This window comes from Aquarana catesbeiana, linkage group LG01 (assembly GCF_042186555.1).
Source record: "Aquarana catesbeiana isolate 2022-GZ linkage group LG01, ASM4218655v1, whole genome shotgun sequence".
Taxonomy (NCBI): Eukaryota; Metazoa; Chordata; class Amphibia; order Anura; family Ranidae; genus Aquarana; species Aquarana catesbeiana.
Genome location: NC_133324.1, coordinates 127,887,743 through 128,031,921, shown reverse-complemented (window position 1 = coordinate 128,031,921; position 144,179 = coordinate 127,887,743). Strand labels below are relative to the sequence as shown.

The 144,179-nt window shown below is 44.1% G+C and overlaps 1 protein-coding gene across 3 annotated transcripts; it reads right to left on the bottom strand.

Moving 5' to 3' along the window:
- Positions 1-29,135: 29,135 nt before the first annotated feature.
- On the bottom strand, positions 29,136-105,217 carry MTX3 (metaxin 3). 3 transcript variants are annotated; one of them, XM_073623689.1, is made up of 9 exons: positions 104,983-105,217; positions 94,169-94,238; positions 72,774-72,850; positions 64,918-65,010; positions 62,548-62,730; positions 54,637-54,713; positions 50,485-50,642; positions 44,846-44,934; positions 29,136-33,076 (listed from the first exon to the last, which is right to left on the bottom strand). In XM_073623689.1, the coding sequence occupies exons 1-9, from the start codon at positions 105,049-105,051 to the stop codon at positions 32,975-32,977; spliced, it is 918 nt and encodes a 305-aa protein (XP_073479790.1). In that variant the 5' UTR covers positions 105,052-105,217; the 3' UTR covers positions 29,136-32,974. The 3 variants fall into 3 exon arrangements, with proteins under 3 accessions (XP_073479790.1, XP_073479797.1, XP_073479786.1); XM_073623696.1 differs by lacking the exon at positions 44,846-44,934; XM_073623685.1 differs by lacking the exon at positions 29,136-33,076 and having other exon boundaries at positions 43,674-44,934.
- Between the last annotated feature and the right edge of the window lie 38,962 nt (positions 105,218-144,179).

The following is a 144,179-nucleotide window of genomic DNA, read 5'->3' as shown; positions in this document are numbered from 1 at the left end:
ACTCCCACCCCAGGTAATTCTCCCTCTCTCTCCAGGAATCCTCTATGATGTCCATGATGTCAGGACGGCCATAGGGGTAGTCCAGACCCAACTCCAGAACTGTTCTATGCTGATATTCCCCCTGGAACCTGGAAAACCTGGGCAGATCTCTTGGCTTCCCTTTTTTTGGCAGGACACAAGCGTTGGGGGACCTCTTGACCCACTGCTTGAATTTAGCTGCTCTGGTCTGACAGGGGTTCCTGAGACTCCTCCAGTTCCCACAGCAGGATCTGGCACATCTAACACCTTGTACTGGATCTCTTCCTGAACCAGGGAGCCTCCTACCTCTCATTCCTCATCCAATCTACTGTGTGACGACCAATCTGCTATCTCTTCCAGGGACCCGAATTCTGCCTTCAGTCTGGGGGAAGCCCAATCTATTGCCCTGTCTCTGCTTTCCCCTTCTGGCTCAGATCTGGCAGATCTCCCTCCTGCACTGGCTCCTTTTAGGTGGGGTTAGCAGAGCACATAGGTGCAGCCGGCATTTCAGGGACATTATCTGGTTCCTGCTGGGCAGTACTTAGTTACCAGGTCCCGTCCCGGGTGCAGGCTGTGACAGATCTCTATTCTTCTTCCCCAAAGTCACTTATTATTACAGGGGAGTCACTAGGCTCCGACTGGAGCCCAGCTTGCTTGGATGATCCAAGGCCTGCTCCTGCCTTCCAGGACTTCCGCAGCTATAATTGGCACAATACTGATTGCAGGTCCACATAGTAGTATTATGGTCCCTGCTGGCTGGATACTAGCCGGGTAAGCTGTTCGTCGCAGTGGCCGCACCGGATCCAGGCACTGACCACCATGGTCGTTATCTGGCATTCAGGACACAGCAGGCATAGTCGCTGGAGTCGAGAGCGAATCCCCCACGATGCTCCGATCAGGCAACCAGGTCAGCGCTAGAAACAAACAAGCACACTCCACCATCTTGCTCCTCTCTGCTAGCAGGGTATACTGGATTTCCTCCAGGGTGTAGCTCCATCCCCAAGCTTCCAGACAGGCTGGCGCCTGCAGAGCTGTTAAGCAGGCCTCTTTCCGCATGTATAGCTGTAACCCCTTGTTAGCTGTGCTGAAGTTTGCAGGCCCACTGATGCTTGCAGAACTTGCCTGGACCTGCCGCCTGGCACCAGATGTGGCCAAGCAACTGAGAGCAGGTGGTGCTAAAAAAGCATGCAATTGTTCCTGATAGGCTTGACATGTTGCCTATCAACAAGCAAAGACCTGAAAGTAGATGCACTCTCTCCTCTGACGGGGTTCCAAATCACAAGGATGGCGCTCTGTACAAGCGCGTAGTGCAGGGGTCTTCAACATTCTAAACGAAGGGTCAGTTTACTATTCTTCAGACTTTAGAGGGGTCAGACTGTGGCCAGTGGCAGTAGAAAAAGTCCTGGCATCGGTAGCAATGCCCCATTATTGATGTCCATGAATAGTGCCCCATCGTTGGTCTCAGTGGAATGAATATGGTGTCATTGTCAGGGATTATGCCCCATTGTTAATGTCAGTGGGAGGTATAGTGCCCCAAAAGTCAGATAAAGGCAAGCAAAGAACTGCATCTGGACCCCAGTCTGCAGTTTTTAGACCACTGGTGTAGCGGGCCCTTCTGGTTGCAAAAACCAAGGACAGTGTTTTACTATTGCATACAAAACCCTGCCACTGGCAACAGCTGTAAGGCATTTGCTTCTGAGTTTGGACCAATTACAAGCCCTACTTTCACATCCTATCGTGAGTCCAATTGTGTTTTTATCATTATTATGTCTGGTGTGTGCACTCTCCCTCTTCTGTTTTTTGTTACATTCTATGAAATATAACACTGTCCAAACAATTTGCATTATTAATCCAGGTCATGGGCAGACAGTAATTAGATGAACCTGAATCCAGGACATGAGCAACTAACCTAATGATCAGGCTCAGACTAACACCAGTCTACTTAGATTTACCTTCAATTATGTAGTGCAAGGGCCTGCCTGATTTTGTAGTAACTGAAAGTATTCAGGCTTAAACTCGAATTATTTGGTTTTGGTAAATCTAAAGGAAAACTGTACAAGAAAATTGAATAATATATGGCCAGCCTAAAACGCTTCCCTGATTATAATAGGTATGCACTGTAGAAATTAAAGCGCAATACCAAATGAAATAAAACTTAAATGTTAACATCTATAAAGTACATTAAATAAATGGTCCTTGTTTCTTCTTATTTTTATGGTGCTTAATTGCACTTTGTATCATTTAGAAATGATGAAACAAACTGCTATATTAACCTTTATTAATAAAAAAGAGTCCCTAAACATACTTACAGTAAGAATAGGGGTGGTGCTAAAGCAAAGGTAACGGTGGGTGACTAAGTATATACTTCTCCTTGGGAATGGGGTTGCAGGACCCTGAAACGTTGGGTTTGTAGGAACTAAACTTTTATATTACCATGTATGTGACTATATTTGTTGCCACTGCACTAACTTGTTCGCATTGTGAACTTTACTTTCACCTTTAGACCCCTTTCACACTGGGGCATTTTTCAGGCGCTTTTGGGCTAAAAATAGCGCCTGTAAAGCGCCTGAAAAACACCTCCCCTGCAGTCCCAGTGTGAAAGCCAGAGTGCTTTCACACTGGAGCGATGCGCTGGCAGGACGGTAAAAAAAAGTCCTGCAAACAGCATCTTTGGAGCGGTGTACACACTGCTGCTCCACTGCTCCTGCCCACTGAAATGAATGGGTGCGGGTGTCGAAGCGCCTGCAAAGCGCTTTGGCAGGGGCGCTACACAGGCGCATTTAACCCTTTATTCACCCGCTAGCGAGGGTTAAATGCGCCCTGCTAGCAGCCGAATAGCCCTGCTAAAATGACGGTAAAGTGCCGCTAAAACTATCTGCATTTTACCGTCAACACCCGCCCACCCCAGTGTGAAAGGGGTCTTTGTGCTGTAACTTGTGTACCATTTTGTATGCTATATACAATTTAATGTATGTTATATTTCTCTACCCTAAAATACAAAACTCAATAGTGGTTGATGGTTTGTCATCTTAAAAGTGGTTGATGTGCTAACTTTATTTGTCAAAAATACACTGTTTGATGAGGGAGAGGTGGGATGTCCCTTTTATATAGCTAAGAAATTCTGCACCCTCAGCTGCACAGAGTGGATGAACAGAAATAGCTCTGTACAAAGCTTCCTGTTCATTCACAAACTGAAGCATAGTAAACACAGGTTACTATGCTCCAGCTATGAATAAACACAGAGAGTATCGATCATCATTCACAAAAAAAAGGAGCCAATAAATTACATATTTCTCAGCCCCTTTCCTCTCTCTCTATCCTGAAGATCTCCCGGGTGGGGGGGCATGGAAACACAAGTAAGGGGACAGGAGGGGTGGAATTTACTGGATATGTGTGAATACCGCTCTAGATCAGACTCCCATTTCCACCTCCACTAACACACAGACCAGGTAATGGCCCCGTCTATCACAGATTCCAATGAGCAAAGAAAATTCTGGTTGGCCGCACGTCTAGTAAAATCACCTTTAATTCAGCCATAAAACCATACCAAAAACACACGCCCCCTTAGCGCTTATTTATAGTTCATGAGCCCTGTGCCCCTCTATTTGTGTTTTTGGTTATATTCTTTTTTTAGGGTTGTCGCGATACCGATACTAGTATCGGTATCGGGACCAAGCCTTTGTGTGAGTACTTGTACTCGCATAAATGCTCCCGATGCCATATCTGATACCTGGAACTAGAAGTCGGTGGGTGGAGCGTAGATCTGTCTGGCAGCAGTGAAACATGGGGACAAGCTGGCCGGGGCAGGGTGCAGGGCACCGCCGCATATTCCGTCCAAGACGTTGCCCGGAGCCATCACATTCGGTACAGGAAGTGACGTTCCGTGTCTCTGTCGGAGGGTAAACATCACGATGCCCATCTTGGTACACCCTGCACTCAGCTGCAGTAAGCCAGCAGTGGACATCTTGTTACACCCAGCCCATAGAGTTCGGGCTGGGTGTAACCAGATGTCCGCTGGTGGCTTACTGCAGCCAAGTGCAAGGTGTACCAATATGGGCGTCGCAGCATACTTACTAGATGTTAAATGACAATAATGATGAGAGGCAAGGAAGGATTTTGAAATGCTATATGCCATATAGTATTGCAAAATCCTTCCTCTCCTTATTCATGTAATTTATTATGCAATTGCCAATCCGTACTGCATTTCAGTGCCCATCAGTGTCTGCCCAAAAGTGCCACCTATCAGTGCCATCTATCAGTGCCCATAAGTGCCGCCTATCAGTGCCATCTATCAGTGGCCATAAATGACATCAGCGCTGTCTATCAGTGAGATCAGTCAGTGCCATCTATCAGTGCCCATCTGTCAGTGCCCATCTATCAGTGCCCATAAATGCCACCTAACAGTGCCATCCATCAGTGCCAGCCACTTGTCAGTGCTACTGTTCAGTGCCCATAGGGCCGCCTATCAGTGCTTATTAGTCAGTGCCACCTATCAGTGTCCATTAGTCAAACTGTCAAATGACATTTAAAAAAGTATCGGTAATCGGTATCGGCGAGTACTTGAAAAAAAAAGTATTGGTACTTGTACTCGGTCTTAAAAAAAGTGGTATCAGGACAACCCTAGTTTTTTTAGACTTCTTGAAATAAAGGTGATTCTACTGGACATGCGGCTAACCAGAATTATTTTTGCTCATCGGCATTTACTGGAATTGATGCCCTTTCCTCTGGCAACAGCCGAATTCCAGTGGGAGGGGAAGGAGAAGAAGCAGGCTTTCAGCCAATAAATGCTGCCACCCCCACCCCCTCCTGTCCAGGATGTTGGGGTCAGCAAGGAAGGTGACGCGATCTACCCATCAATCACCTGTAGTCAATGAGTAGATCATGATCGACAGATTGCCTTCTTCTGGATCAACTGTGGGTATAGGATTCTGTATGAGGAGGTTTTCTATTTATTCGTTCTTTTTTTTTTTTTTTTTTCTATTGGATGAACTAGATGGATTTGTGCCTTTTTGAACCAGACTAACTATGTAATTGTAAGTATATTAGCTCCCTCCAATTGTTTATATAAATGTAGTGGTACATTATATCCTAGATCTGCTCTTTAATCTCATAATGGCCTTGTTCTGGCTAAACTATGAACAAAGCAGCATTGTATACCCGCTTTGGATCTCATTCGCCAAGCCTTTAGTTTGCACATTAAAATGGTACCCAATAAAGTGCAAAATAACTGTACATCATTCATTTATTCATAAATTTAATCTGACACACATGAACAGCCTGCCATTAACTGGAAATTGTGTGACAAGTAAATTTAATTTACAAATTACAGGCTTTCCATCTGGATAGAGAACTGCCTATATTACACATGGCCATGGTCCATCTTGGAGTGTTACTGAAATGCTTAGGAAATTCAGACATTTTATTAGTGTGTATTTAATCGAGCAGCTGGCAGCACAGTGAGTCAGTAGGAAGTGATTTGGCAAGGCACGGCCATTCTAGCCATGTGGAAGGTGGCAGAATGACCTTCGTACAAGGCAAATATAAGGAAATGAGGGAAGGTCGAAGATTCTTATTAACACTCTAATGCTTTATGATTATCTATTAAAGGAAAACTGCAATGAGAAAATATGAAGGCTGTCAATTCTGACCTCCCCTTCTGAAAATGCTTATTGCCTAGCCGTTATGCAGATCCAATGGCTTCAGTGCTTTCTGAGGCATTAACCTGAAACACGGGTGCAGATCAGGAGTTCTGACTTTACTCTGAGTTTCTAATTTGTATTCTTTTTCAGAGTCAGTAACTTCATAAAAGTACTGAAGTTTTTGACTTTGAATGCAAGGACACTGATTTAGCAAATGACATTTCCATCTTGCAAAAGAGTTGAAGTGATTGTACACGATCATCTTGTAAAACAACCTATTCCGTTTAAAATAGAAATGAAAGGCAAAACATTTTTTTATAGATATAAAGGAAAAACATTATAAATACCTTTTTTCCCTTTTTTAATAAGTAATCACGTTCGTTCCCTCTGTTCTCAGCTGAGGGGAGGAGAAGCAGCAGTACACTGAGCTTCCAAGTGAACGGCTGTGCAGAGGGGGCGTGTCAGGACAAGTCTGATCATTGAAGGGGAGCATACTGAGTTCCTAGCATAGCTAGAGAACTGACCACGGTGTGCTCTCCTGTATAGTGTAGTCAGTTGTTAATAGGAAAGCAGAGGGGCTGGCACAGGGATTTCACATACAGGAAGTAATACAAATAAAACCGAATACTTTCTCATACAAGTATGTGGTACAGCAGGCACATATCAGGAATATGAAGTGTTGGGGTAACAAACGCCTTAAGTGGTTAGCAATGGGAAAATCTGAGCTTCCTAAGAGGCCTTCTTAGCCATTCAATATGATGGCTAAGTAGTTAAGAGGTCCTAGATACATTTCCAACATTTGCATAGATAGTTTTATGTTCTCCCTACATTTGTTCATCTCCTCTGGGTGCACAATGTATTACCACTACCCAAAACACGATGTAAACCTGCCAATGAGGTGTTTGAGTAGGGATGCACTGATACCAGTTTTTTTAAGACTGAGAATGAGTACCAATACTATTTCTTAAGTACTCGCTGATACCAATTACCGATACCTATTTTTAGTTTCAGTGTTTTCAGACTAATCAAACATTATTACTTAAAGAGTAACTGCAGTCAGCTCACATAATTTGTAATAAAAACATCTTTGCTATTCTAAAGCTTCCCTCTAACCACTTTGCATATCATTTTATATATATATATATATATATATATATATATATATATATATACACACTGGGATTCTGTACTTGCCAAATATGCTGCAGAAATCTCCCTCCATTGAGTCTGGCTGCAGCCATTTTAACTGTGGGCAGCTGAAGCTGCTGCCTGTTCACTTCCTGGATTTACACAGACACACAGAGGCACACCGCCAGCTCAGCAGCTTTCATTGGCCCACTAATGACTCATCCCCCTACCTTCCGGGCAAACTCTCACGAGAGTTAGAGAGAGAGCTGTACATGATGTCATAAGCCTAGGCTTTTAACCAGATAAGAAACAGGAAGTGGGCTGTGTAAGGTATTTCCTGGAAGAAAAAAATGTTTTACTATCCAAAGTTAAAACAACAAGGGCAGAAGATTTAATAGATGGAAAGATGAAAACATGACTGAAGTTCCGCTTTAAGTAGGCCTGGAGTGAGCCTCGGTTCGCATATATGCGAATTCGGATGCCTTTTTAACTGCACCGACATGTAAACCAAAAGGCTTTTCTGTGGAGCCCGTTTACATACTGTATGTGCAGGCTTGCCACAGTGCAATGTGAAAAAGAGTCCTGTGCGATTTTAATCAGGTTCAGGTGTGATTTCTAATCTGATATCTCGCATTGTAATCGCACCTAAACCGCTGAACGAAATCACACCGGACCGGGCTTTGAAATCACACTGCAAACCGACCCGCACATATGTGAACTGAGATATTGGTTTTAGTATCGGAACTTTTGCAAGAGTACAAATAATTGTGAAAGTGCTTAGTATCGGCACTGATACGGGTGCAGCTCTGTGTTTGAGTGTATGATTGTTGCAGGGGCATGTACACCAGACAAAAGCATGTGGACACTCCTCCAAATGATTGAATTCAGTTGTTTTCATTGAAGGGTACTGTTAATGCTACAGCATATAAAATCATTTTAGAGAATTGTGCACTTCCAACTTTGTGGCAGGAGTTTGAGGAACAAAACCCTTTTCTGTTCAATCATGACTGTGCCCATGTGCAAAGCCAGCTCCAAAAGATAAAGTTTAATGAGTTTGATGAGTTTAGGGGGGAAGAACTTGAGTAGCTTGCATAGAGCACCAACCTCAACCCTACTGAACACCCTGCAATGCCAAATGCAAGCCAGGCCTTCTCATCTAACAATCTGTACCCAATCTCATAAATTTGGCACCTTCTAACATCTTGTGAAAAGCCTTCCCAGAATAGTGAGTAAGAAGGGTACCAGCCTTATAGTCATGCCCATGGTTTGGGAATTGGATGTCCAACAAGCTCATATAGGCATTATGGTCAGGTGACAGGGACATGGTATAAGGGTTCTGTATACCCTGCACAGAGTTGCAAAGTATCAGTGACAACAAAATGAATACACTCTGACCTGCTTTTATTAAAAATGTTCTATTATGCATCCGCATTCTGCTCTATAACTGGACAAAAGAGAAAGTCTTTGTTAAAGCTGTCAAAAAGTATGTGCACTGCAGAAATATAGTACTGCTACCTCATGGGACATCAGTAGGAGCTCATTATCCAGCTCATTAGTTCACCAAATTGACTGACTTTTTCCATTCTGGAGCCCCCCTATAGTATGTTCCTTACACTCATTAGAAACAAATAAGCAGCTAGGATAAGCAGAAAAACATTTTCAACATTACGACACGAGTGCAGATGTATGTGACTAACTAACTTGACCTGGAAAAACGAAAGCCTTCGCAGACAAATGTAAGCCATATGACATTTGTTGTTGATATTCCCTGTCCTCGCCCTGCTATTCTGTACACTGGCCAATCAATGTCTTATACCTGGGGTAGGTAACCTGGGGCCCTCCAGCTGTTGCAGAACTACAAGTCCCATCATGCCTCTGGGAGTAATTGTAACTGCCAGCCTTGCAATGCCTCGTGGGAAATGTAGTTCCACAGCAGCTGGAGGGCTCCAGGTTGCCTACCCCTGCCTTATACAATGCGGACTGCCTTGTATATCAGCATTTTCAAAGAAAAGACCCATACTAGATAAAACAAGTACAAATGTGCTGCATAGATATAATGACATACTTACAGTAGGGATGGAAAGTATTCAGACCCCCTTAAATTTTTAACTCTTTGTTATATTGCAGCCATTTACTAAAATCATTTAAGTTCATTTTTTTTCCTCATTAATATACACACAGCACCCCATATTGACAGAAAAACACAGAATTGTTGACATTTTTGCAGATTTATTAAAAAAGAAAAACTGAAATAGCACATGGTCCTAAGTATTCAGACCCTTTGCTCAGTATTTAGTAGAAGCACCCTTTTGATCTAATACAGCCATGAGTCTTTTTGGGAAAGATGCAACAAGTTTTTCACACCTGGATTTGGGGATCCTCTGCCATTCCTTCTTGCAGATCCTCTCCAGTTCTGCCAGGTTGGATGGTAAACGTTGGTGGACAGCCATTTTTAGGTCTCTCCAGAGATGCTCAATGGGGTTTAAGTCAGGGCTCTGGCTGGGCCATTTAAGAACAGTCACGGAGTTGTTGTGAAGCCACTCCTTCGTTATTTTAGCTGTGTGCTTAGGGTCATTGTCTTGTTGGAAGGTAAACCTTCGGCCCAGTCTGAGGTCCTAAGAACTCTGGAGAAGGTTTTCGTCCAGGATATCCCTGTACTTGGCCTTGATTGCAACCAGTCGTCCTGTCCCTGCAGCTGAAAAACACCCCCACAGCATGATGCTGACACCACCATGCTTCACTTTTGGGACTGTATTGGACAGGTGATGAGCAGTGCCTGGTTTTCTCCACACATACCGCTTAGAATTAAGGCCAAAAAGTTCTATCTTGGTCTCATCAGACCAGAGAATCTTATTTCTCACCATCTTGGAGTCCTTCAGGTGTTTTTTTAGCAAACTCCATGCAGGCTTTCATGTGTCTTGCACAGAGGAGAGGCTTCCGTCAGGCCACTCTGCCATAAAGTCCCGACTGGTGGAGGGCTGCAGTGATTGTTGACTTTCTACAACTTTCTCCCATCTCCCGACTGCATCTCTGGAGCTCAGCCACAGTGATCTTTGGGTTCTTCTTTACCTCTCTCACCAAGGCTCTTCTCCCCCGATAGCTCAGTTTGGCCGGACGGCCAGCTCTAGGAAGGGTTCTGGTCGTCCCAAATGTCTTCCATTTAAGGATTATGGAGGCCACTGTGCTCTTAGGAACCTTAAATGCAGTAGAATTTTTTTGTAACCTTGGCCAGATCTGTGCCTTGCCACAATTCTGTCTCTGAGCTCTTCAGGCAGTTCCTTTGACCTCATGATTCTCATTTGCTCTGACATGCACTGTGAGCTGTAAGATCTTATATAGACAGGTGTGTGGCTTTCCTAATCAAGTCCAATCAGTATAATTAAACACAGCTGGACTCATATGAAGGTGCAGAACCATCTCAAGGATGATCAGAAGAAATGGACAGCACCTGAGTTAAATATATGAGTGTCACAGCAAAGGGTCTGAATACTTAGGACCATGTGATATTTCAGTTTTTCTTTTTTAATAAATCTGCAAAAATGTCAACAATTATGTGTTTTTCTGTCAATATGGGGTGCTGTGTGTACATTAATGAGGAAAAAAAATGAACTTAAATGATTTTAGCAAATGGCTGCAATATAACAAAGAGTGAAAAAATTAAGGGGGGGTCTGAATACTTTCTGTCCCCACTGTATATAGAAATGTAATGGATGTCTATTGTCTACAAAGGTCTTCATTAGTAACTAACTCTCCATGTTAACTGAACTCACAAAAAAAGAATTGAGTTTGAACAGGTTTTCCATAGACTAAACTGTGGCTATAAAATGTACATTCATACAGCCTCCAGATGGAGAGCCACAAGGATCTTACTCTACATGTGGGGTGGATTCCAAATCTCCACAAGCATCCAAGCTTACCTAACATTAACTTTGAATGCAGGATAGCTATGCCAATTCAAACCATTGCAATATTTTTGATTTTGTATTTAAAAAATATTCTAATATTGAAAACATATTTATAAAAAAAAACCTGCAGTACTGTCCAAATGGTAAAATAAATATAAATTACCAAAAAGGCTTTATTGACAGTTAAAGTTGACCTCCAGGTAAATATAATTTTTTTTTAATTCAGTGTCTATGATCATTAAGGTCCTATTTATACCTACGCAACCTAACACACATTTTAATCCCCGTTAACTCATCAACATGGGTTTGCTATTGTTTTTAAATGACACCTGTACCTTCAGGAATACAAACGGAAACAAGATCCACCATCCCCTGGGATTATACAATGAAGAAGCAGCAGAACCCTGATGTCAGTTACTGTGTTTTTGTATTGCTTGGGGCAGTTTCAGGTTTCAGTTTTACTCAGGGCTCAGAGAATAAGTGCAGGAAGTCCCCTCTCCCAAGTCACTCCTTGTCTCCACCCCCCTACCCACCTCCAAGCACTGTCCCTTGTTTCCACCCCCCACCTACCTCCCAGTACCACCTCTTTTAGAGAAAACAGAACCAAGTATTATTTTGTGGTGCTAAGTGTATACATAAGCCTCCCCCTCCAGCAAGCATAGACCCATCCCTCATCAACAGATCACCCAGCAACGATAGATCCCTCCCTCAACAGTAGATCTGCCCTATCAACAATTGACCCACTAGCAACATAACCCCCCCCCCCCAGCAACAATAGATCCCCTAGAAGCTGGCATTATTGGACCCTTTAGCACACCCCATTACCCCATGCCACTGCATACATGCAGTGCTTGAGGTTCCAGAACTGCCCTCCCCGCATTCCCGCTAAAAAAAAGCCCTGTATGTACTGATGTATGTTGCCATTTTTAATAGGATTGGCAAAGTCCCTATAATAAACATTGATAATTCAAAAAATGAACAAACTTTTTTGGCCAACACACTAAACAGGTGTGAACTAGCACCTTTAAAGGATAACTTTACCTTTGGCATAAGTTGTTATTTAAAAGAGAAGTAGGTTTGTTTTTTTTTATATTAATAATCATACTTACCTAGGTGAACGCAGGATCGGTCCGATGCTGCATCTGTCCCACGGAGCCTCTAAGACTGAGAACCAACCGGTCTAACACTGCCGATGGCTTGGTTCTCACAGCTTCCCAAGCAGCAGAGAGCTGGTGACTGCCAGTCAGCAGCTCTCAGCTCTGCCCCCCCACCCACGCTCACTGGAGCGCTAGGCTGCAGAGGGGGTGGGAGCAGCTGGTTCAGGCTCTCAGCGGCTTGAGGCAAAACTCATATACACAACTGTTAGGGAACACATTTCTACATTTATATCATGTGAATCAAAGATGATCATTTTAGGTACATTTGGCTATGGTTTAGTTTGTCCCAACCCATGCCATTGTTACTTTTGCTTGATGACTTGGCCTACATGTAAATGTGGGGAAAAAAATAAATGTGAAAAAAAAACAAAAAAAACAACATACTAAATATTAACATTGCATATGTTAGACACATGCAGTTATTATAATAATAAAAAAAATATAAATAGTGGTCATTAAATCAACTTAACACATACAGCATACATACTGGATACCAAACAGCGAATGGCTTGGCAATGGTTCATTCATGTTCTTGCTTCTATTTCATGTTTCCTGTGTAATGTAATCTGCATGCTACACGCAGTATGTTCCTTTGAAGATGGGACAGCAAATCCTAGAATGTTACATTTAATTGATTCACAAGTTTACACAAGGATTGTATTTTACAATATGAATTCTTTCCAGCAAAGCCAATCCTAATAGGATAGCAGTAGTACTTTCCATATGGTACGAAGTAATGCACACATTATATATTGTAATTGTAAAGCTGTATTTTGCCATCACTAATATATACCAAATGCTGCATTCTTTATTTGGAAGATACATGTAGTTTGTCAGAATGCCATCTGCTTTTACTTTGTCCAGATTCTAGGTCCATCCAAAATTGATTATTTTGTTTTAGGCTGGGTTCACACTTATGCGAATTGGATGCCGGTTTTCCCACATTCAATTCGCATGACAGGAGACTGTGGCCAGTTCACACATCCCTGTGGCAGCCGAGGAGTCCACAGCCGAAGGGTCCTGTGCGTCTTTGGCTCGGTTTCAGGTCCGAATTCAGGCAAAAATTCGGACCTGATTCGCCCCTGAAACGGAGAACAGGGATGCACCGGACCCCCTGCTGGAAGCCGCTCCGCACATAGTGTGAACCCAGAACCCAGCCTTAGGGTGGATTACAGCAGTAATTGCTTATCTGCAAGTTTTATAGTGTTCTGGGACATTAGTGGGGAGTTTTTTGTAATTTTAAATCAAGTCAGCAATGGCCACCACCATATTCCATCCCTTCTGGATGACACATTGAAGGTCACTTGCAATATAGTCATAGCAGGAGCATTCCGTCACTTATGATGACTTTAGAGAAGGTCTTTCCTTCATCCCACCTTCATTCTGCCAATAAAGTTGGCACTAGAAATCGTGGCAGACCAACTTTGTTTTTCAACTACTTTGACCGCAATGTGTAGATTAACACTCTCAGCTTGCTGTGTCATGAGAATGATAATCTATGTTGCAGCTGTGAAATAGAAGCGCACAATTTTTCTAAAATCATCAGAAATACATTTTCTTTCCACATATTTGTCATCTCATAGCAAAAAAACAAGTGTATAGTATTTATTAAAGTAGTTTACCAAATAAAAGCCTTGTCTTCAAGAAATGATGTAAAAATTAAATTCATCTGGTCATTATATTATTAAGTTTTAATGATCACAGTGTATATTAGGCTGACAATAAGGAGATCACATGATTTTTCTTGTTCATGAACCTTGATGACATAACCAGACACAGTTTAGAATCCATTCCAAACAATCTTCTGAAGCCTTGACACCTGTTCATGCAATTACTTAGCAGTTGCAGCAAAATGATGGCGTGTTTGTCTATTTAAAGCTGACACAACAGTTTATTTCTTTCAAGTCTGCTGAGAAGAAAACCTGCTACAAAATTTACAGACTGAGCCTTGACGAAGAAGACCAGACCCTGTTCACCTTTCTCTGTTCTGAAGTTACAGTCCTGGCATGCATTAGCACAGTCACAATGGTAAACTAATTAGTTCTGATGTGATCCTGGAAACTTTAGATTTCCCGTCCATCGGTTTAAAAACCATATGATCTGAAATCCACACAGCAGATCTTAGCAACAAGAGCAAAACAATGATTGCAAACATTGTTTTGATTTCTGGGCAATAGTCTAGTCTCGACAGTAAATTAAATTAAGATTAACATTATAAAATAGGCACCTGAACTTTGGCAACCCCTCATCAGATATGCTTTGAGAATGTTGCAATGGGCCACAAACATAACATAGTCTGAGCCAGGGAAGAACTATCCTTCATTTCACATTTTCCATGCAGTATGGGAGAATGAAAGGAACAACCTGATTGACTGTTACGGAGATAACAGTTTTCAACACAAAATAATTTGATTCATAGTTTGTTATAAAATTTTGCCACCAGGTAATTTTTCTTTTCACTGATGTGCGCTGATGAGGCTGCACTGATGGGCATGATTATCAGTGTACATGTCCCTTTTACACAAGCTGGTTATCGGTTCTCTTCTCCTCTCATGCTGTCGATCACAAAGCGTGCCTCAGTGGGCGCGATCACAGGAAGCCGTCATTCAGCTATTGCACGGTCGGCAAGTGTTTAAGAAAGCTTCACCATAGTTAGTAGTGCCCTCATACTGTAGGCAAAGTTCAACATGGCCAGAGCTCTCTTACTACTCTGATGTCTGAGGAACGTCTTACTGGATACAGTCTCTTAGCAGTTTTTGCAGGCTGAATATATATATGTATATGAGGTAGGCCACAATGTCCCTGAATGAGAGCAGATGAAAGGTAGATGTCTATGTTCCTGGCTTCCATATACTGTATATGGAGCAGCAAGGATGTGAGATGAACAGTTAAAAAGATTCGTGTTTTTTCATTATGTTGCATTGTGCTTCTTAAAAGTGATCAGGGGATACATATCTGGCTGCATAAGATCCCCATATTGTGACACAGTAGTATCATCTATGACAGGGATATGCAATTAGCGGACCTCCAGCTGTTGCAGAACTACAAGTCCCATGAGGCATAGCAAGACTGACAGCCAAAGTATGACACCCAGAGGCATAGGCATGAATGGACTTGTAATTTTGCAACAGCTGGAGGTCCGCTAAATGCATATCCCTGATCTATGGTATTTATCATGATGTCTACTTCATCCAGGAGTCTAAGTTCTTCTTAGTGAATTATTTAGGGCAATTCAAACAATGGTGTTCCATTAATTGTATTGCACATTGCATGCATTGGTGCGATACAGTATAATTCATTCTGAATGGCACCTCCGTGCACGTTGGCACCCTCTGGCCAGCTGTCACTTCTGTCTGTTGCCTCCTCCTTCCCTCTATCAGCTGTCAACTCTGCCCCCATATCTCCCAATGACCCTCCCATCCTCATCCTCTTTCCCCCAGCAATCACAGCCTGTTCCATCCCAGCTCTCCAACCCCACAATCCCTATTTCATCCCACCCTCAACAATCCTGCCCTCACTTACCCCTCCACTCCCCCCTAACAAACCCCCACCTCTCAAACCTACTCTTCCTAGACGACAGGTAACAGCAATTGGTACCAGCGAGTACTTGGGAAAAAAGTTTCAGTACTCTTAGGCCTATTTCACACCTATGCATTTTTAGCGCTTTTTGCATTTTGCAGATTTGCACTGCAGTCCATTTACCATGGTTTCCTATGGAACACGTTCTGTAGTGCAAATCTACAAAATGCACTAAAAATGCATAGGTGTGAATCAGGATCGACTCGGTGTTAAAAAAAAAAAAAAAAGTATTGGTGCATCCCTACTATAAACAGTTATTCAAGGCTCCAAAATGTTTTGCATCTCTACAGGTTAACTACACAGAAAGATCCAACTAGATGGCAGATTTCTAAATCTCTGTATAGTCAAAACTTGTTTCCTAGCTTTGGATAGTGTAGGTAAGGGTTAAACTACCATCCAGGTTTTTTTGCCATCTGTGTTCATGCCAATGGCTTCACCCTCTTTATTTTCTCTGGTGACACTTTTATCACCAAGACAGGGACAGAAAGTGAACATGTTGGTTCTCATGTCCTCCACTCACCCCCAGAGCACCTTCCTTTGTAACAGCGGGTCGATGTTCTCTCCTGCAATCGCTGTCACAAATAAAATCGGCGCAGCTGCATAATTAATTTCTAGTGATCTGTAAATAAACTGCAAGTTCCATTTGCCACTGCGGCAGACGGACATATAAGCTCTCAATGGCAGTGGCGGATGCCGTAGCCCCCTCCTACATATCAGGGCACCGGCCTATGGATTCCAATGCGAGGTGGGTGTTTTTCTGAAGCATGTGATTAGAGCCAGAGGCTCTAATAGGCTAAAAAAAAAAGGGTGGGCTCGGGGCGCAGAGCACTGCGCTCCGAGCCCACCCAGTTGTGTGACAATAGAGAATGAATTTTCACTATTTTACACTAAACTTCCTCCCCGCCAGTCGGGAGGCAGGTCGTGAGACCTGTTTCCCAATTTGCCAAAGTGTCAGGTGATCCTATTGGATGCCTAACTTTTAGGCGGAGGAGAGGGGGAGACACACGGCAGAGGAAGCTGCTGGAGGAGCGGACACCGGAGCCGCTGCAAGCAGCGGGCGGGCCGCGCTGGAGGACACCACAGCCCACCGCCTAGTTCGTGCAAGTGCCAGACCGCCTGGGCTGGGGGGTGGTAGTGCCGCCGGTCGCCCCTGGGGGGGGGAGGTGTTTGATTTCTGCCCCCCCAACCCCAAATAAAACCCACCCACCAGCCGCCACTGCTCAATGGACGAGTGTGCTGGTTATTGCCCTTGTAGTCCACTAACACTTCCTGCAGCTCAGTAATGGACACCCTGTACAAAGGTATAGGCAGAGAGCTGTTGGCAGTGTCTGCAGGACCCTGACATTGTACCTGTGATCCACTGATCATAGGCACAATGATTTTCAGGCTCCTGTGTAGAAAAAAATAATAAATGCACATTTGTTTTATCTGCAAAACCATGTACATTTTTCAGATTTCTTTTTTCCCGAAGGTGAACATAGCAATTAAACTCAATATTCATTATCCAAGCCTGCAATACAGAAAAAGCCAACACACAGTCTAAACTGGTAGTTTTTTATTTAAAAAATAACAAACTTCTAAGATCACATCATGGTAAATACATTGCATTTTTGTAAAAAGCTTGGAATATAAGCAGTCTTTGTTTTCAAAATACATTCCAGAATTATGAATATAGCTAATATACAATTTTATAGTTCTGCACTACAATAATTGAGGTATACAATGCACGCATATAAATATGTTTTCCATAAATAAGAAAAATAAACGCATGTCGCTATATTTGGTCAGCATTCTCATACAGCGACTGGCAGGAAAATGTACACCTATCTTTGCATCTTGCAAGCTGTTGTAAAGGTTTAGCGGTCATTACTGTCTAATACAGGCTGATAAGCAAGAATGACTCTCTTTATATAAGGCCAGTAAGGACGCGGCAAAAGTCATTTACAGAAGCGCTTTATTGTACAATCTGCACTGAACTTAGCGTTTGTTCTGGATCAGTCACGTCTATAAGATACAGGAGTTGAGCACCTTTGGACAAAAGGAATCAGAAGATACTGGACTGTCATTAATAAGAAACGTATACCACTACAAAGCCTGAGTTTGCAGCCATATGACAAACACCATAGAAATGTGTCCCTAATGCCACGTACACATGAGCGTACTTTACAGCAGACTTGGTCCGATGATCTTTCCGACGGACTTTGTAGCGTAGGTGCGCCGGACTTACAAAACGGACGGACTTGGACACACACGATCACACCAAAGTCCGACGGATTCGTACGTGATGACGTACGACCGGACTAAAATAAGGAAGTTCACAGCTAGTAGCCAATAGCTGCCCTAGCATCGGTTTTAGTCTGTCGGACTAGCATACAGACGAGCCGATTTTTCGACTGGACTCGAGTCCTTCAGAAAGATTTGAAACATGTTTCATTTCTAGGTCCGTCGAACTTTTGGAAAAAAAAAAGTCCGCTGGAGCCCACACACGATCGAATTATCCGACGGAGTCCAGTCCGCCGGACCAAATCTGCCGTAAAGTCCGCTCGTGTGTACGTGGCATTACCTTTGTTGTGGCTATGAAAAGCCTATATGCAGCTGCTCATTACTTATGAATGCCTAATGCATAAAAGTATATGTCTAGGCATTACTCAAATTTAACACCAAACCTCCCACTCTAGTTCTAGAGCATGTCCCAGCATTATTTTACTGTGTTACTGTAGCAAGAAACAGCTTTTACTATTATAAAGAAGTCAATGTATGCTTAAGAAGAGGGACAGAGGGGTCAGGATAGGCAGAATTCTGTAACCCAGCAGGCGGTGCTGACAATGCTGCTTGGGATTTAAGCATAGAAAAGGCACTGTGTTGTCGGCCCATACCAAGGTCAGGGGCACACTGGATTTCTGGTCAATCAACAAGCAATACTCAGTACTTGCAGAGTTTTTAAAGGGATAAGACTGCAGGAAATAAACAGAGATGTACTAAATATTTTGTTTAATTTTACACTGACATACACAAATGTCTCAGGTGGCTGAACTCATAAGAGCCCATTCACACAGGGACGACTTGTCAGGCGACCTAGTCGCCTGACAAGTCGCCTCCCGTTCTGTGCTATGGAACCGTTCTAAGGGGAGCGACGCAAGTCGCTCCGACTTAGAAAAAGGTTCCTGTACGACTTCGGGGCGACTTGCATAGACTTCTATACAGAAGTCGTTTTGCAAGTCGCCCGGGCAGTCGTTTGCAGGTCGCCTCGCTGAGGCGACCTGCAAGTCGTGTTGCCCCTGTGTGAATGGGGTCTAAGGCTTGATGGAGATGGTCTATAATAGTATATATAAACATATCAAGCTATTTAATATGGACCACTAATTATATGTACAAGAGGTGATAAAGGTACTGGGAGCTCTGATGGCTAGCAGTGTAAAGTGTATGTAACCCACTATCAATGAGTCTCTCTTATTCGGTCCCTTTTGATCAAATATAACAATTAATTCTGAAACAAAAAAATAAAAAATACCCGTTGATCTTGTACACAAATCCTGTGAACTGATGCCCAGGCAGAGCACACCAGATTTTATCAGTTACATTGTTCTCAGGCATTTCTGAGGACTACAGAACCATGTCCTTCTATTTCATGGACAATAAAATGGAGCTGAGTAGTTCAATCTTGTTTGTTTCCTTGATACAATATGGTAAAAGTGAACATTGTCACCTTTGGACGGGAAATGGTTACTGATGGAATCAGAAGAAACGCCTAAACAAGGAAAACTAAAGCAGCTACCACATCTAAAGAACTGGTAAGCTGCAATATATTCAATTCAGTTTTTTGGGTTCAGATACATTTTAAAAAGGGAAAGTAAATGTATGGCAGCTCCCAGGAACATTCATAGAAAGCTAAGGCCTTTAAATGTCAGTTAGACCCCTTTCACACCAGAGGCATTTTTCAGGCTCTACAGCACTAAAAATAGTGCCTGCATAGCGCCTGAAAAAAGCCTGAGTGCTTTAACACTGGGGTGCTGCGCTGGCAGGGCATCACAAAAAGTCCTGCCAGCAGCTTCTTTGCAGCGGTGGAGGAGCGGTGAATACACCGCTCCTCCACCGCACCTGCCCATTTAAAACAATGGGGCAGTGCCACCATACCGCCGGCAAAGCACCGCTGCAGCAGCATTTTGCGGGCGGATTTAACCCCTTTTTCCCCCCGCTAGCGGCCGAATAGCGCCGCTTTACCACCGATGCCCGGGGCGGCTCAGTGTGAAAGGGGTCTTAGGTAAAAATGAAAGCATTATTTGCAGGTCAGAAAAGAGATTTAGGACTTGGCCCTTTCCCGGTATAGCAGCATCTGCCAAGCATTCAGGAGATGGCAGAGTGCCTGTTTTTTTGGAGGGGATTTTGTAAGTAAATACGATAATATGATGGCACAACTGGGAGCCCAGCATTTGGCTCACAGCACAGTCCCATTCACTTGAATGGGTTGGGTTTGTTGGCGGTACTATTGGCTGAACGCAACAAGGGATATAATATTTGCTGTAGCCGCCACATGTCTACAACCTTGAGTGGCTGCAAGGTATATTTTGAGTGAGTGGTAAAACCGCCAATGAACTGCCTGTTCTTACTGGCTGCTCACGTGAAGAGGTCTTAGACGGCTGTGGACATAGTGACACGTTCCATCTTATACACTACAGCATGGAAATAATTAGGCTGGCAGTAAATTTAGGAGACATTGAACTCTACAGAGAGAGCATGTCAATGTATATTTTGTAACAGAACGCACTTTTATTACCTTATGTTTGGAGATTACCCCAAAAATTTAGTTCCCTGTTCTGGTAAAGGAGATGGAACATTCAGTTCCATTCACTTTAAAATAAATGGAACACAATGCTAATGGTGCAGGGGCACAATTATAGCAGCTGTGTATACTAATCATACTGGCTTTAAATATACTAAAATATTTTAACCTCAACAAGGTTTAAAATTCTATAAACTTGGCTTTACATAAAATAAAAAAGGCAACTTTATGGATATAACATGTATGTGTTAACCTCATCATTGGCACAATAAAGCAGCAAGGTGGAGCAAAATAGGATTTGTACATGCAGGCAGACAAAGCCAAGAAACTTCATATACTTTGTTGGCAAGTACATACTGTACCATAAGGCAATACTAAAAATATGTATATTAAAATATTGATTGTTATAACAGCCATTTGATCTCAGTAGTTTAAGAATATATTAATCATTTACCATACAGTATATACACAACTAAGAATAAAATACTGCACAAAGATAACATATAAGAAGAGAATAGAACTGAAAACATTCAAGCATTTTGAGTCATTCTAAATACTACTCAGTAATCCCATACCAAAATGTATATAAAACTGTATCATAGAAAATAATTTGATTACTTTGTGGGAAATACCCTATGAAAAACAGTACAGGTTGAGCTAATCAGTGTCTGGTCTGAATTGTGACATTTGCATTCCAGCTCTTGGTTATCTATGGGTCATTCATATTTGTATTGTACTCATAAAAGGTGACAGATGCTGGGCCCTCTCAACCCCAGAGAGAAATACCTTGGGAAGCATAAGTTAACACACTACTTAGTGTAGTTTGGGCTGCAGCTACCAAAACTTGAGGAGGAAACTAAAGCCCCCAATATTAGTGAGACTCTAGCTGCAAATTGTCCTTAACATGTGGACATCACCCTGGCTTTCCTGTGGACCCCGAAGCTTGGGAAGCTCTGGATTCTACACCATACCCTCAATATTCAGTTATCAATAAATGCTGACAATTCTGGGATGTAACACATTTCCAGTCTAGGTCACCAATACTGTGCTGTACATAGTTCTTGACTATGTTACATCTACTATGCTCGGCCTATAAAAGATGGCCGAAGATTTTGAACCCAGAAGCAGCTTTTGAAAAGATGTTGGCACCGGAGAGGGAGCTCATGGACATTGCATCAATGGAATGAAAGTGAGTATATTTCCGCTTTAATGGGTATTGTAAAGCCAAACTATGAACTTTTCCTATTTGGCCCTTTTGGTCTTTTAATTATACCACTGGAAGCAAGTTTTTTGTTATGCATGTTCGAATAGTGCAAAAAAATTGATTCAGCCATAATGGTCAGTTAATAACTTCCTGTGCCGTCTGTCTGCGCTGTATTCTTACTATTTACCCGCCATTTCTTTTTTTTTTTTTTTTATTCTTTATTTAAAGGTATGCTGTTTCTGACGACTACAGAACCCCTCCCATCTATGGTATGGAGCAGGAGAGGGAGAGCTGTTTTTCAGTGCAAAGCAAGAAAGTAGCCAGGTTGACAACACTTCTTAATAGATACAATACTGTGAGTGAGCACTGTCACCCTAGGACAGGAAGTGTGTTACTGGCAGGATAATCAGGTTAAAAAAAAAGGAAAAATAAAATGAATGCAGCCACCGCATCAAAGGACTAATAAGTTGCATTAGATTAAAGTTTTGCTCTTGGGTTTATTATTCTTTAAGTAAATATATCTGAACTGGGTGGAAAACTACCTGTATGACTGGCAAAAGTTGTATACTTAATTAAGTAGCAGCACATTTGTTATTATTAGTAGAACTGGATCACGGGATTTAGCGCGGTGGAATACATCTTTGTTAAAAGTTTTAAAATGCTGCAATAATTTAGTGTTCAGTATCAGTAGTACTAGAAGTAGACTAGAGGTGATAAAAAATGGAAACTCCTGCGCTGTCCAGGGAAGGGGGGGCGAGGCCTACGCTAAAAAACACTGCTGCAACACCTATGTACTGATCCAGAGCAGGACAAATGAAACAAAAGTGGGAGAAAATGGTAATTGCGCTGTGATAAAAAGGGGAGAGGGGGGAGGGGCTTAACAAAACTAACTAAAATGGCAAAGTGAACTAGAGGAGAGAGGGCAAATGCATGAAAGGATCCTAAAATACAAAGATAGTGCGGATACAGTGCAGTGCAAAGTGGTTGGTGCAGTGCAGTGCAAAGTGGCTAATCAACGTAATGAATATGTTACGGGCAGACAAAGCCTGATGAATGATAAGTATATATGAAACAGTGAATGCTTAAATAAAATAAAGCAATGAATACATGTGCAAACCAAAATATAATGATGGCACAATGCAAACTGATATAATGCAAAAAATATATAAAGTGAATCAAAATTGCATGTGGGCTAGTGCCCCATAAACAAAAAACATGCCAAATCCTGATGGACTATAGGTGACAAATCCCAATGAAAAAATAGTATAAACATCCAGTCCAAAACACAAACTCGTGATCTAAAAAAGAGTTCCAATTGTGAAGGGATTGGGGATCTTCAGTGAGGACACCTCTGTGTATGCAAGCCGCTTACCTTACAGCTGTAAGGTATACAGCCTGTGTATGCAAATGACCCGCAGGTGTAGACGTTCCGTGTATACAGGTAATGATGATGAACATGCCAAGCGAAATATAAAAGAGAATATAAAGCATGTAAAATGGCTCTGCGACGACCACAGTGGAGGGGGGTAAAAACACACAGGGATAGAAGGTGGCACCCACTTGCATGAAGTGAGCGTAGGCATATATCCACGAGCGCCAAGCTTGTATGCCTCCAGGGCTGTCACCAAACTAGAATCTGTCCCCGTGCCTGGAAACTGGAGTTGATCCCCGTACCTCTCTCCTCATTGTTCGTCGGGTAGAGTAGTACAGTGTAAAGGGAAAGAGACGCACATAGCGTGATCCCATATAAAAAATGTATATTTATTAAGTAAAAAGTCCAATCAACTTACATTAAAAACAATTCCACAGCGTGTAGTAACTACGAGTGCCGAGCTCGTCTCCTGTTGTCTGTCTATGGCTGCGTCCCGTGCTCCAATCCTTAGGTTTTTATTGTAAGTTGATTGGACTTTTTACTTAATAAATATACATTTTTTATACGGGATCACGCTATGTGCGTCTCTTTCCCTTTACACTGTACTACTCTACCCCACGAACACTGAGGAGAGAGGTACGGGGATCAACTCCAGTTTCCAGGCACGGGGACAGATTCTAGTTTGGTGACAGCCCTGGAGGCATACAAGCTTGGCGCTCGTGGATATATGCCTACGCTCCTTCATGCAAGTGAGTGCCACCTTCTATCCCTGTGTGTTTTTACCCCCCTCCACTGTGGTCGTCGCAGAGCCATTTTACATGCTTTATATTCTCTTTTAGATTTCGCTTGGCATATTCATCATCATTACCTGTATACACGGAACGTCTACACCTGCGGGTCATTTGCATACACAGGCTGTATACCTTACAGCTGTAAGGTAAGCGGCTTGCATACACAGACGTGTCCTCACTGAAGATCCCCCCTCCCTTCACAATTGGAACTCTTTTTTAGATCACGAGTTTGTGTTTTGGACTGGATGTTTATACTGTTTTTTCATTGGGATTTGTCACCTATAGTCCATCAGGATTTGGCATGTTTTTTGTTTATGGGGCACTAGCCCACATGCAATTTTGATTCACTTTATATATTTTTTGCATTATATCAGTTTGCATTGTGCCATCATTATATTTTGGTTTGCACATGTATTCATTGCTTTATTTTATTTAAGCATTCACTGTTTCATATATACTTTTCATTCATCAGGCTTTGTCTACCCGTAACATATTCATTACATTGATTAGCCACTTTGCACTGCACTAGCCACTTTGCACTGCACTGTATCCGCACTATCTTTGTATTTTAGGATCCTTTCATGCATTTGCCCTCTCTCTTCTAGTTCACTTTGCCATTTTAGTTAGTTTTGTTAAGCCCCTCCCCCTCTCCCCTTTTCATCACAGCGCAATTACCATTTTCTCCCACTTTTAGACTAGAGGTGAATTCCCTTTAAAATGCTCTTCCAATTTCAGCACGTAGAGTCAACATATTCCCTAAGAGGAGTGTATATGACACTACTTCCCCCCTCCAAAAAAAAAAAAAAGTCTTTCCTGGTTAGGATGGAAAAACCCTTTAAGCATACAAAAGTAATGAATAACTTCTGTGCTTTGCTACTTCTGAATTATTTATGGTCCAGTAAGTGTGACCTAGAGCAGACCATTAGTGTGCTGCCATTACATGTGCTTCATGTGGTTAAGGATGTCCATCAGTGCATAAAGAATATTCTTTTCATCACATAAGCAGATTAGTGTTATTTCCTCAAATATCGAGGCAAACTGCAAATCTGCTTCCACTTATTGTGAGGAACATATAAAATAAATCAACATATAAAATACCTAACTGGCAAATGAAATAAACCTATGTACATTACTTCAAAGTCTACAAGATATGCTAACGGGAGGAGTATTTCGGTATAGTCAAAGAAGAACTCTGATCACAAGTAGTCTTTTACAATTACAGTGAACCCAGGAAAGTATTTAAATTAATATATATTTAACCTCAACTGGCTACCGATTATCTTAATCCCGGAAAAGGGGCTTCACACGGTACTCGATTCAGAGCACATAAAAGATCTGTTAAGGGCCCCATGATCCAAAAAAGTAAAAAAAAAAAAAAATCAAAAGATATCCTTTCCTATATATTAATGCTGCAAGCCAATAAAACTGAACTGCTAATTCAGATTAATGGTTTGCATGGACATTATGACCACCGCTAGTGCTTAGATTTGCAGTGGCATGTCAGACAACCAATCTGACTAAACAGACTATGATGTTACAAATAGAATAGTTGTGATTGGAGTTTCTCTTTATGTCAACAAAAAGTGAATGTGTTGCAGGGTGTAACCAGTCTAGGGAATTTGGAATTGTTTAAAAAGGAACGCAAGCATATCATTTCCTGTTAGCGGCAAACACATTAAAAAAAAAAAAAAAAAAAAAAAAAAAGTGCACAAACTGAAAATATAAAACTTTTTAAAAAGCCCTCTACATTTCAAAATTCTCAGAGCAGTGAGAATCGCCTATCTGATCAATGGTGGTCATCGTTCATTGGCTTTGTAACACTTTACGTTCTTGCAGCACATTCAGGGTTCATTGATCTATGTATTCATCAATAAAATGTTAAAGGGACACTATCACAAAATAAGAAAAAAAAATAAACACTCTGTAATATTTAGATGGTATTAGGCAGGAAAAAAAAAAAAAAAGTCCTCCCCAACCTCCAGGTCTAACAACTTTCCCAGAACATCTCTGTATATACTTCTGTGTTTCTCAAGCTTCACATTGTTTTTTTTGCTGACCTGAATGTTTAGTACAAAGTTCACGACCCATTAGGTCCTGGAGCTCACCCTCATCAGGAGAATGTTCAGATGTTTTGAAGCCTCTCCATCCACCATTCTTAGAGATCCTGACTTACAGATGGTATCTTGGTTTGTATCTCCAGTGATAAATGATCGGTGATTAATCAGAGAGACCTTGACATGTCAGTCAACCCAAAGTGGTATTTCAATAAAAAAAAAAAGTAAAGGCAGTCGCTGGTAATTCTTGGGCTCTTCTCTTTATAGTTTTGGCTACATTGCAAAGCACCTGTCTTACTTTTCATGTTGTAATCTGCAGAATATAAACATTCAGTATCCAACAGGAATCATACATATCCTGTAATGCAAGCAGGAGCCCCTGACTCAAGAAACCAGTAGTTGATTGTACGCTCTATCTCAACTTTCTTAATGAGGGTTCAATGGAATCTTAAAGTGTTACTAAACCCATGGCCCTGCATTCATTATACCTGGTCTCCCACAGAACATGGGAATGCAATTATTTTAGTAAATATAAACTTCTAAATACCTTTTCTCATCAGCAGTTAGAGCAGTCTTGTGACTTCTATCAGTGTCCAATTGAGCACTGGTTAAAGCTTGTAGGAGGAGTTTTCATTCTCCTCTGACTGACCTATGAGGCTGCAGGACCCCTGACCCTCTGTCTGGACAGTGCTGATTAGCCCTGTGCTGATCATATGCACTCTCCCAAGAAAAAAAACTCTCTAGCAATACACACCAAGCTGAGCATGCGCAGAGTGACCCCAAGGCTCTGTTCTATTAGAAGATGGTTTGGGAACTGTGAAATAAGGGGAGGATCAGAGAAGACAGGATCAAACAGCCTTTTTACACAATGCAGAGGATTAACCCCTTAGGTTCCACAGTGAATATAACAAGCATGCTTTACGGCATATTTTTCGGTCGTGGGTTTAATAAAACTTTAAAGCTGAAGTTTAGTGAACTTTTTTTTGTAAAGCATATACGCACGGTTCATGTTAGGAAGTACAGATGACAGATGACGGTCATTCGTATACATGGGAGTATCCAGGTGACAATTACAGATCACGACACATTCAGGTGTTTTGCCTAATAACATTCCAAAATATATCATATAGCTCTGCTTGGGGATTCCTGTAAGCATTTATTAGGGTACGTATGATTGCATTGCATGAGGGAGACAAACTATTCTCCTATTGCCCATTTGGGCCTGGATCAAGGCCCAATTTATTGCATGTATCAGAAAGGTTCAGCCACCTGTCCCAGACCTTATTATATTTGGTGGGGCATCCCAGACGGTATAGAACTTTCTTATAGGGTAGGTTTAAGTGGATTTCAGTGACCCAGGCTTGAAAGGTAGGGGGGGTTGCCTGCATCCAGTGGCGGGCCACTAGCTTCCTAGCACTAAAAAGAGTTTCATAAAGGAAAGTGGCAAAAAACTTATCTACAGTGCTGTCCGGGAGTAGGCCTAACACAAGTCTTCGGGTCTAATTGGAGGGGCGACCCATGTGGTCATGTAAGGATTTAATGATTTGCGTCCAGTATTTTTGAATAACTGGACACGTCCGCATTAGGTGGAAGAATGTACAGGGATGGCCAGCTCTTCTAGGACAGAGTGGGTTGTAAGTTGGGTGGTATTTAGCAATTCTTCCTGGGGTTAGATTAACATTTGGTATCTAACTGTATCGGATTGTGGAGGTGATAAAAATGAGAAAGTTGGCCCGCTATGTAGTATGAGTGGAAGTCTGGGAGAGCTACACCTCCTAAGGTGGTAGGGTTTTTAAGAGTAAGCCAGGCCAATTTATGTCTTTAAAGACAGGCCAGTGTCTGCTAGGTAAAAGAGCATATCATCCGCGTACAGGCTCACCGTTTCCACAAGCGAGCCTGAGCGGAGGCCATGAATGTCTGAGTGCATTCTCAGTGAGATGGCTAATGGTTCTACAGCAATTGCATATAGCAGTGGGGACAGTGGGCACCCCTGTCTGGTACTGCGCCCATGGGGGAAAGGGTCTGAGATCCAACCGTTCACTGCTACCCGTGCCTCTGGGGAATTGTAGAGTAGTTGCACCCACTTGATGAAATTTGGACCAAACCCAAAGCCTCTCATGCATTCCCATAGGTAGCCCCACTCTACTGAATCGAATGCCTTAGCGGCGTCTAGCGCCATCACCGCTCTAGTACCAAACTACATCATGGCAAGCTTGAATATTCATGTATAGACGACGAATATTCATGGCTGTGTTTTTTCCGGGCATGAATCTCGTTTGGTCAGGATGGATAAGGGAGAGAATTACTGGGTTGAGGCGAGTGGCTAAAACTTTCGCCAAAATGTTAGTGTCCACCTGTAGTAGCGATATTGGACGGTAGGAGTCAGGGTACTGAGGATTTTTGCCCGGTGCGGGTATTACTATAATCACAGCCTGTCGGAGGCATTCAGGCAGGGTTTCGAATTCAAATATATGATTATAGAGCTTCAGGAGTTCAGGAATTAAAACCTCGGAGCATGTCGCAAAGAAGTCTAATGGTAGGCCATCCTGAGTGGGGGCTTTGGCAGAGGCAAGGGATGCTATGGCTGTAGCAATTTTGTGTGTGGAAAGAGGGGCCTCAAGAGCTGTCACCTGAGCCTCAGACAGTTGGGGAAATATTATATTCTGCAGGAAGGCTTGAGTTTCTGGTCCAGAAGTGTTTGTTTGGGATGAGTATATGTTGGCATAGTAAGATCGAAACTCTGCAGCGACCAGTGGGGGATCTGTGATATGTGTTCCCTGTTCGTCCACTAGGGACACTACCATCAGTGAACTAGAGTCTTGATGGGCTAAATAAGCCAAAAGCCTTCCTGCCCTTGCTCAAACACTCGTTGTCTCAAAAAAAAAACAGTTTGTCTGGCCTATTCAAAATGTAATTGGTCAACGGTTCGAGTTTGGAATTTAAGCGCAGAAACATTGGCCGGTGTGGGGTCTGACAAAGACTTCCTTGGCCGAGGCAAGGTTCTCTGAAGCTTGTTGAAGCAAGATTTTAGAGGATGCTTTCAGTCAGTTTATAGGTCTGGATAGGATAGAGCAGACATCTACTTTAAAAGCCTCCCAGACAAGGCCGATGGGTGCTGTGTCATGGTTGGTGTTAAAGTAGAATTGCCATTCATGTTGTATATTGTCCTGTGCAGCCAGGGCAGTTAGCCAGAAGGGGTGGAGACGCCAAGGACGAGGCATATTCCAGGGAGCTAGGCGTAGGACTGCCCAGTATGGGTCATAATCCGACAGAGACCTAGCATCAAAGCCTGTCAGAGTCAGAGAGCAAAATGAAGTCAATTCGGGACATAGTAGAATGTGTCGTCAAAAAACGTGAGAAGGCCTGCGTGTCCGGATGTTTATAGCGCCGCATGTCTGTTAATGAAAAATCCGCGAGTAAGCGGCTTAATCGAGTGTTGGTGGGTAGCGGGGGGAAGTGGTAGTGTATGCAATCTACTATGGTCCTTAACCTGACCATGGACAAAGTCCCCAAGCCATATGGCTGGGGTCGTAGGATATTGGGCCATATACAGAAATCCCGCATTGATCACGGCAGAGTTATAGGGGAGAGGAATATAGCAGGCTAGAATCAAATATGGTTTGCCATATATTGTACCATGCAGAAAGACAAACCTGCCCTGAGGGTCCACATGCACTGAAATGATCCCAAATTGAACCGTTTTGGCAATTAAAATTGAGATGCCTCGGGAGTAAGGAGTATGGGTAGCATGATAATCCCACCCTATCAATGGACGTTTAAGGGCAAGTTGGAGTTGGCCTGTAACATGGATTTCCACCAAGACCAGAATATCTGCCCCTGTAGGATTTAAGACAGCCAAATAGTGCAGTACGCTTTAGCTTGTCACGGATCCCACAGATGTTCCATGTAAGGAATTTTATGGTGACCATATACATTGGATAAGAATATCGATCAGGAGTGGTGAAGTGTCATCCCCCAGAGCAGGTCCGTACAGATAGTAAGGCATTAAATACAACACTAAGCACTTCCACACAAGGTTCCATGGAAAAAAAAACTGAGGTACATAACAAATAAAAAAAACCATAACCAGAACTTGTTAACTCCCCGATCCCCCCACCCAGCCCTTAACATCCCGAACACAGCGGGGGCATAGTACTCGTAACTTGTGCAGAACTGCCGTGAACCAAAAAAACAAAAAGGGCAATCGGATCTGCTGGATCCATACTGGGACAGAGAGGCATCTCCGTTATAGTACGGACAGTAAAAAGGTCTAGGACTCACAGTGTGGTCAAAGTCATCCAGTGTTCCACAGGATATTAGGCAGGGGCTAGTACCTGGTAATAAAAGGACAGCTGGTGAAGTCTCATAACGTGGTGCCCATTGGATGAGTGTAACCGACGGCACATGTCATAGCAAGCATAGCAAGCTCCGGGTCGTCAAAAAAGTGTGCCCGGTCATCGCCCACAATGCGGAGCCAGGCTGGGAACATGGCATATTTTAAATGGTGGATTCTGAGGCGCTGTTTAACATCTATGAAGCAGGATCTTTGCTTCTTGACCTTTGCTGAAAAGTCAGGGAAAACCGTTTTGGAAGGGGATATTGCCCTTGATGCGTATCAGAGGGAGGATTGCATCTCGATAATTCACTAACTTTGCTATGAAGGTACGGGGCGGTGAACCCTCTGGAGGTTGGTGTGCTGGCATGTGATGAGCGCGCTCAACCACAAATGCAGTGGAAATGGCCTCTGCCAAATGTCGTGATCAGGAGCTGTTCCAGAAAAGTGGCAGGATCAGGGCCCTCAGATCCATCAGGGAGCCCAATAAAGCGGAGGTTGGATCTGCAAACACTGTTCTCCAGGTCATCATGCTTTTGGGCTAGTTGTTGAATCTGGTGTAGCATGGCTTCTGAGGAGTGTTGTAATGGGTACAGCGTGTCCTCAGCACGGCTGATTCTGATCTCTGTCTATGTGACCCGTTCCCTTAATTTAGTCATGTCCTGTCTGGATAAGGATATGTCCACCTTGACCTCCTCAATTTTGGACATCAAAGTATATTGGCATATGGACAACGTGGCTAGTAGCGGTGTCGGCCGTGGCATGTTCCACTGTCAGGGCAGCAGGGTCACCATCTTCTCCCTCGTGGTCCTGTTCCTGCCGCCGGTATTTGTTCAGCGATGAAGTCACTGTATTGTTCCTCTTCGGCGGAGGCATGTTGAGAGGGGTCCAGGAGGGTCAGTCGTTTGTGTATGAAAGAAGCAGCGATGGGCACTCAGGATATCTGTGTCAGGATACACCGAGCAGACCTCAGCTCACACGCGTCCTGCTCCATTGTCGTCCAGGCCACACCCCCACACCAAAAGGGTATTTACAATGAATAAGAAGTGTCTCTTGTCCTAATCACTGTCGTGTTTCTTGAAATCTTCATTCCTCTGACCCTCCCCCCTCATGGAAACCCCTGAAACTGATCTTCCAGGGCTGTGGGGGTTAATACAAGTGGCTGGACCTGTCACAGGCACTTTTCAAAAGCACCAACTATGCATGCCCATTCCGCACCCTCCGCCGTTCATAATGGCTACTATCGCTTCCTGCAATGAAAAGCCTTCTATAAAAAGTAGGAGGGGCACATTAATGAAAAGTCTCTTCAAATGAACAAATGTCTAGTATTCTCCAAGACACGCCAGCCAAGTTTCTCAAGGTCGGGGAACCATGGTTGGCGTATGCCTTCCCTGATCTCCCCCTGATAAGTGTGGGTCGGCTCTAATTGGGTGACCTCGGGTCCCTACTCCTCCTCTCTCTTTTCTACTTTACTTTTCCCTCTCTCCTCAGTCTTGCTCTCTGCTCTGGTTTTCTTCTTTTGATGGGTTTTTCAGCCCTCTTTGGCTGCCTATTGGCGTCAGGACTGTCTACTAAGGAGGTACACAGGAGGTGTTGACATAAAGGTCCTGACCACCATGGCAATTATAGGGTTTTCCGCCAAAATACATATGTTTTGTTTAAGTTGGATATGCCTGTTTGAGAAGGAGGCCCTTCCTCTTTGCTTATGCTGTGTATGTACATTTATGTTCTCTATGTTGCCAGTCGTAACCCCTGCATGGGCAGACTAGGTGCATTTGTATTGCTGTACATTTTTTATAAACCTATAAAAACCTATAAAAAGCTATAGTAGCTCTTATGAATGGAGTAGGGGGGTGGAAAGAGTGGGTATAGTAAGCACTTCTGACAAATACCTGTCACAAGTCCAGTGGCTCACATTAGCCTCCACAGCACTTGAAGATGACAGCTGCAGGGATATCAGGGGCACAAAGGACTGAAGATTTCAACAAACATAGCAGCCATCAGCACAAGGGATGTGCATGGTTCTTGCTGCTGCTGATAAAAAAAAAAAAAAAAATCACAAAACTTCAGCTTTAAGGTTCCACCAGAGGTTGCTAGGGGCCCATTGAGCAGTGGGGGCTTGACCTTCCTTCTAATAGTTCTAGCAACTACATTATCCAGCAGAAACAGCTGTGCTTTTGTTTGCATCGCTCAGTTAAGAAACCAGTGACAACAATGATTATTTTTTAGCAGTCTGTGAGAGGGCTCTTCCTTCCACTGATCATCAATATAAAGTGGTCCTTCTCCCACTGACCACCGAACAGGGAGGTGCACATATAACAAATGCAAGGTTCCCTTTCCCCACTGACCAACACTGAAAGAGGGTACTTTTCAACAGATTACCAATGAAAAGAGGACACTACAATTTTCAGTGTCTGTTCCTTTTCTGCCAATTGTTCTTATTAATTTACTGCCATCTATATTACTGAAAATAGTTTTGACACAGAGTAGGGTTTTTTTAAAAGATGATCTGCTCTGGGTGACAAATGTGCTATAAAAAAAAAAAATGAAATATCAGCTTTGAGCGGACTGACAATTCAAAATAGTACAACTAAATAAAATTCTTTACTAATCTACCTACATTTTCATTTGACTGCTCCCTTCTGCAGACTCGCATTACACAGCAGGGGTAAAACTACGACAGGATAACCTTTCTTAGTAAATAAGTTGGTACAAAAATAGTTGGTGAAAATGACTACAGCCAACAACAGGCTGTAGAGAAAGGCCAACTGACCTCAATGGATTAGGCTCCACAGAGTACAACCTGGGGGCTTCAAGGAAACAAAAGACAGAAAAAACACAAGAGGGGAGGAAATAAATAAAAAGTATAAAACCTAAAAACATATACTTGAACATCTAACATAAAAGTTGAGAATAGTTTCCCCTTAAGGATGATCTTTGACAACAGGCAGCCATAAGGCAGAACACAATTCCTGGCTGGACCTGCATAGCGGTAACTGGGGGCACCAGCATGGTCATGGTTTAAGAAACTGGGATGAATCTCTGTCTGCACTGGAAGGAGTGGGATGTAGTGCCCGAGGACGATTCTGAGGGCTCCTCCGGAGATTATCATCCATCTGCAGAAAGCAAAAGAAAATGTTATGAAACTGCGATTCATAGATAGATAAATGCTATGCACATGGACTTATTCCAAGAGAGATTCACCAAGTGCAGCAATCCATAAGATGTAATCAGAATGCAGCTTTATCTGATAGGACTACAATAGATTGGTTCCTAGGGGTAAGCACTGGTCACATTTGTACTGCCTTTTTACTGAGCCCGTCTGACACATGGGGGCCAATCAGAAATTATCTTTCCTTAGATCCCAGTGGCCAAAGAGGATGGCTACTTCACTTCTACAGATCGTTATATACTGTCTTGTTACAATCAATACATTCTTATCCTCTGCATTTGCATTTAAGGAATACACGTTTGGCTTGTGAAAAACCACAAACTCTAGTAAAAGTCACAGTCCAATGATGCATATTCTAAAGTCTGAAGAAAGAACACATTATTGTAGCTTGCAGAGAAGGAAAAGACCACATGGGCTTTAAGGTGATCCAGACCCGGCCTAACATACACTGCAAGGTACCTGTGTCCATCTGCAGCGTAAAGTGTTACTAAACCCACAACAGTCAAATCAGTCTGTATATGCAGTAGAGCAGGGATATGCAATTAGCGGACCTCCAGCTGTTGCAAAACTGCAAGTCCCATCATGCCTCTGCCTCTGGGTGTTATGCTTGTGGCTGTCAGAGTCTTGCTATGCCTCATGGGACTTGTAGTTCTGCAACAGCTTGAGGTCCGATAACTGCATATTCCTGCAGTAGAGCATGCTTGTTCTACTCACTGTTGAACCTAAGGGGTTAATTCTCTGTATTGTGTAAAACGGCTGTTTAATCCTGTTATCTGATCCTCCACTTCTTCCACAGTCCCCAATCCATCTCCTGATAGTACAGAGCCTTGGGGGCACTCTCCACATGTTCGGTTTGGTGTGTATTGCTAGAAAGTTTTTTTTTTGCTTTTTTTTTGGGAGGGGGGTGCATGTAATTAGCACAGGGCCAATCAGCACTGTCCAGACAGAGGGTCAGGCATCATGCAGCCTCATAGGACAGTCAGAGGAGAATGAAAACTCCACCTACATGCTTTAACCAGACACTGAGTCACAAGACTGCTATAAACTGCTGATGAGAAAAGGTATTTAGTAGTTTATATTTACTAAAATAATTGCATTTCCATGTTCTGTGTACTGTGGGAGACCAGATTTAGTGAATGCAGGGTCCTGGGTTTAGTAACACTTTAACCCCTGTGGGGCTCTACAGAACCTAAGTCCAGGCAAGATTATGCCCCACCCTATTGGGGCTAAGCCTTGGACCGGTCATTGAACCGCCAAATGTCAGAACCTCTACTGTCCTCAGAAGGTCAAGGTTTTTTTTTTTTTTTTAAAGTGTAACCATAAAGTAATAGCCATGTTCCTAAACTGAAAACAGAAGTAAAATGCAGGCACCTTGATATGTTATGCTTAACCTTTAGCTCAGAGCAATCCATATACAAAACTCTTGACTCAGAACTCTGAAGCTTTGGCCCATCTCACCTGTTACAACCTTACTATTGGTCAGTGTGTATCATATTGAGGGACCAATAATTAAAGCATCATTAAACCCAAAAGAAAACATGTATTATAGTGCAGCTTACCAATCTTAGATGTAATGGCTGCATGTTTTCTTTAGTCTCTTTCTTTTAATTCCCCCTGGTGATTCAGCCAGTAAGTGTTTTTCAAAATAACATGCTGTCCTATAGATGTAGCAGTTAGAGGGTTGAAACAAACCATTTACTGCTGACAGGGGGGCGTACAATGATCAGCTTTTATTTATTTCTGTACCACCCTTTTCCCCCCAAAAAAATCAGTTAGTGTAACTGCTTCTAAAGCCTTAGCTGGAGGCTTCAATTTGTTAGTACATCTAACACCCCCCCCCCCCCCCCCAAAAAAAAAAAAAAAAAAAAACTGCCCCTGCGATCATCTCACCCAGATATATACATACACACGCATACATATAAACACACACACAGTATCTCACAAAACTGAGTACACCCCTCACATTTTTGTAAATATATTATATTTGTTCATGTGACAACACTGAAGAAATGACACTTTGCTACAATATAAAGTAGTGAGTGTACAGCTTGTATAACAGTGTAAATTTGCTGTCCCCTCAAAATAACTCAACACACAGCCATTAATGTCTAAACCACTGGCAACAAAAGTGAGTACACCCCTAAGTGAAAATGTCCAAATTGGGCCAAAAGTGTCAATATTTTGTGTGGCCACCATTATTTTCCAGCACTGCCTTAACCCTCTTGGCATGGAGTTCACCAGAGCTTCACAGGTTGCCACTGGATTCTTCTTCCACTCCTCCATAAAGACATCACAGATCTGGTGGATGTTAAGAGACCTTGCGCTCCTCCACTTTCTGTTTGAGGATGCCCCACAGATGCTCAATAGGGTTTAGGTCTGGAGACATGCTTGGCAAGTCCATCACCTTTACCCTCAGCTTCTTTAGCAAGGCAGTGGTCGTCTTGGAGGTGTGTTTGGGGTTGTTGTCATGTTGGAATACTGCCCTGCGGCTCAGTCTCTGAAGGGAGGGGGATCATGCTCCGCTTCAGTATGTCACAGTACATGTTGGCATTCATGGTTCCCTCAATGATCTGTAGCTCCCCAGTGCCAGCAGCACTCATGCAGCCCCAGACCATAACACTCCCACCAACATGCTTGACTGTAGCCAAGACACACTTGTCTTTGTACTCCTCACCTGGTTGCCACCACACACGCTGGACACCATCTGAACCAAATTAGTTTATCTTGGTCTCATCAGACCACAGGACATGGTTCCAGTAATCCATGTCCTTAGTCTGCTTGTCTTTAGCAAACTGTTTGTGGGCTTTCTTATGCATCATCTTTAGAAGAGGGTTCCTTCTGAGGCCGACAGCCATGCAGACCAATTTGATGCAGTGTGCGGCTTATGGTCTGAGCACTGACAGGCTGACTCCCCACCACCCCTTCAACCTCTACAGCAATGCTGGCAGCACTCATACGTTTATTTACCCAAAGACAACCTCTGGATATGACGCTGAGCACGTGCACTCAACTTCTTTGGTCAACCATGGCGAGGCCTGTTCTGAGTGGAACCTGTCCTGTTAAACTGCTGTATGGTCTTGGCCACCATGCTGCAGCTCAGTTTCAGGGTCTTGGCAATCTTCTTATAGCCTAGGCCACCTTTATGTAGAGCAACAATTCTTTTTTTCAGATCCTCGGAGTTCTTTGCCATGAGGTGCCATGTTGAACTTCCAGTGACCAGTATGAGAGAGAGTGATAACACCAAATTTAATACACCTGCTCCCCATTCACACCTGAGACCATGTAACACTAAGCCCCGGTTCACACAGGGGCGGCACGACTTGCAGGTCGCCTCAGCGAGGCGACCTGCAAACGACTTCCGCGGCGACTTGCAAAACGACTTCTGTATAGAAGTCTATGCAAGTCGCCCCCGAAGTAGTACAGGAACCTTTTTTCTAAGTCGGAGCGACTTGCGTCGCTCCTATTAGAACGGTTCCATTGTACAGAACGTGAGGCGACTTGTCAGGCGGCTAGGTCGCCTGACAAGTCGCCCCTGTGTGAACCGGCTCTAATGAGTCACATGACAGCGGGGAGGGAAAATGGCCAATTGGGCCCAATTTGGACATTTTCACTTAGGGGTGTTCTCATTTGTTGCCAGAGGTTTAGACATTAATGGCTGTATGTCGAGTTATTTTGAGGGGACAGCAAATTTACACTGTTATACAAGCTGTACACTCACTACTTTACAATGTAGCAAAGTGTCATTTCTTCAGTGTTGTCACATGAAAAGATATGATAAAATATTTACAAAAATGTGAGGGGTGTACATACTTTTGAGAGTGACATACTGTGTGTGTAATATATATATATATATATATATATATATATATATATATATATATATATAAAATATATGAAGTTCTATTTTAATTTAGCAACTACAAATGTCCCCTTATCTATGAAGTTTCAGAAAAAAAAAAATACACGTCTCCTTAAAGTGATTGTAAAGGCTCGTTTTTTAAAAATAACAAACATATAATACTTACCTCCACTGTGCAGCTTGCTTTGCATAGCGTGGCCCCGATCGGCCAGTTCTGGGGTCCCCCGGCGGCTCTCACGGTTCCTCCCTGCATCAGATAACTCCCTAAAAGAAGCGCTCTCCGGGGGGGGGTTACCTTGCGCGCGTTTCCGAGTCCAGCATTTGAATCTATAGATACAAATGATGGACTCGGCCCCGCCCCCCACGTCATTGGATTTGATTGACAACAGCGGGAGCCAATGGCTGCGCTGCTATCAATCTATCCAATCAAGAGCCGGGACCCCGTGGAGAGGGACAGCGCATCCTTGCCGAGGGAAATACGGGGCCCAGGTAAGTAAAAAAAAAAAGGGGGGGCTATGGAGCCGGTCACTACCAGGTGTTTTTTGGTGCAATGCGAGAACCCTGCGAATCCAGTGCTGGTTCCCGCATCGCACCTGAATCGCAGGTGGTTCACACTGTCCTATGCGCTGGGAGCGTCAATACAAAGTTAATGACAACCCCAGATCGAACCGCTGGGAGCGCCAATACAAAGTTAATGACACCCCCAGATCGGTTCGCAGATCGCAGTGCGAACTGTGAATTCGGACAGTGATCAGATCACATGGGTGTGAACACCCATGTGATCCAATTCTGGTGCGGACAAAAACCAAAAGGTCCTGCATGAGTTTTCAAATTTAGCCATACAATCTGTATGGCTGAATTTGCATTGCACAGACATCGCATGTGATCTGCACAGCAATGCGGTGCGAATCACATGCGATGTCTGACATCGCACAAGTGTGAACCGACACTAAAAAGGGGAAGTATGGCCAAAGTTTTTTTGGCCATACTTTTCTTGTGGGTCACAGGAGTGCGCTTATTTGTTCTCACCTGTGACCAAAAATCAGCCAACAGCGGCTGACGTCACAGAGCCGCTCTAGGCTCTGGAAGGATCTGGACCATATTGTTGGGATCCACCCCAATGCCTGATTGACCACTGTCTCGGCCCCCCAGACAGCCAGAACCAGCCGCTCCCGCCCCAGCATGGCGCTCCAGGTGCACAATCACCGCTTTCATCTGATCACTCAGTTCTTGGGCTTAGAGCGGGTAGGTGACAGCTGCAGCATCAGACCAATGCTGCAACATGGAGAGGAGTATGTATGTTTGTTTATTTTTTTTTTTTTAAAAGGGACAATGATGTAGCAATGCCTCCAACAATTGCATGTGAAATCAACATAAAAATCAGGACCTGTGTGTTGACCGATGCTATTATGCGATTTCAACAGCTACTTATTTGAAATCAATGTTCCTTTTTCAATGGGACCAGAGTATTTCTTTAAAGATTTATTTTATGGAAAAGTCAAGTTGTGTTAAATTACTGCTGGGAAAAAGTCCAAATGGCTTCCTAACGACAACACAGCCCATTTAGTTCAGTAATGAGTGTGTAGACACAAAGGTATTCTGTTTATAGATACTTCCCCTGCGATGACATCAGCACACATCCACGTAAAGGACACAGAATTTCTGAAATCAGGATAATTGAGAAAATACGGGTTTCTTATGAACTACTGGAAAATATGACTGGGCTCAAAGCAAAATATAATCAATGTGGCATGCCAGCCGGGTATAAAAGGAAGCTTTGTTTAAGCAATTCAAGAGCAAATTATTCATATTGCTAGCTATGCACATGAACAATTGGTGTGCTTTTCTAGATGAGTAGTCATTGCTCCATGGGTTAGACACAGGAGTGTAATCTAGGCTGTAATGGGCCATTTTCTGTGCCAATAGATTGTACTATCCATTCACACCTACTTAATTCCCAGAAATATGAAACGATTTTCCAGATGGACACCTATAGGGAATTGTGGCTCAGCAGCAATGGCATTACCAGATGTGTATTGTTCAGTTCTCTAGTAAATGTTGTCTTTTATATCCAATACACAATGAGGGCAAATGTCACCAACACTGGGACAAGGTAGATGTGATCTATGAAACCCAAAAAAAAAAAAAAAAAAAAAAAAAAAAAAAAAAGGGACAATGCTGTCCACAGTAACTAGGAGATGAATTTATTATATTGTACGTTGTATTGTAAAAATGGGCTGCTTTTACACCGATCCACAGGTGCACTAAGCCATAAACTTCTATCATATCCTGGGGTTTGTCGCGCTTTCAGAAAGTGCTCCACACTTGCAAGAAGTAATCTAACACAGGAAAGCCACAGCTGCACACAGTGCCGCACCTACAGTGCAGGCAAATCGCAGCACATCAGTGTGAAAGCATCCATATAGGGTGCTCAGGACAGTAAGGTCTCATTTACATTTACTGTTTGGGAGACCAAAAACCCAATAGTTCATGGTGGACTGCGACCGGTTGCCAAATCACTTTAGTGGCCCTTGCTCTTGAAATAGTTGAGAACCTGTGTCTTAAAGTGTTCCTCTAGCTTTTAATTGCTGTTCGTGTCCCCTGCTGGGGTGATCTATGTTCTCTATTGATTCCGATGACCACTATCACAGGGACAAATAGGGACAGGAAATCTGAAATTTGACGGTTGTCACTGCAGTAAGAGGTAAAGGGAAAATTTTAACTGGGAACACCTGTTCCAGTGACAACTGAGGCCATTTCCCCATTTCTCACCTCCTGTTGGGTATCTAAAAAGCAAAGTGTAGGTAGTTCTCCCCAATGAATTTTAACAGTTTCCTCCTCTATTCAAAGCTAGAAAGATATGAATTGGCTCTATATACACTTTAATTGCATGTGGGTCTAGGGTGTCTCATCTATAGTCAAAAGTCCTCATGCACACAGGTGTACTGAAATACTCAGATGTATGCTGGATCTTTCTGCCAGGACAAAAAAATGGAACTTAAAAAAATGCTCATTTTTGGCATGTACAGTGGGGAAAATAAATATTCAGCCCCTGCAGATTTTGTAAGTTTGCCCACCTACAAAGAAATAAAGGGTTTATCATTTTTATTATAGGTGTATTTTAAATGATAGAAATAGAACATCAATCTAAAATGCAGAAAAAACACATGATACAAATGTTGCAATTCAGCGAGTAAAATAAAGATTTGATCCCCAAGCAAAACCTGACTTAGTATTTGGTGGAGAAACCCCTTGTTGGCAAGCACAGAGGTAAGACGTTTCTTGTAGTTGGTTACCAGATTTGCACACATCTCAGGAGGGATTTTTGTCCACTCTTTACAGATCTTCTCTAAATCCTTAAAGTGGAAGTCCGGCGACCAATCTTTTTTTTTTTTTTTTTTTTTTAGGTCATTGAGACACTTTGCTAACCCCAAAATAATACTCACAGTTTGGGTGTAATATTTCCGCCTCTGTCTGTTTTCGTACTGAAGAATAACTTAAAAAATGTGATGCTGGCTGTTTCCATCTTGCTTGTGGGCATGTGAAGCCCACAAGCATTGATTTCCTGGATGCGGTGAATGCTGTTAATTCACAGCTTGTTCACACGCATGATCATTGTTTCCGCACTGAATCTTGGGAAGCCTGACACTAAGCTCCCAGGAGACAGTGTGGCGCCGGGGAAAGGCAATAAACATGCCTACTCCCATGGGAGAAGAGACAGGAAGTGCCACAATAAAGTACAATATAAAAGGTAATTACAGCAATAAAAAAAATTTTTGTGCAGCATTCGAACATCTATGCAATTAACTGAAGGGGGTAAGATTAAGTTAAAAATTTGAGTGGAACCCCGCTTTAAGGTTTCTTGGCTGCCGCTTGGCAACTCGAAGTTTCAGCTCCCTCCATAAATTTTCTATAGGATTAAGGTCTGGAGATTGGCTAGGTCACTCCATGGCCTTAATGTGCTTCTTCTTGAGCCACTCCTTTGTTGCCTTGGCGGTATGTTGTGGGTCATTGTCATGCTGGAAAACCCATCCTCAGTGTTCTGGCTGAGGATAGAAGGTTCTCATCTAAGATTTTACCATACATGGCCCAGTCCATTGGCCCCTCAAAGACAGCCTGTGCATTTAGAAACAGCCCCAAAGCATAATGTTTTCACCTCTGTGCTTCACTGTAGAGATGGTATTCTTAGGGTCATAGTCAGCATTTTTCTTCCCCCAAACACTGCGAGTCGAGTTAATGCCAAAAAGCTCAAGTTCGGCCTCAACTGACTTCAGCACTTTCTCCCAATCCTTCTCTGAATCATTTAGATGTTCATTGGCAAAACTTTAGACGGGCCTGTACATGTGTCTTGCTGAGGAGGGGGACCTTGCGGGCGCTGCAGGATTTCAATCCATGGCCGCGTATTGTGTTACCAATGGTTTGGTGACTATGGTCCCAACTGCTTTGAAATCATTCACAAGATCCTCCTGTGCAGTTCTAGGCTGATCTCTCACTTTCTCATGATCATCCCTACTGCATGAAGCGAAATCTTGCATGGAGCTCAAGAACAAGGGCGATTGATGGTGATTTTGTATTTCTTCCTTTTGGGAATAATCGCTCCAACAGTTTTCCCCTTCTCACCAAGCTACTTACTGATGGTCTTGTAGCCCATTCCAGGCTTGTGCAGGTCCACAATCTTGTCCAATGTCTAGAGAGCTCTTTGGTCTTGCCCATGATGGTGAGGTTTGAATGGAAGAAAGATTCTGTGGACAGGTGTCTTTTATACACATAACGAGTTGTCGTTAGGAGCACCTTCTTAAATTGACAGGACTAATCTGTGTACCACATGAGCACCTAATGTAGCCAGTCTGTGGGAGCCAGAATTATTGTTGGTTGGTAGGGGATCAAATACTTATTTTACCCACTGAACTGCAACTTTTGTATCAAGTGTTTTTTCTGAATTTTTGGTTGATATTCTGTCTCTATCATTTAAAATACACCTATGATAAAAATGATAGACCCTTCATTTCTTTGTAAGTGGGCAAACTTACAGAATCTGCAGGGGAGCAAATACCGTATTTATCGGCGTATAACATGCACTTTTTTCCCCTTAAAATCAGGGGAAAAACGTGGGTGCATGTTATACGCCGATCCCAGCTGTTTGTGAGGGGAAAAGCTGCCGTCGCAAAAGACGGAAAAGAGCCGAGCCGAGTACACTCGGCTCTTCTCGGCTGTGCTCGTAGTGACGCCATCCCGCCTCCCTGCTGTCCGAGTGGGAGAGTAGCGAGCGTCGCCAAAAAAGACAGAGCCGAGCATACTGTGTACTCGGCTCGGCTCTTTTCGGCTGCGCTCGTAGTGATGCCATCCCGCCTCTCTGCTGTCCAAGTGGGAGAGTAGCGAGCGTCGCCGAAAAAGACAGAGCCGAGCGTACTGTGTACTCGGCTCTTCTCGGCTGCCCCTGCTATCTGAGTGGGAGAGGAGCAAGCATCGCTGAAAAAGACCGAGCCGAGTGTACTGTGTACTCGGCTCAGCTAGGCTACGCTCGCAGTCCCGCCTCCTAGCCCCGCCATTGGACCGGTGATGTGTCCATCATAGGAGCCGGGCCAGTGGGCGTGACTGCGAGATGAGCGGCGCAATAATTTAAAAAATAATTTAATAATAAATTAATAATAATTAATAATAATTTTTTAAAAAAATCAAAAAATCTCAGCGGCACAGTCATTAAACGTTAGTGCTGCAATTTTGGGCAAGGCTGCGGATGTACACTGGGCAAGGCTGGACACTGGGCAAGGCTGCAGATACACACTTCAAATGTAAGTTTTTTTTCCTTAATCTTCCCTCCTAAAAGTTTTTTTCCTTAAACTTCCCTCCTAAACTTGGGGTGCGTGTTATACGCCGATAAATACGGTAATTATTTTCCCCACTGTAATTATGCAAGTTAATGAGTGTTTTCATGCACATAGTGTTTAAAGGCATATACATGCAAACTCATTTTATTGGCTGGAATATTCTGTTATTCAATCACGAGAATGCATTTATGCGCTTTTGGGGCTGGTTCCTGTGCGATTCACAAGCGGTGCGATTTGAGCCAATTCATTTTGAATGGGCTGAATTGCACTGGACCACACTTCTGTACCATGCAATCTGCTGCAGGCAAACGCACTGAATTTGTGACCTGCGTTTGGGGTGTCGTTAACTTCACATTGACACCTGCTGCGGATCACAACTGCAGTGCAGGTAACGCACATGGAATGCACCATGTGCTGGTGTGAAAGGGCATGTATACACAAACAATTAAAAAAGTGTAAAAAGCACATATGTTCCTCCCTGGGAATGTGAATTTGGAGCTTTTTTTTGCCCTTGAACCTGGCATGCAAATATGGATTTAAATGCCTGTATGTGCATGGGCACATGAGCACAACTGCATGTTAGCTAAGGAGGTGTAAAAAAACAAAAAATAATATATAAAAACAATGCCAGGCACCTCTGAAGGCTTTTTTTTTTTATGCCTGTGTGCAACAGGTCTATCCATCACAGAGTGTGCAACACTGTTAGTAGGACACCTACAACTGGAGGTGCAGGGGTTGCAATACATATAAAAAAAAATGTTGCAAATCCTTAGCTAAAAATGTAAGGCAATAGAATGCTTCACAACACATAAGAAGGGAAATGCATACATTTTGCATATAGATTGTGGACATATGGTTGTATAAAAGTTTTGTATGGCAAAAAACGTTTTCTTTTGTTAGAGTAGAGAAGGGTTAAAACATCTGTCAAGTTTTATTGTGGTCTATGTTCTTGTTAGGTACATTCACCCTCTGAATATGTTCTAGTACCTGTCACCAAAACAGAAAAATGATGAAAAACCCCAAATCGTACAATTGTCACCAAAACCAGGGGTTTACAACAAGGTGTCAATTTTCGAATGCAACTGGGACTGTGACAGCTGTCTAAGAGGAAATCCCCCTCACTTTGCAGAGATTTCCTCTCACTTCCTGTTGCGTCTAGGAAAGCAAGCTAAAGGAAAACCTTTCCAGACAGCAAAAAAAATAAAATAAACTGATGAGTTTTAACTCTTCCCTAGTGGTTTTGGTATACAGATCCTTCAAGTGGTCATTACAGAACCAGCAATGCATAACGTAGGGATCTATACTTCTGTCTTTAGAAGAAACACACACCTCATACATACGCATGAATGCATGGTATAATACAGCACAATGTCCTTTAAAAAAAAAAACAAAAAAAAAACAAACACACACACTTGCTGCCAGGTAGGGTTTTTATGACAGAACAGAAGTCATAAAAAGTCTCTTATCATAAATGTTTACCCCTGCCATGCATTTTCAGCTCAGCGTACATTTACAGGACCTGATCTGTACTATGTTGATGTGACACCTGTGTGCATGCATGGAAGTGACGTCATTGTGGACCTGCCATTCAAGCAGCCAAAGAAATGGAACCCGAAATGAAAACCGAGTGAAGATGGAAGCGCCGGGACCCATGGGATAAGGTTGCAGTGCAGCACTGGAGAGCACATGACAGGGAAATCTGTCATAATGTGTGAATATGTGGTGCATGCTAGCGCACTATGGCATGACCCACTTGGAAGCCCATATAATTAAAAAAAAAAATCAGGTATAATACCGCTTTAAGTTAGAACATCTTCAATCCCATTGAAATGCATTTATCCTTCTCAGCAGCATTCATTAATTCCAGCCTTCCAATAACAATACACCTATTTTGCTAGCTATTGTGCTGTTTTAGCATTACTAAAAACACAGTTAGAGATCTGGAGAAAGAGATGAAACAAGAAGAGAAATGTTTCTTATAAGCATAGTTCTGCTTAGTAGAAAGGAAATGAGGAAAAGTAGAAACCTTTTCTATGAGGTTGGATTCCTGATTTACAAGCTGTGTAAGTTTCTGTAAATTCGCATCTATTGCTTCCTGGCCAGCAGGAGATGAGCCTATAGAGCCAAAGAAGAGAAGGTAAGAGCAGAAATAACAGGATTAGTACAGAAAAGTGAGAGAGACAAGAGTTAATCCTTATTTGAAGTGCATCTGTAAGAGTTTGAAACTTTAATAAATCATATAGTTGCATGCAATATATATGTCTGGAGCACCCCCCAGGGTACACACACAGAATAGAGGCTTAAAGCTGAACTCCAGATGAACAGATGAATACACAGGTAAAGAGGAACTGCAGTTCTTACTGCTTACACAATTTGTAATAAAAACATCTTTGCCACTCTGAAGCTTCACTTCAACCGCTTTGCATATTATTTTATATATACTGTGTTTCTGTACTTGCCAAATATGCTGCACTGAGTCTGGCTGCAGCCATTTTAACTGTGGGCAGCTGAAGCTGCTGCCTGTTCATTTCCTGGATTTACACAGACACAGAGGCACACCTCCAGCTCTGCAGCTCTCACATATGACTCATCTCCCCTCCCTTTCTGGGAAACTCTCACGAGAGTGAGAGAGGGCTGTGCATGATGTCATAAGCCTAGGCTTTTTTTCCCCAGACAAGAAACAGGAAGTGGGCTGTATAATGTATTTACTGGCAGAAAGAAAAATGGTTTTACTATCCAAAGTTAACCACTTCCGGACCGGCTCACGCCAATATACGCCAGCACTTTGAAGGGGGATATCGTTGTTAAGGCAGCAGCTAGCTACCATAACCCCGGTATTCTCTTCTTCAGTGAGCGGTCCGGTTTCCGATAAAAGTGGTCTCTGTGGCGGATTTGCCGCAAGATTACTTTTATCGGCGGTGGGAGAGGCGCCCCCCGCCGCTCTCCGGTGCCCTCCACCGCTTACCGGAGCTGCCGGCAGGGGTGGAGGCGATCGGATCCTTCTCGGTGTTAGGTATGGAGACGATTGAGGGGAAGATGGCCCCCACCTGTCTCCATACCATTGCAGGGCGGAAGCAACGTCAAAACTCATAGCTCTTAAAGCGGGGTTCCACCCAAATTTTGAACATTATCTCTATGCATTCTCTTCCTTGCCTAGATGCTGACATGCTGTGTAAAAAAATTTAAATCGCCGTAATTACCATTTTTTTTCTAATCTTCTTTGCACTTCCTGGTTTTCCTCCCATGGGAGTAGGCGTGTTTCTAGCCTCTCCCAGACCTCCCACAATCCCCTGGGAGCTAGTCTCAGGCTTCCCAGCATGCATTGTGCAACAGCGTCATCACAACATCTCTGCTCCCAGCATTCACCGCATCCAGGAAATACATGCTTCTGGGCTTCAAATGCCCACAATGAAGATGGAAACTGCCTTCAGTGAATTTTATAAGTTATTCTTTACAACGAAATTGGACACAGGCGGACTTATTACACAGAACATGTGAGTAGATAATCATGAGAAGAAAAGTTTGTGAATGAACTCCAAAAAAAAAAAAAAAACGATAGATAGGTGGACCCCCGCTTTAAAGGGCCATTTTTTTTTATTATTGCATGTTAGTGTAAATATGAGATCTGAGGTCTTTTTGACCCCAGATCTCATATTTAAGAGGTCCTGTCATGCTTTTTTTCCTATTACAAGGGATGTTTACATTCCGTGTAATAGGAATAAAAAGTGAATTTTTAAATTTTTTTTAAAAGAACAGTGTAAAAATAAAAAATAAAAGTAAAATAAATAAGAAAAAAAAGCCAAGTTCGCGTGCAAAAGCGATCGCATACGTGAGTAGCGCCTGCATAGGAAAACAGTGTTCAACCACACATGTGAGGTATCCCCACAATCGTTAGAGCGAGAGCAATAATTCTAGCCCTAGACCTCCTCTAACTTAAAACATGCAACCTGTAAAAGATTTTAAACATCGCCTACGGAGATTATTAAGGGTAAAAGTTTGTCGCCACTCCACGAGTGGGCGCAATTTTGAAGCACGATATGTTGGGTATCAATTTACTCAGGGTAACATTATCTTTCACAATATAAAAAAATAAATTTGGCTAACTTTACTGTTGTCTTATTTTTTTAATGCAAAAAAGTTTATTTAAAAAAAAAAAAAAAAGACCGCTGCACAAATACGGTGTGTGAGAAAGTATTGCAACGACCGCCATTTTATTCTAGGGCGTTAAAAAAAATTATATATATATATATATATATATATATATATATATATATATATATAACGTTTGGGGGTTCTAAGTACCGTATATACTCGAGTATAAGCCAAGTTTTCCAGCACATTTTTTTGTGCTGAAAGTGCCCCCCTCGACTTATACTCGAGTGAAGCACTTTTCTGCAGCAGAGAATGACATTTTCCGACCCGATTTTGGGGCCCCGTATCTCGGGGCCACTTGGTGCTAGGAACCCCAAATGTGGTGTGCAAACCCAGTGGAACTAGTACCACAACATATCCAAAGCTGGGGTTCCTAGCTCCAAGTGGCCCCGAGATACGGGGCCCCAAATTTGGTTCGGAAAATGTCATTCTCTGCTGCAGAAAAGTGCTTGACATTTTCTGAACCGAAGTTGGGGCCCTGTATCGCGGGGCCACTTGGTGCTGGAAACTCCAGCTTTGGATATGTTGTGGTGCTAGTTCCACTGGGTTTGTACACCAAATTTGGGGTTCCTAGCACCAAGTGGCCCCGAGATACAGGGCCCCAAATTCAGTTCAGAAAATGTAATTCTCCGCTGCAGAAAAGTGCTTGACGTTTTCTGAACCGATATTTGGGGCCCTGTATCTTGGGGCCACTTGGTGCTAGGAACTCCAGCTTTGGATATATGGTGGTGCTAGTTCCACTGGGTGTGCACACCAAATTTGGGGTACCTAGCACTAAGTCGCCCCCGAGATACAGGGGCCCCAAATTTGGTCAACTGTGTCCATCTGCAGCAATGTCATTTCGGGACCCTTTGGGTCCAGAGACCCCAACGGGGGCATCTAGGAACCCTTAACTACCGGGTTGAAGTTCGGGGGACCTATGGCTGCAAATGGGCACAGTGAAGCTGCAAATGGGCATTGTTGACCCTCTTTTCCACTTACAGTAGCTGCGCATTTCTCACCCTAGGCTTATACTCGAGTCAATAAGTTTTCCCAGTTTTTTGTGGTAAAATTAGGTGCCTCTGCTTATATTCGGGTCGACTTATACTGGAGTAGATACGGTAATTTTCTACCAAAAAAACAGTTTTTAACTTGTAAACACCAAATCTCAGAAAGGTCCACTTTAAGAGCCTGCAGTAAGGTTCACAAATTACAAAATTACATAATTTTAATAATTCTTACTCCTAACACCCTCGCAATGGAGTTGAAACAGAGCAAAACCAGATCTGGATTAAAGTGTAGACTTTCAGCTGTTAATACAAAGGCTTTTTTTTTTTTTTTTAAATCAGATATTCTTTGTTGAAAAGTTTTAAATTTAAAATTAAAAAAGGCCTGAAAAATATAGGCTAAAATACAAAAAAAAAAAAATACAAAAAGAGAAGCAATGTGTGTTGTCTCCTAAAATCTAGTCATCCCAGAGAACAATGTTGATAGAGACATCTCTAAAGCAAGGTGGAGACATATGCCTATAGAATGGAGAACTGGACTGTGTCCCTGGGAAAAAACTTCTGCTTTCTACAAAGATGGCTAGAGCATCCCTCTACAGCTTGAAGTCTGGCCCACCATCATCCAAAAGAAACCAGAACTGTATACCACCACGGGTGTCCACCCTTGGTCATTATAAATTCAATCTTTTGTATAAACTATACAGTGCTATTTACTCACCTCCGTCACATTTTAAGCAATGACAGGTTGCTCCCATTTGCCCAGATGCAAGCCAGATATGGTTTGTCAAACAAAATGTACTTCCCCTACCTTCAATTGCAGCCCGCCATTAAAGCGGAAGCATCCTTAGAGCAGGTGGTGCCATCTCCCACTCCTCTTTTCAATATGATGCAGCAATCCACTAAAGGGTTCATCTCCACGTGCTATGCAATGCTGCTGCCAGAGTACCTGGAGAAATTATCCTAACACGGCTATGGAAAAATGGGTGGAGGATGTAGGTGCTATAGACAGGGGATCAGTGGTCGGAGGCCCTGGAATTGGTCCACTGCTGTTCTGTAAATGTAACCCAAAGATTATCCCAACTATATATATATTATTGAGGGTTCATCATACCCAGGTTTAAATTATTTGCTCTTGAACTCCGCCCAGACCCGATGTGTGCGAGATGCAAGGGAGCTAATGGGGACCTGATACATCTCCTTTGGCGGTGCCCAAAGTTGCACCTCTTTTGGACTGGCATAGTAAACCCCAACAACAATACTTTTCAAGTAGCTGTCCCTCTTGACCCTAAACCATGCTTATTGGGTATACTGGATGAGGTTATAATAAACAGACAAATATGTCTGAGAGGCGGTGTCCAGAGCACTGTTCCAAGCTCGAAAGCTGATCTTGCAACATTGGATCTCTCAAACTTTAGAGATGTGGTTCGCCAATATGGGATTACCTTTGGGATCACTTGATATATCAGCATAGAGGCAGTCCGATCCGGTTCATTAAGATCTGGGGATGCTGGCTAGCTACCCCTGGCTTTGCTCCATTAGACCTAATTCTTGATAGGCTATTGACTTAACATGGGAACTCAACTGCTCAGTGTGTCCCCACCCTTGGAGAGAGTTTAATTTATAGTACTGGGGAAGAGATATAAGAATGTCTTCCTAAACCATATCTAGGGATACATACACTGAGCTATAACGACTAATGACATCTTAGGTTCAATCAGTTTTATAAATCTGTTTTAGCTATGTACAAGAACATTATTCTACTTTGTATTCTGTGAAGGTATTGTATAAATGTAATACTTTGGAATGTGCATTGTGTATTGTACTGTTAAAAGTTGTCAATAAACTTAATTTCAATAATAAAAAAAAAAAAACACACACACTATACAGTGCTATTACAAGGGCTTTAACAAAAATATTGTATTAGTTATTTAGAAATTACAGCAAACGTTACACTTGCAGCTTATCAGTCCTTAGATGTGTTAGCCTGAAAAGTAAAAGCAAATGCAGCCAAGAACATTTTCAGCAAGTACAGAAATATCTGTTCCTCTTGTGAGGAATGCAGTGCACCTGTCATATCATGTGAGCTTAAAAAAAAAAAAAAAAGCACAAACACCCTCATCTTTCTTGTGTAAGCTACCCATCCCATCAATCTACCATGTAATAGAGAGAACAAAGGTAGACATGTTTGAAGTCCAGCCTGTGTGACAACCATGGCTACCGCACAGATACGAAGGGCCAGGAAGTGTGTTATTTGCAGAATTACCAGGTGAAAATAATGAAAGAATTAAAGAATAATGAAATCGAATGCATCTACCTTATCTAAGGCTCGGTAAATTACAATACATTACATTTTTGTTTTGGGGTTTAGATACACGTGCAAATTGCAGTACTTGTGTGGACTGCTGGCTGGATGACTTGGCACTGCTCTTTACCTAAATAAATCAATTCATTGTTATAGATGTGGCTACCAGGCACCAATATCCACTGTAAAGCTTTACCAGCCATGCTACAAATGATATGTACATACCTTCAGCATTCTCTGTGAAATAGGCACCAAGAATACGGTCACACAATTCACACAAGTTGGGAAGTTGCTTTAAATGTTCTTGCAGCTGGATTTTGGAAAGGTGAGCTTTATAGAGAGGAGCCAGGAAACCAAAGACAAAAGCATCCAGAGACGTAGGCCTGCAATTAGACAAAACTGCCAGCTTACACATTTTAAATCACTGTAACGCTTGCTTTAAATTCAGTTTTGACTTTCACAATAAAAAATCAGTAACCATGCATTCTATAACGGGCACCTCCAGGTAGTAAGGAGCAGAGGGTGGCCCAGTGCCAGCAGCAGAAGAAGATAGTTATCTGCATAGCTGAGTATCCAGTTTTTCCAAAGCTCCAATGGGTATCTGGTATAGTGTGCAATTACAGGTTTGTTAAGTTTTATTTTCTTTGCCTAAACATTTTTTTTTTTCCCTTTTTTTCCCTTTGAGTTTTTATTAAGGTGATAGTAAACAACAAGGGAACACATTTTGTTTCAGCATAAAGGCAGAAAAGAAAGAGCAAGGCGCAAAATATAAAAACAGGCTGTAACAGTCCATAGGCCGGACCATCTAGTGGCAGTTATGGGTACCGGTGGTGCAGAGCTTGTTAAAGGGTTTAAGAAAACAGAGTATTGTTACAAAAAGACTCATAGGATCAGTGCCCCTGGCTGAAATCAATTATGTCTACAGAGGCTGGGAACAGTCAGAGGCAGTAGTTTGGTGATCTAATAGTGAAAGTATTATAGCGTAGCCTTGCACACACCACCATCGGATGCTCTGATGGCTCACCAACCCAGGGGGAAGAGAGGACAATTGAAAATCTGTAAAAGTGGGAAGTGAGGAGATGTCAGGTCTACCGAATATTTAACAGAATCCCAAATTGTAAGAGCAGTTGCTCGGGTTAAACGGTTTGGGGCGATGCGATAGGGGAATTCAGATGAGAGAGGAAAGAGGAACATGATCGGTATCAAACCAGAGGTTTAGGTTCCTGGAGAGCTGGGCCGACATCTCAGTCGGTCACCAGTACTATAGAAGAGATGGACTGCACCTAAATTAGGAAGTTGAACAAAACAAGGCATTGGTCACACACTGGAACTCCAAATTATCTCAATGTCATCTTTATTGGCAAAAGGGTCAGACAGATACAGGCAATGGTAGACGTTTCACAAGCGATAGCTTGCTTCTGTCTGACCCTTTTGACAATAAAGATGACATCGAGATAATTTGGAGTTCCAGCGTGCGACCAATTCCTTGTTTTGTTCGTCTTCCACGGTAGTGAGCCGAGGTCTGCAACTGCAATCCATCCTGCACCTGATTTTGCCTGGAGCGGTGTGCTTCTCTTTGTAAATTAGGAGGGTGCAGATCTGCTGGGAGTGAAGATAGCCAAAAAGTTAGAGGGGCTTTTAAACTAGGCGACGGTGGGGGGGTCCAGAGGTAGAGATAGTCAGCGCAAAAGATATTACAGAGGATAATATTGGGGGCATTAGTGGTAGGTTGACTAAAGCACATAAACCCGAGGTAAGTGTAGTAACAAGTCCTATTTGCAACCTCGGAACACCCAAAAAGAAGACAGTATGCGACCGGTCTAAACTACGTGGCATGTTCACCAATGCCAGGAGCCTGGCAGACAAGATGGGAGAACTAGAGAACTGTTGTACAAGGAGGATTTTGATTTTGTGGGAATTTCAGAGACTTTGTTTAACAGCTGTCATGACTGTCTGGCAACCATTCAAGGGTATTTCCTTTATCGCAGGGATAGGGGGGGTAAAAAAGGGGGAGGGGTATGCCTGTATATCAAAAACAATGTACAAGTGAATGTGAGAGATGACATCACTGGGGGGAGCTAGGGAGAAGGTGGAATCCTTATGGGTAGAGCTCCAAATAGATGAAACTAAGGGGAAAAGTAATACTGGGAGTATGCTATAGGCCCCCCTACCCTGAGGGAGGCGGGGGAGATGGACCTCCCATCACAAATTGGATTAGCAGCAAGGATGGGAGGTGTCATCATAATGGGGGATTTTAATTATCCAGACATAGACTGGGTGAAAGGAACCGCGCATTCGTCTAAAGCTCGCCAGTTCCTAAATGTCTTGCAAGACAATTTCATGGGTCAGATGGTAGACACACCAACTAGAAACAAAGTTACTAGACCTACCGATTACCAACAATACAGACCTGATCACGGATGTGGAAATAAGGGGCAATTTAGGAAATAGCGATCACAGGTCAATTAGCTTCAGTACAAGTCACACAAATAGGAAACATAAGGGGAATACAAAGACAATGAATTTCAAAAGAGCCAACTTCCCTAAATTACGAAGTTTGCTAGAAGATATAAATTGGGATGAAATCTTAGGAACAGAGAACACGGAGGAGAGATGAGTTTGCTTTAAGAGCATATTAAATAAGGGCATTAGCCAGTGCATCCCATTGGGAAATAAATTTAAATAAGCAAAACAGAAGTCCTGGATGACTTAACTCCAATGTAAAAATGCATATAAAAGCAAAGGAGAAGGCCTTCAAAAAATACAAGGCTGAGGGATCATTAGCAGCATTCAGACTTTACAAAGAATGCAACAAGAAATGTAAGGGTGGAATTAGAGCGGCTAAAATAGAACACGAAAGACACATAGCAGAGGGGAGCAAAACAAAAGTATATAAACAGTAAAAGAGAGAGAACAGACCATATTGGCCCCATAAAGAATGAGGTGAATCTGGTTATAAAGGATGGTGAGATGGGGAAAGTATTGAATTTATTCTTCTCCTCAGTCTTTACAAGGGAATTGGGGGCTTCAGTAACCAAAACTGCAGTGTTTATCCTCATGACACATCACTGACAGCATTCACCGGTTCAATTGAAATCAGCCGACATACAGCCCGTATATACTGGAGTCCATACAACAGAAGCCAGTCAGCTGCTGTCGAAGGGGCATGACCGTAAAAGGTATGGTGATCTGCTCCCATTGGCTAAGAGCGCTGACCGGCGTGTTCTGGCGGGGGGCCGCCCCCCGTCAGAACACAATAGAACAGCAGGAGAGATCGCTGTACTAACGTCGTATAGTGAGTACAGCGGCTCCTCCTGAATATACCAAGTCACCTTCAAACCAAAAACAATGATTATGTAGGACAGCTGCCAGCCAAGCGGACCATGTATATTCAGCCAACAACTAACTTTTCTTTTTTGCTCCCTGATCTGCTTAATATACCACTAAAAAGCATTTTGTTGTATCTGTTTAATAAGTGCAAATAATACCTGTTGTAAAAAAATTCAGAACTGTCCTGTACACAATTCTTGTATTATCTCAAGGGGCATAATTAGCCCTTCCAGTTCTTATCTTGGAATTACAAAACAATCAGTCCTTATTTTGTGAATGATAGGCTAGTGGAAGGGTTTGAGTAGTTTAGCAAAAAGATAACACTATTCAGTCCATACCATTCAGTGTGTGTGGTCAGCTTAAGCCAGCCATAGACTGTTCGAAACTCGGCCAGTTCAGCAGGGACTCAAACCAAATATGGTCAGGCTGATTATACCAAAGTTGAGCGATCAACTTAGGTACAAACAGCCTGTCGGATTTTTCCATGTGATTACTGCCAGCGGCTATAGCCACTACCAATAATTACTGTGTGTTATCCCAGCTGGGTGGCTCCCCCCGCCGGGAGAACACAATAGCTCCGTGGGAGGGATTCCTCTGACTATGTTGATGGGGGAATCAAGCAATTTCCATGGGTTGCAGGAAAGAAAATCGAATCATCTAATGCCGGCTTTACAAATAGTGAACCGATTTCTGGCAGATCGATAGATATTTTTCTGTGCTTGTAGAGCTTTTCAAGCAATAAAACATAAGAAATGTGAATGTATTGCAAGAGGTTTACCGAGTATGATTTTTCTTTATTTTGCCTTATATGCATATGTAGGGTGCCCATATAATGCAACTAGTACTCTATTTGCAAACACATAATGAACAAAGCCACAATGAGTAAACCAGAGTAAGCCGCGTTCCAGTTTTGACACACAAGTTACCCAATTTGTGATCAGTATTTTTATCCAAATCAATCTGACATCTAAGCAATAATGAACAATGTTTTACTCTGAAGCCAACAGCTACAACTTGAGGGTTCTCGGTGTTCTTTCTGTAACTTACATTTCTCCAAAAAAGTAGTGTGATGCTCCCAGTCTGTTGGAGAGGAGATTTAGACATTCCTTGGCATCTTTATAAACCTATAAAACAGAAAACATTATGAGCAGAAAATCCCTAGATATGACTACTGAAAAAATGGTAATATCTTTTTTGAGGACATTTTGTTTTTGCGCGTTCTTCCAGGAAGCCCAGTCACAAAAAAAAAATAAAAAAAAAAAAAAATGAAGGAAACATTGAAAACTCAGACCATCAGTTGGTCACATTATGACATTAACTGGATATACAGCTCTTTATGCAAGTACTAACCTCTCTTGGACTTTTCCATATTTTGTAATATTACCATCAAGAATTAAAAATGATTTAACTGGGTTTTATAACACTAATCTACATAAAAGAGAATCTACTGTCAAAGTGAAAAAAATCCTAATTTTAAAACGTATTCATCAACTTACTTTGGGTACACTTAAAGCGTTTGTTAACCAAAAAAAAAAAATGGATCCTGCTCATTTAAAGCATGTTATATGACACAGTGCTTTTCCTGTGTCATTTGGCCCCCTGTAACACCTAAAAAACCTGACTGATCCAGCCAGTTTCTCCCCACCCCTCTGTAAACTGATCACAGTGTATCATGGCTGCTGAGCCTGACACCGTGGTCAGTTTACAGCATTTATTTTTATAAATAACACAGAGGGATACTACAATAGGAGGCAGTGCTGATGGTGTATACAGGTTAGAGTGGCTTAACAACCACCTTAAGCTTAAATTCTGCAACAACTAATATATCTCTTAAGTCCACATATTTAATTAAAAGGAGTCTATATTTGTGTGCACTTAAAACATCACAATGATCTAGAAACCTGTTTATGGAAGAACCTATGTTAGAGATTCTGAAAAGGCGCCAATCAGGGATGGGTTACAAAATATATTACAAACTTAACATCTAAATATGAAAATTAAAGTAATAATTAAAATAAAAGGTTAGAGTTTGAGACCTAGAGAAGGCAGTTAGTGATAATGAAGGAATGGTATTGGAGAAGTAACCAAAAGGCCAAAAGTTACCTCCAAGGAGGTGCAGAAAATCACATAAACAAAGACCAAAACTGAATTTCTTGGCCCTGCAAGCCTTTTTGGCTTTACCACCAGATTGGATACCAATACAGCTCCATCTTCCCACAGCTTTAACCACTTCAGCCCCGGAAGTTTTTACCCCCTTCCTGACCAGAGCGTTTTTTGCGATTCGGCACTGCGTCGATTTAACAGACAATTGCGCGGTCGTGCGCCGTGGCTCCCAAACAAAATTGACGTCCTTTTTTTCCCACAAATAGAGCTTTCTTTTGGTGGTATTTGATCACCTCTGCGATTTTTATTTTTTGCGCTATAAACAAAATAAGAGCGACAATTTTGGAAAAAACGCATTATTTTTTACATTTTGCTATAAAAAAAATATCCCCCAAAAATATATAAAAAAATTTTTTTTCCTCAGTTTAGGCCGATCGTATTCTTCTACATTTTTGGTAAAAAAAAAAAAAAAAAAAAAACCACAAGAGTTTATTAATTGGTTTGCGCAAACGTTATAGCGTTTACTAAATAGGGGATAGTTTTATGGCATTTTTATTAATAATTTTTTTATTATTAGTAATGGCGGCAATCAGCGATTTTTATTGTGACTGCGACGTTATAGCGGACATGTCGGACATTTCTGACACATTTTTGGGACCATTGTCATTTATACAGCGATCAGTGCGATTAAAAATGCACTGATTACTGTGTAAATGACACTGGCAGTGAAGGGGTTAACCACTAGGGGGCAGGGAGGGGTTAAGTGTGTCCTAGGTAGTGATTACTAACTGTAGGGGGATGGGTTCTGTGTGTGACGTCACTGATCTCTGCTCCAATGACAGGGAGCAGAGATCGAGTGACACTTGTCACTAGGCAGAAAGGGGAGATGCTGTTTACAACGGCATCTCCCCGTTCGTCCTCTCTGTGAGGCGATCGCGGGTATCCCCGCGGCGATAGAGTCCGCGGGACCCGCGACCCGGCCCACGGAGCTCCCGGCCAGCGCGCGCCGCCAGCGGAGCGCACGCAATGGCACGGTGGGGAATTCAAATGGACGTACAGGTACACCCATTTGCCCAGCCGTGCCATTCTGCTGACGTACATCGGCGTGCGCCAGTCGGGAACCGGTTAAAGTGGATGTAAACCTGAAAATTTTTTTTTTTTTTAATATTATACTGTAGAGTATAAGATTTCCTATCATTTGAGCCCAGTCTTGCCAAACAGAGTTAATCCATCTCTGAGCAATCCTCTTTTATTGTTCAGTGAGATAAATCTTGACAAACTAAGAAAAACTTTGTCAAATACTCCCCCTTGCTGCGAGTGACAGCCTAAGACACAGGCATTATTTTTTAATTCCCTCCCCCACTCCTTTCTTCAGCAGCTCTGCAAGGATTGGCTGTTCCACACCTCACCATGATTTGGCATGCTGAAGTCCTGTGGTTACTTTCCTGTCTTTTCACTGGATGTTAGAGATCATAGCAGAAGTTCAGTGTAACAAATACACAGGAGACAATGAATATTGACAAGGGGGGTGTAGAGGTGGGCGGGGAGTCTACTGACATCACGACTCCACCCACCGAGCTCCAGACAACAGACCCACCCACAGAATATGCAGTTTTTCAGGTCTCATAACAGACAGAGGGGAGACATTTGACAGGTAAGGAAACATGCAAGAGGCATGAATATCCTTATAGATAACCCCTATGGCAGTAGTTTAGAAAGGATGATATTGGGTTTACATCCACTTTAAGCTCTCCTCTCCCAAGATCACGAACAGAGGAGAGGTGCCTGCTAGCCTGGCTGACCTCAGGAATATGTCTGTCATAGTCAAAAGTATACTGGGTCGGCAATCTATTTTTACAAATATTTGAGGTTATCCAGGCTTGCAGTCACCTTCCATTTCATGAAGGTCTTGCAAGAGAACCTCTGAGAGGTATGGATAGGCAAGAGTGTAAGCCTGGATGAGGTCTAAGCTAGTAGGAGTAACTAAGTGTGCCATTAATCTGCACAGGGAAAGACTGACATGAAAATATTGAAGCTGAATGGGTGTGCTGCTTTTATATTCTATACAGAGCTACATAACTGACACAGACAAAAGTTTTAATAAAACGTCAGTGTAAAACAATATGGAAATAATTGCAATTTAGACTTTTATACAACCCACCTTGAAGGACGATGAATATGTTAGGAATATTAGTGTGTCCAACAAGATTTTCCTTCTTATATTAAAAGTAACTGAAGGCATTCCATGTTTTCAGATAGAAGTGTTTATTTATAGCTTTGAAGCGATATGGAGATCTTTCTGATTGGATGGTGGAAGATCACGTCTCAGTGGTAATAACAAGAATATTGTTATTTAATATTGTTAATTAATTGTTATTATATGCCTCAAAAGGAGTGGAAAAACTGTCTTCATCCCACTCTTTTCTAGATGCATTTTAAAATTGTGTACAGCTAAATTAGCAAAATTGCAGTGTTCTAAAGGCCTGGACTCAAAATTGGAGTCCCCACAAATCCATGAGTTTTTTTCCTAGGTCCAGGATTTACCCATATTAAATAACCACCATAACCCAAAGGTTTGAGACCAGTGATGAGAAAGACCAAAAATGACAACCCCACACCGGCTGCCCCAAGTCACTGCTAGGCTGGTTTCTGGTCTCTACCCGTTGAGCTGGAATTAAAAAAAAAACCTTTGCATCAAAGACTCTGGTAGACCAAGTCTCCAAACAGAAAGTACCCTCCTATAGCAGTAACTTTCAGGAAGGGTGACCTATACAGGGCCTTTTACCCTCTGCATGTCTGATGGCCCAGCAACCTGAATACCTAGCATCCCCTTCCATTAAAGGTTTAGCCACACAGGTAGGAACTAGGGGCCCTAAAAAGGGCTACATGAATAGAATCTTTTAACACAAAAAGAGTCTTATTAGATGATGTTATCTGCCTACTAAAATGGGACAAGAGCACCAAGGCTAGGACTGTATGGATTTTTTTTTTTTTTAACATTACTGCCTCAATTGAGGTACAGAACAGAGTGGTCAGAACTGTGTAGAAAGCAGAAATGTTGTTCACTGTTATATAAATACTGTTCACTTTTTAGGAAAGTTTGGATGAATGTGAATAGGAAGTGTACATACAAATGGTAGCAAGAAAAAAAAAGGAAACTACAATTTTGTCCCGACATCTGTCTGCTGCCTCAATGACACCCAGCTTTACTCCACCTAGAAGTCAGCATACAGGCAGTCATGGTCCATCCCCTACAGATAGTCCTATGGATTATACAAGGTATAGCCATCATCGAGTGTGCTAGTGCTTGCTTTGCCTCATTCTGTGCACCTGTGCACCACATTTCTTCATTCTAAGCAAAGCCACCAGATAGAAAGGTTGAAACTAGAAAATTATGTGGAAAGAGGCCACAGTCCTGCCTGAAAGCAGAATGAAAAGTCAGCTGAATCTGGATTCAATAGATTGAAAGTTTAAAACAATCTGAAAAGAGAGCTGGATTGCATTCACGATCGTTAAAAAGGTATTAAACCAAAATGCACATTTATTATAATACAGCATACCAATTCTTAGTTGTGATGGCTACAGTAGTTTTTTTTTAGGCTTTCTTTCTTTTAATTTTAATCTGGTGATCTAACCAGTAAGTCTGTTTTTCAATAGAACAAAGCTCTGTTGCAGATCAGTTACAGGGATGAGACAAACCATTTACCACTGACAGGGGTGCTTACAATGAGCTTTTAATTATGTAAAACCTTTATCCCATAAGGTAACAAAAACTGTTACTGTAACAGCAGTGTGAGCTGGAGTTTGGCTTCAATTTGTTAGTGTATTTAAATATGCTTTATACATTTAACACTCCTCTGAATGACAATGCTGCTGTCCAAAAGGTGCCCCCTGTGCTCCTTCATCTAGAGTGGAGGCACTCTAGACTCTAGATGTGTGTTACTGGCCAGATCATCATCAGGTGAAAACAGAGGGAAAACGACTGCAGCCACCACATCTAATGATTGGTAAGCTGCAATGTACCACATTTTTGGTTTTGTGGTTAATATGTTAACAATGCTTTATTCTTTAAAAATACAAGCAGTCTAGCTCATCCCAACAAACACAGCAAAGTTCTGACACGTTTCAGCCAAAGCTGAAGGAGCTATGATTAGGCTTCAGCTGGAATGCGTTGGAACCTTGCTGTGTTTTATGGGATGCTCTAGACCACATGTATTTTTGGTGAATAAAGCATTTTTAAAGCGGTGTTCTGCCTGGGGAAAGAAAAAAAAAAAAAAAAAAAAAAAAAAAAAGAAAGAAAAGTCAGTAGCTACAAATACTGTGAAAAACAAAATAGTCCAGCGCTCAAATGGGTTGTAAAAGCAGACAGCATGCAACAGGACATGGAATATGAAAACAGTTTATTTTCTATGAACCATAAAACACCACTCCTGTAAGCAAGCAAAAAGGAATGAGAAGGAAGTAAAATTAAAAGGCTTACGGCGTCACCAAAAGTCCGCTGTGCAACAAGGAACGAACAGAACATTGAGAATGGTGAAAAACTTCCATGGCGGGGGTGGGGCCGCCAATGCCCCTGCTATGTTGTGGCCGAAGATGGAAACCGCTCACCGGTAACTGCAAGGTGGGCAGACGTGCTAGGGGAGGAGAGAGGGGTAGCATCCAGCAGCGAGATGAACACTCTCTGTCCCCACGTGTGCCCGTGACGTCAGACCAGCTGGAGTCCCAACGTGGGAGGGGAGGAGAGCCGCGGTGCTGCGACTAAGATCTCGTAGGTCTCTCCTAAACAAACCAGACACACAGACAGCTGAACACTGCTGAAAAGTGTGTGATTAGACCTGGAAGCTGGAGTGCAGAGCTGGGTTGGCTATGTAGGTTATCCGTCAGGGTTGCCGAGGGTGATGATAGTTGAACAACCTCTTGGGACGTGGTGACCTGTGAGTGGCTGGGTTGCCTTGACGACGCGTTTCGCGCGCATGCGCTTTGTCACAGTCAAAAAAGTAGGCAACCAAGATGTTTAAATACTATGAAAAGGTGGGGGAATTAACCGAGCAGAGGGGCCGGACAATTTGGAACAGACGTTAACCCCTCGTTGCTCAGTGGTTACATATTAGATTTAAGGACATTGAGACACAATCTGAATGTAAATCTATAGATCATGCGTGCATATGGATTATATCTACACAAATAATGTATAGAAAAAATAAAAAACTAATAATAAAAATAAATGAAATAAAAACTAATAAAAAACTAAACCAAAAATATAAATATGTATATATGCATAACAAAAATATCAAAATATATAATAACAAAAATGTTGTGAATACACATATGATAAAAATATGCACATTTATAAAAGAACACATATATATGTGTATATCTAAAATAGTGTAAAATTGTATTGCTTAAAAGTACACCATGACCCGAAATCTCTCGGTGGATGCGATATTGGGCGCACTCACCGGAGGGGGGAGCAAATACTGTAACTGCTGACTCTTAATATATGGACATTTACCTGTCCAGGGAGCCCATGATTTCGGCACCACAGCCGATTTTCAGATTAGCTGTTGGGTGCTGCTGCTGCCATTCGTCGTAGGGGAAACAGGCTGTGAAGCCTTTTGGCTTCACAGCCGGTTCCCTACTGCGCATGTGCGAAGCGTGCTGCGCTTTCTAACCTTGGCCAGTGGCAGAGGAAGGAGGAGGGGGGACGAACTTCCGAGTGAACAGTGCCGCAGCGCTGTCTCCCAGAAGTGAGGAAGTGCACCTGTCAAAAACAGATACCCATTCCCCCCTCCCCCCGAAAGGTGCCACATGTGGCACCGGAGGGGGAGGGCGAGGAAGCAAATAAGCGGAGGTTCCACTTTTGGGTGGAACTCCGCTTTAAGGATCGTGGACAGACTCCAGCTCTATGATCCAATTTCATGTTTTGGAGATGAGCAGGAACCTGGGCTATTTAAATCTGACATCCCTGGAATGAAACAAAGAAAATAGAAGGCTTATGGCCTAGCACATTATCCTCAGTAAAAATTTTAATTGATTAACAAAAATAGGTATCATACTTACAAGTGAAAACTTGAATAAAAGCATATATCATATCATTGCTCCACAAGAGTCCATGTGAAGCTGTCCCCATCCCCTGGGGCTATCACGCAATGGCATAGGCTGACGCTTTTCAAAGAGTTCCTCTTCCTCAAAGCCTACCAAACATGTTTCATTGGCAACCGCACAGCGCAGGAGACATATTTGTGTGTTGTTTTGGACCTCTGGAATGAATACTGACGTAGAGGTAGAAATGTATATGGTAGAGAGCTGTGAAAGTGCCATCATCCCAGTATAAGCAGAACAAAAGAATACCCTCCAATGGGAAGAAATTGTAGGCACATCAGACAAAAGAACTCCAAAGACACAAAAATAAATGTAAAAACTATAAATTTTAATATGTATATTAGTCTAAATGGTTAACGGAATGGCTTATACACATTTTTGGATGCCTCATCATTTAGCCTAATGTCTAAAGTCTTTGGTAGGCTTCTCTTGTGCTGACCTCATATATGTATCTAAGCCATTCCTTTAACCATTAATACTATATATTTTTATCTTGATGTATAATAAAATTCATAGTTTTTATATTTGTTTATTTGGAGATCTTTTGTCTGATGTGTCCACAATAGTCCCTTCCTATTAGAGGGCATTCTCTTGTTCTACTGACGAAGAGGTAGAACTAGTCTTGTGAAGTTTTGTATTTGAAATTTTGAGTGGATGCTCTTATTTTAGCACATCAGCAATGTCTCCTGGACAGAATTTACAGTTATTTGTTGCCTTAAGCTAATCTTATATACACATCGGTTCCATTGCTACCTGAGCTTCCACTTCATTCAGACTGTACAGCGGAGGCTGCCCCTTGGTCACCAGGATCCTATTTGAAGCCTCCCTGGACATCTTCCCAGGCAGGTAATATCTCAGAGGGAAAGGAGTGTGTGATGAGTACCAGGGCCTTGTTAAACTGGAATAATTCTCAGCATCAACCCAAAACGTGTGCAGCTGTGAAAATACAGATGAAGAATCGTAAAGAAAAAATTAAATAACCAGTAAGGAATCTTAATTCAGCTATAAATCAGTGTAGGCAAGATTACATGATTCATAAAGTAATCCCCATCCATATTTGCTGACAGCTTAAGTGCCAGGTATTTGGGTTCCGTCAGCAACCCCCCCCCCCCCAGGATTTAACTATATCCTGGCCATACAAAGGTCTATAGGTGCTTTCCTTTAAGAGAAACCTCCATCGTCAAACAGATGCTGTCATTCTGACCACCTTCTCTTGTTAGTTGCCTGGCTTTTTATGACTTTAAGGCTCCATGTACACTAGCATTTTATAGAAGCTCAAAAAATGCTAGAAAAAAAAAACGCTGGATGAAAAATACTGATGATAGCTTTTTATGTGGTGGCTTGTAGTGGCTTTTTGGCGCATTAGCATTATTAGTGTTTTTACAGTACATGAAGAAAAAGAGCTGTTAGGAGCATTTTAGTAGCATTCAGCATTATTCTGCTGGAAAAACGCTCCCAAAAACAAATATTTTCTTCTCTGAAGCTCAAAAAATGCTAATAGCCTAAAGTAGTGTGCATGGACAAATAGGATAACACGATTTAGCTTCTAGGAGCAGAAAAATGCCAATAAGAGCTTTTAGAAGCTTAATACTGTAGTAATCCCTGACCTCTAACCAGCATGCAGATAAAGAAAATCAGAATAAATATTTTTTTTTGCATCAGTAACTTAAAAAGTACAGAAGTGGATCATCATGACAGCCAGGCAGCTAGAATTGTTGGGATAAGCCAGTATTGCAGCCTCTATACTTTTAAGAGTAGGTTTCGTTTTAAATGAGGGCTATAATTAAAAAGTAAACTTGTGTTTTGTCAATGGAGGGCAAGCAAAAGGTTAGACTTAAAGTGTAGCTAAGCCCAAAATCCAATTTGGCATCAGGTCTTACTGTGTACAATTTTCCTGTATATATTTACTAGAATCTTCGTGTGCTTTTTGTATTTCTTCTTGATCAGTGTACTAATCCATCATTAAACTTTGCCTCCTTTGCAGGAGTTTTGTGTAACAAGGACCAATCACTGCTACTCTCTCTCCCGATGCAGGAAGACTGGTTCTGTATGCACCCCTCGCAGGCAGTCTATAGCTGGTGGGCCTGCTGGGTCCCTCTCACAGCTCTGCTCTCTGCACAGTCTATGTCAGAGGTGTCTAACCTTTTGACATTCCTGGGCCACATTGGAAGAAGAGGAATTGTCTTGGTCCACATTTGCTAGGGCCCGCAGCCCATTCATTTTTTAAGGGCTACTGTGCCTGAGTTTCATGGAGGAAAAAGGTTCCTGCACCATTTTTGAACCGCAGTGGCCCAAGAAATCTCATTGGTGCTTTTTTCACCATAAGATTTTCCAGCGGTCCCACACCTGAAAAAAGCAGTGCGTTTTGGCTGTGGGTGCAACAGCTGGGATTCCTGCAACCACCTGCAGTAGTGTGAACCTAGCCTAAATTCATGGACAGTTTTTACATCGGTCTGTGAATATCTATTACAATCATGCAGACTACACATCCGTAACAAACATTCATGTACAGATATAAAAATCACATACTCGCTAGCCTCCTTCCCCTCTACCTCGTGACACTCGCAATATTCACCTCAGGCCCACCGATAGGCACCTGGAGCCCAGGATACATGATGAGAACTTTTACCAGGGTGGGAGGAAGCGATCCGGGGGCTGCAGAGCTGGCTCCATCCGACAGCAGACTTGTCAGATTTACCCCCTTCCACTGCCACCACAGTTAAAAGCTTAAGCCCAGGTGTGGGCCTCTCCCATTTCCCCTCTTGAACCTATTTCTTACCCCTTATTTTACAGTTCGTTCCCAATTTTCTGTAATCTATCTTTCAACCTCCTAAACAAGTGTTGGTATACATGCTGATTTTCTGTCTTTTGATTCTATTTTATTGTTATTTGCAAAACTTAAGACATCTCATGACCTGTTAGTTTAAATAGGCATTGCTTATCCTAGGCTTGTCTTGCGATAAATAAGATGGCGTTTCTTTATATCTCTGATTGTATTTAAGCCTACATTTTTTTTACATCATCTGTTGAAGCCTTAATGTCTGTCATCTTCACATGGATGGACATGACCTGTCTGACAAAGAATTTCAAAAAATTAACTTGCAGAGTACCAAGTATGCTCACCATTGCAGGAAGTAGTTTCTCCTCAATCAGAGCGATGTATGCCAGCGTATCCGACCCCTCTTTCGCTGATAACACATAATCAGCATTATATTTCTGTCAAAAGTAAGAACATAGCATTTAAGTCACAATAAAATGCAGACGTTGGCTGATAGGTTTAAAAAATTTCATGTCTTTATGAACCTTGCTCTGTGCACTGGTGTGCAGTCATGTTGAAACAGGAAAGGTCCATCCCCAAACTGTTCCCACAAAGTTGGAAGCATGAAATTGTCCAAAATTTCATGGTATGCCGAGGCCTTAAGAGTTCCCTTCACTGGAACTAAGGGGCCAAGCCCAACCTCTGAAAAACAACCCCACACCATAATCCCCCCTCCACCAAATGATTTGGACCAATGTACAAAGCAAGGTCTATAAAGACATCAATGAGCGAATTTGGGGTGGAGGAACACCCTTGGGATGAATTCGAGTGGAGACTGCAAGCCAGGCCTTCTCATCCACATCAGTGCCTGACCTCACAAATGCGCTTCTGAAAGAATGGTCAAACATTCCCATAGACACACTCCTAAACCTTGTGGACAGACTTCCCAGAAAAGTTGAAGCTGTTATAGTTGCAAAGGGTGGGCCAACTCAATATTGAACCCTACGGACTAAGACAAGGATGCTATTAAAGTGCATGTGAAGGCAGGTGTCCCAATATTTTCGACAATATAGTGCATACTTACCTAATTTGCAGATTCTCTGAGCACAAGACCGTTCCCCACCACTCCTGGGCCCCCCCCACTGTTCCTGGCGTCATAACCTGCCCATAGACCAGTGATGGAGAACCTTGGCATCCCAGATGTTTTGAAACTACATTTCCCATGATGCTCTTGCACTCTGCAGTGTAGTTGAGCATCATGGGAAATGTAGTTTCAAAACATCTGGAGTGCCAAGGTTCACCATCACTGCCATAGACTGTCTCTAGCTATTCTAATAGCTTTACACAATGCAGCAACATCCACACGAGTAGGACACCCAATGTTAGAAGTGATGTATTCTGCCAAAGCAAATACACTTTTGCAAAGTGGTACTGACTAGTATTCCAGTGTTTGCCTTCTCCCTCCATTTTTCTCCATCACTCAGTTAATGTGACCCCAAAACTGATGGAGAGGGGCAGGGGAGGGTCAAACAAGGATGCTTTGCAGGGGACTGAGATCCTCCTTATCAACTAATTATGCCATTGATTTTTAGGACACCGGCAGCTAGAAGGTTGGAATGATGCACAATGCAAACTTGTAGCTTTGCATAACTAAAATGCAGGCTTCATCCACAGGCTAGTTTGTATTACATTTTTGTGCAATTTTTAAGCATTTTGCCAAGACACCCCTGGAGAAACCTCAAGGCACCCCAGGGTGCCTGGGCACTCTGGCTGAAAATGGCTGCCCTAGACAAAACTAGCAGTTAACCCATACATTGGGGGCACAGCCCCACTGCATGGGAAAAGAAAAAATTTTTATGGAGTGCTTTAGGTCACCTCATGGCTCAAACAGTCACTACTTCAGGAATGAGGCTCAGGTCTAGCGGTGGCTATGGGAGGAACATTTTGCCGGTCTAGCCAAGGCGTATTGAGACCTGTTGATAGGTCTGAGGGAAGATAAGCACATAAGTAGATTGGTGGCAGATGGTGGTTTTGGGGTCAGTGTACATCAAGGAGGACACACGACTGGACACGTATATTAATGCCGATATGGACTGTAAATGATAAATATACATATATATTTTTTATTATTATTATTCACTATATTTATCTGATTGTGCAAGCTCTATTTAAGGGGTTCCCACCATCATTTCACTATAGCACATATATTTGTATTTGAATACACATATTCCTTTTGCAGTGTTTTTCTGCACATTAACCTGGAAATCAATCACTGTGGGTTTAATAGCAGGAAGAATTGTAAAGCATTGATTTTGTTTCACGTCTACTAATTATTTTCATATTATGACATAATTTTGCACAAACAATAGAAGGGTGTTCCACCATTATTCATAAACAAAATTGGGAGGGTAGCGCTGCATTTTGGTTATTTTGGTTCCGTAGATGTGGGAACACATAGCAGTGTTTCACTTATTGATCGATTTGTTTAGATTACCAGTATTTTATGCAATACACATAGTAGTGCAGTGATAACTATGTTTTATTTCCAGCCAGAAAGGGAATGATACAAGGGGAATATATTAGTGGTCTCTTAGCAATGATTTTGCTTACAAAACACTGTAATTGCACAGCATACTGGGCTTTCGAAGCCTAGCACTGTCTGCTTACTTTGTTTACCTCTGCTTAAAGTGGTTGTAAAGTCACTGAAGATAATTACTGGAATCCCCTTTGTTATAGCGAGCTATATAGTGCAATGTGTGTTTTTTTAACATCATGAAGCTAAATACCTTATTTCACAGCACCGCTGTGCAGTCACGTGACTTCCCGCCGCTCTCCCTCCCAGATCTAAGGACTACAGCGGGAGGGGTTGAAATTCCCCTCTGATATCAGTCGGGAGGTCACGTGACTGCACAGCAGTGCTGTGAAATAAAGTATTTAGCTTCATTAATTTAAAGAAAAAAAACCCACATCACACACACTGCACTGTATAGCTTGCTATAACAGAGGGGATACCAGTAATTGTGTTCAGTGACTTAGCCACACGGAATAGTGGCATTAGAGGGGAGGGACGGGGAGGAGATTGGCTTTCACACACACTAGAGACTGACAGGTGGGGGGGGGGGGGGGACGCTGAACACAGCGGGATGACAGAGGGACATAAACTGACCACAGTATCATGGATCAGCAGCCATGATTACCATAGTCAGCATACACAGGGGGACAGAGGAACAGGCAGGATCAACCAGGTATTTTACACCATAGAATGGGACAAATGACACTACAGAAGCACTATGCTGTTTATTGTGCTTTAAAGGAACAGGATATTTTTTTTTTTTTTTTTTTTTTGGGTTACAACCGCTTTAAGTTAGAAATCTTATGACAATGTATGTACTAATGGAGAGAGAGGGTTAGTTCCTCTTCTGACGCTTTCACACTTGCAAAGATCTGAATAGCAGGAGATTAAATTTCACAGGCTATTCACAACATAGCAGTATACAGCAGGACCAGAGAACAAGCTTTGCGTATCACCTTCAGCCTCATTGGCTTGTGCACGGGGTGCGCTGGGTGTGCCTGGGCACATCCTAATCAGCCCCTGCACCAGTGGCATCCAGTGGATCAACCAATGTGTAACCTCAGGAAATTAATTGCGTTTTAACATCAGTGCTAAATCCTCTGCATCACCTCCCTTGCCGAAAGGGGGAGGGGGGGTGGCGATGGGGAGTGTGCCTCTGAGCGGATGCACTGTGTAATGCCCGAGACCTGAGACTAGGGACCACGATTGTAACAGACATACTGAACACCCCCCTTTCTCTCACCAACCCTCTTACCCCTCCCCCACCTGTTTGACCCTCCCTTCCCTCCATCTCCTACTTTCCCATCTCTCTCCTGCCCCTTCTGTCTCCCATCCCACGAGAGACCGGAGGGTGTCCGCCGGCTGCCTGGACTGGTAAGCAGAGTCAGGAATGGCTTTGATCGGCTGTTCATTACAGTAAACCGGAAGCCATGACATGACATCACTTCTGGTTTACTTGGAAACCATCGACGCCAGGTTTTAAAAATATAAAGATCTTGGTGTTTTGAATGCTTTTAAGTATAGAGGAGGGATTTGGGGTCTTATAGACCCCAGAGCTCTCCATAAACAGGACCTGTCACATGCGTATTGCTGTCAGGATGTTTACATTCCCTGCGACAGCAATAAAAGTGCTAAAAAATAAAAGCAACAGCGTTAAAAAAAATTTTTTTTAAAAGTCAGTGTCCCCATCCTCGCAAAGGCGATCGCATGTGTCGGTGCACACCCTAATGCAATAGGCAAACATTGTTCAGTCTGCAAGTGGTAAATATAAAATACTTATTTCATACATGTCTTATTTAATAAAACAGTCACAAAAAAGTACCAGTTACACTTACCAGTAACTAGCTTTCTAGGAAATCTTCCAGGACGGCACACCTGAGAGATGAGAGGCTCCTCCCTACAGGAAACACAATCAATTGACAGCTGTTTTAAGTCCCCACCCTTCCCCTTGATCCTCAGTTTGTAGAGAAGTAACTCCTGAACCCGGTTCACAAAGTAAAATCATTCCTCATAGGTAGCTAGTTACCGGTAAGTGTCACTGGTACTTTTCTCTAGTCATCTTCCAGGACGGCACACCTGAGAGGATAAGTACCTCAGGCCTACCTTAGGGTGGGACCACTGCCTGCAAGACCCTCTTGGCGAACCTCAGTTCTACAGTTATCTTTACCTCCACTCCATATGCTTGATAAAAGGTATGAAACGATTTGGCATGCGACTCAACATGTCAAATCGCATTCCTAAAATTGGCAGCCATTGCCGTTAATAGCACTGTCTGAATCGGCATGACGCCACTTTGCGGTGCCGCACAGATTACCAAAGGCAGCATATGTACTACCCCTGGCCCAGGTTCAATGTGTATTTCTGCTGTGTAGCCCAACAAACCAGGACCATCAATCTTCACTGCTGCCTTTCTGATATGCAGCCAATAAGGCAGTAAACACAGGACACAAAAACCCCACAGACAGACCTCAATCTTGTGTATGTCTGATGTGCAGCAATATAACAATTATGAGCAAAGATGTCACAGGACTCAATGATGTGCGTTTCTGTCATGTGGCACAAAAACCAGAAAGTACAGAACACCTTCACTGTTGTATTTCTCCGATCTGTAGCCAAATAAAGCAGTAAATTTAGGATATAAAGGACCAAAAAACAATCAATCCTCAGTGTAATGCATTTCCGATGTACAGCAATATACCCCTATGAGCAGAGATTTCACAAATCTCAATGTGTATTTCTGCTGTCCTACAACACATCCCAGCAAAGACAAACCTTCACTACTCAGCTCTACTGGTGTGCAGCCACGGAGTCATGGTGTATCCCTTTATGAAATAACCAAACAGGGGCAAATTATTTCATAGGCATTCCCCGGGCTGTAGATACTAAAATGAAAGTCTAAAGTGGTTGAACACCCCTCTACTATTGTAGCTGTTGTCCTACCTTACCTCCACCCCTGAATCTGAGCAAACATAGCCAGCTCATACACAGGTGGGGCTAATCAAACCCTTCCAGCATCTAAAGTCTTAGACCCCTTTCACACAGACTTTTTCAGGCGCTTTAGCGTTAAAAAAAAGCGCCTGAAAGAAGCCTCATCTGCAATCCCAATGTGAAAGCCTGAATGTTTTAAGAGCACATTTACACTGCCAGCGCCTGAAAAACGCTGGTAAAGCACCACTGCACAATCAACCCTCCTTTAATAACTTGTTCAGTGGTATACCTGGCCTGTAAGAAACTCTTTGTATCTACCAGGTCTCCGCTCTTCACTATATACACCCTACTACAATCAAGCTTATAGGGAGAGGCAGGCAACCTACCGTTGCGATAACCACAGCGTCTCTGATGTAAGAGGGAGCCGTGGCTGGCAGTTTTAGCAGAAGCTTCTATTTCTATTTGTATCCAGACCCCAGGGGAGGTTATCTCAAATGCCCAGAAACCATCTGGCTGGTATTAGGGATTTTGCCGCTAACTTCCCAAGGCAAAGGAAAGTACTCATAGTTGTCGGCTTCCCCCTTTGCCACAGCCACCGGGCTTTTCCATCCTTATGGTCCACACGCAAGGAGGATAGCCGCCAAAGTGCCCCCCCTAACTGCTGTCCCTCATAAGGAGCTGCTAGGTTAGGCTGCGACATGCACTGCACCAGTCAGTATATACACGGGGGGTGCAATGCCTTACCTTCGTCTTTCCCATTTGAGGTGGTTTAAGCCGATATTCGCTCCTCTACGCCACTTGTCCACCATAGTGAACTGGTGTCTCTTTGGGCTCTCTCTTCAGCCACCATGCTGGTCGGTGTCTCCTCCAGCGCTTCCCCTTCCCGGGGTCACACCGTTGTCCACCGCTTAGGGAGAAAGACAGAAGGAGCCTGAGAGGCAGAGATGTTGAGCGTTGTATTCACACCCCAGTGACCAGATCGCTGATACAGTTTCTAGGTCACTTGTGAGAAGGCCGGAGCCTGCAGGATATATTTCAGCCCCAGGCCTGCCTATACCTGCCTCACAGGGTTACCATCCGACCCTCAGTCTTCTGGTTAGAAGAAAAAAAAAAAAAACGTTTCGCTGTGTAGGGAGAAACACAATCAAAAACTGAGGATCAAGGGGAAGGGTGGGGACTTAAAACAGCTGTCAATTGATTGTGTTTCCTGTAGGGAGGAGCCTCTCATCTCTCAGGTGTGCCGTCCTGGAAGATGACTAGAGATAAGAACTTTTCTTGAATATATACAGACAAAAACACCTTGAATAGGCTGTTGTGCACACTTTAAGAATTGGTGTGCTCATGACAGAAACATTTTTGGTGTTTTTTTTTACAGATGTTAGCCACAGCTGAACATCCGTTTCTGTTTCATCACCATCTACTTTGAAAAAATACCTGCCGCTTCTATCCAGCATGATTAGAATCAACAGACCACCAATGCTGGAGGGATCTGCTCCAAGAAACCATCAGTCAAACAGCGCAGATCCAGCTTAAGGAGCAGATTGATTTCATTGTATTTCACGTCTGCAAAATCTAGTTTAAAAAAAAAAAAAAAACTTTCCTTTTTCTAAACAACACTATGTACAAATGGAGTCAAAGAGGTGACACCGTGTGGAATGGCTGTTAAAGCTGAACTCCAGGCAAACCACTAAGCAACACATAGATGAAATGGACATAAAAGCTGTTTTAATTAAAAAGAGATTTGTAATTTTGTCCATCCAGTCCCACCATTCACACAGATTTGTCACACAACACAGCCTTTGACCTGATTTTTCTCTGCTGCAGTTCAATAGCACTTACAGGCCTTGCCTCCATTAGCTCAACGCTCTGTCACTCTGCTCTCTCCTATCAGCAAGCTCCTTGAGAACCACTGATATATATGGCAGGGAGGTCACTGTCTGTGTGCTGCTCCCCTGCAGCGCCACCTAATACTTACCTGAGTCCCCTCTCAATCCAGCGATGTGCCTCAGCTGTCCCGGGACTCCCTCTCCTCATTGGCTGAGAGAGCAGCATGAGCCATTGGCTCCCACTGCTGTCAATCACAGCCAATGAGGTGAGCGGGGGGGGGGGGGGGGGGGCGACTATGTCTTATGGATGCATAAAGCAGGGCTCGGGATCCAGCATGCACCAGTGCCTCCATAGCAAACAGCTTACTTTTGGGGGCACTGATCAAGGGGGAGGAGCACCGGCAGGGGACCTAAGAAGAGGACCGGGGCTGCTCTGTGCGAAACCATTGCACAGAGCGGGTACATATAACATGTTTGTTATTTATTTTTATTTTTTATAAAGTAGAACCTTTAATACTGCTTTAATTTTCCAGTTAAGTCAGAAGTCTGACTGGCATTCCTGAGAAGGTTTCCTGCATATGTTTCGATAACTGTTCCAGCTGCTCAAATATTTCAGCCAAGAGAAAGATTTATTAGGGCACGTTAATCTTCTGCAACTCTGCAAGCTTAGGCAGCATTAAATTATACAATTGCTTCCTTAAGATAACATCACTTCTGCCAATGAGCCTGAAAATTAGACTGTTATACGCAAATACCGATAACTGTATAATCTAAAAGAATGGAAAAAGCACTGAAATTATTCTAAAGAGAAGATGTTGGATAGATTTCCTGACTCCTACAAGTCATTCAGGTACACCACAAAACAATATGATGAGCTAGGTGCAAGGAATCTCACCTGTTTCCTAAGAAAATTTAAAATGTTGGCTGGTTGTGCAGTAACTTCATCTTTGGATATCAAGATTGGCCCAAAACCTGTGAAATGGAAATAGCACAAGTGAGCCCATATCAGCTTTTGGCTTCTGACAGATTTTTGCAGACAGATAACAATGATGTTCAAAAAGAAAGGTACATTCTGTACATCCACAGGAGCCTAGACTGACCAAGCAGAAGTTTAGAAGGTGTTACTTTGCCAATGCAGAGAACATGGTGTGCTGTAGACTGTTCTGATCAATTCTACCTACCCCGATAGTCTAGAAGTTATATAGAGAAGCTGGTGTTCACAAGATATATATGGGCCTTTGTCATGCTGATGACCACAAGATATGATGCCCTAGAGGGGATCCTTTTTAAACCAGGGTGCCTTGAGGTTTTTTCAGGGGTGCCTTGGCAAAATGCCTAAAAATTGCCCAAAAATTGTATACAAGCCCGCATGTGGATAAAGGTTGCCTTTTTAGTTAGACTGTCACGGGTTTTCATTGTGCACCATTACAACCTTCTAGCTGTCGGCATCCTAACGACCAATGGCATCATCAGTTGATAAGGAGGATGTCAGTCCCCTGCATAGCATCCTTTTACCTTCCCCTGCCCCTCTCCATCAGCATCAGCATTGGGGTCACATTAGCACAGGGATGGAGAAAAATTGAGGGAGAAGAGAACCATTGAAATAGTCAGTACCCGTTTACAAAAGTATATTTGCTTTGGAAGAATAAATCACCCCTAACTTTGGTTGTCCTACTTGGACTTTTGGATGTTGCTGCATTATGTAACACTATTAGAATAGCTTTTACATTTTAGAATGGGATGCCTCGAGACTGTTCATTATTTTTTAAAAGGTACCTCGAGATTGTCCATAGTTTTTAAAGGGTTCCTTGACTGGAAAAAGGTTAAGAAACACTGGACTAGGGATTGAGGAAACCTTTTAATAAAATAATGGTAGATACTTTCTTGAGCTTAGCACTGGTTATCAGTGGGATCTTTTTTCTGGAACACTTACTCCTTTCACTAAAATTTTTTTTTTTTTTTTTTTTTGTAGCTTGTACTGAAACTACCTACAGTACACCTGCCATGACAGTTGCCTGGCAGAGTTGCCTGGCTGGCCCCACCATGCTAACTCTGGGAAGCCGGCTGTGAAGCCCCACTGCATGCGCAAGCTGTGCTGCACCCTGTAAATGGACTTGCAGCCTCCTGAGACTTGTGCCATGTCCCAAGAGGCTACTGGTGTTTGAACTTCCACTCAAATTGCCTAGGCGATCTGAGTGGGAACCTGTAAAAACCAGGTACCCTCTCTCCCCAAAAAAAGTCTAAAAGCTGAAAGAGAAGATTTTAAATATATAATTGAATGTACAGTGCATTCGGAAAGTATTCACAGTGCTTCACTTTTTCCACATTTTGTTATGTTACAGCCTTATTCCGAAAAAGATTAAATTAATTATTTTCCTCATAATTCTACAAACAATGCCTCATAATGACAACATGAAAGAAGTTTGAAATCTTTGCAAATTAAAAAAAAAAATTAAAAAAAAAAAAAAAAAAAAAGGATTTACAGTTTTTGCCATGGCACTCAAAACTGAGCTCAGATGCATCCTGTTTCCACTGATCATCTTTGAGATGTTTCTACAACTTGGAGTCCACCTGTGGTAAATTCAGTTGATTGGACATGACTTGGAAAGGCACACACCTGTCTATATAAAGGTCCCACAGCTAACAGTACATGTTAGAGTACAAACCAAGTCATAAAGTCCAAAAAAACAAAGTTACTTACTGGTAACGTTCTTTCCCGTAGTCTTTCAGGACAGCCACCTGAGAGATTGGCTCCTCCCCTCTGATTGGAAACACCTGCGCCAGCTTCTATAAATTTCCTCCTCCCCTGCTGGCTCCTCAGTTCTTTAAGGAGCACCTCCAGTCCGCTGGGGAGACACAAGAACATATGATACACATAATTCATTATATCACATTTCCTGTAAGGAAATCTCTATGTCTTATTACAGAATTTCGTGGGTACCCGGCTGTCCTGAAAGACTACGGGAAAGAACGTTACCAGTAAGTAACTTCGTTTTTCCCCTAATCGTCTTTCAGGACAGCCACCTGAGAGGATAAACAAGCACTTACCCCTAGGGCGGGACCACGGCTTGTAAGACCTTGCTTCCAAAGGTCTGATTTTTAGCCACCCAAAGACCCACTCTATAGTGCCTTACAAAGGTGGCAAAGCTGGACCAGGTTGCCGCATTACAAATCTCTTCCGGCGTTGCTCCAGCTCCTTCTGCTTGCGACGCAGCCATTGCCCTGGTGGAGTGTGCCCTGATACCCTCTGGGACCTGCATGCCTCCTAACCTATAAGCCTGTTCAATGGCTTCTTTTAGCCATCTGGATATGGTGCGTCTTGAGGCCTTATGCCCTTTTCTTACCCCAGAAATTAAAATAAATAAGGAATCCGTCTCCCTAATCTCTTTTTTTGCTTCTAAATAATGCAAGACGCGTCTCCTCACATCTAGACTATGGAACTTTACTTTCTGTTCTTTAGACGGATTTGGGCAAAACGATGGTAACACAATCTCCTGGCCTCTGTGGAATTTCGAGGCCACTTTAGGCAGAAATGCCGGATCCATCTTAAAGATCATGCGATCCGGAAAAATCTGAAAAAAGGGGGGCCTGATTGACAGGGCCTCCAACTCACAGACCCTTTTTACTGTAGTAATTGCCACCAAGAAGACTGCTTTAAGCATCAACATCTTCAGGTTGCAACTATCCACTGGTTCAAAGGGGTCCGCTGTCATAGTTTGCAGCACTAATGACAGATCCCACTTTGGAAAGACTGTACCTTGTATTGGTCTTTGTCTGCTCAGTGATCTAAAGAGTCTGATTACCCACGGATCAGATGCCAACCTCTTTTCCAGGTAAGCTGAAAGTGCTGACACTTGACTCTTAAGCGTGCTAAGACTTAGTCCTTTGTCTATCCCGTCCTGTAGAAACTCCACTGAGCTTTGTATATTAAACTTCCTTGTCTGTACACCATCTGTTAAAACATCTCCATACCTTCTGGTAGATGTTTTGCGTCTCAATCTTTCTGCTCTTCAGCATTGTGTCTATTAGATGGTCTGAGAACCCCTTTGCTTCTAGCAACTGCTCCTCAGACACCATGCGGCCAAGTTCCATCTTTGCACTTGGGGGCAGTGTACTGGACCCTGGGAGAGATCTTCCTGGATCGGTAATAACCAGGGGGGTTCCACCGCGAGTTCTCTGAGCATAGAGAACCACGGTCTCCTGGGCCAATAGGGCGCTGTGAGAATTAGTGTTGTCTTCTCTGTACGTAACTTCCTTAGTACCGCTGGTAGAAGTACAGGTGGGGGAAAGGCATAGCATTTGTTGAATGCCCACATTTGTGCTAACGCATCTACCCCGAGCACTCCATCCTCTCTTTTCAGGGAGAAGAACGCTCTGACTTTCCTGTTTTTCTTTGAGGCAAACAAGTCCACCTGAGGTATTCCCCATTTTTGAGCAATCTGCTCGAATACCTCCTGCTTCAGCGCCCAATCGCCCTCCTTCACTTTTTTCCTGCTGAGGAAATCCGCCACTTTGTTTAAGTCCCCCTTCAAATGGACTGCTGACAATGAGAGTACATTTTCTTCTCCCCATTTTAAGATTTCCTCTGCTAAGGACCACAGGGTTCCGCTTCTTGTTCCCCCCTGTTTGTTTATACAACCCCTGGCAAAAATTATGGAATCACCAGTCCCTGAGGATGTTCCTTCAGTTGTTTATTGTTGTAGAAAAAAAGCAGATCACAGACATGGCCAAAAACTATAGGCATTTCAAATGGCAACTTTCTGGCTTTAAAAAACACTAAAGGAAATCAAGAAAAAAACCCTAGTTAGACTTACCGGTAACAGTATTTCTACGAGTCTTTCAGGACAGCACCTGGAGAGAGAGCGCAGCTCCACCCACTTTTCCCAGGAAACACTGCAGTCAGTTTTTTCTTTAAAGACCGGACGCTTCCACCATGGCCTCAGTTGTTCACAGAGTACCTCTAGCCATGCTGAAATTAGATAAGCAAAACATAGCAATAACACCACATGTTACACAAACCATTAGGGCGGGTCATCGGTGTTGTCCTGAAAGACTCGTAGAAATACCGTTACCGGTAAGTCTAACTAGGGTTTTTCTCCCCTCGTCTTTCAGGACAGCACCTGGAGATAATAAAAGAGTACTTACTCTAGGGTGGGACCACCGTCTGCAGGACTTTCCTGCCGAACGATTGTTCCGATGCTGATAGCAAGTCCAACCTGTAGTGGCGGGTGAAGGTGGAGAAGCTTGTCCACGTGGCCGCTTTACAGATCCGACCTGGAGAAGCCCTGCTCTTTGCGCCCAGGACGTTGCTACTGCCCTTGTTGAATGGGCCATTACCCCCGTGGGAGGATCAGCCCCTGAAGCTTTATAGGCTTCACTAACAGCCATTCTTAGCCATCTGCCTATAGTGCTTTTGGAAGCACTATGACCCTTTCGAGATCCAGAGAAAAGAATAAAAAGAGAATTTGACTTCCTAAAGTCTCTCGTGATTTCTAAATAATGAAGTAAACATCTTCTCACATCCAGAGTATGAAAAGACTCCTCTTTAGAGTTGGATGGTGTAGGACAAAAAGTAGGTAAAATTATCTCTTGTGCCCTATGAAAAACGGTTGCAACTTTTGGCAAAAAACCCGGGTCAGTTTTCAGCACTACCCGGTCTGGAAATATAAAGCAAAAGGGTTCTATTATAGATAGAGCTTGTAATTCACTAACTCTTCTGGCCGAGGTAATTGCTACCAACAGGACTAATTTGAGCGACCATAATTTTATAGTTGCTTCCTCTGGGGGCTCAAAAGGTGATTTGATCAACCCCTGTAGCACCAATGATAAATCCCATTTAGGAAAGGATTTAAAAAGGTATTGGCCTAAGCCTGGCAAATGCTTTAAAAAATCTAATTATAAACGGCTCTTGAGATAACTTTCTCTCAAGAAAAACCGACAATGCAGCCACTTGCACTTTCAGGGTACTGGCTGCCAAACCCATCTCCATTCCTTCATTGAGAAACTCTAATATTGAAGGCAATTCCTGTGGTGAACATTTTTTAGTCATGCACCAGGAATTAAACCGCTTCCATGTTTTAAAATAAATACCTCTGGTAACCTTTTTTCGGCTACTTAACAGGGTCGACACCAGTTTATCTGAGAAGCCTTTTCTTTTTAGAATCTGCTCTTCAGTAACCACCCCGTCAGCTTGAGCTGGTCGATATTTGGATGCTGAAGGGGACCCTGGGTTAAGAGATCTTTTTGAAGTGGAAGGACCCAGTGAGGTTCCACCGCCATCCTCTGTATAGTTGCAAACCAGGGCCTCTTGGGCCAAAAAGGAGCCACTAGGATCATACTTGTGGACTCTTGTTGTAATTTCTTTAAAACCAAAGGGATCATTTGAAAGGGGGGAAAGGCGTAGCACAAGTGGAAGTTCCACGGTTGTGCCAGCGCATCCAGCCCTCTCGCCTGATCTTGCCTGTTTAGTGAATAATAGGCTTTCACCTTTGAATTCTTCTGGGATGCGAACAGGTCTATCTGAGGAGCTCCCCATTTCTCTGTTAATTTTTGGAATACCTCCTTGTTTAGACTCCACTCTGCCTCTAGTATCCTTTCTCTGCTTAGAAAGTCGGCCACTAGATTCAGATCCCCTTTTAAGTGTACCGCTGTTAGGGACTTTAAATTGTTTTCTGCCCAGGATAGAATCTGAAGGGAAAAGGCTAGCAAGACTTTGCTTCTCGTACCTCCTTGTCTTGTCACATATGCCACTGCTGTGGCATTGTCTGATAGTACTTGAACATGGTGACCCTGGACTAGATTCTCGAAAGCCCATAGTCCTAGGAAAATAGCCCTTAGTTCCCTCCAATTGGAGGATCTCCTGGCTTCCCTGTTCGTCCAATTCCCCTGAGCCATCTGTCCTTCCAGGTGGGCGCCCCAACCCCAGGAACTCGCATCCGTTGTTAACCTCTTCTCCCGGGGAAAACACCAGAGCAAGCCCCTGACCAGATTGGAGTGACTCCTCCACCACCAGAGTTTCCTCTGAACTCGGGGGGATATTATTATCATTTTTTCTAGGGACTCTCCATAGGACCAATTTTTCAAGATTGCTGAAGATCCCTTGCGTGTAAACGTGCCCACTGTACTGCTGGTATCGCTGCAGTAAGGAGCCCCAAGACGGACATAGCTGCCCTGATGGAAATCGGCAGGTTTGTCTGTGTCTTTTTTTACCGCATTCTGAAGTTTTACAATCTTTTCCTCTGGGAGGAAGATTCTCTCCTGTATGGAATCTATAGTGTAACCTAGAAATTTTATTATCTGTGATGGAATCATGTTTGATTTTTCCTTGTTTATTAACCAGCCCAGGCTCTCCAGATGTCTCTTTGTCCTTTCCAGATCCTTCTCTAATACGTGCCTTGTTTTGGCAAATAATAGAAGATCGTCTAAATATGGGACAATTGAGATTCCCTCTACTCTGAGAGGGGCTAAGGCTTCTGCCAGGATTTTCGTGAATATCCTTGGAGAGGATGACAGCCCGAAAGGGAGAGCTCTGAACTGAAGATGTATGATAGACTCTCCCATCCTGATTGCAAATCTGAGGTGTTTTTGTGATGCTGGGGCTATAGGCACATGGAGATATGCATCCCTCAGGTCTATGGATACCATAAAACAGTTTGGGATCAGGAGACCCCTCACTGAAAAGATCATATCCATCTTGATTTTTTTGTACCTGACAGATCTGTTGAAAATCTTCAGGTTCAGAATGAATTTGAATTTGCCTGAAGGCTTCTTTACCAGAAGTATGTGCGAATAGCACCCCTGTTTCACTTCTTTGGGGTGAACATTTATGATCACCTTTTGCTGAAATAATTCCTGTAGAATTGTAGTCATAGCTGCAAGCTTTTCTGGATCTCTGGGAGCTTGAGTTATAAAAAGCCGAACCGGTAGTGGTTGTAAAAAATCCAGCACGTAACCCTCTTTTATGGTTTTGAGGATAAACAGACTGTCTGTTATCCTCTGCCACTGTGGAAAGAAGGTCTGTAACCTTGCCCCCACAGTCGGAGGACAGTCACTGGCTCTTTGTATTCGGGGTAGGGGGGCGAAATAGCACTCCTGACTTGCCCCTGCCTCTCTGAGACCTCCAAGGTCTTTTATAACCCATCTTCTTTGTATCTGAGGTTTTCCGAAAAGGACGAAAATGTTTACTGCCCTGAGGGATCACCTTTTTCTTAATGGGGAAGGCCTTTTTCTTGTCAGCCATTCTTTCCAGTATGGCTTCAAGACCCGGGCCAAAAACCAAATCCCCTTCAAAGGGTAGACCACACAGCTTGGTCTTTGAGATCTCCGGTCCAAGTCTTGACCCATAAAGCTCTACGAGTTGAATTAATTAAGGCAGAGGATCTGGCTGACATCCTGACTGATTCAGCTGAAGCATCTGCTATATATCCTACTGCTTTCAGTAGTACCGGTAGTGTCTCTAAAAGATCTTTACGAGGGGTCCCTGCCTCGATGTGAGCTTTTAGTTGTTCCAGCCAATGCTCTAGGTTTCTGGCCACCACTGTTGAGGCCATAGCTGGCTTTAAATTTGCTAGGGTGGAATCCCAAGCTTTTTTCAGCAAGGAGTCGGCCCTTTTATCCATGGGATCCTTGAGGATACCCATGTCCTCAAACGCAAGGTCGATGTTTCTCAACACTTGAGAGAAAGCCGCATCCAGTCTAGGTTTTTTGTTCCAGACCTGTGTGCTATCTTCTTCAAAGGGAAACCTGCGTTTGAGGGATCTAGAAAAGAAAGGGGCCCTCTCTGGGTCCTTCCATTCCCTTTTAATTGTTTCTGACAGAAACTTATGCACCGGAAACACCCTGTGCTTCACTTCACCCATGCCTTAAAACATTTTCTCATGTAACGATAGCAGGGTTTTATCCTCTGTAACATTTATAGTGTGAATAGTTTTTAGCAGATCGTCCACCTCCTCTAGAGATAATTTATATCGAGAAGAAGAAGAAGATTCTTTCTCTTCCTCTGATTCCGTAGCCACGCTATGATCTTCCTCTTCCGAGTCACTGCCCCCTCTGTATGCAGAAACGGAGGACTAGGAACGAGGTACTGAGCTGCTACCTGCAGCTGGACGTTTGTCAAGATAAGATCTGAATGATTCAAAAGTATCAGCCAAATCTTTTCTGAAAGAGCTCAGTAAATCTTGCTGAACCACAGGTGTAGTAGGAGTGGTTTCCTCTTTCACTAAGTCTGCAATACATCCTTTGCATAACACTTTTGCCCAAGACTCTTTAAGCACATTTTTACAAGATGGGCATTTCCTTTTAACAGAAAAAGAGGAATGTTTGGTCTTTTCTTTTGCCTGCTGAAATACATAAGCAAATAAAACCGTATGTTTTTACCCTACAAACAAACAGCATGCTGAAAAAAATGGAGGAGCTAACACTTTAACCCCTCTACTTAAACTCAGCCAGTAAATCCCCCCACAGATTTACTTCACAATCCTTAAACACACTTACTTCCTGTTTCAATACACAGAAAGAGTGTTGCAGGCTCTTTAAAATTCCCAGAATTTAGCAAAGAGGGAAACTAAAACATGCCCATAGAGTAAGTTACAGAGACCGCTGTCCCCGCTTACCTGGGCCTGGCTGACTTGTGTGGCTCCTGCTCCTGCCACCACCGATTGTTCCTCCTCCATGCTGCCAGGATTCCCAATGGTGTCAGGTGCCTGTATTTAAAGTTTCCCGGTCCGCTCGCCGCTGCGAGGGCCGGAAATGACGTCAGCCGAATGAGACCGCCCTCTCCTCCTGCGTTCCAGTGTCCGGAACCGGAAGCCACGTCGCGCCGCTGGAGGTCCGCCCCCGGCCGTAGTGACGCGCTCGCCACCGGAACCCGGAAGGCTGAGCATTGGGGATGAAGAGGAGACGCCGCTCCTCCCCAGCTAGCCACCGGTCTGAGGGAGCGGGGACCCCCAGCAGCCTGACCCTCGCCAGGTATGAAGAGGGGAGGACGCCGGAGCAACCCCCACACGTAAAGGGAGGAAGCTGGGCTGGCCTGTGCACAGAAAAAAACAAAATACAGGTATGCCCCCAACTCTCTCCACCTGGAGAAAGCGCAGCACACCCCTGGCTCCCTGCAGCGCTTCCACCATGGCGGAGGAAACACTACAACTGAGGCCATGGTGGAAGCGTCCGGTCTTTAAAGAAAAAACTGACTGCAGTGTTTCCTGGGAAAAGTGGGTGGAGCTGCACTCTCTCTCCAGGTGCTGTCCTGAAAGACAAGGGGAGAAATAATTGTGGTGGCCAGTAACAGTTAGATTTATAGAACAAGCACAGGGAATAAATTATGGAATCACTCAATTCTAAGGAAAAAATTATGGAATCACCCTGTAAATTTTCATTACAAACACTAACACCTGCATCAGATTAAATCTGCTTGTTAGTATGTAGGTAAAAAGGAGTGATCACACCTTGGAGAGCTGTTGCAACAAGTGGACTGACATGAAGCATGGCTCCAACACCAGAGATGTCAATTGAAAAAAAGGAGAGGATTATCAAACTCCTTAAAGAGGGTAAATCATCACGCAGTGTTGCACAAGATGTTGGTTGTTCACAGTCGGCTGTGTCTAAAACATAGACCAAATACAAACAACATGGGAAGGTGGTTAAAGGCAAGCATACTGGTAGACCAAAGAAGACATCAAAGCGTCAAGACAGAAAACTTAAAGCAATATGCCTTGAAAACAGAAAATGTACAACAAAACAAATGGGAGGAAACTGGAGTCAACATCTGTGACCAAACTGTAAGAAACCGCCAAAAGGAAATGGGATTTACATACAGAAAAGCTAAAAGAAAGCCATCTCTAACACCTAAACACAAAAAAACAAGGTTACAATGGGCTAAGGAAAGGCAATCGTGGACTGTGGATGATTGAATTTCTGTCTTGACGCTTTGATGTCTTCCTTGGTCTACCAGTATGCTTTCCTTTAACCACCTTCCCATGTTGTTTGTATTTGGTCCATGTTTTAGACACAGCCAACTGTGAACAACCAACATCTTGTGCAACACTGCGTGATGATTTACCCTCTTTAAGGAGTTTGATAATCCTCTCCTTTTTTTCAATTGACATCTCTGGTATTGGAGCCATGCTTCATGTCAGTCCACTTGTTGCAACAGCTCTCCAAGGTGTGATCACTCCTTTTTACCTACATACTAACAAGCAGATTTAATCTGATGTAGGTGTTAGTGTTTGTAATGAAAATTTACAGGGTGATTCCATAATTTTTTCCTCAGAATTGAGTGATTCCATAATTTATTCCCTGTGCTTGTTCTATAAATCTGTTACTGGCCACCACAATTTTTTTACTTGATTTCTTTTAGTGTTTCTTAAAGCCAGAAAGTTGCCATTTGAAATGCCTTTAGTTTTTGGCCATGTCTGTGATCTGCTTCCTTTCTACAACAATAAACAACTGAAGGAACATCCTCAGGAACTGGTAATTCCATAATTTTTGCCAGGGGTTGTATAGGCGATCACGGACGCATTGTCGGACCTGACCTGCAAATGATGACCCCTCAGCTCTTCCTGGAAGGTTTGAAGTGCATACCATACTGCTCTCAATTCCTTCCAGTTGGATGATCTCATCCTCTCCTCCTTTCCCCAAGTCCCTTGTGATATCTGAGAGCCTAAATGTGCTCCCCACCCTACGCCGCTCGCGTCTGTGGTTAAGATTCGGGAAATGGGTAGGCTCCACAGCCGTCCTTTGTTCATGTTCTCTGTCCTCCTTCACCACCATAAGGTTCTTTTTACCCTTGCTGGCAATAGCACCTTGGTGTCTAAGGACTCCTGCCTGTGATCCCATATCCTTAATAGAAACATCTGCAGTGGCCGGAAATGCAGGCCTGCCCATTGCACTGCTGGGATTGTAGATGTTAACAGACCCAGTGTTGACATTATCTGCCTTATGGTACATGGTAAGTTGGCTTGCAATCTGCTTACTTCTTTCTGAATCTTACCTATTTTCTCTTTGGGAAGAAACAGCCTTTGTTGCGCTACATACCCCAAGTATACTATTTGCTGACTGGGCTGTAAATTGGATTTTTCCAAATTTACCAGCCAACCTAGACTCTCTAAAAACATTTGCGTATAGTTGAGGTTTTGTAGTAACTTCCTGGGCGACTCTGCCCACAAGAGAAGGTCGTCCAAGTAGGCAATGGATATGCCTTTGACCCGTAATGGTGCCAGAGCTTCAGCCAGAATTTTTGTAAAAATTCTGGGCGATGAGGAGAGGCCAAAGGGTAGAGCCTGAAATTGAAGGTGCATGATTCCTACTTCTGTCTTTATTGCTAATCTCAGAAATTTCTGACACTTCTGGTGTATCGGGATGTGGAGGTATGCGTCCTTTAGGTCTAGGGAGACCATATAACAGTTTGGGGGCAGAAGTGCCCTTACTGAATATATGGACTCCATTCTGAACCTCTTGTAGGTTATGGACAAATTTAGAGGCTTGAGGTTGAGGATTGGTCTGACCTTCCCTGAAGTTTTCTGCACTCCGAATATGTGGGAGTAGAAACCTTGCCCTCTTTCCCCTTTTGGTACCTTGATAATCACACTTTGTTCTTTGAGTTCCTTTAAGGATCTCATTAATCTTCTGCCCTTCTCCTTGATCCTCGGAAGTTTGGCGATGTATAACCTGTTTGGGGGTGATCTTGAGAACTCTAAACGATATCCTTCCTTTATTGTTCTCAGAATAAACGGGTTGGAAGATATTTCTTCCCATTGCGGGAGGAAGGCCCCCAGTCTCCCTCCCACTGCGACTACTTTGTCATTTCTTCTGGGTTTGCTCAGGAGGACGAAAATTCGTCCCTCCCTTGCCTTTCCCTCTCTGAACCCAAGGTCTCCTCTGGGTCTCCATCTTGGGAGTTGTAAAGCGGGATCTTGTATTCCCTCTTTGCCTCTTCTTACTTTGTTGTGGCTGTTTCTAATTAGCTTTACGCTTCAGTGGAAATGCCTTCTTCCTATCTGCAGTTCGGTCCAGCACCTTTTCTAACCCTGGTCCGAACAGCAGATCCCCTGTAAAGGGAATCCCGCAGTTTGGCTTTGGACACGCAGCCACCCTGCCATGTCTTAAGCCAAAGGGCCCTTCTTGTGGAATTGGCCAGTGCGGAGGACCTGGCTGCCATCCGAACCAGTTCTGTGGAGGCGTCTGCGATATATGCAAGACCTCGCAGGAGTGTGGGAAATGAAGCCAGAATCTGCTCCTTCGCAGTTGCTTCTTCAATATGAGCCACTGTGACCGCCATAGCTGGCTTCAGGCTTCCCACCGTCGAGTCCCATGATTTTTTTTTTTTAACAATGAGTCCATTCTTTTATCCATTGGCTCAGAAAGAACCCCCATGTCCTCAAATGCCAAGTCCGTGTGCCTTGACACCTGCGAGAAGGCTGCATCTAGTTTTGGAGCCTTGTTCCACACTGATGCTGGATCCTCTGTAAAGGGAAACCGTCTCTTTAAGGCCTTAGAAAAGAATGGCTCTCTTTCAGGTTCCTGCCACTCTTTCTTAATAGCCTCTACTAGGACCTCATGAACAGGAAAATTCCTCTTTTCCCATTCCCCTAGGCCCTCATACATCTGATCGTGCAATGATAATGGTTTCTTCTCCGTTGATATACCTAGTGTGGTATAAATGGCCCCTAAAAGGTGATCTACCTCTTCTAATGAGAGTTTGTATCAGGATGGCTTCCTGGAATCCCCATCCAGAGCTTCCCCCTCAGAATCTTGGGAGCCAGAAGTTGCACTGTCAGGTTCTTCTTCCACCTCCTCTCTAGGGGCTACTGAAGGACCTGCACTAGTGGAGGGTATTGCCTGAGCTCCTGTTGTTGTAGGAGGAGCAGTCTGAAACTGTGGCATCTGAAACAATTCAAAAAAGTTTTTTAAGGATTCGAACGTACTAGACAATTCTTTAACAGATGCCGCTAGTTCACCCTGCTCTGAAGAATGTTCTTGTACTAGTTTGCTAATCTTTACATAATGGTTTTTCCCAAGAATCTCTAAGGGTAATTTTACAGGAAGGGCACCTCCTTTTTGAAACATGAGAGGCCCTGGTTTTCTCTGTTTTCTGAAAAGACATAAAAAAAAAAAACCCCAACCATTAACACACAGTACCCTTTCCTGCATAATTGCAGGAGTGCAACACTTTCATTCAGGGTTGCCTCACCAGGGGCCCTATGAGTCCACCCTCTGACACCTGAGGGTCTTTAACCTGCTCCCCCCCCCCCTTGCACCTGTCCCACACTAATGATGGGGGGAGGGGGATGGTTCAGGCCAGGGGAGCTCCACCCTAGGTTCCCCTTACCTTAACATGGCTGGAGCTGGTCTCTGCTGGAGCAGTGCGGTCCAAATCCTCTGCATCCACCATCCTCGTGTCACCTCTGGAGCTTTTGCTGTCTCTACAGCATGTACAGCTCCTGTCCAGCCCCATGCCTGGCTCCCATTCAACATTCGCGGGCAGAACCGGAAGCCGCGAACCCGGAAGTGCACGCCCCTTCTGGCCGGATATGACGTAACCCGCCACACAATCTCAATACCCGGCGCGTTCTACTCCACACGCTGCTGGGGGCATGAGACTGCAGGTGCTGCGCTCCACTTCACCGCACTCGGTGATGAAAAGGAAGCCCCCTGACCTCAACCTGCGCTCAGGGATGCGGGGGTGGCAATATCCAGAAAAAGTTTTTCTGACCAGGTTAGTGTTATAACCGCTGCGGGTGTATACACTAACTTTTTCCCCCTGGTCTGTCCTAGGAGTCTCTACTCCTCTTTCAGGACATGCTGCCTAAGCCTCCCTGGCTCTCCTGGCTGGTTCCTGTGGTGTCTCCCCTCTGGAGGAAACACAAATAACTGAGGAGCCAGCAGGAGAGGAGGAAATTTATAGAAGCTGGCGCAGGTGTTTCCAATCAGAGGGGAGGAGCCAATCTCTCAGGTGGCTGTCCTGAAAGACAATTAGGGGAAAATTGTCTGTAGACCTTTGAGACAGAATTGTATCGAGGCACAGATCTGGTGAAGGGTACAGAAAATTTTCTGCAGCATTGAAGGTCCCAATGAGCACAGTTGCCTCCATCATCCATAAATGGAAGAAGTTTGGAACCACTAGGACTCTTCCTGGAGTGGATCGCCTGGCCAAACTGAGCGATCGGGGGAGAAGAGCCTTAGTCGGGGAAGTGACTAAGAACCCGATGGTCACTTTGACAGAGCACCAGCGTTTCTCTGTGGAGAGAGGACAACCTTCCAGAAGAACAACCATCACTGCAGCACTCCACCAACCAGGCGTCTATGGTAGAGTGGCCAGACGGAAGCCACTCCTCAGTAAAAGGCACATGACAGCCTGCCTTGAGTTTGCCAAAAGGCACCTGAAAGACTTTCAGACCATGGAGAAACAAAATTCTCTGGTCCGATGAAACAAAGATTGAACTCTTTGGCCTTAATGGCAAGCGTCATGCCTGGAGGAAACCAGGCACCGCTCATCACCTGGCCAATACCATTCTTACAGTGAAACATGGTGGTGGCAGCATTATGCTGTGGGGATGTTTTTCAGCGGCAGGAACTGGGAGACTAGCCAGAATCGAAGGAAAGATAAATGCAGCAATGTACAGAGACATCCTTAATGAAAACCTGCTACAGAGTGCTCTGGACCTCAGACTGGGGTGAAGGTTCATCTTCTAACAGGTCATCGACCCTAAGCACATAGCCAAGATAACAAAGGAGTGGCTATGAGACAACTCTGTGAATGTCCTTGACTTTCCCAGCCAGAGACCAGACTTAAACCTGATTGAACATCTCTGAAAAAATCTAAAAATGGCTGTGCACTGATGCTACCCTTCTAACCTGATGGAGCTTGAGAGGCCCTGCAAGGAAAAATGGGAGAAACTGCCCAAAAATAGGTGTGCCAAGCTTGTAGCATCATACTCAAAAAGACTTGAGGCTGTAATTGGTGCCAAAGGTGCTTCAACAAAGTATTAAGCAAAGGCTGTGAATACTTATGTACATGTGATTTTTTTTTTATTTTTTAAAAATTTGCAAAGATTTCAAACAAACTACCCCATTATGGGGTATTGTTTGTAGAATTTTGAGGAAAATATTGAATTTAATCCATTTTTGAATAAGACTAACGTAAAATGTGGAAAAAGTGAGGCGTTGTGATTACTTTCTGGATGCACTGTATATTGGTATATCTGTTTAATATCCTATTCATTGTGTGAGAAATTTAGAGCTGTCCTAAGCATACTTTCCTGTTTTATCTCAAGGCGTTCTCCCAGTTCTTATTTTGCGTTACAGAACAATTATTTCCTACTTTCCAATGGAGATGATTAGAACGGTCAGGATTTAGTAGTTTCAGACAACTTGACAGGGATGACACAAAGTCATGCAAATTATGCAGTGTCATTTTACAGGAGGAAATTTATAGCGGAATACATGTCTGCCAAATGAGTGGGCATTTCTCTGAACTTGAATGGTCTCTAAGAGGATGTATTGCAGAGATAAATGGCATATATGACATACACTTTAAAAATATTGTAGCATAAGCATCAACTAAACAGCCAGTAGCATTTTCAGAAAGATCCGCAACAGCAGCCTTCTCCAATGTCAGATTTATTTACCGTATTTATTTTAAGGCTCCTTTCACACTAAGGCGCTTTGCAGGCACTAAAGTGCTAAAAATAGCACCTGCAAAACGCCCTGAAAGAGCCGCTCAGTGCAATCCAATGTGAAAGCCCCGAGGGCTTTCACACTGGAGCGGTGCGCTTGCAGGGCGGTCTAAAAAGTCCTGCAAGCCACATCTTTGGAGTGCTGTAGGAGCGGTGTATTTACCGCTCCTAAAGCGCCCCTTCCCATTGAAAACAATGGGGGAGTGCTCCAAACCCGCCTGCATAGCGCTGCAAAGTGCTGCTGCAGCGGCGCTTTGTGGGTGGTTTTAACCCTTTTTTGGCCGCTAGCGGGGGGTTAAAACCGCGCCGCTAAAACGACGGTATATTTAGTGCCGCTGTACCACCAGCGCCTGCACGCTTCAGTGTGAAAGTAGCCTTAAAGTTACCTAGGTTTAAAAGCCTACACACTTTATAAAACTGGGGGGGGAGATATACTAAACCTGGAGAGCGTAAAATCTGGTGCAGCTGTGCATGGCAGCCAAGCAGCTTCCAGGTTTTATTACCAAAGTTTAATTGAAGAAGCTGAAGTTAGAAGCTGATAGGCTCCCATGCACAGCTTCACCAGATTCTGGGTGCTCCAGTTTTAGTAAGAGCCGGTTCACACAGGGGCAACACGACTTGCAGGCCGACTCTGTGAGGCGACCTGCACACGACTTCAGCGGCGACTTGCAAAATGACTTTTGTATAGAAGTCAATGCAAGTCGCCTGAAGTCGCCCCAAAAGTAGTACAGGAACCTTTTTCTAAGTCGGAGCGCCTTGAGACGCTCCTATTAGAACGGTTCCATTGTACAGAAAGGGATGCAGGCAGCTAAGTCACCCCTGTGTGAATCGGGTCTAAATCAACTCCTGGGCCTCATTTAGCGAATATTTCAAAAACTAATCAGAGTCAAAGCTTTCATTCTGACTTTTTCCCACACAAATCTGAATCCCAATTAATGCTGTTAGGACCAGTCTGTCTATTCTAGTAGGGTAGGGTAAGCATTTGGACTAAAATAGGCCACAACAAACTAGGAGCGAACTGTAATTTGTTTTGGTAATTTCTACTCGACTCCCAAGAGTAGCCCAAATTTGTAGGCCTCATTTGAGATCAGAAAAACACTTTACTGGTATATACTCATACAACTGGCCGGATAAAATAACTCTTTATGCAAGAAATATCAGAGAAATGCAAACAGAGGAAAGATTAAGTGAAACTGCACTAGAATACTCAAGTGGTTTAATCAGTGCATATGGTACACAGTCTAGATAATGTAAATGTCATTTGCTTCAAAATCCAAAACTGGATGTTCTTTGTTTGAGCACCAGACCCCCTTGAATCTCAAAGAGTTCACACAATCCTCCCAAAGCCCCTATCACCTAAGAAAACCACTGCTGAGCGTTCTTTCCTGAACAAGTAATGTCTATGGGACTATGAATAGGGATTTGGTATTATCTCACTGTATAATCACTCTAATGTTAACCAGAACATCAATAAGCATGGGACATGTTTCTCCAATAATTCACTTCCCCAGAACAAAATTCCAGGGTTCACACTGTTCCATGTGTTTTTCATTATTGTATATAAACTGTTTCTTTGCCACATTATCAGAAGTAGCCAGTCAGGAAACACTGCTTAGGGATTGTTCAGTACTGATAGACTTGAGGCATAAATCTTCAACATCTGTCCCTGGAAACATGAAGGCTAATTAGCTATTGTGGTGAAAAATCTGCTCCAGCAACCAGAGCTTACAGCAACCCAAGCTCTCATGCATGATAAAAAAAGCAGCCAATTGATTTAAAACAGTGGCCTCCAAATTGCGGTCAGTGGGCCAGATGCAGCCCCTTGCTTGCCCTTAACCAACCCTTGGGGCATTATTCCTGCCACTGAAACCCACAGTGAGGCACTATTCCTCCCACTGACCCCATGATGGGGCAATATTCCCCCCACCAGTGGGCTCTACCAGTTGAAGTTGCTGTCGATTCTCTCCCTCCAGACATCTCATGGATTTCATACTGCTATGTTGTACTGTAAGCCTATTTATTGGTTGTCTATGGTTGCTCTCTGTCCAATAATGCATTTCTATATTGTTATCTAGAAGTATTGGATGCCACCTTCTTGATAAAGAATTTGTGAAAAAAATATTCCACCCACCAATACCAATGAAAGGGCACTATTCCTCCTCCCACTGACCACAGGGTACTATGTAATATTTGTACTCCCACTGACAACCAAGCCTGTACACTGTACACCAGAGCATTTCCTAATCTCAATGGCCACATTCTGGCCCCCTGAAGTCTGAAGGACAGTAATCTGGCCCATTGTTTAGAAAGTTTGGAGACCCCTGGTTTAGAATGACAGTCCATCCAAAACCAATGTTGTAGGTTGGAGCTGAAGGGCTAAGACATCACCACTTCCTACATATCTTAACCACTTAAGGACCAGCCTCGTTTTGGATTTTAGGTGTTTACATGTTTAAAACAGGTTTTTCTGCTAGAAAATTACTTAGAACCCCCAAACATTATATATGGTTTTTCTTCTAACACCCTAGAGAATACAATGGCGGTCATTGCAATACTTTTTTTTGCACCGTATTTGAGCAGCGGTCTTATAAGCGCACTTTTTTTGGAAAAAATTCACTTTTTTGAATAAAAAAATAAAACAACAGTAAAGTTATCCCAATTTTTTTTTATATTGTGAAATATAATGTTACGCCAAGTAAATTGATACCCAACATGTCATGCTTGAAAATTGCGCCCGCTCGTGGAATGGCGTCAAACTTTTACCCTCAAAAATCTCCATAGGTGACGTTTAAAAAATTCTACAGGTTGCATATTTTGCGCTACCGAGGAGGTCTAGGGCTAGAATTATTGCTCTCGCTCTACCGGTCGCGGCGATACCTCACATGTGTGGTTTGACCACCGTTTTCATATGCGGGCGCTACTCGCGTATGCGTTCGCTTCTGCGCGCGAGCTCGTCGGGACAGAGGGGTTTTAAAAATTTTTTTTTTTATTATTTATTTTACAATATTTTATTTATTTTTACACTGTTTTAAAAAAAAAAAAAAAAAATTGTGTCACTTTTATTCCTATTACACGGAATGTAAACATCCCTTGTAATAGAAAAAAGCATGGCAGGACCTCTTAAATATGAGATCTGGGGTCAAAAAGACCTCAGATCTCATATTTACACTAAAATGCAATTTAAAAAAAAAAAAAAAAAGTCATTTAGAAAAATGACATTTGAAAAAATATGCCTTTAAGAGGCGTGGACGGAAGTGACGTTTTGACGTCGCTTCCGCCCAGCAGTGTCATGGAGACGAGTGAGCGCCATCTTGGCCTCACTCGTCTCCAGACACACCACGGCACAGGACGCGATCGCCTCCGCCGCTACCGACGGCTCCGGTAAGCAGCGGAGGGCACCGGATCGCGGCGGGAGGGGGGGGGGGCCCTTTCCCGCCACCGATAAAAGTGATCTCGCGGCGAATCCGCCGCAGGGACCACTTTTATCTGAAAGCCGGCCGCCGCACGAAAACGGGGATACCGGGGTTATGGCAGCTAGCTGCTGCCATAACAACGATATCACCGTTCAAACTTAGGACGTACATAGTCGTGCGGCGGTCGGGAAGTGGTTAATATGAATGTAAACCCTAACCGGATGACATGTAGTTTGTTAAAGCATTATGTATCATACACAAGTGCAATGTTTTTTTCCTAAAAAACACACTTTTTTTAACATCTCTTCCTATCTCAATGCTGATGATCTAAAGCAGTGGTTCTCAACCCTGTCCTCAAGTACCCCCAACAGGCCATGTTTTGGGAATTTCTTTTAGATAAAATAGCTGTTCAAAATACCAAGCCATTGACTCCCGTCAAGATAAAGGAAAACCTGCAAACATGGCCTGTAGGGAGTTACTTGAGGACAGGGTTTAAAACCTCTGAACTAAAGCATTTTCATCCTATGTCTACATAAACTTGCTCCAGTGGAGGAGCCCAAAGTGCTGGCAAGAGATTCCAGAAGAGGAGGATCAGGGCAGCTCTGTGGGGAGGATCAGGGCAGCTCTGTGGGGAGGATCAGGGCAGCTCTGTGGGGAGGATCAGGGCAGCTCTGTGGGGAGGATCAGGGCAGCTCTGTGGGGAGGATCAGGGCAGCTCTGTGGGGAGGATCAGGGCAGCTCTGTGGGGAGGATCAGGGCAGCTCTGTGGGGAGGATCAGGGCAGCTCTGTGGGGAGGATCAGGGCAGCTCTGTGGGGAGGATCAGGGCAGCTCTGTGGGGAGGATCAGGGCAGCTCTGTTGGGAGCCACTGCACACAGCACGTAAGTATACCAGGTTTGTTATTAAAAAAAACAAAAACCTTTACAATCACTTTAAAGGCTCTAGTCTACTTAAGGCTAGTGTACATGGGTTTTTGAGAGAAGAAACTCATTCTGAAATTAGATTGTGCTTTGCTTCATTTCTCCATACAAGTTAATGTGAAGCAAGGCAAATGTATTGAGATACACGCACTTTAAGATACCAATTAGATAAATTACACAAAATTTGGTCCCAATAGCTCAGCTTCAATTCAACAACTTCCATGGTTAGGCTTGACACATAAATTTACCCTAATGAAAAACAATTCTAATATTGGCGCTGGCATTAATCGCATGAAAAATCTGACAGGCTGGTTGTGTCCAAGTTGATTGATTAACTTGGGTGCAATCAGCCTGCCCATAAATGATTCGAATCTCCCAATCCCTGCTGAACCAGCCGAGATTACTCTATGGTCGGCTCTAGAGCCATGTTCCACTAACAGTCCTGTTATTGGATACTCCCACCCTCCCTCTCCATAGAAGTGCACCTGCCATACATCCAGCGGCCCAATGCAGTGTTTAAATCCAGCCAACAAATTCTTCTTTCCCCTCACCTCACATGCATAGTTGATCCCTATAGACTTCTATGGGGCTGATAGGCCAATGGAAGCCTATGGGAATCAAATGCCCTGGGCCAGTGCAAAGAATATTTTACCATTTTAGCATTTGAACACTGCGACATGCTACAGGATGGTGTCAAGCAGGCAGACGGGGCGGGGCGGGGCGGGGCGTAGTAGGGTTGTTCAATTTATATTGGGTTTTGGGGCCATACATACATTGATATTCTGGCTTTGTGATTCAAATTGGCACTCAGTGAACACTTTTTTTTTTAGGAACTACTGCACACCTGCTTAAGCTGGCCATACACTTCTTGCATTTTGGCTCATCCATGTTGAAACAGCCAAAATTTGAGCTGTGGGAGGCCTTGTTGGCATCACCTAGATGGACAAACTTCGATAAAAAAAGAGAAAAAAAAAAAATCAAAGAAGCCAGGTGGAAAACTGTTAGCTAAACAATGACTACATACTATCAGATGCAATCACTGCTTGGGTATTAAGGCAGTGATGGGCACTGTGGTTATCTGAATACAATAGCCGGCAGAGGAGACTCCTTCATGAAACATATGTGCGTGTGCCTAGCATTATTTATTAACAATGCCTGACTATTGTAAGAGTTGTCTAAATCCAGCACTTGCCAAAACAGGACCACAAAAGGGGTGCCAACAAAACACTGTTAATCAGTGTGTGACTTCAACTGAACGATATGTACAATTACAAGTGAACAGATTACCTTGAAGACTTGCCCAGGTGTAATCCATGGGGTTTAGCTTCAGGGGAGCACCAACAAATCTTGCATAAGCCTGAAAAGTACAGAGAAATAATAATGTAATAGAGATCCAAGAGTACAAAAACGAATGCTGTGCTCACATGCCAACAACAAACCACCGAGAACTGGGGGCAGCAATACACACGTTATTACCATTACTGTAGGCTGGAACCAAACTGTTTAATTAATCAGGTAAAGAGACAAAGAACATGGTCACATTTTGTATTTTTAAAGAACGAATATGCTGCTCTGAAAATGTGATTATTGCATTTCTCAGCTAAATAACATACCCCAGGCCATTGGGAGCTGCTTCACACCTTTTGAATATACAGAACAGGGATATCTGTGATTAACCACTTTACAGAGATTTTTCCATTGGCTATCTGAACGTAGTAAATTAATTAGCATGGGGTGGGGGGGGGGGGGCTTTTTGCCTCAAACTCTTAAAGACCAGCTGTGACTGCCAACAGCTAGCTCTGCCCAAAACAAACCCTCTGCTTTGCTCTTGCGCCCAATCTTTAATTTTCTTTCCTTCCAATGGCAGCACACCTATCATGAACCTCCACCCCCAAGGAACCACTGATATCTTCTAGAAATCTTTAACCTCCTATTTAAGTAAACAGATCCAGATAGAGAGCAGGTTCGTATGCCATCATGGAAAGGCACAAAAAAGAAAAATTTTGGGAAAGCACCAAAATAGCTTTTTTTTTTTTTTCGATGGATTGAGGGAAGCATATTTGTAATTACCTAGCTAGGCAGATGCAACAAAAAGGTTTTTTTCCATTGCTGTTACTGACCTCTGAGAATGCTATTTACCTTGTGGTCTATGGCTTATGAGCTCTAAACAGGTTTCAGGTCAGGGATTCAGAGGGCATTGAAGCTAGGGCTGCAACTAACGATTATTTTCATAAACGATTAAATGGCCGATTATCCAATTAATTGAAACAAAAACCTCAAAAAAAAAAAAAAAAAAAATATTACTGTACAACTAAGTTATGTAAAGGAAAAAAAAAAAAAGAGAATTTATTCTTGATATCTATATACAGTGGTAAATATAAATAAACAACTGTATGGTTAGGGAACAAAATATTTAATTCACTGAGTATAACAGAGGAGATCTATACTCTATTAGAGGTTGAATCTGGTACACATCATTTTTTTTTTTTCTTAGACAAAAATTTTGATCTCTGTGTCTGATGATATGTACCAGATTTAACCTCTAATAGAATATAGATCTCTTCTGTTATTCTCAGTGAATTAAATATTTTGTTCCCTAACCATATAGCTGGTTATTTATATTTACCACTGTATATAGATAAAGAATACATTTTTTTTTTCCCTAAATAAAAATAAAGACCTAAAACGCTGTTTTTCCAGATTTTCAAAAAAGATTGTACTATAATATTATGCGTGACAGACTCCCTTGTCATAGGGAGGTACTGTAGCTTGATACAAGCTACCTGCGCCTGCGTACACAAACACATTTTTCCTCCAAAAGTTTTCTTTTAAGAACGTTTGTTCGATTTTCTAATCATTAGTGGGGTCAAATCAACGTTTGTTTTTTACCACAGTGACTGGAAAATTCGAAGGAGCAGAAAAAGAAAACTTGTCTTGATCGTACAAATTTTCTGACAGTGTATGTGGTTTATGTTCAGAAATTACATTCATTTTAAAATTGAATTTTAAAAGCAAGTGGAATTTTTCGAATGACATTCGTCCATTCATCGAATGTATAAAAGAATTTTCGTATGAATATTCGTACAAATATTCTCGTTCAAAAATCAACACGTGTATGGCCAGCATAAGTAATTTAGTAGCAGCAGCTAGATTTTTGTATCACCTGTCATGATGGGATTACAAAAAATTGCCATTTAGAGTACATTAACAGCAAATAATCATGACTACAGTCAAAGGGATACTGTGAAAAACATTGAAAAGGAGTAATATGTATATATATAAAGTTTATATCATATACTGTATAAAATAAGTCAATAACCCAAAAGTCAGATAGACAGGGTACCGTATTTTAACTGGGAGTCAGACATGAAGCTACATGAAGGGTGGAGAGGGAAAGATAAATCTTTTATACTAACGTACTACTAAAGACTGAAACTTTTTTAATGGATATGATCATTTTTAATATAATGCACAATACTGTTATTTAATTGTAATGCCTTCTATTACCTCCAGTCTATCAGCCTCCAGCTTCTCTGGGTTCAGATGCTGATCTTCCCTGCGCAGAGCCCTTAAAGTGATGGAAAATGTTGGAATTTTCTCTTTTATACAACAACTTTGTTATACTTACCTGCTCTGTGTAAGGATTTTGCACAGAGCAGCCCTGATTCTTCTCTTCTGAGGTCCCCCGTCTGTGCTTCTGGCTCCTCCTGCCTTCAGAGTGCCCCTATAGCAAGGTATAGTATAAAGAGCTCCTATAGCAAGGTAAAAAATCTTCTGCCTTTATAATCACTCACTTCCTTCCCCTGCCCAGGACATGTCCCATGATGCATTGCTCCTCACACATTTATATTCATAAGTTCTCAGGCACTTACTGACATGTATGAACAGTGTACTGAGCTGTATGTGTGCTGCACTGTATTTCCTAATATGTAAATAAAACATGCATTCTGTATGCAGGCCAACTAATCGGCTGATCAACTAATCGATTATGAAAATATTTGACAACTATTTTCATAATTGGTTATGCTGATTAGTTGTTTCAGCCATAATAGAAGCCATTAGCACAACATGAAAGCTGAGCAACTACTGTTTTCAGGAGAGGCAGGCCTACATATTTTATTGAAGCATGATCACGTCATCAAAAGTTAGTGCAACGTTTCGGAGTCACACAAGACCCCTTCGTCAGGCATCTGATTTTTACGTTGCACTAACTTTTTGTGATGTGATCGTGCTGGGACCTGCAGTAGATATAGAGTGCAGGGGGAGGAGCTTTCCGCTCTTCGAGGAGACCCCAAATTAGCAGAGGCATCCTTGGGGCACTTAAAGGAAGGAATCCCTAGTGCCCCGATTATCAGTGAAGATGTCCCTTTAACTATAGCCGGTTATCGAATCTCCTCTCCTTGCGCTGACAGTGTGAGGAAAGGAAGGCTGATAACCGGCTTCTGTTTACATCCTGACCAGCTGTCATTGGACACAGTTGATCACGTGGTAAAGCGCCGCTGTGATTGGCCCTTTACCCCGATCACAAAGCACGCTGCCCAGCAAAGTAAGCCTGCGCTGTAGCCGTCTTTCAGCTATGGCATGGGCAGGAAGTGGTTAAACCACTGTTTTGTTGTAACGCATGTTACTTCTGTTAATAAATGGCACTGCGATGCACTACCAAGGCACCAAAACACACAGTAATGCACTACTGTGTGATGTGTTATTAATATTATTATACAGGATTTATATAGCGCCAAAAGCTTGTGCATCACTTTACAACATGAGGGCAGACAGTACAGTTACAATACAATTCAATGCAGGAGGAATCAGAGAGCCCCACTCATTAGAAGATTACAATCTAAATTGGGAAAAATGTGCAGGTGCATTACTGTGGTTCCTTTCAGTATATGAATCTAATTTGTTATTCATTTAATAAATATATTATTTTATAAAAATAATATAATATATCTGTCATCCATGTACTCCAGTTGCTGGTTGGACCTGTATTACTAGGAAATATTAACATCTGACTTTATCATAAGGAATTTTATGCTGCAGTTGTTCGCAGCTATTCATTTGCTGCAAAGTGTTGCTGCTTCTACTTTGCATGGTGACAGGTACACTTTAAAGCAGGGGCATGTAAGCTTTTCTGAGAAGTCACTGTTCTGATGTACATCATGCACCCACTCAGCTCTCTACATATAGGCAGTAAAAAACTTGTGTTCCCCTTCACTTACATAGGCAAATTCTAGTAACCACAGCAAAAGGTAAACATGTTTGCCAGGTCATTTCCCCAAACCATACTACCAATTACTTCAGCATATAAAAAAAACAACTGTATATATCCTATGCATGACATTACAGCACAGGCCTATAACACTTTACATGGATATGGTCCAATGTAATTACACTGCTATGTTACCCATGTGGTAATGGAAATTTTTTATTCAGAATACTAAATATGCAACTGATTTTACTTTGCTCATAAGAGCTTGATGTTGACCATCTTTCTTTAGTCTAATTAAAAAAAAAAAAATTAAAAATATAAAAAAAAAAAAAAAAAAAAAAAAAAAAATCACAGAAATATTTACAGCAAAACTATGAAGACATTTTAATCAAAGCTGGAAATAATGATTTTGAACACATACGAATCCATTGACACCCCCCAAAAAAAGTTGGGTACCATAATTCGAACTGGCTACCTGGTACTGAAGACTGATGCAGTCTTATTTTTAAACAGCACTGGCCCATTCACACTGAGCATGGGATGAACAAAAATTGTAGAAATAGAGGCTATAAACATGTATCAAAATGACAAAGTATGTCCAGAAATAGACTAGGTTATATGTAGGTTATATAATAAGTACCGTATATACTCGTGTAGAAGTCGAATTATTCAGCCCCTTCTTTGGGGCTGAAAGTGCCCCCTTCGACTTATACTCGAGTCACCGCCGTCTGCCTACATGATCAGCGTGTCATGCAGGCAGACGGCGGCCAACGTGTGCTGCATAGACTCGGCAGCGGCTCTCACTTTTCAAAAGCCGCGCCTCCTCGTCTGTGATAGTCAGTCAGTGTACAGCCTATCACAGACATTCTCTCATCCTCGTCCGTGGTATGAGGATGAGAGAATGTCCATGATAGGCTGACCGCTGACTGCTGGGAAATGGAGTTTTTTGGATGAGGAGGAGGCGCGGCTTTTGAACAGTGAATGGCCGCCGAATACTACACGCTGATCGGTGCAGAGCGGCGCACGGAGGATGCACACACAGACACATGCACACAGGTACATATACACATACATAGGACACAGGTACATATACACATGCACATATACACATGATACATGACACATGATACATGCACAGGACACAGAGAGGTATACAGCTGCAGATGGGCATTGTTGACCCTCTTTTTCACTTGCAGTAGCTGCTGCATTTCTCACCCTCGTCTTATACTCGGGTCAATACGTTTTTCCCATTTTTTTGTGGTAAATTAGGGCCTCGACTTATACTCGAGTATATACGGTAGGTTATATGCAAATCTTGACTTTATCTGTGGTCCAAAGATCCATCATGGGTTGCTGACATCCACCATCAAAATATGGACTGAGACTTAATGGGTATAGATGTCACAAAACTGACATCTGTTCCGCTCAGCTCCGATTCAGCAGGGGATCTGTTCTTGGATACACAAATCAAGTACTTTAGGATTATCTATCTATCTATATACACACACTTTTTTATTATTAATAATTTATAATTATTATAATATTATTAATATATATATATAATATCTGCGCTAGTATAGAATAACCAAAGTAATATGGGAATCCAAAAAATTGTCAAACTACTGTGAAAACAAATATGATGCACTTTTTATGACAATAAATGGTGAAAGAAACTCACATGCAATATTTCTTATAGTGCAAAATAAAAATTGTCGAATAATGAATCCAAAATCCATCCACAGATGAATGACAATATCATGAGATCTTTACATATTCCACTTAGGGACATGCACTCATTGTTTGACCCTCACTACAAAGGTCAAACTTAGCATGAGGAGAAAGCCAGGTCAGATCAATAGCCACTGACGGATGTTCTCAGATAAATGTACACAAATTTCAATGAATCAACGGGCAGGAACACACACACACACATATTATATATATATATATATATATATATATATATATATATTATACACGCGTAATATATACAGTATCTGACAAAAGTGAGCACGCCCCTCACATTTTTGTAAATATTTTATTCTATCTTTTCATGTGACAACAATGAAGAAATGACAATTTGGTACAATGTAAAGTAGTGAGTGTCCAGCTTGTATAACAGTGTAAATTTGCTGTCCCCTCAAAATAACTCAACACACAGCCATTAATGTCTAAACTGCTGGCAACAAAAGTGAGTACACCTCTAAGTGAAAATGTCCAAATTGGGCCCAATTAGCCATTTTCCCTCCCCGATGTCATGCGACTCATTCATGTTACAAGGTCTCAGGTGTGAATAGGGAGCAGGTGTGTTAAAATTGGTGTTATCGCTCTTACTCCCTCATACTGGTCACTGGAAGTTCAACATGGCACCTCATGGCAAAGAACTCTCTGAGGATCTAAAAAAAAAAAAAAAAAAGAATTGTTGCTCTACATAAAGCTGGCCTAGGCTATAAGAAGATTGCCAAGACCCTGAAACTGAACTGCAGCACGGTGGCCAAGACCATACAGCAGTTTAACAGGACAGGTTCCACTCAGAACAGGCCTCACCATGGTCGACCAAAAAAGTTCAGTGCCCGTGCTCAGCGTCATATCCAGAGGATGTCTTTGGGAAATAGACGTATAAGTGCTGCCAGCATTGCTGCAGAGGTTGAAGGGGTGGAGGGTCAGCCTGTCAGTGCTCAGACCATACGCTGCACACTGCATCAAATTGGTCTGCATGGCTGTTATCCCAGAAGGAAGCCTCTTCTATAGATAATGCACAAGAAAGGCCGCAAACAGTTTGCTGAAGACAAGCAGACTAAGGACATGGATTACTGGAACCATGTCCTATAGGCTAATGAAACCAAAATAAACTTATTTGGTTCAGATGGTGTCAAGTGTGTGTGGCGGCAACCAGGTGAGGAGTACAAAGACAAGTGTGTCCTGCCTACAGTCAAGCATGGTGGTGGGAGTGTCATGGTCTGGGGCTACATGAGTCCTGCCGGCTCTGGGGAGCTACAGTTCATTGAGGGAACTATGAATGCCAACATGTACTGTGACATACTGAAGCAGACCATAATCCCCAACCATCGGAGACTGGGCCGTATTCCAACATGATAACGACCCCAAACACACCTCCAAGACGACCACTGTCTTGCTAAAGAAGCTGAGGATAAAAGGTGATGGACTAGCATGTCTCCAGACCTAAACCCTATTGAGCATCTGTGGGGCATCCTCAAACAGAAGGTGGAGGAGCGCAAGGACTCTAACATCTACCAGCTCTGTGATGTCGTCATGGAGGAGTAGAAGAGGACTCCAGTGGCACCCTGTGAAGCTCTGGTGAACTCCATGCCCAAGAGGGTTAAGGCAGTGCTGGAAAATAATGGTGGCCAGACAAAATATTGACACTTTGGGCCCAATTTGGACATTTTCACTTAGGGGTGTATGCACTTTTGTTGCCAGCGGTTTAGACATTAATGGCTGTGTGTTGAGTTATTTTGAGGGGGCAGCAAATTTACACTGTTATACAAGCTGTACACTCACTACTTTACATTGTAGCAAAGTGTAATTTCTTCAGTGTTATCACATGAAAAGATAATAAAATATTTACAAAAATGAGGGGTGTACTCACTTTTGTGAGATACTGTATGTGTGTGTGTGTGTGTGTACAGGGGTACTATATACATTATATATGAGCAGGGATAATATATATGTAGAAGGAGATTAAATATCTTCTTCTACATATATATTATCCCTGTTCATATATACTGTATATATTACCCCTGTACACACACACACACACACACACACACACAGCAGGTAAAATAAGTATTGAACACGACACCATTTTTCTAGGTAAACATATTTCCAAAGATGCTATTGACATTAGATTACATTTTTACCACGTCGGTAACAACCCATGCAATCCATACATGCAAAGAAACCAAAACAAATAAGTTCAGATATTAAGTGATGTGTAATAAAATGGAACGACACAGGGAAACAGTATTGAACACATGTAGAAAGGGGTGGTGCAAAAAAGGCATGGAAAGACAAGACACCAGTTGAAATGTATCAGTAATTAGAAAGCAATCCTGTCCCTTGTCAGTGGAAAATTAATATCAGCTGGTTCAGTCTCAACTGATGGCCTAAAAAAGGTGTCTCATTACCAAGGTGTCACACAAGAAACATCTCATGATGGGTAAAAGGAAAGAGCTCTCTCAAGACCTTTGCAACCTGATTGTTGCAAAACCTACTAATGCCATTGGTTACGGAAGGATTTCTAAACTTCTGAATGTTGCAGTGAGCACTGTTGGGGCCATAATCCAGAAGTGGAAAGAACATAAATTTCACCATAAACCGGCCACAACCAGGTGCCCCTCACAAGATTTCTGATAGAGGCGTGCAAGGACCACTTGTGGAGAGCTTCAGAAAGACCTGGAATTAGCATGTTTGTTTCAAAGAAATCAATAATGCATTCCACCACCATGGCCTGTATGCATGCTCACCACGCAAGACTCCATTGCTGAAGAAAAAGCATTTTGAAGCTAGCAAAAGGGGACACTCAAGAGAGCACAGACAGACGGGCTGCGCACCCCACAAGATGCATAAGAAAAACACGGAACCCCCTAATGGGGCTTTAATGCAGCCAATAATGTCAAGTTCAGAAGTGAATAAATGTTCAAAAATAGCTTTATTGGTATAAAAAATATATAACGGGAGTAAGTTCTGACATTAAAAGTCAAGACATGAACTGGAGTACAGTATTGGATAAAAAAAAACAGACAATGCCCACAATCGGGAACAGTGTACAGTACAGTATATCCAGTACAACAAGATCAAATATAATACTGACACGTTTCGACTTTGGCTGGGTCTTCTTCAGAGGATAGATGGTTAGCAGCAGTCAAAAAAGAGTTCCCGATGATTGTGAATGGTCATAGTATGAAAATTGTAACCCTTCCTATATCCTTGACTTCCCAGGTGGTGGGCCGGTTCCCCGAAGAGCAGGTATCAAGCCAGCATGCCTTGCAAGAGATCACACATAAGCTACCCCCCGAAGGAAATCGGGGAGGGCAGGGGGCATGCACTGCACTTATTAATAGGGGCACAGATGCACTGACTCAAGATGCCAAGGATTCGGTCAGTCAGAGGGATTGCAGCATGAGTGCTTTCCACAGGATCAAGAGGGTGTCAGGGGTTCATGTCTTGACTTTTAATGTCAGAACTTACTCCCTTTATATATTTTTTGTACCAATAAAGCTATTTTTGAACATTTATTCACTTCTGAACTTGACATTATTGGCTGCATTAAAGCCCCGTTAGGAGGTTCCGTGTTTTTCTTATGCATGTTGAAGCTAGTTTAAAGTTTGCTGCACAACATTTAGACAAGCCTGTGAAATAATGGGAAAATACAGTCTGGTCAGATGAAACCAAAATTTAACGCTTTGGATGCCATAATACATACCGTGCTTGGAGGTCAAATGGCACTGAAAATCACCTCAAAAACACCCCAATACCAACAGTGAAGTTTGGAGGTGGGAACATCATGATATGGGGCTGTTTTTTAGCATATGGTACTGGCAAACTTCATATCATTGAAGGAAGGATGAATGGAAAAATGTACTAAGACATTTGGGATAAAAATCTGCTGCCATCTACCAGCATGATGAAGATGAAACGAGGGCGGACATTTCAGCAAGACAATGATCCCAAACAGAAAGCCAAGGAAACTCTCAATTGGTTTCAAAGAATGGCCCAGACAATCCCCTGACTTGAATTAATATGGAAAATCTATGGAAATAACTAAAGATCAGAATCCATAGAAGAGGCCGACAGAACCTTCAAGATTTGAAGACTGTGTGGAAGAATGGGCCAAAATTGCACCTGAGCAATGCACGAGACTAGTTTCTCCATACAGGAGGTGTCCTGAAGTGGTTGTTACCAACAAAGGATTTTGTACCAAAGTATAAAAAAAAAAAAAAAAAAAATGTAAAGCGAGGTTCCAACCAAAAATAGAACTTCCGCTTTTCTGGTTCCTCCTCCCCTCCGGTGTCACATTTGGCACCTTTCAGAGGGGAGTGGGGGAGCAGATACCTGTCTAATACACTTCCACTTCCAGGGATGGATCACTGCAAATTGCATCTGCACCATGTCCGGCCCCTCCTCCGCCCCCCACTGTTTTCTCAGAGACACACAGGTCCGAGAAGACAGCAGGTACCAGTCAGGACGCGCACACGACTCGCGCATGCGCAGTAGGGAACGAGGCTGTGAAGCCTCAAGGCTTCACTTCCTGATTCCCTTACTGAAGAGGTCGGCGCCTCCACCCAAGGGACAGATCGGCTTTGGGTGAGGACATCGCGGGCTCCCTGGACAGGTAAGTGTCCTTATATTAAAAGTCAGCAGCTGCAGTATTTGTAGCTACTAACTTTTTCGGCAGAACTCCGCTTTAAGTTAGCGTGTTTAATACTTTTTCCCTGCGTCTTTCCATTTTATTACACATCACTTAATATCTGAACTTATTTATTTTGGTTTCTTTGTATGTATGGACTGCATGGGCTGTTACCGACCTGTGGTGAAAATGTTCATGTCAATAGCACCTGTAGAAATATATTTACATAGAAAAAGGATGACGTGTTCAATACTTATTTTAGTGTGTGTGTGTGTACACACAGGGATAATATATGTGTGTATACTATATACAGATATGTACAGGAATACTATATAGGTAAAGGGAGACTCTATTGTACAGATGTGTCCCGGGATGATGGTGTTGCAGTGCACAGCTCTCACTATCTATGACCTTGGTCGGATCACTTTGTGCTCTCGGGGTGTCCCGGTTGATCGGAGGGCTGGCAGTGTTGTGCACACCATGAGCCGGGACACCGATCACACATCCGCGCACATCTCTTACCAGGACCACCAGGCTCTCCGGGTGTACGGAGGGCAGGCCCCAGTCTCCGCCCCAGAACCTCAGCTCCATGTCACGAATCTCCCCTCCCGGCAAACCGGCTGCAGCAGCGGAGCGTCAGCCCGGAATTTCCTGCGGAGACTCACAACACGGTCATCCCTGGTGGGCGGAGCCCAATGAGTCCAACACGGAGCCGTGTAGTCCCGCCCACTACGGGGAAGCCGTCGGGATGAACGTCACACAGATAGAAGCCACGCCCCAAGGATTGACAGCCAGCACACCGGGACCGCCCACTGCTCCGCTATAGGTTCCATATAATGATATCACGTTGTCATACATGACGTACTGCGAGGAAGCCGTGTGCCTGCACAGTGGATGGGATACATAGGAGACTGTCATTGCCACTCCCCCAGACCTCTAATAAACTACATCTAAAGCCAATCACTGAAGCGGGGTTGCCAACCTCCCGCAGCATTTTTTACTGACAAAACCTGGGACATTTACTGACGGAGCACATTTTTTTTACTGACAACCTGAGAAATTACAGAACTTCTATTAAAACTAACACAGTGACTATTTGAACAGTATAAACATGATGTGGAAACACTGACAATACCTATAACAAAGTCATTTGCTTGATTTACACTTAAAAAGTCAGCACAGCATGAAATTATCAGCCCCTGATATTTACTGGCAGTTGTAAAAAAAAATTTCATTTTTACAAACTGTCAGTAAATTTACTGGCGGTTGGCAACCCTGCACTGAAATCTTCTCTGTAACAAATCAATGTTACTTCAAAAGTTACTTTCAATCTTTACAAAGTTTTCGTTTGCATTAAAAATACATGGTGATCTTGTGTTGTTCAGCTACTTCCTGTCATGAGAGGTGACAACTGTCCCCCAATACTACTAATATTCTGATCTGAGCCTACCTTAAAGAGGTGTTACACCCCCCCCCCCCCCACCACCACCACGAACTATTAAAAGTCAGCAGCTACAAATACAGTTTTGGGACAAGGTCATCCAGTGCCCAGGGCGAAGATGCCAAACAGCACCCCCCCACCCAGGCGGAGCAGCAGGAGGGGTGGGGTCAATAATGATGCACACAGCGCGCCTCACCAAAACATGTAACATATACGTTTAACAGCTGTACACATTCTACCTCACATGAAATGTCTCTGTATCGGTGTAAGAAAAAGATGCTCCCATCGGTGGTGTCACTGGAAGGAAAAATGTGTCTGTTATGACATTAGTAGGAAAAATGTTCCAACATCAGTGGTGTGAGCCTATAGTCCCCCTTCTTTCTTAGATAAGGGTCTCAAGTGCCCCCCCCCTTCATCAGGGTTCTTAGAGTTCCTCCCCCTTGCATCAGTGTCCCCCCTTTCATTAGGGCCTCCAGAGCCCCCCCCCCTTACATCAGGGTCACCAGAGTTCCCCAGTTACAGCAGAGCCCCCCCCCTTTTCAATAGGGTCCCCAAATCCACCCCCTTACATCAGGGTCCCTAGAGCCCCCCCCTTAAATCAGGAACCCCAGAGTCCCCCCTTCTTACATAAGGGTCCCCAGTGTCCCCATCCCTTACATTAGGGCTCCCAGAGCCCCCCCTCAAAGTGTTCCCAGATCCACCCCCTTACATCAGGGTCCCCTCTTTCATTAGGATCCCTAAAGTTCCATCCCCCTTACATCAGGGTCCCCAGAGTTCCCCCCTTACATCAGAGTCCCCTCCTTGAATAAGGGCCCCCAAAGTCTCCCCTTACATCAGAGTAACCAGTGTCACCACCTACATCAGGGTCCACAGAGTCTCCCTTTACATCAGAGCCCACCTCTGTCTTACATAAGGGTCCCAAGCTTTGCTCCCTTACATCAGGGTCCCCCCTTTTTTAGGGTCCCCAGAGTTCCCTCTTTACATCAAAGTCCCCAAAGTTCCCCTTCCCCTCTTACATCAGGGCCTCCAGAGTGCCCCTAAATCACGTTTCCCAACATCCCCCTTCCTTACATCAGGGTCCCCAAAGTCCCCCCTTACGTCCGGGTCCTCATTGTTCCCTTCCATTCACCAGGGTTCCCAGATTCCCCACCTCACATCAGAGTCCCAAAAGCCCCCTCCCTTTATATCATGGCCCCCAGAGATCTCACTTCCATCACTGCAGCAGGCAGCTACAAGACAGACAGATGGAATCCGGGGCAATGGGAACCGGCAGGTCTGCAGTTGGGAACTCCATTCTCCTCCTTTAAGGCCTCTTTCACACTGGGGCGAGGGTGGCGTCGGCGGTAAACGGCACTTTACCGTCGTATTTGCGGGGGTATTCGGCCGCTAGCGGGGTGCTTTTAACCCCCGCTAACTGCCGAAAAATGGTTAAAACCACCCGCAAAGTGCTGCTGTAGCAGCACTTTGCCGGCAGTATAGCCGCGCTGCCCCATTGATTTCAAAGGGCAGAAACGGTGGAGGAGCGGTATACACACCGCTCCTTCGCCGCTCCAAAGATGCTGCTAGTGGGACTTGTTTTACCGTCCTGCCAGCATACCGCTCCAGTGTGAAAGCCCTCGTGCTTTCAGGGCGCTTTGCAGGCGCTATTTTTAGTGCTGTAGCGCCTGCAAAGCGCCCCAGTGTGAAGGGGGTCTAAATGTCAGAGCCTGGGGTAATCACGTGATTGGTTGCTTTGATGACTGTGGTCCAAGCAACCAACCACTAGTACTGACAGGCAATGAGTGGCGGTGGTTGGCGGAGAGTGGGTGCTGTCTGTCACCTCTGATAGATGCGCTCAGTGTAGTCACAGCAGCAGGGACACTATTTAGTATCTCAGGGCGGGAGTACACCCACTGTGCAGGACCCGGGGAACACCCACCCAAAAGCCATTACTGCCTCCATTAGCAGAAGCAGGGCACTGAATGCTGTGACAGAGAACTGATGCGGTGGAGAGTTTCGTGCATATAAGTGCATCTGGAAATCTGGCGCCCCCCCAACCACAAAAGACTCCACCCAGGGCAAGTGCCCCTCCCCCTTGTACCAGCCCTGCTGTAGCTGCTGACTTTTAATATATGGACACTTACCTGTCCAGGGAGCACACACTGTCGGCACCCCAGCCGATTTTCAGAATGGCTGTTGAGTGCTGCCTTTGCCATTCGTCGTAAGGGAAACTGGAAGTGAAGCCTTTTGGCTTCACAGCTGATTCCCTACTGTGCATGCGCGAAATGTGCTTTCTAACTGGCCCGGCAGCAAAGGAAGAAGGAGGAGGGCTGAATTTCCGAGGGACAGCACCCCAGCCGATCTGCGGATCGGCTGTCGGGTGCAGCCGCCGCCATTTTTGGTAAGGGAACACGGAAATGAAGCCTTTCGGCTTCACAGCTGGTTCCCTACTGCGCATGCGCAAAGCGCACTGCACTTTCTAATTGGTCCAGCGGCAGAGGAGGGGGCCAAACTTCAGAGAAACAGGGGCGCGGCCCTGTTTTCCAGAAGTGGGGAACAGTACCTGTCAAAAAGGTATCCGTTCCCCCCTCCCCCCTGAAAGGTGCCAAATGTGGCAATGGAGGGGGGGAGGAGACGGATAAGCGGAAGTTCCACTTTTGAGTGGAACTCCGCTTTAAGAACTTCACCTAAAAAGGGAACTTCTGCTTCATGTCCCCCTCCCCTCCCTTTTTAGTAACTTTCATTTTGGTGGGGGGGGGGGGGGGGGATGAGTAGGTACCAGCTCCAGCTCCCAAAGAAGATCTTTTATTGTCATTTTTGCTACATTTCTGCCCTCTATGAGACAAAGTACATGTAGTATTTTGTCCCATGTTGTTAGATGTTTTCTAAGTTTAGTTGTGAGGTCTGACCTGCCTTTGGCCAATCATGGCTCTCAGAGTATATACTGCTCTGTGATTGGCAGTGCATTATGGGGATCTCGCAGTGCATTATGGGGCGGTCCACGGCGGTGAACCTGCCACGAGCGCCCCATATGTTTGATTGTTCAACGAACAGCTGATGTTCGAGTCGAACTTACGTTCATCGAACATCGAGACCATCCCTACTGCTGAGCTTCCTCATACAGTATATGCCTGTGTTAGCATATGTTTGTGTTTGTGTGTGCTCACTCAGCACTCCCAGTGCAGTGATGGAGCTGTCACTGACAGTTCCCGGTCATTCTTTATATTCAGGGGTAGGCTCCTGAACATGTGATCACTGTGACAGCCAATCACAATGAAGGCATAACAGGGAAGCCCAAGTTACATCTCCAGCTGACTCCTGCCAGCTTAAAAGGGTTATAGATTCATTCAAGGTATTGGCTTGTTATACATGGTTATTGGTACCCCTAACCTAATATTTTGTAGCACACAATTTGAGGCAATAACTGTAATCAAGCACTTTCTGTATCCGATTCCAGCGCGGACCAAAAAAAGTGTCCTGCACCATTTTGGTCCAAATGCCATGCAAATTCAGCCATACAAACTGTATGGCTGAATTTGCATCACACAGACATGTGATCTGCACAATCACATGCGATGTCTGACATCGCTACAGTGTGAACCGAGCCTGACTTCTATACTGGCAATTTGTCCCTTTCTTCTGAACAAAATGCTCTGAATGTTCTAGGTTTGATGGGTTCCATGCCCCAGCTTATGTCCTGATTTCATAATGCCCGGCATGGATTCAAACTACCTGGTGCCAGAGACAGGAAAGCAACTCCATAACATTATGAAGCCTACTACTTGGGGGCGACTTCGGGTCTTTTATACTCAGTTGTGACAAGACGCTACTTGTATATCAAGACATCGCTCGCTTATCAAGTCAAAATTTATAAAAAAAATTTGCTTGTCTTGCAAAATACTCTCAGAACAAGTTACTCTTAACCCAAGGTTTTACTGTATTACATGTACTTTGTCCCATAGGGGACAAAAATGTAACAAAATTTACAATTATACTGTAAATATTCTTAAAAACTTTTTATCCCAACTGTGAAACATGGTGTAGGCTTCATAATGTTATAATAATAATGTCCGCACTGGAATACAGAAAGTGCTTGAATGCAGTTATTGCCTCAAATTGTGTGCTACAAAATATTAGGTTAGGGGTACCAATAACTATGTATAACAAGCCAATACCTTGAATGAATCTATAACCCTTTTGTCAGGTCACCTTGAGGCTAGGTGACAGATGCTCGTCGTTGGGATCAGGAGTGCACCGCAAAGCGGTGGACCCTACGGCTGACTGCTGCGGATGGGAGTCCGGGTATAAGGAAGGCAGGGTCGCTGGAACACCAACACGGATTACACCGGGGTTAGAGCTTAGGATTCCCTGGGGCGCGGAGTCTAAGAGCCAGTAGGTGTTCACCAGAGCCTCTATTGGTGAGGATGGACTGGGCTGCAACTGGCTCCAGGTCGCGACCCCCAGGGTCCCCCAGCTCACACCCACAGTAGGCAACAGAAGGATAAGGACAGTAAAGGAATAAGCCAAGGTCAGGGCCACAAGCAGAGAAGGACAACAGGGTACATGCCAAGGTTCAGGGTCACAGGCAAACAAGGATAGTCGGGGACACGCCAAAAGGTCAGGGTCACGAGCAGACAGGAATAGTATAGAACATGCCAAGGTCGGTAACAGAGATAAATGCAGAGCACACGGCAGGCAGGAACAGGAAGCCAAACACACAAAGGTTGATCAGCAGGGCTGACCTGCAGTGCAGAGGTTAATATAGAGTTCTCTGATATGAGCTGGGATGGAGCCATGCTAGAGGAGAGTTAATAAAAGCAGTCAGGTGAGAGACAGCTGGTCTTTGGAGATGAACACATGGAAACAGGTAGGCTGACAAACAGACTCTATTGCATAACCATGACAGTACCCACCCTCTTACGAGGCCTCCCCCTTCCCCGCCTGGGACCAGGTTTAGAGGGAAACTTCAAATGAAACTTCCTCAACAGACGAGGTGCAAAGACCTCAGAAGGCTTGATCCACGACCTCTCCTCGGGACCAAACCCCTTCCAATGCACGAGGTACTGGAAAATGCCTCTACAGAGTCGGGAATCCAAAATTTGGCTAACCTCTTACTCCTGATTATCCTCAGAGACCGGCGCTGCGGTAGAGAGAGGACGAGAGAACTTATTGAGGACTAAAGGCTTCAGAAGGGCAACATGGAAGGAGTTAGAGATTTTGAGGCTTTTGGGAATCTGGAGCTTGAAACAAACCGGATTCAGTTTAGAAGTTATGGTGTACGGACCAATGAATCTTGGGGCAAATTTGAGAGAAGGAACCCAGAGTTTGATGTTCCTGGTGGAGAGCCAGACTTTGTCTCCTGGCTGAAGAGAAGGCGGCTTACGCCTGCGACGATCAGCAAAACTCTTGAATTTGTTGGCAGCTTTCTGGAGGGAATCGTGAACGTCAGCCCACATGGAATTGAATGATTCCTGAACAGTAGCCAAGGCTGGAATGTCAGAAGAACAGGTCATAGGAAGAGGGAGTTGAGGATGTCTTCCATAAACAGTGATAAAGGGTGTTTTCTGAGAACTGACGTTGACATGATTATTGCGGGAGAACTCTGCCCACGGAAGTAGTGATGCCCAATCATCGTGGTGAGCCAAGACCAAGGTACAGAGAAAGACCTCCAACTCCTGATTAACCCTCTCAGTCTGGCCATTGGATTGGGGATGGTAAGAAGAGGTAAAATCCAAGGTAATGTTGAGGGATTTGCAAAAGGCTCTCCAAAAACGGGACGTAAACTGAACACCCCTGTCCGAAACGACATGGGAAGGAACACCATGAAGGCGGAAAATCTCTCATACGAAAATGGGAACCAAGGCAGAGGCAGAAGGGAGACCAGGAAGAGGAACAAAATGAGCCATCTTGGAGAACCGATCGATTACCACCCAAATGGCTGTATTATTCTCCGACAGTGGAAGATCGGTGATAAAATCCATGGCGATGTGAGACCAGGGCTCCTTAGGAATGGGCAAGGGCATGAGAAGACCAGCAGGGGCTAGTGTGGAAGATTTAGACTGAGCACAGACATGACAAGCTTTAACGTACTATTTAACATCCGAGTGGAGGTTAGGCCACCAGTAGAGACGACTGATGAGCAGGAAGGATCGGAGGAACCCAACATGACCTGCCACCTTGGAATCATGTCCCCAACGAAGGATCTTAGCTCTTAGCTCCGTGGGAACAAAGGTCTTGCCAGGAGGAATTTTTGATTCCAGGGTGGTAGAATGGGCAACAATGCATGAGGTCGGAATGATCGGCTCAGGATCAGGGGTGGACTCCTCGTCAAAAGTGTCAAATGACCTAGAGAGCGCATCAGCCCGACCGTTGCAGGCACCAGGTTTGTACGTAATCGTGAATTTAAAACGAGAAAAGAAGAGACTCCACCTGGCCTGTCTGGGGTTCAGACGTTTAGCATTCTGTAGGTATTGTAGATTCTTGTAATCAGTAAAGATCGTAATGGAGTGAGGGGAACCCTCCAAAAGATGACGCCACTCTTCCAATTTAATTGCGAGAAGTTCCCGATCACCAATGGCATAATTTATCTGTGCCTGAGAAAATTTTTTGGAGAAGAACGCACATGGTTGACGTCTCTTCTCAAAGAACTGAAGAAGCACAGCTCCCACCCCCATGGAAGAAGCCTCTACTTTAATTAAAAAATGGATCCCCAGGATTTGGTCTTCTCAAGAGAGGTCCAGAAACAAAGACCTGTTTCAGATCGTGAAACGCAGAGACAGCCTCGGGAGGCCAGTCATTGGCATTCGCACCCTTCTTGGTTAAAGCGATAATAGGCGAGGCAATGGAAGAGTAATTCCTTATGAACTGCCTATAAGAATTTGTGAAGCCAAGAAAGCGCTGTGTGGCCTTGAGGCTAGCAGGAAGGGGCCAGTTGGTAATGGCCGAGACCTTTCCGGGATCCATGCGAAGACCCAAACTAGAAACAAAACATCCCAGAAACAGGACCTCAGGACATTCAAAGGAACATTTCTCCAGCTTGGCATAGAGATTATTCTCTCTAAGGCGCTGAAGAACGGTGCGGACATGGTTTCTGTGAACAAGCAGATTTTCGGAAAAGATGAGAATGTCATCCAGATAGATGACAACAAACTGGTACAGTAGATCCCTGAAGATTTCATTGACAAAGTTCTGGAACACAGCTGGAGCATTACACAAACCAAAAGGCATAACCAGGTATTCGTAATGCCCGTCCCTAGTGTTAAACACAGTCTTCCATTCATCACCTTCCCGTATTCTAATGAGATTGTATGCACCTCTGAGATCCAACTTGGTGAAAATGGAAGCCCCCTTCAACCTGTCGCTTGAATAGCTCAGATATTAGAGGTAAGGGGTATCGGTTTTTGATGGTCACTGCGTTTAACCCTCGATAGTCGATGCAGGGTCTGAGGGTACCATTCTTTTTAGCAACGAAAAAGAACCCTGCTCCTGCAGGCGACGAGAATTTCCGGATGAAACCTCTCTCCAGATTCTCGGCGACATACTCGGACATGGCCTGAGTCTCTGGAATGGACAGAGGGTAGGTACGGCCCCTGGGCAGAGTTGCTCCAGGGACAAGGTCAATGGCACAGTCGAAAGATCTGTGGGGAGGAAGCACCTCAGCACACTTCTTACAAAACACATCCCGGTAATCGCTGTATGCCGCGGGAAGATCAGAAGATACGGATGTGGTAGCAATGGAAAGTCTCTCCTTGGGGACCACCTTGAGAAGACAGGACGAGAAACACGAAGGACCCCAAGCCAGGATCTGCCCAGAGACCCAGTCCACATGTGGAGAGTGAAGCTGTAGCCAAGGAAGGCCCAATACAATGGGGGTAGAGGCCTTGGGTAGAATGAGGAAGGAAATCCACTCCTGGTGGAGTATCCCTACCGACATCCTAATAGGTAGCGTCTGGAAACGTATAGGACCCCCTGGGAGCACAGTGCCATCAATTGCCGAGACTGCCAGTGGTGTAGCGTGGGGAGAAAGGGTAAGCTTCATAGAAGAAGCAATTCTCCAGTCCATAAAATTGCCGGCAGCCCCGGAGTCCAGATATGCTAGGACCGATTGGGAAGAAGGGCCTACATGGAGGAACACCGGAAGAAGAAGACGAGAAGGTGATGTTTCTGGGTCCAATACTCCACCTTCCAAATGTATTAGACCCAAGCGTTTCCTGGACGAAGCGAGCAGGAGTCACGAAGATGACCCTTGCCCCCACAATAAAGACACAAGCCTAGAGTTCTGCGTCTAGCACGTTCTTCGGGGGTTAGTCTAGTCCGACCCAGCTGCATAGGTTCCTCAGCAGGCAGAGGATGCTCCACAGAGCGACGGGGGAAGAGTTCTGGCTGACTAGGACCTAGAGGGTGCTGGCGTCTTTTTTCTAGGGACCTCTCCTGGAAACGAATGTCAATCTGATTGCACAAGGAAATTACATCGTCCAGACCGGCAGGGATGGTTCTTCCTGCTAATTCATCCTTCACTCGGTCAGAGAGGCCATGTAAAAAGGTTGCGACCAGGGCCTCATTGTTCCAGCCCAATTCAGCTGTGAGGATACGGAACTGAAGCGCATATTGTCCCACTGAACAAGATTCTTGGCGAAGGCGTAAAAGGGCACTAGCCACTGAAGAAACCCGAGCTGGCTCCTCGAAGATATTACGAAAGAGCTTCAAGAAGTCGGACAGGATGGAAACCACCGGGTCATTCTTCTCCCACAGGGGGGCAGCCCAAGCTAAAGCTTCACCAGAGAGGAGGGAAATGATATAGGCTACCTTAGCCTGATCAGACAGAAAGTTTTGAGGCTGGAGCTCAAAATGAATGGTGCATTGGCTGAGGAAGCCCCTGCAGGCCTTGGAGTCCCCAGAGAAATGGGACGGAGCTGGCAGTAAATATGAATGCGTGGCTGCGACTGGTGCGATAGGTGCAGCTGCTAATTGTACTTGAGGCTGCAGGTTCGGGTCTCCCAAGGAGGCCTGGAGCTGCTTGAAGCGGGAAGCCAGATCCTTAAGGAATAGCATCACCTGAGTCTGATTAGATTCCTGGGTCTCGAGTCTGCGTAATATGCCCTGCAATTGATCGGCTGCAGGAAGCGGCACGTCAGCCGGGTCCATGGCTGATCAAACTGTCAGGTCACCTTGAGGCTAGGTGACAGATGCACACCGTTGGGATCAGGAGTGCACCGCAAGGCGGTGGACCCTACAGCTGACTGCTGCGCATGGGAGTCCGGGTATAAAGAAGGCAGGGTCGCTGGAACACCAACACGGATCCCACCGGGATTAGAGCGTAGGATTCCCTGGGGCGCGGAGTCTAAGAGCCAGTAGGTGTTCACCAGAGCCTCTAGTGGTGAGGATGGACTGGGCTGCAACTGGCTCCAGGTCGCGACCCCCAGGTTCCCCCAGCTCACACCCACAGTAGGCAACAGAAGGATAAGGAATATAGTAAATGGGGAAATGGCGCTACCCTATGTGTGTCTAATATTAACTAACTCTACCATAGAGTGAACGAGGATATTACTATCCCAGTGTGTTTACCAGACCATAAATGGTTCCATAAATGTGCATTAAAAAATAATAATAATAATGTTAAGTGGTAATTTTCCTTAACATACAGTGTCTATACTGTGACAATATGCCCCGCAGGGCAGGCCCCCTTAGTGTGTGGTAATATGTTACATCAAGGGACAGAATCCCATTAAGAACAGGTGTCACCAGCAGTGCAAACTCAAGTGAGTCTCAATATATACATACAGTACAAGGGCTACTGTTCAGAGTGAGGTATTTGTGCAGTATCAACACCTAAAACACTTATATAATCAAAAAAACTTATATAATCAAAAAAATCTTTTACCATACATAAGCTACATGTGACCACAGTATGAGAAAAATATATATATACCAGGGCCGTGTGTGCAAGGAACTATTTAAGTTCGTATGCCAGTACATAGATATATCAGGACTACATGTGTAAATTTATATATGTGACATAACTCTGTGAAACAATCCAATATGTCAGAAATGAAGGATCACAGTCTTTGTGCAGTCCAAACTTTAGAAAAATAATAAGTGAATATATCAACGGTGACTCCTGTGTTCATCAAGAAAAAATTTGGTGACTCCAGGTGCTCCCCCAATGTAATCCCCACTCACCAGAAGCAGTCACCCCTACAGGGGTAGCGAGCATAGAGTGGGTGTCTGGAGTAGGTATTCTTTTGGGTGTCCTGGTTAACTCCGGTTGTCCGTGGGTGTATCCCAATAGCTCGTTTTGGGGTTTCCAGCTGACTTTTTTTCCTCAGAGACGGACTCCTCCGTGCCTTATCATCATACCGATGTATTTTCCTCCATACAGAAGAAGAAACATGGGACTTCCATAGTGAAGTATGTACGAGTTTATTTAAAGACGTTGCATATAGATCATAGCAGTAAGCAGCTACCCAGTACAGCCCGGCTATTCAACGCGAAACCAGGAAGCTAAAGACGGCGTGCGTCCCAGCCTGCGTTCCAACCACGGCTTCCGGGTGTGACGTGTGAGCGTGACTCCGCCGGCTAGGTGACAGATGCACACCGTTGGGATCAGGAGTGCACCGCAAGGCGGTGGACCCTACGGCTGACTGCTGCGCATGGGAGTCCGGGTATAAAGAAGGCAGGGTCGCTGGAACACCAACACGGATCCCACCGGGATTAGAGCGTAGGATTCCCTGGGGCGCGGAGTCTAAGAGCCAGTAGGTGTTCACCAGAGCCTCTAGTGGTGAGGATGGACTGGGCTGCAACTGGCTCCAGGTCGCGACCCCCAGGTTCCCCCAGCTCACACCCACAGTAGGCAACAGAAGGATAAGGATAGTAAAGGAATAAGCCAAGGTCAGGGCCACAAGCAGACAAGGACAACAGGGTACACGCCAAGGTTCAGGGTCACAGGCAAACAAGGATAGTCGGGGACACGCCAAAAGGTCAGGGTCAAGAGCAGACAGGAATAGTATAGAACACGCCAAGGTCGTTAACAGAGATAAATGTAGAGCACACGGCAGGCAGGAACAGGAAGCCAAACACACAAAGGTTGATCAGCAGGGCTGACCTGAAGTGCAGAGGTTAATATAGAGTTCTCTGATAGGAGCTGGGGTGGAGCCATCAGCAGTCAGGTGAGAGACAGTTGGTCTTTGGAGATGAACACATGGAAACAGGTAGGCTGACAAACAGACTCTATTGCACAACCATGACACCTTTTCAGCTGGCAGAAGTCAGCTGGAGAAGTAACTTGGGCTTCCCTGTTATGCCTTCATTGTGATTGGCTGTCACAGTGATCACATGTTCAGGAGCCTACCCCTGAATATAAAGAATGACCACGAACTGTCAGTGACAGCGCCATCACTGCACTGGGAGTGCTGAGTGAGCACACACAAACACAAACATATGCTAACACAGGCATATACTGTATGAGGAAGCTCAGCAGTAGGGATGGGCTTGATGTTCGATGAACGTAAGTTCGACTCGAATATCAGCTGTTCGTTGAACAAACAAACATATGGGGCGCTCGTGGCAGGTTTGCCGCCGTGGACCGCCCCATAATGCACTGCGAGATCCCCATAATGCACTGCCAATCACAGAGCAGTATATGCTGTGAGAGCCATGATTGGCCAAAGGCCAAAATCATGGCTCAGGGGCTAAGTCCACGTCCCACACTATATAAGGCTGCTGCTTCCACAGCGGCCGTATATAGTGAATGAATAGAGATTAGGCAGGTAGTTAGTGTATAGTGCAGTCAGTGTAGCATATATAATTCAGTTCAGAGTATATAGTGCAGTCCGTGTAGTATATATAATACAGTGCAGAGTATATAGTGAAGTCCGTGTAGTGTATATATAATACAGTTCAGAGTATATAGTGCAGTCCCTGAAGTATATATAATACAGTGGAGAGTATATAGTGTAGTCAGTGTAGTATATATCAGCCCTCAAATTTTCCACTCGCCTACTCGCATTTTGCGAGTGCAAAATGATGGCTGGCGAGCGTGGGCTGCCTGGGAGTGGAGGCATAGGTGTGCGCAGCCTATTGCATTAGGGTGTGCACCCCAAAGCTCAAACACACATGCCTTTCTCTGCTGCCTCAGCTGCACTGAGCAGTAAATGAATGGGAAGCGCTCTGTACTGAGCGGCTTCCTGTTCATTCACAAACGGAAGCATAGTAAACACAGTTTACTATGCCTCCATTATGAATGGACACAGTGAGCAAGTGTGTTCATTTAGAAAAGGAAGGGGCCGGTAATTTACACATTTATTAGCCCCTTCCCTCACTCTCTATCCTTAAACATCCTTCGCAGCAACCGGGGAGAGGAGAGGAGGGAAGACAGCAGGACTGTGGAGCCAATTAAGAGGTGGGAATTAAGGGCGAATTGGCACTGCACAGTGATTTGGGTGTGCCCAGGCACACCTGGCACACCCCCTGCGCACGCCTATGAGTGGAGGGGCACAGGTCACGTTGCAATGATGGGCACAGGTGACGCTGCAATGATGGGCACAGGTGACGCTGCATTGATGGGCACAGGTGAGGCTGCATGGATGGGCACAGGTGAGGCTGCGTTGAGGGGCACAAATGAGGCTGCACTGATAGGCACAAATGAGGCTGCACTGATAGGCACTGATACATTTGTTAATATTTATTTTTGTAACTTAATTCTGCATAAAACATTTAAGTGTCATTTCATGAGATAATTCAGGGGTGGAATTAGGGGCGGGGTAGGGGTTGGGTGGGGCAATTGGTGGCGAGTAACCCTTAAGGCCTGGCTAGTAGCTCAGGACTTGAAATTTTGAGCCCTGTGGATATGTTTGTGAAAAATAAATAAATAAATAAATATAAATATATATATATATATATATATATATATATATATATATATATATATATATATATATATATATATAGGCCTTTGACTGCAAGTTGTGCAGGCAGGTTAGGGTGGGCTATCCCAATGTGACTTCCTACACAGGGCAACAGCTTCAGTGCCTAACTGGCTAGTTATGGAAACTACTACCCGCTGTCCCTGTTCATTCCCTTTGTTCGTTTATTGTGGAAAAAAAAAAAAAAGTTATGAACTCCCATTGGAGTCAATCAGAAAGTAGTTGGCTTACAGACTCATGTGTAAATATCTTGGCATGTCTGCTCAGGTTCTATCCTGCAGGAGTCTCCATGACTTCTTTTGAGGGGATGGTAGTCCTGGCAGGGCCACACATGCCAATAAAGTGTTGAATTTGCAGATAGCATGTAGGACAGGATGTATATTTTGTATTTATTTGCAGGTGTCTTCGGATGAGAAGGTTGTCTAATCTAAAGCGAAGATCACAGATGAAAACCTGGGGTAATTAAAGCATTCCTCCCTCGGGGGCAGTGTTTTAGTTCTCCTTGTATTGGCTGTAGCTATAGGGACCTATAGTTAGATAATTGGTATGTATTATACAGTGCTGAACTTGTGATCTTGTGTGAATATTTCACTTTGTTATTTTTTTTAAGCTACACACATCACACTCAAAAGTGTATATGAGATGCCTCAGTGGTAGGAGGTAGGTTAGGACTGTTCCTGGTTTGTGGATTCCCTTTCCACAACTGGGAACAGTTGTGATTCTAGAGGGGGTATATGTAGCGCCTACCACCTTTAGGTGCGTGCTAGTAGGTAAGTGTTAGGCAAATTGCCAGTGCCTTACCCTGTTTGTTCAGGCCTGGTTGGTTAATTTGGTTGGGAGATTTGATAGAATAGAGGAGGGTGTGGCCACCTACACTCTTCCCTTAAAGCGGGGGTCCACCTACACCGCCAAAAAACAAAAAAAAAATATTAAAAGCCAGCAGCTACAAATACTGCAGCTGCTGACTTTTAATACATGGCCACTTACCTGTCCCAGGGTCCAGCGATGTCGGCAGGCGACGCCGAGAACCTGCTCGGCTCTCGGCAGCTGCCGCCGCCATCCTAGGTGAGGGAATCAGGAAGTGAAGCGTTGCGGCTTCACTTCCCGGTTCCCTACTCCGCCCAAGTGGTCCCCGCTCTTTCCTGGGAGCTGTGTGTTTCCCAGGAGACAGCGCGGTGGGGACGGGAAGAGGCGTAGACTCCCATGGGAGTCTATGCCGGAAGTGGGTGCAAATACCTGTCTTAGACAGGTATCTGCACCCCCCTCCCCCCTGAAAGGTGCCAAATGTGACACCGGAGGGGGGGAGGGTTCCGAAAAGCGGAAGTTCCATTTTTGTGTGGAACTCCGTTTTAAGGATTTCCCTTACTTTCCCTGAAATGTTCTGGAAGGTAGGTGGACTGGGGAACAGAGTGGAAGGTAGTTCATGAAGACCGCTCTGAGCCAATCATTGTTTTTGTTTGGACAGAGGCGGGACTGCTATAAAAACTAAGGTCACATGCTTCCTGGGAGTTGGAGATGGGAACTGAATCCAGAGAAGCAGCAGAAATGTAACCAACAAAGAGCAGGCTTGAAGGCCTGGAGGTGCAATGCCTCCAGCGCTGGACAGCAGGAACAAAACCTGAAGGCCTGAGGGTTCAGAGGCCTCAGCGCTGGATGGTTCAACAACACCAATTCACCACAAGAAATTCCGGGAGAATTGGAACGGGACTATCAACCTGGGATGCACTGGACCATTCGGAGCTGGAAGTAGCTGCCAAAAGGAGGGAGTAGACTGGGATCGGCTTTCTGTGGCAATCTTGGACTGTCGGTGGGAGAGAGCAAGGGAGTGCAACTCAACGGTACTCAATTCACCCAGAACTTTCCTGAACTGACACGGGAGGACTGCAGGAGTCAAGATAGGCAGGTGAGACCTGGGGCTTTAAGCATCCACATACCACAGTGTCTTTCAGAGGGGCACTGGTCAGTTCATTATAGGAGAGGACATTGGATACACTAAGGAACCAGAGACTAAGAGGCAGCTCATATTTCCCTAAGAAATCCTGTAACATACTGCAGTCAAGAGAATAAAGTTCTTTGTAAAGAGTTATTAAACTGTCTGCTGATGTAATTTGTGCAGGGGTGGAAGAACGGATACAGTTAACAGAAAGGTATGAACACACCCAGCAGCTCCCAAGGGAGTAGTGCGCTACATTTATAATGCAAAAAAAATGTAAAAAAAAACAGTGGTGACCAAATACCACCAAAAGAAGGCTCTATTTGTGTGAAAAAATTATTAAAATTTAATTTGGGTACATGTTTGCATGACGGCGCAGTCGCCAGTTAAAGCAGCACAGTGCTGAATAGCAAAAAATGCCCTGGTCATAAGGTTGTAAAGTCTTCTGGAGGTCAAGTGGTTAAGAGAAAGTACACAATCTTGTCAGTTTAAATTTTTTACTTTACTTATTTTTTACTTCGACAATCAACTGCTAGAGGTGGCTTGGAGGCACCACCAATGTAAAGAGGGATTTACACTGACCACCAATGTAAGGGGGACCTTTACACTGGTCACTAGTGTGAATGAAAGGATTGTACAGCAAGCCCCACTTTAATGTGGGGTTCCACCCAAAAAAACAAAAATACATGAAAAATCCTAAAAAAAAAACATTTGGATATATTTTTTTTTAAGTTACCTCTAAATGCTTGTTGCTAGGGGGTCCTTCGTAGTCTGCCCCTTCCAGTGCCTGGGCTGGTGACATCACTTCCCCCTCGGCACAGGAAGGGCTCCGCTCTGCTCCCTCCCGTCAATCATCTGGGACCCATTACATGCGCAGTGGGTGCCAGGCTGTGAAGCCACAGCCCGGCGCCCACAGTTGCAATGCCGGCGCCGCTGAACGGAAGGCAAGACGAGCGGGGCTTCGATCCCCCGCATCGCTGGACCCAGGGACAGGTAAGTGTCCAATTAAAAGTCAGCAGCTGCGGTATTTGTAGCTGCTGACTTTTAATTTTTTTTTTTTTTACTGGACCCCCTGGGTGGAACTCCTCTTTAATGAGAAGATTTACACTGACCACCAATGTAACTGAGACATTTAGCCTGCATTCACATTTGTGTGTGTTCGGAACACATGCAAAATCGATTTCCTTACACCACAGAAACATGCTGCCCTTTAGCAGATACACAGCAGTGCCATTAATTGTTAACAATACCCTCATGCATCTGCTGAGATGTGCGTATTCACATGCACCAAAATTCAGTGTGCTGTGGCACCATGTTATTCTGAAGAAGGGGTCCACCTTCAATTTGCTTACCTTTGCTGAACAGGCTGTTGTTAGGCTCAATGACTATAGTTGTAGGCAGGACTTCTTTACCTCCCCAATGGGCAGCATTCAGCAGAAGTGATGGTAGATATGACCTCAGGGGGACATGATATACATATGAATGCTGCCTCTATTTACATATCAATGCCGTGGTCTGCCACTGTTTACATATCAGTGCAGGTTATTTACATGTAAACACAGGGTCTGGTCTGCAGGTGAGTCATCTGTACATGGCAAAAGGGCAGAGCTGGGCAACAGCAACAGAACGTTACATTGAGATATCGGGACACAGTACGGGACTAAAATTTCAAGGGATAAGGGAATTTAAACTGGGATAATTGGCAAGTATGAGGTAGCTGCTTTGGGCCCCACAACAATGATGGGGCCCAGGGCAGCTTCCCCTTCTGCCCTGCCTTAAAAACGGTCCTGCACCTAAGGTCTGTCCGTGACAGGACCTCAAGGTTCTGGTGTTCCCTGGACGTGTAGGACAAGACTTCAAAAAGTGACCTGCCTGGCCACAATAAAAGCACAATCTCTCCCTCCTACTAAGGGTTCTCTCATCCGCAGAGAGATGTGTGAGTGCATGGGTTCATCTTCACTGACCGACTCGGTACCAAGAGGCATGGGAGGTGAGGGAGGCAAGGGTGGGACTGCAAAGCTCAGAGACAAATATACAGGAGTCTCCCGCAAGTGCTTCTTAAAAGAGATTCTTTCTCTAAGTCTGGAGTCAATGAGGATGGTAAACGTGATCAACTGCTCCAGCTCAGTGGGTATATCTCGGTCTGCTATATCATCCTTGATGGTATCCGAGAGACCATGAGAAAAAGCAGCCACGAGGGCCTCATTGTTCCAAGCAACCTCTGCTGCCAGAGTACGGAATTCAATGGCGTAAGCGGCAACAGTTCTCGTACTCTGTTTGATGGACATGAGGCAGCAGAAGCGGAGCATGCGGGAACGTCAAATACCCTTTTAAAGGAAGCCACAAACTCAGGGTAACTCAAGACAACAGGTTTTTGCATCTCCCATAGAGGGTTTGCCCATGCCAAGGCTCTCTCAGAAAGCAAAGATATCATGAAACCTACTTTGCTTCTGTCCGTGGGAAACGCCTGGGGCAGCCTCTCAAAGTATATCTCAACCTGGTTGAGAAACCCTCTGCATTGGACTGGATCCCCCCAAAATCGCTGGGGAAGCGGAGCTGAACCAGACATACCTCTTATAGAGGTAATACTCGAGGCGGGTGCCTGCACAGAGACTGGAGCAGCAGCAGGGACGGCCTGCAACACAGATTGTACTGGAGCAGCCACAGTGGGAGAATCCAGGTGAGCCATGCGACTCAGGAGCATTTGTAACGTCATGGCAAACTGATCCATGCGGTTATCCTGCTCATCCAATCTGGAAAAAATATTACCAACAAGTGGATTGAATGCATCTTCTGAATTCATGGCCTACTGTCAGAAACCATGAATCAGACTGAGACAGAAGTACAGTTAAATCTCACTTGTTTAAAAATAATAAAAAAAGGTAAACAGAGTAAACGTAGTCAAAACATAGCCAGAGTTCAGGAACCAGAATAGATAGTCAGACAAGCCAAAATGTCAGGGAGCCAGAGATGAGCGTAGCATACACCGCTCCCAAACCACCCCTGCCCATTGTATTGAATGGGAGCGCTTCCGAAGTGCCTGAAAAGCGATTCAGATGCGCCGCAACACAGGCATTTTTAACTCTTTCTTGAGGATTAAAAACACCCTGCTAGCGGCCGAAAAGAGACGCTAAAACTGCAGTAAAGCACCGCTAAAACAAGTGGCGCTTTACCGCAAACGTGGAGCTTTGATAACTTTCAAATTATTCAGGTAGGTCTCCACTCCTCAGAGGTTGTCTGCTCCAGATTACACCGTGTCAGTGGGGAAAAGTGCTTGCTGTGTCACCTTGTGTAGGTAATTCAGTAAACGCAGGTGCCCGCCAAGGCCCATCCTAGGCACTCTGAGTGTCCAGTTTCACCTACATAGTGTGACGGGGCAAGCACGCTGTAAAAGCAGCAGATGGTAATGGGGGGGCTCAGGTCAGCTTTTGCATCGGGGCCCACAAGCTTCAAGCTACGCCTTTGCACATGCCCTCAACATTGGGAGGGTGCTTTGGGGTGCACCCCAAAGCACCTTGTGCCCATGTTGATGGGTGCAAGGGCCTGTTCCCCGAGAACCCTGGCCGGTGGTTGTCAGGGTCTGCGGGCTTATCAGAATCTGGAAGCCCCCTTTGACAATGTGAATGGGTATCGGGTACATTGTACCCCTACCCATTCTCCAAAAAGAGTGCACCCCAAAGCACCCTCCCCATGTTGAGGGCATGTGGCCTGGAATGGTTCAGGGGGGTGCTCATTTGTTCCCCCCCATCCTGACCTGCCAGGCTGCATGCTCAGATAAGGGTATGGTATGGATTTTGGGGGGGACCCCACGCCAATTTTTTTAAAATTTGTGGCACGGAGTTCCCCTTAAAATCCATACCAGACCCGGAGGGCCTGGTATGGACTGGGGGGGGGGCCCCCACACCATTTTTTTCATTGATTTTTCATCCATATTGCCGGGAGTCGGCAATACATTACAGCTGCGAGAAATTTTGAATGAAACTTTTTCCTTTACAAATCTCATTATTGCTCCGGCATGTTCTACACATTGCACATATGCGCCACTTTACAGGCAGACTAAGAGAACCCCCAGGCATGATATTTAAAGGAATATTTCATTTTTATTGTTTCACTTTAAGCATCCTTAAAATCACTGCTCCTGAAAAAATGATTGATTTAAAAACTTTTTTTTTGCATTGATACATGTCCCTAGCGCAGTACCTGGGTCCCCATATACTGTTTATGGAAATAACTTGCATATAAACCTTTAAAATGAGGACTTTTGATTTTTCATGTTCGTGTCCCATAGACTTTAATAGGGTTTGCATGTTCGCTAGAACTTTTTGCCTGTTCAAGGTGTTCTGGTGCGAACCCAATCAGGGGGGTGTTCGGCCTATCCCTACTCAACAGCACCATGCTACTACATAGGTACGGCCGACGTTAAGGGTTAAGTCATGAAGCAAAATGTCTTCTCCAGGGACGGTGGAACAGAGAATGGTGGCTTCCATTTCCATGTGTCAGTTTTAATGTGTTTTACGACTGTAGCCAGGTGCTTGGCTAAGAAGGGAGAGTGAGAGAAACACTGGCTGCAGCTGCTCTCTAGCTGCTGCCCTGTGGTGCTGAACTGGTTAACAGCTATATCAGCAGAGGAGAGAGCTGCTGAGCAGGAAGAGTCCAGAGTCAGGTAGCACTGCGCCATGGGAACTCTAGTCCAGAGGGGAGAGACTATACTGTAATCAAGAATTTTTGAATGGCATTTCCCAGAGGCAGATTGCCAGAAGGTTGGAAAAGAGCTGCATTTTCTCAGGCTGTACAGGACACAGCTTCAGGGCCAATCCCAGATGGGGTGCACGGGGTGCAGTGCACCCGGGCGCCAGAGAGGTGGGGGCACTGAAGTGCCAGAGTGCTCCCTTCCCTCCTCCTCCTGTTCGTGTCCGGCGGCGGCTCTCCACCGGTGTTCTAAGGAGAAGGGCGCTGCTGTGTTTCCTGCTCAAGCCCCTCCCTCCTCCTGTCAGAGAAGGAGAGCAGCCAGCTGGAGATGAGATTGGAGGCAGAGTGGCTGGTCTCGGTGTGGAGAGAGACCAGCCGCGCAGTGATGTTGTGCGGGGGGGGGGCGGGGCGGTCCGTGCCTGACACGTTCTCCTCCTCTCTGTGTCTCTCACTCCTGCCTGCTGTGAACTGCTCTGCTCTCCACCCGGGCGGTGAGGCTGCACACTGTCCTCTCCTCTCCAGCTGCCGCCCAGGTGTTTTTTATTGTACCCTAATGGAGGGGGGGTGACAGTCTGTCCTGGGGGGTCTGTACTAATGGAGGGGGGGTCTGTCCTGGGGGGTCTGTACTAATGGAGGGGGGTCTGTCCTGGGGGGTCTGTACTAATGGAGGGGGGTCTGTCCTGGGGGGTCTGTACTAATGGCGGGGGGGTTTGTCCTGGGGGGTCTGTACTAATGGAGGGGGGTTGACGGTCTGTCCTGGGGGTCTGTACTAATGGAGGGGGGTGATGGTCTGTCCTGGGGGGGTCTGTACTAATGAAGGGGGGTCTGTCCTGGGGGGTTTGTACTAATGGAGGGGGGGTCTGTCCTGGGGTGTCTGTACTAATGGAGGGGGGGTCTGTACTAATGGAGGGGGGATCTGTCCTGGGGGGTCTGTACTAATGGAGGGGGGGTCTGTCCTGGGGGGTCTGTACTAATGGAGGGGGGGTCTGTACTAATGGAGGGGGGTCTGTCCTGGGGGGGTCTGTACTAATGGAGGGGGGGTCTGTCCTGGGGGGTCTGTACTAATGAAGGGGAGGTCTGTCTTGGGGGTCTGTACTAATGTACTAATGGAGGGGGGTCTGTACTAATGGAGTGGGGTCTGTCCTGGGGGTCTGTACTAATGGAGGGGGGGCCTGTCCTGGGGGGTCTGTACTTATTGAGGGGGGGTCTGTACTAATGGATGGGGGGTCTGTAATAATGGAGGGGGGGGTCTGTACTAATGGAGGGGGGTCTGTACTAATGGAGGGGGGTCTGTCCTGGGGGGTCTGTACTAATGGAGGGGGGTCTGTACTAATGGAGGGGGGTCTGTCCTGGGGGGTCTGTACTAATGGAGGGGGGTCTGTCCTGGGGGGTCTGTATTAATGGAGGGGGGTCTGTCCTGGGGGGTCTGTACTAATGGAGGGGAGTCTGTCCTGGGAGGGTCTGTACTAATAGAGGGGGGTGACGTTCTGTCCTGGGGGTCTGTACTAATGGAGGGGGGGTGACGGTCTGTCCTGGGGGGTCTGTACTAATGGAGGAGGGGGTCTGTCCTGGGGGGTCTGTACTAATAGAGGGGGGTGACGTTCTGTCCTGGGGGGTCTGTACTAATGGAGGGGGGGGTGACGGTCTGTCCTGGGGGGTCTGTACTAATGGAGGGGGTCTGTCCTGGGGGGTCTGTACTAATGGAGGGGGGGTCTGTCCTGGGGGGTCTGTACTAATGGAGGGGGGTCTGTCCTGGGGGGTCTGTACTAATGGAGGGGAGTCTGTCCTGGGGGGGTCTGTACTAATAGAGGGGGGTGACGTTCTGTCCTGAGGGGTCTGTACTAATGGAGGGGGGGTGACGGTCTGTCCTGGGGGGTCTGTACTAATGGAGGGGGGTCTGTCCTGGGGGTCTATACTAATAGAGGGGGGTCTGTCCTGGGGGGTCTGTACTAATGGAGGGGGGGTCTGTCCTGGGGGGATCTGTACTAATGGAGGGGGGTCTGTACTAATGGATGGGGGGTCTGTACTAATGGAGGGGGGTCTGTACTAATGGAGGGGGGTCTGTACTAATGGAGGGGGGTCTGTCCTGGGGGGGACTGTACTAATGGAGGGGGGTCTATACTAATGGAGGGGGGTCTGTCCTGGGGGGTCTGTACTAATGGAGGGGGGGTCTGTACTAATGGAGGGGTCTGTCCTAATGGTGGGGGGGTCTGTCCTGGGGGGTCTGTACTAATGGAGGGGTGGTTTGTCCTGTGGGGGTCTGTACTAATGGAGGGGGAGATCTGTCCTGGGGGGGTCTGTACTAATAGAGGGGGGGTTTTCCTGGGGGGGTCTGTCCTAATGGAGGGGGGTCTGTACTGAGGAAGGTCTGTACTGAGGGAGGGGTTTATACTTAGTGCGGGTTCTGCACTAACGGACGGGGGATCTATACTTAGTGGACAGCCAGGAAACGCCAGGGATTTCTGTGAACGCGATATTCCATCTTTATCACAGACATCCACCCCCACCAGTTAGGGGATATACCCGTGAGCTTTGTTGGATCGCTTCAGGGCATCCATTGACCTGTCCCTTGCCATTCATTTGCAACTGTTGCAGTTTGCATTTCAACTACATGAGTTTAAAGCTCTAAACAATTTGAATTAATTGAATGAATCTGTGTGGTGCAGCTCAGCAACATCCAGGGCCTGAAGTTTCGTCTTGTGACTTGCATCATTGAATTGAAAATTAGATCTAAATGGAACAGTGCGCCTTCTTATAAACCCCTGTAGAAGGAAACATACATGTCAGAATATCCCTCTTTTGCTTTCCGAAACATGTTGGGTATCTTGGTGCACACACCTCACCAACCTGATTTTCAGCTTTGATTTGTGGTGTGTTCCAAGCTTTGCGGTTGTCCCATTTTGTGATCTTATGTTCCTACGTATTGTTTTTAGGTGATTTTTGTTAATCTATATTAAATTGCGTATTTTCTAGTAAATAAAATCATTTATATTTTTATACTTCTATTTTGGTGTACCCTACTTTTACATTTCTCTGTGTCCGCAATATCCTTGGGGCTTCATTCCTCTTCCATAGATTTCTTTATAGGATGTGACACAGAGTTTTGGGTCCTCCAAAATATTCCTGGTTGGTTTCAACTTCTTTTTCCCTTTTTTTCTATACTTAGTGGAGGGGGGTCTGTACTGAGGGGCGACTATAGTCGGTGGAAGGGGGGTGACCCCAACCCTAGTGATGCCAATGCAGCTGTGGGCTCTCCTTTCCCCCCTCCCTCTCCTTTCCCCCCTCCCTCTCCTCCTGCATGCTGCTGTACTAGTGAGCGGTGCTTGCCAGCACAGCTGCCCACTATGTATCTTCCCCCGCCTTCATATCAGCCAGGGAAGAAATAGAATAGAAAAAGGAGCAGAGAAGAGGATTGTGGGACATGTATAGAACCCCGCTGCCCTGCGCCACCAGAGGGAAAGCCACACAGCCTAGCGCCATCCCTGGCGGAGAAAGGAATGGAGTCATTGCAGGAATACAGATCTGGGTGCTACCCAGCGGAGTCACCATGGGCAATTCAGAGTGAGCTGACTCCTGATCAGAGGAACTGTTGCTGTATCGCTGGGTCAGGTGGGAGGGCCGATCGGCCATTATCGGCCATAGGATCTGCAGTCTCTGACCATCTCCTGTACTATGTCTGCAGTCTCTGACCATCTCCTGTACTATGATTGCAGTCTCTGACCGTCTCTTGTATCATGTCTGCAGTCTCTGACCCTCTCCTGTACTATGTCTGCAGTCTCTGACCATCTCCTGTACTATGTCTGCAGTCTATGATCATCTCCTGTACTATGTCTGCAGTCTCTGACCCTCTCCTGTACTATGTCTGCAGTCTCTGACCATCTCCTGTACTATGTCTGCAGTCTCTGACCATCTCCTGTTCTATGATTGCAGTCTCTGACCGTCTCTTGTATCATAACTACAGTCTCTGACTATCTCTTGTATTATGTCTGCAGTCTCTGACCATCTCCTGTACTATGTCTGCAGTCTCTGACCATCTCCTGTACTATGATTGCAGTCTCTGACCGACTCTTGTATCATGTCTGCAGTCTCTGACCATCTCCTGTACTATGTCTGCAGTCTCTGACCATCTCCTGTACTATGTCTGCAGTCTCTGACCGTCTCCTGTACTATGTCTGCAGTCTCTGACCATCTCCTGTACTATGATTGCAGTCCCTGACCGTCTCTTGTATCATGTCTGCAGTCTCTGACCCTCTCCTGTACTATGTCTGCAGTCTCTGACCATCTCCTGTACTATGTCTGCAGTCTATGATCATCTCCTGTACTATGTCTGTAGTCTCTGACCATCTCCTGTACTATGTCTGCAGTCTCTGACCATCTCCTGTACTATGTCTGCAGTCTCTGACCATCTCCTGTACTATGTCTGCAGTCTATGATCATCTCCTGTACTATGTCTGCAGTCTCTGACCATCTCCTGTACTATGTCTGCAGTCTCTGACCATCTCCTGTACTATGTCTGCAGTCTCTGACCATCTCCTGTACTATGTCTGCAGTCTCTGACCATCTCCTGTACTATGTCTGCAGTCTCTGACCATCTCCTGTACTATGTCTGCAGTCTCTGACCGTCTCCTGTAGTATGCCTGCAGTCTCTGACCGTCTCCTGTAGTATGCCTGCAGTCTCTGACCATCTCATGTAGTATGTCTGCAGTCTCTGACCATCTCCTGTACTATGTCTGCAGTCTCTGACCATCTCCTGTACTATGTCTGCAGTCTCTGACCATCTCCTGTACTATGTCTGCAGTCTCTGACCATCTCCTGTACTATGTCTGCAGTCTCAGTCCATCTCCTGTACTATGTCTGCAGTCTCTGATCATCTCCTGTATTATGTCTGCAGTCTCTGACCATCTCCTGTTCTATGAGTGCAGTCTCTGACCATCTCCTGTTCTATGATTGCAGTCTCTGACCGTTTCCTGTTCTATGATTGCAGTCTCTGATCGTCTCTTGTATCATAACTACAGTCTCTGACTATCTCTTGTATTATGTCTGCAGTCTCTGACCATCTCCTGTACTATGTCTGCAGTCTCTGACCATCTCCTGTACTATGATTGCAGTCTCTGACCGACTCTTGTATCAAGTCTGCAGTCTCTGCCCATCTCCTGTACTATGTCTGCAGTCTCTGACCATCTCCTGTACTATGTCTGCAGTCTCTGACCATCTCCTGTACTATGTCTGCAGTCTCTGACCATCTCCTGTACTATGTCTGCAATCTCTGACCATCTCCTGTACTATGTCTGCAATCTCTGACCATCTCCTGTACTATGTATGCAGTCTCTGACCATCTCCTGTACTATGTCTGCAGTCTCTTGCCATCTCCTGTAATGTCTGGGAGCTCTTTCTAACAGACTCTCTAATAGAAGCCCTCTTTGTGTGCATCTGAGTGATTCAGCTAGTCTCATCTGGTTATTTTCAACACCCCTAGCAGTCGTGGCTGTGCTCTAGGCAGCAGTGTTCCCTAGGCGGCTGCCTAGTTTGCCTAGTGGTAGTGCCGTCCCTGTCAGTAATCACTATGAACCTACCATAGGGGACATGTGATCCCTTCCTGTCTATGTACTGGTCAGAGATCACTATGATGCAAACAAAGCCTGGGGAATGCCCAGGAAAAAACCAAAGCCTACTTACCACCAGCTCGCAGACAACCAAATTGACCTGTCTAACAGTATGCGTTAAAAACAGGGGTTTAGTCCACACGCATTTGCAAACGCATGCGTCATGGCACCCTGATATCTGTGGTCCTAACACTAAAATATGAGTGTCCCCATATGCTCTAGGTGGCAGTGCTCCCTAGACGGCTGCCTAGTGGTAGCGCCGTCCCTGTCAGTAATCACTATGAACATACCATAGGGGACATGTGATCCCTTCCTGTCTATGTACTGGTCAGAAATCACTATGAACCTACCATAGGAGCCATGTGATTCCTTCCTGTCTATGTTCTAGTCGGAGATCACTATGAACCTACCATAGGGGACATGTGATCCTTTCCTGGCTATGTCCTAGTCGGAAATCACTATGAACCTACCATGGGGGCCAGGTCATGTGACAGCTGGATATGGGAGAGAGTCAGGTCATGTGACAGCTGGATATGGGGGAGAGCCGGGTCATGTGACAGCTGGATATGGGAGAGAGCATGGTCATGTGACAGCTGGATATGGGAGAGAGTCGGGTCATGTGACAGCTGGATATGGGAGAGAGCTGGGTCATGTGACAGCGGAATATGGAGAGATCCGGGTCATGTGACAGCTGGATATGGGAGAGAGCCGGGTCATGTGACAGCTGTATATGGGAGAGAGCCGGGTCATGTGACAGCTGGATATGGGAGAGCGACAGGTCATGTGACAGCTGAATATGGGAGAGAGCCGGGTCATATGACAGCTGAATATGGGAGAGAGACGGGTCATGTGACAGCTGTATATGGGACAGGGACTAGGTCATGTGACAGATGGATATGGAGAGAGTCGGGTCACGTGACAGCTGGATATGGAGAGAGCCGGGTCATGTGACAGCTGGAGATAACGAGGAGCTTTTGTGCTAGAATTATTCTCATTAGGATGCGGCGATATGCCACATGGGTGTGGCGCGACCGCTGTTTACATGCGTGAGAACCCTGGGCTTGTGTTTGCACAGGAGCGCGGGGGTTACAGCAATTTCGTTTTTTTTTTAATCAATATAATTTTATTTTTTAAATGATTGCTATCATTAGGGGTTAATAAAGCGCAGGTGACAGGGAACTCATTACGGAGACCTCAATATCTTCCCTGTCCTTCACCCCATCTAACCAATTACAGATCGGCTTGGTTAGATGTGTCTCCTGGCTATACTGACCAGGAAATGGTGGATCTGAATCCCATAGTGACATCACTTCCGGGTTCATTGTTTGCATGTGAGGGTGGAGGCGTGGATATGCCTCGGTCTCACAGCGCTCTTCCTCCCCTAACCGACGGTTGTGGTCCCGGGCTCCGGTAAGAGCGAGAGAACCCAGGAACCACAGGAGGAGCGGGAGGGGGCACCGCGCTGCCGGCTCTGTGGAATGATTGGCAGATATGGAGCCAACCCATCACTTTCACTTTGAAGTCGGACGCCAACTAAACAAAACCTGCTACTGCAGCCATCAGCTTGGGATTAAAGGGGGACTCTTTGGACTGGTTATACAGAAGTGACAATCTACATCTCTCCTGCAAAGAAGGATCTGTCCTCTGCAAACTTCTTAAAGGAGAACTTCACCTTTTCATAGTGTTGCATCCATATTCAGGGTGTAAGATGTATGAGCAGACAGCTTACACTGACAGTCTGCAGGAGCCCGGAATTGCACCCACAATCTGCTCATCGTGGGTGCAATAGTAAAAATGAGGGAGGGTCATGACCCGTCAGTTTATCTTTAGCCATCTGTGTCCCATTGCGGAGATCCCCCTTCACTTCCTGTCCCATAACCAAACAGGAAGTGAGAGGAAATCCCTGCAAATGAAGGGAAGCCCCTGGGGGCCCCCAGGTCACAATAACTAGTGTCCTCATTGGAAGATTTCCCCTCTATTACTTTTCTGGTGACAACCCTATATTTGGGATTTTCTTTTACTTTCACTTGCTATGATAATGATACACAGGACAAATAGAGAGGGTGACTCTCCCTACTGGGGACACAGACTGCAATAAAAACTGACAAGGGTTCTAATCCTGCCCCCCTCTACCCAAAAAAAAAAAAGAAAAGGTATGTGATTCTGCACTTTTGTGTCTTGCCGAGAAAGTTCCCCCGGCGGATAAGGACCCCCCCTCTACTGCGAAGGCGTAGTGCTTGACAAAGGAGCCACCAAAAAGAGCCGAAGCTGAACACCTGAGTCAGCATTACACGGCGCCTGCGCACTACATTCTACCCTATGTCCACGTTAAAGCCCCACCATCCATGTGGACATAGAGTTAGAATAATAATATTCCGAGCGCAGCGAGGCTGTGCCAGAAGTGTGGCGAGCCCATGAGGGACCTGTTACAAACTCTTTTTTATTAAAATAGTCTTCGCACGCAGTTGTACAGCTGACTCAGGTGTTCAGCTTCGGCTCTTTTCGGTGGCTCCCTTGTTGTTCCTACTGCGCAAGCGCTCCGCCTGATTAACTACTATTAGTGGGTGAACGAACAATGTTTACTACGAACGATTACTGTGCCCACGAACCTGAAAGTTGCCATTTTAAAATGTACAACAGTAAAGAAAAACACATGAAGCAGCATGCAAGTAATAATAATAGAAACACAGGACAAATACTTACTTTTTAGTAGCAGTTTCCTGATCTTTCTGTACTGATCCTGCTCCCTCAATTTGAGGTCTGACCAGCGTTTCCTCAATTGGTCCTTGGATCATTGTACCCCAAAATTCCTGTGCAGACTTTTCACAACATTAGTCATGATCTTGGCCTTTCTCACGTTTGGGTTTGGGTAAGGTCCATGCTTCCCATCATAGTCAGCCCTCTTCAAGATGTCCACCATCTCTACAAAGGACATATTGGCTTAAAAGACAGAATTCGGAGAGTAGTGGTTAATGATTCTTACTCTGAATGGTCTAAGGTTATCAGTGGTGTACCCCAAGGTTCAGTGCTGGAACCCTTACTTTTTTATATCTTTATAAATGATATTGGGTCTGGGATCGAAAGTAACATTTCTGTCTTTGCAGATGACACCAAGCTATGCAGTGGAATAACGTCCTTACAGGATGTCTCCAATTTACAAGCCAACCTCAATGCACTGTCTAATTGGGCGACTATGTGGCAGATGAGGTTTAATGTTGAGAAATGTAAAGTTATGCACTTGGGGGCTAAGAATATGCATGCATCATACATGCTAGGGGGAGTATAACTGGGGGAATCCGTGGTGGAGAAGGATCTGGGGGTTTTGGTAGATCATAAGCTCAATAATAGCATGCAATGCCAAGCTGTGGTTTCCAAAGCGAGCAAAGTCCTTTCTTGTATTAAGAGAGGTATGGACTCTAGAGAGAGAGATATAATTTTGCCCCTGTTCAAATCATTAGTAAGACCTCATCTGGAATATACAGTTCAGTTTTGGGCACCAGTTCTCAAAAAGGATATCGGGGAACTGGAGAAAGTGCAGAGAAGGGCAACCAAACTGATAAGAGGCAGGGAGGAGCTCAGCTATGAGGAAAGATTAGAGGAACTGAATTTATTCACTCTTGAGAAGAGGGGAATAAGGGGGGATATGATCAACATGTTCAAATATATAAGGGGTCCATATAGTGAACTTGGTGTTAAGTTATTCTCTTTACGGTCAACCCAGACGACACGGGGGCACTCTTTACGTCTAGAGGAAAAGAGATTTCATCTCCAAATACGCAAAGGTTTCTTCACAGTAAGAGCTGTGAAAATGTGGAATAGACTCCCGCCAGAGGTGGTTCTGGCCAGCTCAGCAGATTGCTTTAAGAAAGGCCTGGATACTTTCCTAAATGTACATAATATAACTGGGTACTAACATTTATAGGTAAAGTTGATCCAGGGAAAATCCGATTGCCTCTTGGGGGATCAGGAAGGAATTTTTTCCCCTGCTGTAGCAAATTGGAGTATGCTCTGCTGGGGTTTTTTGCCTTCCTCTGGATCAACTGAGGGTATAAAATTGGGTATATTGGATTGTACAATATTTTTTATTTTATTTATTTATTGTTTTTAAGGTTGAACTGGATGGACTTGTGTCTTTTTTCAACTATGTAACTAACTATAATTTGAGGCCTTAAATCTCCTCCAGGATCGGGACGTTCGTGGCTCCGGCCTTTCGTCGTTGCTGCTGCTGCTGTCTGCATGCACTTGATCTTTCTCCGCCATGTGCTCTCCCACTGTGCCGAAAGAGAAGGGACAGGGAATATACTAGATAGAAGGTCAGGGCCAGGCGGAGTTTCACGCATGCGCAGTGTATAAAAAGCAGAACACGCGTGTGTCGTACGTGCGATCTGTGAGAGGATGGAAGGAGTGGCAGAAGCGCCGATTGTGATAACGAAGGTACAATTTGAACTTGGTGCATCAGTGGCCTATACTGCTTATAGATTAAAGCCTATATTGGGACACGATTAGAAGAGTTTAGCCTGACATTAGGGTTTGTCTTGTGTTGTGTCTTGCAGCGAAAATGGATCCATTCAAGGATAGGGAATTTCTCCCAATATTCATTGACATGTTCAGGGAACTGCCCTGTCTGTGGCAGGTGAACCACCCATTTTTTTAATAAGCTCAGAAAGAGGAAGGCAGCGCTGGAGAAACTGCTTGAATTTGTGAAGCCGATGATCCCCACGGCAGAAATCACCTATTTGAAGGCCAAAATTGGTGGCATGAGGAGTATTTATCCTAGGGAGCAAAAGAAGGTGCAGAATTTCCATAGATCAGGAGCAGCAGATGACATTTATGTACCCAGGCTGTGGTACTATGACAGACTGCATTTTCTGTCAGACCAGAGTGAGCCCGGCCAGCACTCTCCACTCCTCCTTCAAGGCTTCCTTCCACCTCAGCTGAGGCTTCCGATGTCCAACCTGGGCCTTCTAGGCAGGAAGATGTGGAGGAGCCCAGCTTGAGTCAGGTAGAGCATTGTTCAACATATTTCTTGTCGTAAAATGAATGATGTTAACTAGATGTTATTATTGATCACTAATTTCTGATTTAACAAAGTGGTTTACATATCAATAGACAGTAGTGGCCAAAAAGGATTGGGACAAGAATGAAAAATGCTGGGCTCAGAATGATAGTCTTTTCTATTTGTTAACATTCAAATTGCAACAGTCATGAGCTCAAAATTTTGTGTGATTGATGAACAAAAAACTAAAACTATGTCCCTTTTTCATACACAGGAAAGCCTCAGCCAGGAGGTGGCGGGGTTAAGTGGCAGCCAGGAGGTCGACCATCATCCTCCTCCTCCACCTCATGCCACAACTCCAACACCAGAGCCACAGCCTGGAAGGAAGCGTCTAAGGAAGACAAGAGAGTGATGGCCTGGGTTCAGTCTGGTCTGACAAAAGACGCAGGCTGTTGTATGACCACAGCCTGGGGACATATATGTCATCTGCTGCTGTTCCTGATCTCTTGGACTCCTGGACCGGATTGTGCTCACTATTATATGGACTCCTCAGGCCACCAATTTTGCCTGTAAAATAGTTTTGATATGTGCCCTGGGGTACAAAGGCTTCGCAAATTTCACCAGTTTATCCAGCGTTGCCTTCATCTTTATTTTGTTATGACCCATAATAAAGGTCTATTTTTTTTTTGGACAAATACTTGCCTATGTGTTTTACTTAAAAAAAAAACAGTTTGTTTGTGAGTAGGCAGGAACATTTCAAAAATACAATGTCAAAATTAACAAGGGACACCAACCAACCTCCTTGAGGTTAAAAAATACAAGATAATAATGGTGTTGTGGTAACTTGACACACAAAATGAAAAAAAATAGTATGGAGATCACTAGAAAAAAAAAAAAAAACAGGAGATCTTGGTTAAAAAAACAAAAAAAAACAGGAGATCTTGATAAAAAACAAAAAACAAAAAAAAAATCACTATAAAAATAAATACAAAACATTATTATGGAGATCTGACGAAAAAAATAACTAATAATATTCAGGAGATCACAAAAAATAATAAAGAAATCAGTTTGTCAGAACTCTGTGTGAATATCAACAGCAAAACAACTTCATTATTCTAGCATTATAAAGAAGAAGAGAATGCTCTGCATTAAAAGATTTTAAAATTTGCAACGTGATGAATGTGCTATCTCCATTACGAACTCTAGTTTTACCAGAACGAGCGCTTCCGTCTCGTACTTGATTCAGAGCATGCATGGAATTTTGTGCGTCGGAATTGTCTACACATGCTCGGAATTTACGAGAACTGATTTTGTTGTCGGAAAATTTGAGATCCAGATCTCAAATTTTGTTTGTCGGAAATTCCAAAGGAAAACGTCCGATGGAGCCTACACACGGTCGTAATTTCGACAACAAGCTCCCATCGAACATTTGTTGTTGGAAATTCCGACCATGCGTACGCGGCATTAGTGTCTGATTTGTCCACTGCAATGTCTATCCCATAGTTTGTAGACGGGATAACTTTTGCCCAAACCATCAATATACATGTTTTTAAATTATTTTAACAAAAATATGTAGCAAAATACATATTGCAATAAATTGATGAAGAAATTAAATTTTTTAACTTTTTTTTGGATGTTTTATAGCAGAAAGTAAGAATTTTTATTTTTTTTCAAAAATTATCGTCTATTTTTGTTTAAAGTGCAAAAAGTAAAAACCGCAGAGGTGATCAAATCCCACTAAAAAAAGTTTTATTTGTGGGAAAAAAATGACATCAATTTTATTTGTGTACAGCGTTGCACAACCGCGCAATTGTCAGTTAACAACTTAAGCCCCGGACCATTCCCAAAGACCGGAGCACTTTTTGCGATTCGGCACTGCATCGCTTTAACTGACAATTGCGCAGACGTGCGACGTGGCTCCCAAACAAAATTGACGTCCTTTTTTTTCCACATATAGAGCTTTGTTTTGGTGGTATTTGATCACCTCTACGGTTTTTATTTGTTGCGCTATAAACAAAAAAATAGCGACAATTTTGAAGAAAATGCATTATTTTTTACTTTTTGCTATAATAAATATTCCCCCAAAAAATATAAAAAACATTTTTTTCCTCAGTTTAGGCCAACACATTTTCCTCTACATATTTTTGGTAAAAAATATCGCAATAAGCATTTATTGATTGGTTTGCGCAAAAGTTATAGCGTCTACAAAATAGGGGCTAGCTTTATGGCATTTTTATTGATAATTTTTTACTAATAATGGCTTCGATCAGCGTGACTGCAACTTTATGGCGGACACATCGGACACTTTTGGCATGATTTTGGGACCATTCACATTTATACAGCGATCAGTGCGATTAAAAATGCATTGATTACTGTGTAAATGTGACTGGCAGTAAAGGGGTGGAGCTGTAGGGGTTAAGTGTATCCTAGGGAGTGATTCTAACTGTGGGGGAGAGGGGCTATGTGTGACACTACACAGGGAGCAGTGATCAGTGACAGTGTCATTAGGCAGTTCTTCCTCACCGTGAGACTATCTTGGGTATCCACGCGGACATCGAGTCCGCGGGACCCGCGATCATGGTCACGGAGGACCCGATGGGCACGCGCCCGCAAGCCACCTCTTAAAGGGCCACGTACAGGTACGTTAATCTGCCTGTACATGCCCTTCTGCCTCAGTATATCTGCGTGAGGCGGTCGGGAAGCAGTTAAAACGCAGTGCCATATCACAAAAAAATGGCCTGGTCATGAAGGGGGGTAAAACCTTCCAGAGCTGAAGAGCTTAAACCCTAATGGTGGCGATAATCACTTTGATAAATGATCAATTTATTTTCTGATTGATCTGCTTCAATAGGAATAATCAATCGATAGATGACAACCAATTCAATCAGTATGTCACATTTGGGGAAGTGGATTTCAATGGAAAGGATACAATCATAATGGATAATAAATGTATTTCTGTTTCCATGGTATAATCCCAGAATCTGATTGGTCACAATAGTAGAGTGGGAGTGGTTAGATCTTTATCACTGCCTGGGGTCCCCATAGTGGAGATGGGTAAGAAGTGAGCAGAATCTCTCCCATAGCAATAAATAAGGGGAGGAGGATCTACTGTACACACAGCGGCCATCTTGGATTGAAGAGTCTCTTTCCAGAGATGAATGTTTTTGGGGACCACTAGGATTCCCCCAAATGGTTACAAGGGAACCCATACTGAGAGAAATATGTAGGCTGCCATTGCTGATCGCCTTCTGAAAATTCTATACTCCTGGCTGGCTCTGTCTTCCATGCTTTTTGCATCACTGCATGTTCATTTAGAACATCTTCCCAATCAGTGATGGAGAACGGACAGAAAGCAATGGATCAGATGGACAGCCAGGCAACGAGTAGATTCAGTTTCTGTATTCTCCCATAATAAACAATCAAGGGGCTTTACAAGATGCCCCCCACAACCCTCAAAGCAAACACTCTCATTTCTTCACTGAACCTCTGATTGGTTGCTATTGGCAACATGTATGTAAACTTGTTCTAGCGAACATAGGGGCCTATACATGAGATGTCAGCTAAAAAGGTAAACAACCTTGTTGTCATAGCATCCATTTTGTTTGCTTGTTTACAAACCTGAGCTGTAAAAAAACACATCCTCTTGCTGTCTGTTTTACAGCTCAGATTTGTAAACAAACCGGTTGCTATTGAAACAGGGTTGTTTAGATTTAGTGTTTAATTTCACTGTTGTCATAGCAACCAGTTTGTTTACTTGGTTGTAAAATAGGCGGCATAAATATATGAATAAAAAAGCAAAATAAAGTCGGCGCTGATCCTCCTCACTACAAACTGCTCATTTATATTACCAACAATATCTAGTTGTGTCATTTCCATATCATTCACCACCAAACAATAAATCCTAAATATTCACATTTGTGAAAGACATATGAAGATAAAACACAGGATACAACACCGTGCATTACATCATGAAATCAATATCCAGATTTGTGAAAAACGTGAAAAAAAACCCTAAAAAAAAATTCCTTGAAAATGTTCATCCACAAAATTCCGTGTTATTGTATTTATCAAATGTCATCCCATCCCCTGTGCTTTTATCCTTAAAATGCAATACAAAAAGTGCTCCCCCGCCAGTGATGGTGCTAATGCCCCTCCCCCCAGAACCCTGAGGACCTCTGGGCCAATCACACGTTATTCTATCACCAAAAAGTACCAAATGAGCATTTCTTCATCCAATAGATATATATTAGACGTATCCTAAAAACTCACCGCATCTGTTAGAACAAAGACATAGCGGCCATCAGGCCAGACGGGACTGGTGGCGCCAGCCCCAGAGCCGGCCATGGAGCTTGAGGTGGCCGCTATGTCTTTGTTCTGACAGATGCGGTGAGTTTTGAAGATACACTTGGTAGGTATAATCTTTAGGCCCTTCTTATGTGTATGTCGGTCTTGCTGATGGGTGCATGATCTCTATTTGTTATCATATCTGACACTGTAGGTGGCCTCGGGGATGCTATTGATTTATTGTGTCCGCATTCATCATGGCTTCATAATATTGTTCCTTCATCACTTTGGAAGAAATAGTTCCGGATTGGTCTGTTGCTACCCTCTACATTATGTGGTAAGAGCATTAGGAATGCTATCCTGTATATCTAATTGATTGAGGCCTTTATGTATCCTTGATATATTTCTTTCCTCAGTACATATATATTTTACACACACATATACAGTATCTCAGAAAAGTGAGTACACCCTTCACATTTTGTAAATATTTTATTATATCTTTCCATGTGACAACACTGAAGAAATTACACTTTACTACAATGTAAAGCAGTGAGTGTACAGCTTGTATAACGGTGTAAATTTGCTGTCACCTCAAAATAAATTAACACACAGCCATTAATGTCTAAACCGCTGGCAACAAAAGTGAATACACCCCTAAGTGAAAATGTCAAAATTGGGCCCAATTAGCCATTTTCCCTTCCCAGTGTCATGTGAGTCGTTAGTGTTACAAAATCTCAGGTGTAAATGGGGAGCAGGTGTGTTAAATTTGGTGTTATCGCTCTCACTCTCTGATACTGGTCACTGGAAGTTCAACATGGCACCTCATGGCAAAGAACTCTCTGATGATCTGAAAAAAAGAATTGTTGCTCTACATTAAGATGGCCCAGGCTATAAGAAGATTGTCAAGACCCTGAAACTGAGCTGCAGCATGGTGGCCAAGACCATACAGCGGTTTAACAGGGCAGGTTCCACTCAGAACAGGCCTCGCCATGATTGACCAAAGAAGTTGAGTGCACGTGCTCAGCATCATATCCAGAGGTTGTCTTTGGGAAATAGACGTATGAGTGCTGCCAGCATTGCTGCAGAGGTTAAAGGGGTGGGGGGTCAGCCTGTCAGTGCTCAGACCATACGCCGCACACTGCATCAAATTGGTCTGCATTGCTAAGCCTCTTCTATAGATGATGCACAAGAAAGCCCACAAACAGTTTGCTGAAGACAAGCAGACTAAGGGCATGGATTACTGGAACCATGTCCTGTGGTCTGACGAGACCAAGATAAACGTATTTGGTTCAGATGGTGTCAATCGTGTGTGGCGGCAACCAGGTGAGGAGTACAAAGACAAGTGTGTCTTGCCTACAGTCAAGCATGCTGGTGGAAGTGTAATGGTCTGGGGCTGCATGAGTGCTGCTGGCACTGGGGAGCTACAGTTCATTGAGGGAACCATGAATGCCAACATGTACTGTGACATACTGCATGATCTCCTCCCTTTGGAGACTGGGCCACAGGCCAGTATTGCAACATGATAAAGACCCCAAACACACCTCCAAGACGACCACTGCCTTGCTAAAGAAGCTGAAGGTAAAGGTGATGGACTGGCCAAACATGTCTCAAAACCTAAACCCTATTGAGCATCTGTGGGGCATCCTCAAATGGAAGGTGGAGGTGCGGAAGGTCTCTAACATCCACCCACTCCGTGATGTCGTCATGGAGGAGTGGAAGAGGACTCCAGTGGCAACCTGTGAAGCTCTGGTGAACTCCATGCCCAAGAGGGTTAAGGCAGTGCTGGAAAATAATGGTGGCCACACAAAATATTGACACTTTGAGCCCAATTTGGCCATTTTCACTTAGGGGTGTACTCACTTTTGTTGCCAGCAGTTTAGACATTAACGGCTGTGTGTTGAGTTATTTTGAGGGGACAGCAAATTTACACTGTTATACAGGCTGTACACTCACTACTTTACATTGTAGCAAAGTGTAATTTCTTCAGTATTGTCACATGAAAAGATATAATAAAATATTTACAAAAATGTGAGGGGTGCACTCACTTTTGTGAGATACTGTGTGTATATATATATATATATATATATATATATATATATTTATATATATATATATATATATATATTTATATATATATATATATATATATATATATATATATATATATATATATATATATATATATATATATATGTATATATATATATATATATATATATATATATATATATATATATATCCCCTTTTATTTTGACATTTCTAGTATTTCCACCGCCCCCATTGTTCTCCTCCTGCCATCAATTGCCACCGCTGGTGTTGGCACCTCTTCTTACATCAGTTTTGGACCCTTTAGTAGTGCAAATTTGCTTGATTACATTCTATATAAATGGTGAGTTTTATGTTCATGTTGTGTGCCCCTCTGTATAGTGCTCATACCCTCATGGATATTCATTAGGGTAGTCCCGATACCAATACTAGTATCGGTATCGGCACCGATACCGAGCATGTGCCCGAGTACTTGTACTCGGGCAAATGCTCCCGATGCTTCCGCCGATACCTGTACAGTCAGCGGTGATCGGCGCGTGGGGGAGTTACAAGCTTCTCCCCCCCGCGGCTTTCAGCTGCTTAGTGACATAAAGCGGTGATCGGTGCTTGTAACTCCCCCACACGCGATCACCACTGACTGTCACCTCATCCTCCATGCCCCCTCCGTTCCCCTGTCCCCCTCCGTTCCTCTGTCCCCCTCCGTTCCTCTGTCCCCCTCCGTTCTGCCGTTCCGCTGTGTCCCTCTCCTTCTCTGTCCCCCTCCATTCCGCTGTCCCTCTCTCTTCCTCTGTCCCCCTCCGTTCTGCTGTCCCTCTCCGCTGTCCCCCTCCGTTGTGCTGTCCCTCGCCGCTGTGTGAATGGACAGAGTCAGCTGATTAACATAACTGAAACATTGTAATCTCCTGTGATTACGATGTCTCAGTTTATGAATGGAGAGGAGCCGCTGTCTTCTCTCCATTCATTCTCAGTGCAGCTGAGGCTCAACGGGAAGATATCAGGGGTAGGGATGAGCCGAACACCCCCTGTTCGGTTCGCACCAGAACTTGCGAACAGGCAAAAAATTTGTTCGAACACGCGAACACTGTTAACCACTTGAGCCCCGGACCATTATGCTGCCTAAGGACCAGAGGTCTTTTTCCAATTTGGCACTGCGTCGCTTTAACTGCTAATTGCGCGGTCATGCAATGCTGTACCCAAACGAAATTTGCGTCCATTTCTTCCCACAAATAGAGCTTTCTTTTGATGGTATTTGATCACCTCTGCGGTTTTTATTTTTTGCGCTATAAACGGAAAAAGACCGAAAATTTTGAAAAAAAATGATATTTTCTACTTTTTGTTATAAAAAAAATCCAATAAACTAAATTTTAGTCATACATTTAGGCCAAAATGTATTCGGCCACATGTCTTTGGTAAAAAAAATGTCAATAAGCGTATATTTATTGGTTTGCGCAAAAGTTATAGCGTCTACAAACTAGGGTACATTTTCTGGAATTTACACAGCTTTTAGTTTATGACTGCCTATGTCATTTCTTGAGGTGCTAAAATGGCAGGGCAGTACAAAACCCCCCCAAATGACCCCATTTTGGAAAGTAGACACCCCAAGGAAATTGCTGAGAGGCATGTTGAACCCATTGAATATTTATTTTTTTTGTCCCAAGTGATTGAAAAATGACAAAAAAAAAAAAAAAAAAAATATTTACAAAAAGTGGTCACTAAATGATATATTGCTCACACAGGCCATGGGCCTATGTGGAATTGCACCCCAAAATACATTTAGCTGCTTCTCCTGAGTATGGGGATACCACATGTGTGGGACTTTTTGGGAGCC

What these genes read in the sequence shown, in the direction of transcription:
- MTX3 (XM_073623685.1), bottom strand. Translation starts at nt 105,051, where the DNA reads ATGGAGCTGAGGTTCTGGGGCGGAGACTGGGGCCTGCCCTCCGTACAC. An exon ending in TAAATTTTCTTAGGAAACAG is followed by an intron (nt 65,011 to 72,773) that starts GTGAGATTCCTT and finishes TACTTTTGACAG; the next exon opens with AAATATAATGCTGATTATGT. An exon ending in TTTCACAGAGAATGCTGAAG is followed by an intron (nt 44,935 to 50,484) that starts GTATGTACATAT and finishes TTGGCTCTATAG; the next exon opens with GCTCATCTCCTGCTGGCCAG.